The sequence below is a fragment of the Porites lutea genome, chromosome 4 (assembly GCF_958299795.1).
Source record: "Porites lutea chromosome 4, jaPorLute2.1, whole genome shotgun sequence".
Classification (NCBI taxonomy): Eukaryota; Metazoa; Cnidaria; class Anthozoa; order Scleractinia; family Poritidae; genus Porites; species Porites lutea.
In genome coordinates, this window is record NC_133204.1 from 37,501 (window position 1) to 165,000 (window position 127,500).

The 127,500-nt window shown below is 38.3% G+C and overlaps 4 protein-coding genes across 4 annotated transcripts; 3 read left to right on the forward strand and 1 right to left on the reverse strand.

The window, feature by feature from the left end:
- Positions 1–44,894: 44,894 nt before the first annotated feature.
- LOC140933088 (uncharacterized) lies at positions 44,895–49,108 on the forward strand. The gene is made up of 2 exons (XM_073382605.1): positions 44,895–45,153; positions 46,056–49,108. The coding sequence occupies exons 1-2, from the start codon at positions 45,018–45,020 to the stop codon at positions 48,272–48,274; spliced, it is 2,355 nt and encodes a 784-aa protein (XP_073238706.1). The 5' UTR covers positions 44,895–45,017; the 3' UTR covers positions 48,275–49,108.
- An 86-nt stretch (positions 49,109–49,194) lies between these two features.
- LOC140935064 (uncharacterized) lies at positions 49,195–53,456 on the reverse strand. The gene is made up of 2 exons (XM_073384599.1): positions 53,051–53,456; positions 49,195–51,850 (listed from the first exon to the last, which is right to left on the reverse strand). Exons 1-2 carry the CDS (start codon positions 53,112–53,114, stop codon positions 50,634–50,636), a joined length of 1,281 nt encoding a protein of 426 aa, XP_073240700.1. The 5' UTR covers positions 53,115–53,456; the 3' UTR covers positions 49,195–50,633.
- Positions 53,457–60,865: 7,409 nt separating this feature from the next.
- LOC140934933 (uncharacterized) lies at positions 60,866–94,094 on the forward strand. The gene is made up of 6 exons (XM_073384488.1): positions 60,866–61,306; positions 76,990–77,083; positions 77,186–77,237; positions 79,279–79,414; positions 89,790–90,071; positions 93,714–94,094. Exons 1-6 carry the CDS (start codon positions 60,998–61,000, stop codon positions 93,951–93,953), a joined length of 1,113 nt encoding a protein of 370 aa, XP_073240589.1. The 5' UTR covers positions 60,866–60,997; the 3' UTR covers positions 93,954–94,094.
- Positions 94,095–111,968: 17,874 nt separating this feature from the next.
- LOC140933090 (uncharacterized) lies at positions 111,969–118,855 on the forward strand. The gene is made up of 2 exons (XM_073382607.1): positions 111,969–118,503; positions 118,600–118,855. The coding sequence occupies exon 1, from the start codon at positions 111,969–111,971 to the stop codon at positions 118,257–118,259; it is 6,291 nt and encodes a 2,096-aa protein (XP_073238708.1). The 3' UTR covers positions 118,260–118,503; positions 118,600–118,855.
- Positions 118,856–127,500: the final 8,645 nt, after the last annotated feature.

Sequence of the window (127,500 nt, forward strand, 5' to 3'; positions counted from 1 at the left end):
GACAGAGCTAGTGGCTTTAGCACTCAAGCGGAAAGGTTGAAAAACAACCTTTTGGAGCACTAGCCTTAACTTACTGCAGCAGATCGCATGCTTATCTCCTGTCGGTGGTTCCATTTTATCCTTGGTTTTCATTTTGGTTCTCCTTTGTATTTTCCTTTCTACTTGACCAAGGAGACACAGATCGCATAGTTCTTAAGTCCAAATAATAGATCCTATCTAATCTGTCTACTCTATGCAGATGATTTAGTTTTTATGTAGCAGTCAGGTGAAGGACTACAAAATGCTCTCTCCATCCTTTCAGAGTATCGTGAACATTGGCTTTCATCGCTGAATCCAAAGAAAACTAAAATTATGATTTGCGAGAAGAATTCATATCAATAGGCACAACATAAGACATAATGTTGTTGTTTTGGTTGTATTTGGGTACATCTCTGATAATGAGCTTAGAACAAAGGAAACTTAAATTTATACCAAGGACAAAATTGAACCAGTTACAGCCGCATGAGGATTTGGGCTGGTACTCTCGGGAAATGTTAAGACATCTCTCTTTCTGTAGCAATTTATTGACCACAATTTCTGTTCGTCTTAGAACTAGGCATTTCCCTCATGAATGTGTTTTTCCTTGACAATGTAGAATGTCTTGTGAGGATCTTTGTATCACGCTCCAGAGGGTGACTTTGTGGTCAAGTTGATGCCCTTACAGCTCACATCCGCTTTAGCCTGGTTCAAATGAAGTTGATCAGATTGCTATAGTGATTGCTGTTCTTGATGTTGGAAATTACATAGGTGAGTGAGTATACAGGCCATGTTCATGACAGCACAACGCGCGTGGGGGTCCAGGGTTCCTGGAGCTACCAATACTACAGTCTGCCGTTCGCTCTTGACTTGTGGTAAAGAAATGACAGCCATTAGAAACTTTTAACTCCATGAATAATTATCATATCAACCCTTGACATTGATTCCTCATTTGGAGCTGTGTGTACGCAACATTTCAGGAAATTTATCATCAATTGCATTAGTTGTTATATGCTCGAAAGGTGCAAGAAATCCAGTGTGTAGCTTCAGGTTCAGGTCTTAGCAACTTTCACAGTTTTTATCTGTGTCAAGAAATAAGCAAAATTCTCTCTTTTCTTCAGTTGGAACAGGTAAGATGCAACAGGAAGCAACTGTTGTTGTGAGTTGTGGTCTAGCTGTCAAGTGCATCGATCAAGGATGGATCAGGGATGAAGGGCTAATTTTACAACCACCAAAACAAGACAAAGCAATACATAACCAAATGTTAAAAGTAAATTTTAAATGAAATCCAGTGAATTCGAATCCCATCATATTTAGAATTTTTGGAAGGAAATTTTAGGCAAAGCCTTTACATCTAAGAAAACATGACAATTACTATCGTTACCCAGTTTAATATCCTTAACCATACGATTCTTTTTTTTTTTTTATGGTAAAGAAATCCTAGGTTAAAATAAGCACCTTGATCAGACCTGATGAGATTAGAGTCTTGAGTTTGTTAAGCATGCTTTTCTTCAGATTTTCTACTCAAACTTGAATGAGTATTGTTTCTTAAGTCGAATTTTGTGATGTCATAAGTCGTGAACTATGTGCAATTTTAGTGTAAATTTACATTTTCTCTGTCTTTAAGTCAGACGGAATGACAAAAAATGATAATTTCAGTAGCTAAATCAGTTTTGGAAAAAACAAAATAATCTCCTCGCTACTGAAAGGGTTTTTTTCCTCACAACATTTACTTGAGATGTGATGAAATTAATTTGGAAATTATTTTAAGGAGCATTATAGCAGAAAAAAAAATCTGACTGGTATTGCTAATAGAACATAAATAAAGGAAATTATCATTTTTCAGTTATGTCCGCTACACAAACATTTGTTTGTAGAATCACTGGAATAAGGTTGCATGGAATTTGTTTTGGACAGTTGGAAAATTTAATTATTACCATGTTTTGAAGGCATTCCACGCCGTCTTCTTCTAAATTTATATCATGCACTTGTTAATCCTTATTTAAATTATGATATCTGCGCATGGGGCAACTGTCCACAGACCTACTCCAATAACTTACTTGTTCTGCAAAGACGTGCATTGTGTTTGATTTATTTTGCTAAAACCAGAGACCACGCAATTCCTTTTTTATTGAATTAAACTGCCTTCCTTTACAGTCTTTGTTCTTTCAACAATCAAGCTATTTATGGTATGATGTCCACGCTAAGACAGCTCCAAAAAGTCCCCTTAATAAGTTTGCGAAAATCAGCACAAAACATCACTATAAAACGCGATCATCTGCCATGGAGTGTTTCTCTAGAACCGAACAAAATTAACCATTGTAATCTTCGTCTTTTTTTTTTTCTAATAACAAAACCCCTATGCTTGAGTTTGTGTGAGGGGTTTTTCTATTCCTTTTTTCTTAATATGCAATCTAATAACGCCTTTATTTATAATGTTTGTTCTGCCTAGATTAGCACTATGGCTATTTGCAAGGCATAAAATATTGTAAGCTTATGGATCTTAAATAAAATACATTGTTGTTGGTGATCATGAAAAAAGTTCTGTTTATTGTAACGCTAAACTCGTAGAAAGTGAAAAATTTTGTCTTTGTTACTCGATGTGAAAGCAGTCTAAAAGCGTTGAGCCTACCAAGAAAGCGTACATTGCTTGAAAAATTTTAAAAGGGTATTTTCCGCTGTGTTTACATTTGCGGGTTCCGCACCCCCGACACACCCCCCTCTTGAGCCAATCAAAGAGCGCTTTCTAGGACATGTACCGCGGACCCGAATATCGCTGTCACTACAATATGGCTGCTAGCTTCCTGGTAATTTCTACTCATTTTAATTATTGAACTCGTGCTCTTGGACGTTAATGTAGACTCATTCACAGATTTGAATCAAGCCTTCTTTTGTGTGTTAATCCGTCTGTCGCCCCTCGCGAGGAAGTTTTTGAAGTGGAATGAATGGAATCAAACTGGAATTGATGCAATTCCCAATGGTAAGAGCTGAAATTTCCGCTTCACCGAACTTTGACAAATGGTACCATCACTTTGTTAAGAAGGTTATTGGTAGCTAGAGATCTAACTACCTTTACAGTCATTGCTGATTTTTACACTGTCGAATTAATATTATACAGGAAAATGTGCGGCCATTTTGAAACTGGGTTTGCTCCTAACCCTAACCCTAACCCTAACTATGACGAAATTTGAAATTTGAACCCAAAATGTAAATGACCAAACCGTAAGCCAAAGACTAAGTAAATGATTAAATCCTATCCGTCACACTGAGTAAATGATTAAATCCTAAAACTAACCCTAAGCCCAACCCCAAAACTGACCCAAACCCAAACCCTAACCCTTAAACTAACCATAAACTTAACCCTAACTTCTAGACTTAGAAATTAATCAACCCTAACCCATACACATTGAAATTAATAAACCCTAAACCGTAGACTTTGAAATTAATCAACCCTGACCCTTAGACTCAAAAAATAATCAACCCTAACCCTTACACTGAAAAATTAATAAACCCTAATCCTGGCCCTAACCCTAACCCTAACCCTAACCCTAACCCTAACCCTAACCCTAACCCTAACCCGGTTAGGGTTAGGGTTAGGGTTAGGGTTAGGGTTAGGGTTAGGGTTAGGGGTTAGGGTTAGGGTTAGGGGTTAGGGTTAGGGTTAGGGTTAGGGTTAGGGTTAGGGTTAGGGTTAGGGTTAGGGTTAGGGCCAGGATTAGGGTTTATTAATTTTTCAGTGTAAGGGTTAGGGTTGATTATTTTTTGAGTCTAAGGGTCAGGGTTGATTAATTTCAAAGTCTACGGTTTAGGGTTTATTAATTTCAATGTGTATGGGTTAGGGTTGATTAATTTCTAAGTTTAGAAGTTAGGGTTAAGTTTATGGTTAGTTTAAGGGTTAGGGTTTGGGTTTGGGTCAGTTTTGGGGTTGGGCTTAGGGTTAGTTTTAGGATTTAATCATTTACTCAGTGTGACGGATAGGATTTAATCATTTACTTAGTCTTTGGCTTACGGTTTGGTCATTTACATTTTGGGTTCAAATTTCAAATTTCGTCATAGTTTTTAAATGGTGAAACTGACCCTGGAAATGATGTTTGGTTATGTTTTAAAGTGAAATCAAAATGATTTTGACCATATATGAGTAGAACAAATTTGCGCAGCCGTTATGTTGGATTTTTTCCAAAGGGGGTTAACCTTGAATTTTTGGTCAAAATTTCAAATTTCTTCAAAGTTTGTATATAGTCAAATTGGACCTTGAAATCATGTTTGTTGATCGTTTAGAGCAAAATTAAACTGATTCTGACGATATATAAAGATGTCAAATTTGATCAGCCGCCATTTTGGATTTTTTCCAAAGGGGTTAGCCTATGACTTTGGGTCAAAATTTCAAATTTCTTCAAATTCTTCATCAAGTCAAATTGGACCTAGAAATCATGTTCGTTGATGTTTTAGAGTGAGATGAAAATAATTCTAACGATATATGAAGATGTCAAATATGATCAGCCGCCATCTTGGATTTTTTCAAAGGAGTTAGTCTATGATTTTGAGTGGAACTTTAAAATTTCTTCAAAGTTTGTATAAAGTCAAACTTGGGCCTAGAAATCAAGTTTGTTTATGTTTTAGGGTGAAATTAAAGTCATTCTAAAGATATATGAAGATGTGAAAATTGATCAGCTTCCATTTTGGATTTTTTGGGTCAAAATTTCCAATTTCTTCAAAGTTTTAATACGGTCACATTTGACCTGATAATGATGTTTGGTAATGTTTTAGAGTGAAATCAAAGTGATTCTGATGATATGTTAAAATGGCAAATTTGAGCAGCCGCCATCTTGGAATTTTTTCAAAGGGGTTACCTTACGATTGTTGGTCAAAATTTAAATTTTTTTGAAAGTTTGTAAATGGTCAAATTTTTTCCTGAGTAAAAGAAGAATTGCTTTAACTTTGAAGTTTAAAATTATTTGTTTAATTTTAAGTAATCGAGCGAAATTAATTTGCAGCGTGCACTATTTTTTTCCGCACACCACTCTGTGTTATGTGACTCTACCTTGAGCTGTTCTTAAATTAACTACTTATGTTTCACGGTTCAGAACTCAAGAACCAGTTAACATATAAACCTAATATTTTTTATGTATAGAAAAAGAGTAGCTGTATTTTGGGGGTGTAAAATTGTTTGGTTAAGTTTAAGGAATTGGGGCGAGATTGAGTTTTACACATATGTCATGTTTACAGCATCGTTCCTGTTTTTGTTTTACGTCAGCATGACCGCTATATAAAGTTTGAGAATTTATACCGACGTTTTTCCAGAGAATTTATAACTTTTAAAAACAATAAACATTTAGAAAATATTCTCAGCTTTCTTGTGAGACTTTATTTAGACTGCTGCGATACATTTTCGCCGAGATTTTGCACTATAAAGTTTTCCAGGCAGGTAGATTACCTGTTGACAGTGTTTAAAATGTAATTATGCGAAACATGAATCATGGCTTATGTTTAACGCTTCATAACTCAAGAACCAGTAAACCTATGTAGCAATTTTTTCCTGTATAGAAAAAGAGTTGCTGAAATTTTTGGATGTAAAATTGTTTGGTTCAGTCTAACCTATTGGGCGGATTTAATTTTTACGCATTGCCCCTCATTCTTCTCACTGCAATGACTCATTTACCACATTTTAGTGATAACACGTTCGCTTATAAAATCAGACCTCTTGTTTTAAGTTATTCTTCAACAAAACCAACCAAAACTTAGATCAAGATCTAAGCTTTACTTTGATAGCTAACTGAAGGTCATTGCTTAAAAACTTAGTAATTTATAAGTCTTGACAGGTAGGTATAAGAAAATTTCCTGATTTTTCACAGCAACATCTTCGCGAAAAAAATTCATAAAAAATTCTGGTTTAAAGCTAAGGACGTCCTTTGCGCAAATGTTTGTTTTATTTATAACTTGCCGTTTAACATATGTGAGACAGGTGCAGCAAGGTGCACCCGTAGCTAGGCAATACTCGTTGGTTTTTGTCTTGCTTATTACGTCTCGACACGAAGAGGGTTCGGTTTGAAAGTTGGTAATTTTGATCAGAACGGGAAGAGGTAAAAAATATCCAAAAATGAGCAGTTTTTATTAAATTATGATTCTAAGGTGGCTTTCAACTTGCGATATAACCCTGAGAGGACCTAAAAAAATGAAATTAAAAAAATCAGTGGACGGTTGCGCTGCGGATTTTTACATGTTTTTATTATTGTCATTACGATGCTAACCCTCTAAAAAATTTAACTTTATCTTTAAACTTGATTTTTAAAGTCATTTAAGTGGATACATTTCCTGGCGCGACCGTCAGAGAGATACGCTAGTGAAAGAATAATTTTAAAAAAATTACGTTAAACTCGATGACGTTAAAACAAAAAAAGACTTAAAGTATATAAGGTAGCTTTCAACTTTTAAACTGTTCAAAATTTTACAGAGTGCTGTGGAGTGCCTTCATGCTTGTCCAAGATCCCATACCCATCCCATAGGATCCTGTACGATCAAGTAGGATTTTATATCGTCTTGTCTATAATACTGTAGGATCTTCCAGAGTTGATTACGATTTCATAGGCAGGATTGACAAGACGCACGTTGAGTCGTTCAGAAGCTTGTCTAAGATCCCATAGTATCTTAACTAAAATTAATAAGGATTATATAGGATTTTGACCAGGATCCTGTGAGATCTTATTAGGATCTTGTATGATTCCACTGTTTAATATTTTACAGAGTGCCGTGGAGTCCTTTCATGCTTGTCTAAGATCCCATACCCATCCCATAGGATCCTTTACGATCTTATAGGAATATCTAGGATACGGGAAGATCCTCTAGGCTTTCATATAATCTTGTCTATAATACTGTAGGATCTTTTCCAGAACTGATTAAGATTCCATAGAATGTCTGTAGGATCTTGTACGATTGCGTAGGATCTTGTCTAATATCCTGCAGGATCCTCTCCAGATTTGATAAAGTTTCCATAGGATCTTTCTTAAGCCTTCTCTTTGCATTAACCTGCTCTATATGCACTTGTATATATCTCAACTAAATTCTTAACTTCTTGTCTAAGATGCTATAGCATTTTGTCTAGAACTGTTGAGGATTCCGTAGGATTTTGTTGAGGAGCCTGTACGATCTTATAAGATTCTCTAGGATCCTGAAGGATTTTCTATGATCTTGTCTACAATACTGTAGCATCTTTTCAAGACTTTTTTAGGTTTCCATAGGCAGGATTGACGGGATGCTGTTGAGTCGTTCAAAATCTTGTCTAAGATCCCATTGTATCTTTACTTAAGTTAATGACGATTTTATAGGATTTTTTCTAGGATCCTGTAAGATCCTGTAGGATCTTGTATAATTAGACTGTTAAGGATCACATAGTATCTTGACTAAAATCAATAACGATTTTATAGGATTTTGTCTGGGATCCTGTGAGATCCTGTATGATATTGTATGATTCCACTGTTTAAAAATTTTCACAGTTCTGTGGAGTAATTTCATGCTTGTCTAAGATCACATACCCATCCCATAGGATCCGGTACGATCTTATAGGATGCTCAAGGATACTGTAGGATCCAGTGGGATTTTATATGATCTTATCTATAATATTATGGGATCTTTTCCAGAAGCGATTGAGATCCCAGAGGATCTTCTCCAGATTTCATAACGATTCCGTAGGATCTTTCCTAAGCCTTCTCTTTGCATTTTCAAATAAGCACTTGTATATTTCTTAACTAAATTCTTCGCTTCCTGTCGAAGATGCTACAGCATCTTGTCTAGAATTGTTGAGGATTCCATAGAATTTTGTTTAGGACCCTGTAAAATCTTATAGGATTCTCTAGGATCCTGGAAGATTTCATATAATCTTGTCTATAATACTGTAGGACCTTTTCTCGAACTGATTAAGATTCCATAGAATTCCTGTAGGATCTTGTACGATTGCATAGGATCTTTTTTAATATCCTGCAGGATCTTCTCCAGATTTGAAAAGGATTCCATAGGATCTTTCTTAAACCTTCCCTTTGCATTAACCTGCTCAAATAAGCGCTTGTATACTTCTTAACTAAATTCTTAGCTTCCTGTCTAAGATGCTATAGCATCTTGTCTAGAATTGTGAGGACTCCGTAGGATTTTCTTTAGGACCCTGAACGATCTTATGGGATTCTCTAGGATCCTGTAGGATTTCATATGATGTTGTCTGTAATACTTAAGGACTCTTTCCAAAACTGATTAAGATTTTATAGAATTCCTGTAGGAGATTGTACGATTACATAGGATCTTGTCTGTTATCCTGCGGGATCTTCCCCAGATTTGATAAGGGTTCCAGAGGATCTTTCTTAAACCCTCTCCTTGCATTAACCTGCTCAAATAAGCACTTGTATATTTCTTAATTAAATTTCTAGCTTCTTCTCTAAAGATGATATAGCGTCTTGTCTAGAATTGCTAAGCATTCCGTAGGATTTTGTTTAGGATCCTGTATTATCTTATAGGAATCTCTAGGATCCTGTAGAATTTCATGGGATTTTGTCTATAATACTGTAGGATCTTTTCTAGACTTGATCAGGTTTCCATAAGCAGGATTGACAGGACGCCGTTGAGTCGTTCAAACTCTTGTCTAAGATCCGATAGTTTCTTGGCTAAAATGAATATTGATTTCATAGGATTTTGTCTAGGATCCTGTGTGATCCTGAAGGACTTTGTATGATTCCACTCTTTAAAATTTTACAGAGCGCCGTGGAGTCCTTTTGTGCTTGTCTAAGATCCCATACCCATCCCATAGGATCCAGTACGATCTTATAGTATTCTCTAGGATACTGAAGGATCCTATAGGCTTTGGTATGATCTTCTCTATAATACTCTAGGATCATTTGCAGAACTGAGTAGGATTCCATAGAATTCCTGTAGGATCTTGTGCGATTGCATCGGATCTTGTCTATAAACCTGCAGGATCTTCTCCAGGCTTGATAAGGATTCAATTGGATCTTTCTTAAACCTTCTCAAATAAGCACTTTCAAATTTCTTAATTAAGATGCTATAGCTATATTATCCTCTCTACAATTGTTGCATTTCAATGCTGGACGATCGTTGCAAATTTTACTCTTCTTTAAGAAAGCAAAATGCACAAATAAATGCCTCAAAATCATCAGAAAATTCTCCAATGTAGCACCTAAGTCAGACCTAAAAACAGCCTTTAGTTACAGATTAATAGCTATTTTGTCAAGTTATGCAATAAAACTTGTGGCACATCGCCATTCAGAAATGAAGGTTTCAACCCAAATTTAGTCAAACGTTCAATTTCCGTTGCGTGACAGAACCGGCCGCTGTCACAGCAAAATCTTCAGTTATTCAGATATGCTTCATTTTCCCACCAAAACAAAGACAAACTTTAAGAAAGATAGTATGGAATCCTTACCAAATCTGGAGAAGATCCTGCAGGATAATAGACAAGATCATATGCAATCGTCCAAGATCCTACAGGAATTCTATGGAATCTTAATCAGTTCTGGACAAGATCCTACAGTATTATACACAAGATCATATAAAATCCTAAAGGATCCTACAGTGTCCTAGAAAATCCTGGGATAGGTATGGCATCTTAGACAAGCATGAAACGACTCCACATCACTCTAAAATTTTAAACAGTGGGATCATACAACATCCTAGAGGATCTGACAGTATCCTAGACGAAATCCTATAAAATCCTTATTAACTTTAGTCAGATACTATGGAATACAACATTTTAAACTCCACAGCATCTTGTCAATCCTGCCTATGGAATCCTAATCAACTCCTGAAACGGTCCCACAGTATTAAAGACAAGATCATAGAAAATCCCCCAGGATCCTAGAGACTCTTATAAGAAAGTTAGAGTTTAGTTAAGATATATACAAGTGCTTTTAAAAGCCGGTTAATGGAAAGAGAAAGCTTAAGAAAGATCCTTTGGGAATTTTATCAAATCTGGAGAAGATCCTGCAGGATAATAGACAAGACCCTATGCAATCGTTTAAGATCCAACAGGAATTCTATGGAAGCTAATCAGTTCTGGAAAGATCCTACAGTATTATATGATAGTATCATATGAAATCGTACAGGATCCTACAGTATCCTAAAGAAGCCTAGAAGATCGTACAGGATCCTATGGGATGGGTATGGGATCTTGCACAAGCATGAAACCACTCCACAGCACTCTAAAATTTAAACAGTGGAATCATACAACATCCTAGAGGATCTCCCAGGATCCTACACAAAATCCTATAAAATCGTTATTAACTTTAGTCAAGATACTATGGGATCTGAGACAAGATTTTTAACGACTAATATCATCTTGTCAATCCTGCCTATGGAATCCTAATTAACTCTGGATTACCGTAGTAATTCTCACCAGGATTCTTCCTATGATTCCCGTAGTAAATCTTACCCAGATTCTTGCCAAGATTCCCGTAGTAAATCTTACAAAGATTGCCATCGTAAGTCTTGCAAAGAAACTTGCTAAGATTCTCGTGGTAATTCTCACCAGGATTCTTTCCAAGATTCCCGTAGTAATTCTTACCAAGATTCTTGCCAGGATTCTCGAAGTAATTTCCACCAGGATACTTGCCAAGATTTTTTTAGAAGTTCTTCCCAAGATTCTTTCCAAGATTCCCGTAGTAACTCGAACCAAGATTCTTGCCAAGATTCCCCTAGTAATTCTGACTTGGGTTCTTGCCAAGATTTCCGTAGTAATTCTTTCCAAGATTCTTGCAAAGATTCCCGTAGTAATTGTTACCAAGATTCTTGCCAAGATTGCCTTAGTAATTCTCACCAGGATTCTTGCCAACATTCCCGTAGTAATTCTTACCCAGATTCTTATCAAGATTCTCCTACTAATTCTTGCCAAGATTCTTACCAAGATTCCCGTAGTAATTCTTGCCAAGATTCTTACCAAGAATATTTCCACTAATTGCTCAAAGCGCTGTACAATAATATGGTAAAAAAAACTAGAGTTAAAAACTATTATAGGATAAAATAAAAATTAAATAAAACTTCTAAAATCAAACATCGTACGCTAATTTAAATAAGTATGTCTTCAACTGCGACCTGAACTGGTCGACAGATGTAACACTCCTGAGTTCAGGGGGCAATTGGTTCCATAACCTAGGAGCAGCTGCGGAAAAAGCGCTATCACCATACGTCTTTAACCTAGTCCTAGGCACGGCTAGAAAATTTTGGGAACTAGAACGAAGTAATCGTGGAACATTAGTGTAGCGTAAAAGTTCGGATAGGTAAGTTGGTGCCACCCATTTAGACATTTGTAAACTAAGAGTAAAATTTTTAAATGTATGCGATAACCCAGCGGCAACCAATGAAGTTTGAACAGGATAGGAGTGATATGGTCAAACCGTTTAGATCATGTAACAATGCGTGCAGCAGTGTTTTTATCAGTCTTAACCTGTTTAACAGGTGTTTAGGAAGACCATATAACAAAGAGTTACAGTTATCGAGTTTAGAGCTAATAAACGCATGTACTAAAATTTGAGAGGTATCTTCACTTAAGTACTTCCTGATCTTAGCTATGTTTCCTAGAGAAGGCCTGCAACGAAATTTTGAGCTGATGAGAACAAGTTCAGTTTTATCCTGGTTGAGTTTAAGACCATTGTTCACCATCCAACAATCAATGTCGTTTACACAGCATTCGACACGACGCTTAGCCAAAGAGAGATCATAGCTACAGTCAGTTCTAAACGATATATACAGCTGGGTATCATCAGCGTATAAATGATACTGTAACTTGTGGAACTTTATGATATCAGCAATGGGTGATGTATAGAGGAGATAAAGAAGAGGGCCCAGAACAGATCCTTGTGGTACACCGCGTTCTAGAGAGCGCTGTGTTGACCTACAGTCATTGACCCGAACAAACTGCGTGCGCGACGTCAGGTATGACTCAAACCATGCAGCTGCAGTACCGTTTACTCCGAAGCGGTCATGCAATCTTGATAACAGTATCGAGTGATCAACCGTGTCGAAGGCAGCTGACAAATCCAATAAAAGAAGTATAACAGACTCATTGTTGTCAATAGCACACAGGATGTCATTCTGGACCCTTACTAAAGCTGTCTCGGTGGAAGAATCCTCAACAATTTTAGACAATATGATATAGCATCTTAGACAAGACTGTACGAATTTAGTTAAGAAATATACAATTGCTTATTTGATCATTAAATCTGGGGAAGATCCTTCAGGATAATAGACAAGATCTTATGAAATCGTACAAGGTCCTACAGGAATTCTATGGAATCTTAATCAGTTCTTTAAATGATAGTACAGTATTATGCAGAAGATCATATGAAATCCTACAGGATCCTACAGTATCCTAGAGAATCCAGTAAGATCGTCCTATGGGATGCGCATAGGATCTTAGACAAGCATGAAAGGACTCCACAGCACTCTAAAGTTTTAAACAGTGGAATCATACAAGATCTTATAGGATCTCCCAGGATCCTAGATAAATAGATAGATAAGAAAGGTAGGTAGTAGTAGTAAACCTTTCTTTAACTAGGGTGATCCCTTCAGAATACTTAAAAGTATATCTGTTATCAAAAGGAGCCCTAAATTAAGACTAATAAAAAAAGTTCAAAATAAATAATAAGAAACTGAGTAACTACAAGTTAAAAATAGTACAGTATAACAATTAACACTAATTCTTATGTACTAAATAATTATTATACACAACTGAGCCATTATAAGAAAAACTTTTCTTCAAGTGCTTATTTGAGCAGGTTAATGTAAAGAGCAGGTTTAAGAAATATCCTATGCAATCCTTATTAAATCTGGAGAAGATCCTTCAAGACAAGAACCTATGCAATCGTACAAGATCCTACAGGAATTCTTGGAATCTTATTCACTTCTGGAAAAGATCTTACAGTATTATAGACAAGATCATAGGAAATCCTACAGGACCCTACAGTATCCTAGAGAATCCTATAAGATCGTACAGGATCCTATAGGATGGGTTTAGAAAATGGAATGCAAAATTTTTGCAATGGCACAAGATCCTAAAAGAAATCTATCGAATGTTAATCAGTTCTGGAAAAGATCCTACAGTATTATAGACGAGATCCTATGCAATCCTCAACAAATCTGGAGAAGATCCTCCAGGATAATAGACAAGATCCTATGCAATCGTACAAGATCCTAGAGGAATTCTATGGAATCTTAATCAGCTCTGGAAAAGATCCTACAGTATTATAGACAAGATCATAAGAAATTCTACAGGATCCCAGAGAATACTATAACGTCGTACAAGATCCTAAACAAACTTCTGTGGAATCCTCAACAAGACAAGTTTCCCGGGGTAATTCTTGCCAAGAATCTTACCAAGATTCTCTTAGTAAGTGTTACCAAGATTCCCGTTGTAATTTTTACCAAGATTTTTACCAAGATTCCCGTAGTAATTCTTGCTAAGATTCTTACCAAGATTCCCTGAGTAAATCTTACCAAGATTCTTGCCAAGATTCCCGTAGTAATTCTAGCCATGATTCTTACAAAGATTCCCGTAGTTTTTTTACCAAGATTCTCTTAGAAAATCTTAGCAATATTCCCGTGGTAATTCTTACCAAGATTCCCGTAGTAATTCTTTCCAAGTTTTTTGCCAAGACTCCCGTAATAATTCTTACCAAGCTTCTTCCCAATGTTCCCTTTTTAATTCTTATCAAGATTTTTACCAAGATTCCAGTAATAGTCCTTACCAAGATTCTTGCCAAGATTTCCTTAATAATTCTTACGAAGATTCTTGCCAAGATTCCCGTAGTAATTCTTAGCAGTCCAGGCTTAAATTGCACCATCGCGTCCTTACATTAATTATTTATTACTTGGATTTTTATTTCAGTTGTATGTTGGTACGTGTGCTTACGCAATTTAATTTTGGGCGGGTGTATTATTTATTTTGTTTAAGTTGCGTGTAAATTAAGTTCCGTTAATAACGTCTTAGTTTTGCTTTGCGTTATTTTCCTCATTTATATGTTCTGTCCGCGACTGTACCTACACGGTGGGAGCTCCTCCTTAAATGCTCTGCAAGTGGTACAGGATTTAGTTCACCGAAACCAATTGGGGAAGTGAACGCATTTTAGGCTTCCTACTGATGAACAGTTGGGACACGTAGATATATTCTTTAGCAACTATTATAATTCGCAGTCTGTCTACTTTGAACTACCAAGATTCTTGCCAAGATTACCGTAGTAATTCTCACCAGGTCTCTTGCTAACATTTCCGTAGTACTTCTTACCAAGATTCTTGCCAAGATTCCCTAGTAATTCTCACCAAGATTCGCGCCAAGATTCCCGTAGAAATTCTTGCCGAGATTGCCGTACTAATTCTTACCACGATTCTTGCCAAGATTGCCGTAGATCTTTCCTAAACCTTGTCTTTGCATTTTCAAATAAGCAATTGTATATTTCTTAACTAAATTCTTCGCTTCTTGTCTAAGATGCTACAGCATCTTGTCTAGAATTGTTGAGGATTCCATAGAATTTTGTTTCCTGTACAATCTTATAGGATTCTCTAGGATCCTGGAAGATTTCATATAATCTTGTCTATAATACTGTAGGACCTTTTCTCGAACTGATTAAGATTCCATAGAATTCCTGTAGGATCTTGTACGATTGCAAAGGATCTTTTCTAATATCCTGCAGGATCTTCTCCAGATTTGAAAAAAGGATTCCATAGGATCTTTCTTAAACCTTCCCTTTGCATTAACCTGCTCAAATAAGCACTTGTATATTTCTTAACTAAATTTTTAGCTTCTTGTCTAAGATGCTATAGCATCTTGTCTAGAATTGCTGAGGATTCCGCAGGATTTTGTTTAGGACCCTGTACGATCTTATGGGATTCTCTAGGATCGTGTAAGATTTCATATGATCTTGTCTATAATACTTTAGGACTCTTTCCAGAACTGATTAAGATTCCATAGAATTCCTGTAGGTTATTGTACGATTGCATAGGATCTTGTCTGTTATCCTGCGGGATCTTCCCCAGATTTGATAAGGGTTCCAGAGGATCTTTCTTAAACCCTCTCTTTGCATTAACCTGCTCAAATAAGCACTTGTATATTTCTTAATTAAATTTTTAGCTTCGTGTCTAAGATGATATAGCATCTTGTCTAGAATTGCTAGGCATTCCGTAGGATTTTGTTTAGGATCCTGTATTATCTTATAGGAATCTCTAGGATCCTGTAGAATTTCATGAGATCTTGTCTTTAATACTGTAGGATCTTTTCTAGACTTGATTAGGTTTCCATAAGCAGGATTGACAGGACGCTGTTGAGTCGTTCAAAATCTTGTCTAAGATCTGATAGTTTCTTGGCTAAAATGGATATTGATTTTATAGGATTTTGTCTAGGATCCTGTGTGATCCTGAAAGACTTTGTATGATTCCACTGTTTAAAATTTTACAGAGCGCCGTGGAGTCCTTTTGTGCTTGTCTAAGATCCCATACCCATCCCATAGGATCCTGTACGATCTTATAGTATTCTCTAGGATACTGAAGGATCCTTTAGGCTTTGGTATCATCTTCTTTATAATACTCTAGGATCATTTGCAGAACTGAGTAGGATTCCATAGAATCCCTGAGTAGGATTTCATAGAATTCCTGTAATCCTGCAATCTTGTGCGATTGCATAGGATCTTGTCTATAAACCTGTAGGATCTTCTCCAGGCTTGATAAGGATTCAATTGGATCTTTCTTAAACCTTCTCTTTGCATTAACCTTCTCAAATAAGCAGTTTCAAATTTCTTAATTAAGACGCTATAGCTATAGCATCTTCTCTAGAATTGCTGCATTTCAATGCTGGACGATCGTTGGCAGCTAAAATATGCAAATTTTACTCTTATTTAAGAAAGCAAAATGCACAAATAAATGCCTCAAAATCATCAGAAAATTCTAACCCTAACCTAGAAACAGCTTTTAGTTACAGATTAATAGCTATTTTGTCAAGTTATGCAATAAAACTTGTGGCACTCGCGATTCAGAAATGAAGGTTTCAACCAAAATTTAGTCAAACGTTCCATTTCCGTTTCCATCACTAGCCACCGACACTGAGGTGAATAATTGTTTTAGTATATACTAAAACAGTGAGATAATTGAGCCCAAAAATGATGATTTTTAACTCATTTACTGTTGCCTGCACCGATTACAATTTTGGCGCGCAGTGACCGAAATGACGGCAATGACCGCTGTCGTCGCTTTTTCTTGCCGACAAATAAAACTTTTGCAGGCATTTGTTTAGCTTTTGCGGGGAAATTTCCTCAAAAGGAGTTGTGAATTGTTTTTGTATTTAAAATCACTCTGTAAAAAGGATTATTAGATTTAGTTTTAAGCTTATTTATGAACAAGTCAACTAAAAGAAGTAACGTAAGACTTAAACTTAATTTGCATTTGTAAACAACAAAACTTTTTCGCCGGTTTTATCGATAAATTCAAGTCAAAAAGACAAAGCTTTACCTGTGAAAACTTCCACCCCGAGCTTCGTCACTTTCTTCGTGTATTTCGGATACAGCTTGCTTGATTAGTTGTGGAATTTCTTTGTTTGTTGCGGCAGCAAACCGGAAGGCATTTTGCAACTTACGTGAGTTTGGCGTCTCTCGCTCGGAGGAACTGGAGGTGAATCAGTGAATAGTGCAGGATATTCACTGATGGAGTAGCCAATCAGAGCGCGCGAAAAACACTATCCACTGTTTTAGTATATACTAAATAGATTTAGTCAGGGCTAAAAGCGAGGTTCCCATTAATAAATTTATAATTTAAATTAAACAATAAACTTGTATTCGAATTCCACAATTCAGTTAACTTTAGAGCACATTTATGTGACTTTTAAGGGAAAGGCTCCCTGATTTTAGAGAAAAAAATTTGCAAACAGCCCAAGAGTGAACCAAATCTTACATCGAGTTGATAGCCTCATATGTACACCCAAAAACTGGTAATCATCTTCGATCACATTTAAGGGCCATAATGGCTCTTGATCACCGTAGATTAATTAGTGGGGAAAAAAATCAGGCCAACTTTTTTGCGTTCGACAAGTTTACTTTGCAAAATCTTGTCAACAAATCTGGGTCCGTGTAAACCAACCTTTTATACCATTTATACATCACATCTGAGGTGAAACAGTAGTATGAGGCACTGTTTTTATCATACCTGCAGACCTAGGACAGAAAGCAGTATTTCACAATACAAATTGCACTCATTCAATATTCATAAACTGTTAAAAAAATTTCCAAAATCACCTATACGGCCATCCGGTTCTCATTTTTGTAGTGCGAGCTGTGGCGACTGTTTGAATGAACATTAACAGAGTTACGCTCCAACATTATAAAGAATTTATTCTGTTTATTTTTTATTTAACGGTTTATTAACGCGCGGCATTTTCAGTACTCCTGCAAGCGATGTTCACTGAACGACTGAAAACAATCGGCACAGCGATTACAATTACAAGAGAGACTACTAACAATCAATAAAAGAAATATAATTCGGTGAAACATATACAGAAACAACAATTTTCATTCAGGAAGACAAGTATTAAAGTATCCCTAAAAATCCTGAGTCTTCACGCTTCAAGCTTAAGTTTATTTTTTAAGCCGGCTTCCCGGTGTTGGATTTTTCAAAGACGAACTCGAGGCAAGAAAATCGCTCAAAGCTTTCTTTTCCGGCCAGAATTATAACTAAATATTCTTTGGAACGTTTTCTTTCTATTTGCGGTGGGAAACTGTCTAAAGGCTTTTTCAAAGTTCTGTAAGCTTATATCAAACCTGATGCTCGGTCAGATCATTGTCTCAAATCTTACAAACGTGCATAAACTAAAAGACCGCATAAACTCCGCTCGACTTCATTAAATTAGATCCATAAAAACAAGCATCAAATACAATAATTTCTCTGGCTTACCATTCGAGATGCAGCTCCTGAAAGGTATCAAGAAAAGCCAGTATCGCTTCAGACTTTGCAATCCTCTTACGCATCAAGCAAGGTGAAAACGAAAACGATGCCATCCGAAATCCGATTTCCGACTTTGACAAGCGACGTATTCCTCAACCAAAAACCCAATAAACAAACTAGCCATGAATAACAGAGGACTCCTGATAGGAGCTGAATTTCATTTTCCACATCCAGTGGAAAAAGACAGTTAAAAACATCACAAGTTGACAAAAAACTCTGTCAGCTTCAGCTGTCAAAGTAAACAAGATTCAAGATACTGCATAAATTTTCCGCATGAACTCACCTGTCAAATTTTGACCAATCAGAGCATAAAAATTGGACGTAGAGCGTGACCAACGCGTGACCATGGTGAGAAAAGTCAAAAGCAACTGTCTTCCCTGCCTGTAAGAGCTGCCTGAATTTTCGCGTCCGAGGTCAGTTTGCAATCAAAATTTTAATTGTGTAGCACATAAACACAACATATTTCATATGAATTTAGTAAAAACTTGAACTTGATCCTGCGATCACTTGAAAACTAGTAATTTGTCAGCGGATAACTTCAAAAAAATACTTGACCTCGATGGGTCGACACCTGAGCCTGCAATACGGTCAAGTGATACTGGTCAGCGGGTACCCTGTTTTGACAGCTGTCAATTTATCAAAACATTGGTGTCCAATATGTGTGCATTATCAATTTAACTAGTAAAAGTATGAGATTGAACATTGTTCGCGATCTAGTAAAACAATTAACTGGTCAGCGGACAGCTTCCAAATAAATCACGTCACCTCGATGAGTTGACACATGAGCCCGTGATATGGTCATGGGATACTGGTCAGTGGCTATCCTGTTTTGACAGCTGTCAATTGACCATATTGTGAATGTCCTAAAATCCTATATTAAAGATGTGGACTTGCCAAGACACGCCTGAGACACCCCTCCCTTCCTTTTGATAGTCTCCCCTACCCCACCCGTACAATCTGTAGACGCGTACGTACGTACGTAAGTACGTACGCACGGTCAATCGCGTGACAACCAAACGAAAAGAGGTTGACCATATTCCATGAGTATGGGGCTCTGTCCCAGCGCGCTTCGCGGGAGCTCCGCTATTAACTTTAGTCAAGATACTATGGGATCTGAGACAAGATTTTAAACGACTCAATATCATCTTGTCAATCCTGCCTATCGAATCCTTATTAACTCTGGATTCCCGTAGTAATTCTCACCAGGATTCTTCCTATGATTCCCGTAGTAAATCTTACGAAGATTCTTGCCAAGATTCCTGTAGTAAATCTTACAAAAATTCCCATCGTAAGTCTTGCAAAGATACTTACTAAGATTCTCGTGGTAATTCTCACCACGATTCTGGCCAAGATTCCCGTAGTAATTCTTACCAAGATTCTTGCCAAGATTCTCGAAGTAATTCTCACCAGGATACTTGCCAAGATTTCCTTAGTAGTTCTTCCCAAGATTCCTGTAGTAACTCGAACCAAGATTCTTGCCAAGATTGCCTTAATAATTCTCACCAGGATTCTTGCCAACATTCCCGTTGTAATTCTTACCCAGATTCTTATCAAGATTCTGCTACTAATTCTTGCCAAGATTCTTACCAAGATTCCCGTAATAATTCTTGCCAAGATTCCTGTGGTAATTCTTACTAAGATTCTTACCAAGATTCCCGTAGTAAATGTTTCCAAGATTCCCATCGTAATTCTTGCGAACATTCTTGCTAAGATTAACGTGGTAATTCTTAACAAGATTCCCGTGCTAAATCTTACCAAGTTTTCCGTAGTAATTCTAACCAGGATTCTTGCCACGTTACCCGTAGCAATTCTTACCAAGAATCTTGCCAAGATCCCCTTAGTATTTCTAACCAGGATTCTTGCTAAGATTCCCGTAGTAATTCTAACCAACATTCTTGCCAAGATTGCCGTAGTAATCCTCACTAAGATTCTTGCCAACATTCCCGTGGTAAATCTTACCAAGATTCGTACCAAGATTTCCTTACTAATTCTTGCCAAAGTTCTTATCAAGATTTCCGTAGTAATTCTTACCAAGATTCTTGTCAAGATACCGTTAATAATTGTTACCAAGATTTTTGCCAAGATTCAACTAGTAAATATCACCAAGATTCCCGTAGTAATTCTAACCAAGATTCTTGACAAGATTCCCGTAGTTATTCTTAGCAATCCAGGCTCTAATTGGACCACCGTATCCTTACATTGCTTATTTATTACATGGGATTTTATTTCAGTTGTATCTTGGTACGAGTGCGTTCGCAATTTCATTTTGGGCGCGTGCATTAGTTACTTTATTTAAGTTGCGTGTACATTTAGTTCGTTTAATAACGTCTTAGTTTTGCTTTGCGTTATTTTCCTCACTTGCATGTGCTGTCGGCGACTGTGCTCACACGGTGTTAGGGTTAACGAACTGTGGAATTGAACGCATTTTAGGCATCCTACTGATAAACAGTTAGGACACGTTGATATATTCTTGAGCAACTACTATAAATCGCAGTCTGTCTACTTTGAATTACCAAGATTCTTTCCAAGATTGCCGTAGTAATTCTCACCAGTATTCTTGCCAACATTCCCCTAGTAATTCTTACCAACATTCTTGCCAAGATTCCCTTAGTAATTCTAACCAAGATTCTTGCCAAGACTGTCCGTAGTAATTCTTACCACGATTCTTGCCAACATTCCCGTAGTAATTCTTACCCAGATTCTTATCAAGATTCTGCTACTAATTCTTGCCAAGATTCTTACCAAGATTCCCGTAGCAGTTCTTGCCAAGATTCCTGTGGTAATTCTTACCAAGATTCCCGTGGTAAATGTTACCAAGATTCCCGACGTAATTCTTGCAAAGATTCTTGCCAAGATTAACGTGGTAATTCTTAACAAGATTCCCATACTAAATCTTACCAAAATTCTTGCCAAGATTCCCGTAGTAATTCTTACTTAGATTCTTACCAAGATCCCCTTACTAATTCTTGCGAAGGTTCTTATCAAGATTTTCGTAGTAATTCTTACCAAGATTCCTACCAAGATTCCTGCCAAGATTCCCGTAATAATTCTCACCAGGATTCTTGCCAAGGTTCCTGTATTAATTCTTACCAACATTCTTGTCAAGATACCGTTAATAATTCTTACCAAGATTTTTGCCAAGATTCAACTAGTAAATTTTACCAAGATTTCAGTAGTAATTCTAACCAAGATTCTTGGCAAGATTTCCGTAGTTATTCTTAGCAATCCAGGCTCTAATTGGACCATCGTATCCTTACATTGCTTATATATTACATGGAATTTTATTTCAGTTGTATCTTGGTACGTGTGCGTTCGCAATTTCATTTTGGGCGCGTGCATTATTTACTTTATTTAAGTTGCGTTTACATTTAGTTCGTTTAATAACGTCTTAGTTTTGCTTTGCGTTATTTTCCTCACTTGCATGTGTTGTCGGCGACTGTGCTCACACGGTGTTAGGGTTAACCAGCTGTGGAATTGAACGCATTTTAGGCATCCTACTGATAAACAGTTAGGACACGTTGATTAATTCTTTAGCAACTACTATAATTTGCAGCCTGTCTACTTTGAATTACCAAGATTCTTTCCAAGATTGCCGTAATAATTCTCACCAGTATTCTTGCCAACATTCCCCTAGTAATTCTTACCAGGATTCTTGCCAAGATTCTCGTAGTAATTCTAACCAAGTTTCTTGCCTAGATTGCTGTAGTAATTCTCACCAGGATGCTTGCCAAGATTCTTACCAAGGTCCCCGTAGTAATTCTTGCCAACATTCTTACCAAGGTTCCCTTAGTAATTCTTACAAAGATTCTTACCAAGATTCTTGCCAAGGTTCCCTTAGTAAATCTTACCAAGATTCCGGTAGTAATTCTTATCAAGGATCCTACAGTATCCTAGAGAATCCCGTAAGATCGTACAGGACCCAATGGTATGTGTATGGGATCTTAAACAATTATGAAAGGGCTCCGCAGCAATCTGCATAATTTTAAACAGTAGAATCATACAAGATCCTACCGGATCTCACAGGATCCTACAAAATATCCCCCAAAACGTAAGTAAGTCAGTAATTGATACTATGCGATCTTAGACAAGATTTTGAAGGACTCAAAAGCGTCCTGTTTTTCCTGCTTTGGAATCCTAATCAACTCTGGGAACGTTCCTACAGTATTATAGACAGGATCATATGAAATCCTACAGTATCCTAGAGAATCCAATAAGATCGTACAGGATCCTAAACAAAATTCTATGGAATTTTCAACAAGTCTACAAAAGATGATATAGCATCTTAGACAAGAACGTACGAATTTAGTTAAGAAATATACAATTGCTTATTTGATCAGGTTAATGCAAAGAGAAGGTTTAAAGAAGATCCTATGGAATCCTTATTAATTCTGGGGACGTTCCTTCAGGATAATAGAGAAGATCCTATGCAATCGTACAAGGTCCTACAGGAATTCTATGGAATCTTAATCAGTTCTTTAAAATATCGTACAGTATTATGCAGAAGATCATATGAAATCCTACAGGATCCTACCGTATCTTAGAGAATCCAGTAAGATCGTACGGGATCCTATGGGATGGGTATAAAATCTTGGACAAGCATGAAAGGAGTCCACAGCACTTTGTAAAATTGTAAACAGTGGAATCTTACAAGATCCTTAAAGATCTCACAGGATCCTACACAAAATCCCAGTAAAGTGTTATTAATTTTGATCAAGATACTATGGGATCTTAGAAAAGATTTTGAAAGACTCAGCAGCATCCTGTCAATTCGGCCTGTGGAATGCTAATCAACTGTGAAAAAAATACCAGTGCTTTATAGACAACATCATTTGAAATCCTATAGGATCTTAGAGATTCCTGTAAGATCGTACAAGATCCTAAACAAAATTCTATGAAATTCTTAACAATTCTAGAGAAGATGCTATAGTATCTTAGACAAGAAGCTAAGAATTTAGTTAAGAAATATAAAAGTGCTTATTTTGGCAGATTAATGCAAAGAGAAGGGTTAAGAAAGATCCTATGGAATCCTTATCAAATCTGGACAAGATCGTGCAGGATATTAGACAAGATGTTATGCAATCTCACTAGATCCTACAGGAATTCTATGGAATCTTAATCAGTTCTGGAAGAGATCCCTCAGTATTCTAGACAAGATCATATAAAATCGTATAAGATCGTAGAGGATCCTAAACAAAAGTCTATGGAATCTTTAACAAGTCTAGAAAAGATGCTACAGCATCTTAGACAAGAAGCAAAAAATTTAGTTCCGAAATATACAAGTGCAATCGTAAGAGATCCTACAGGAATTCTGTGGAATCTTAATCAGTTCTTGAAAAGATCCTATTGGTCAAGATACTATGGGATCGTAGACAAGGTTTTGAACAACTCAACGGCATCCTGTCAATCCTCCCTATGGAATCCAAATTAACTCTGGAAAGGATACTACACTATTGTAGACAAGATCATATGGAATCCTGCAGGATGCTGGTGAATCCTATAAGATCGTATATGATCCTAAATAAAATCCTATAGAAGAAACCTCAACATTTCTAGACAAGATGATATAGCATCTTAGACAAGAACGTACGAATTTAGTTAAGAAATATACAATTGCTTATTTGATCAGATTAATGCAAAGAGAAGGTTTAAGAAAGATCCTATGGAATCCTTATTAAATCTGAAAAGCCCCGTGGGGACGAGCCAATAAAGTATGTATGTATGTATGTATGTAAGATCCTGTTCAATCGTACAAGGTCCTACAGGAATTCTATGGAATCTTAATCAGTTCTTGAAAAGATCGTACAGTATGATACAGAAGATCATATGAAATCCTACAGGATCCTACAGTATCCTAAAGAATCCAGTAAGTTCGTCCTATGGGATGCGTATAGGATCTTAGACAAGCATGAAAGGAGTCCACAGCACAGTGGAATCTTACAAGATCCTAAAAGATCTCACTGGTTCCTACACAAATCCCATTAAAGCGTTATTAATTTTAGTCATGATACTATGGGACCTTAGACAAGATTTTGAACGACTCAACATCATCCTGTCAATTCGGCCTTTGGGGTATACTAATGAACTCTGAAAAAAATCTCAGTGCTTTATAGACAAGAGCTTATTTTGGCAGATTAATGCAAGGAGATGGTTTAAGAAAGATCCTATGGAATCCTTATCAAATCTGTAGAACATCCTGCACGATATTAGACAAGATCCTATGCAATCGTACTAGATCCTACAGGAATTCTATGGAATCTTAATCAGTTCTGGAAAAGATCCCACAGTATTCTAGACAAGATCATATAAAATCCTACAGGATCCTACAGTATCCTAGAGAATCCTATAAAATCGTGCAGGGTCCTATGAGACGGGTATGGGATCTTAGAAAAGCATGAAAGGACTCTAATTCACTCTGTAAAATTTTAAACAGTGGAATCATACAAGATCTTACAGGATCTCATAGAATCCTAGACAAAATCTTATAACATTGTTATTAATTTTAGTCAAGATACTATGGGATCTTAGACAAGATTTTGAACGACTCAAAACATCTTGTCAATCAACCTATGGAATCCTAAACAACTCTGGAAAAGATCGTACAGTATTATAGACAAAGTCATATGAAATCCCACAGGATCCTAGAGAATCCTATAAGATCGTAACGGATCCTAAAGAAAATCCTCTGGAATCTTTAACAATTTAAGACAAGATGCTACAGCATCTTAGACAAGCAGCTAAGAACCTTGTTAAGAAATATACAAGTGCTTATTTGAGCAGCTTAATGCAAACTGAAGGTTTAAGAAAAACCCAACGCAATCCTTATAAAATCTAGAGAATCTCCTTCAGGATATTAGACAAGATCCTATGCAATGGTACAAGATTCTGCATGAATTTTTGGAATCTTCATCAGTTCTGGAAAAGATCTTACAGTATTATAGACAAGATCATATGAAATCCTACAGGATCCTGCAGTGTCCTAGAGAATCCTATAAGATCGTACAGGATCCTATGGGATGGGTATGGAGTCTTAGAACCTCTAACCCTAACCCTAACCCATGAAAGGACTCCACAGCACTCTTTAAAAGTTGAAACAGTGGAATCTTGGAAGATCCTACAGGATCACACAGGATCCTACCCAAAATCCTATAAAATGGTTATTAATTTTAGTCAAGATACTATGGGATCTTAGACAAGATTTTGAACGACTCAAAAGCGTCCTGTCTTTCGTGCTTTGGAATCCTTATCAACTCTGGGAACGTTACTACTTAACAAATAGATTCCATGTTGCCGTGCGTCTGTTCAGTGATAGATCACAGATGACGTCAAAATGTCATTAAAAACAAAGAAGTGACACACGAGCCGCAGGCGAGTGTGTCACTGTTGTTTTTACCACATTTTGACGTCCTCTGTGATCTATTACTGAACAGACCCACGGCAACATGGAATCTATTTGTTTTATACGATGATCAGAAAAGAAAAAGACCGATACACATACCTGCCTCGAACCGCTTGACCTTTTGAGGATTTGTGCTAGTTTAGGCATTTTTTAAGTCCCAAACCCAACTTTTCATCTTAGCTTCTTCTTTATCTTACTTGTGTACAGTTTCTTCGAAAAGTTTTTCACCGTCTTTTCTTGCTCAAAGAAGAATAATAGCGAAAACATTTTGCAAAACAGCGAGTCTCTCGCAGCGAAGACACACGATGGCAACTGTTGTGAAGATTTCTTGTAGTTTAGGCATTGTCAAGTAGTCAATAGCTTTTTTGGTGTCCGTTTCTCCATTTTTTCTTCTTTGTAAATAGCTCCTGCTAAACTTCTTCCGAAGCTTTCACTTGCCTCAATCCGAAATAATCTCACAAACATTTTCAAAACCGCGTGCCATGTTAAACAAAACAAAGGAAACAAGTTTCACGTGACGTCATCCATGTATCTGTACTCTAATAGACCATGGGCAACGACCAATCACAGCGTGCGTAGCATTCACATCATTGTATAAAGTAATATAGACTGGATCATATGAAATCCTACAGTATCCTAGAGAATCCTATCAGATCGTACAGGATCCTAAACAAAATTCTGTGGAATCTTCATCAAGTCTAGAAAAGATGCTAGAGCATCTTAGACAAGAGGCAAAGAATTTAGTTCCGAAATATACAAGTGCTTATTTGATCAGGTTAATGTAAAGAGAGGGTTTAAGAAAGATCCTATGGAAACCTTATTAATTCTGGAGAGGATCCTGCAGGATAACAGAAAAGATCCTATGCTATCGTACAATATCCTACAGGAATTCTATAAAATCTTAATCAGTTCTGGAAATAGTCCTACAGTGTTATAGAGAAGATCATGAAATCTTACAGGATCCTAGAGAATCCTATAAGATCGTACAGGATCCTAAGCAAAATCCTACGGAATCCTCAGCAGTTCTAGACAAGATGCTATAGCATCTTAAACAAGAAGCTAAGAATTTAGTCAACAAATATACAAGTGCTTATTTGAGAAGGTTAATGCAAAGAGAAGGTTTAAGAAAGATCCTATGGAATCCTTATCAAATCTGGAGAAGATCCTGCAGAATAGTAGACAAGATCCTATGGAATCGAACAAGATCCTACAGGAATTCTATGCAATCTTAATCAGTTCTAGAAAAGGTCCTACAGTATTATAGACAAGATCATATGAAATGTTACAGGATAGATCGTACAAGATCCTAACCAAAATTCCACGGAATCCTCAACAATTCTAGACAAGATACTGTAGCATCTTAGACAAGAAGCAAAGAACTTAGTTAAGAAATATACAAGTGCTTATTTGAAAAGGTTAATGCAAAGAAAAGGTTTAAGAAAGATCCTATGGAATCGTTATCAAATCTGGAGAGGATTCTGCAGGTTTATTTATACAAAGTATACCCTGCAATCGTGGATGATCCTACAGGAATTCTATGGAATCACTTCGGGAAAAGATCCTTTAAGAGTCCTATAATATGATAGAGAAGATAATATAAAATCCCATTGGATCCTACAGTATTCTAGAAAATCCTATAAGATCGTACAGGATCCCAGGGGATGGGTATGGGATCTTAGGCAAGCATGAAGTTACTCCACAGAACTCTGAGGTTAACTCTGAGCTAACCTCTAACCCTAACCTCATACAGGATCCCAGACTAAATCCTATAAAATCTATATTAATTTTATTCAAGATACTATGGGATCTTAAACAGTGGAATCATAGAAGATCCTACAGGATCTTACAGGATCCTAGATAAAACCCTATAAAATCGTTATTAACTTTATTCAAGATACCATGGGATCGTAGAAAAGATTTTGAACGACTCAAAGGCATCCTGTTAATCCTGCTATGGAATCCTAAACAACTCTGGATTACAGTATTATAGACAAGATCATAGAATATCCTACAGGATCCTAGAGAATCTTATAAGATCGTACAGATTCGTAAACAAAGTTCTATGAAATCCTCGACAACTCTAGACAAGATGCTATAGCATCTTGAACAAGAAGGTAAGAATCTAGTTAAGAAATATACCAGTGCTTATTTAAGCGGGTTAATGCAAAGAGAATTTTTATGAAAGATCCTATGAAATCCTTTTTAAATCTGGAGAAGATCCTACAAGAGGATCCTAGAGGATCTTACAGAACCCCTGACAAAACCCCGTAAAATCGTTGTTAATGTCAGTCAAGATTCTATGGGATCTTAGACAAGATTTTGAACGACTCAACAGCATCCTGTCAATCCTGGATATGGAATCATAATCAACCCTGGATAGGATCCTATACTATTATAGGAAGATTATATGCAATCCTACAGGATCCTAGAGAATCATATAAGATGGTAGAGGATCCTCTGGGATGGGTATGGGATCTTAGACAAGCATGAAAGGACTCCACAGCACACTGGAAAACTTTAAACAGTGGAATCATACAAGGTCCCACAAGATCGCACAGGATCCTACACAAAATCCCATAAAATCGTTATCAATTTCGGTTAAGATACTCTTGGATGTTAGACAAGATTTTGAACGAGTCAAAAGCATCCTGTCAATCCTGCCTATGGAATCCTAATCAACTCTGGAAAAGATCCTACAGCATTATAGACAAGGTCATATGAAATCCTACAGGAACCTAAGGAGTCCTATAAGAACGTATACGATCCTAAACAAAATCCTATGGAATCTTTAACAATTCTAGAAAAGATGCTATAGCACCTTAGACAAGAAGCTAAGAATTTAGTTAAGAAATATACAAATGCTTTTTTCGGCAGGTTAATATAAAGGGAAAGTTTAAGAAAGATCCTATGGAAACCTTATCAAATCTGGAGAAGATCCTGAGGGATAATAGACGACATTCTATGCAATCGTACTAGATCCTACTGATCAGTTCGGAAAAAGATCTAGCAGGATTATAGACAAGATGATATGAAATCTTACAGGATCCTACAGTATCCTAGAGAATCCTATAAGATCGTACAGGATCCTGTGGGTTAGGTATGGGATCTTAGACAAGCATGAAAGGACTCCACAGCACTTTTTAAAATTGTAAACAGTGGAATCATACAAGATCCTACAGGATCTCCCAGGATCATAGACAAAATCCTATGAAATCGTTATTAATTTTAGACAATATACTATGGGATCTTAGAAAAGATTTTGGACGAGTCAACAGCATCCTGTCAATCCTGTCTATAGAATCCTATTAAACTCTAAAAAAGATTGTACAATATTATAGACAAGATGATATGAAATACTACAGGATCCTACAGAATCCTGTAAAAAGCTTCTTCTAGTAAAAAAATTTAAACAATCGTGGCAATATAATACAGTCATAGAAAGAAACAGCTTACCTTCTTCCATCGTGCTCACTCCTGCGGAAAACTATAGTAAAAATTTAACCAGAAAATTAAGATACAAGTTAAAAAAAAAAAACACTCAGTCTGCACAGTCTGCAGTCTGCATGGTCTGCGTTTCAACATGACCGGTGCAAAGAGAAGGCTAGGTCTAAGAAAGGCCCTATGGAATCCTAATTAATCCTAGAGAAGATCCTGCAGAATACAAGACAAGATCCTATGCAATCGTACAAGATTCTAAGAGAATTCTCTGGAATCTTAATCAGTTCTGGTAATGATCGTACAGTATTATAGAAAAGATCATACGAAATCCTACAGGATCCTACAGTATCCTAGAGAATCCTATAAGATCGTACAGGATCCTATGGGATAGGTATGGGATCTTAGACAAGCATGAAAGGACTCCACAGCACTCTGTAAAATTTTAAAGAGTTGAATCATAGAGGATCCTACAGGATCTCACAGCATCCTAGACAAAATCCCCTAAAATTGTTATTAATTTTATTTAAGATACTATGGGATCTTAGACAAAAGAAAAGAAAGAAAATCCTATAAGATCGTACAGGATCCTAAACAATATCCTACGGAATCCTCAGCAATTCTAGACAAGATGTTATAGCATCTTAGACAAGAAGCAAAGAATTTAGTTAAGAAATATACAAGTGCTTATTTGAGCAGGTTAATAAAAAGAGAAGGTTTAAGAAAGATCCTATGGAATCCTTATTAAAGCTGGAGAAGATCCTGAAGGTTAATAGACAAGATCCTATGTTATAGAGGATCCTACAGGATCTCCCAGGATGCTAAACAACATCCTTTAAGATTATTAATAATTTTAGTCAAGATACCATGGGATCTTTGACAAGATTTTCAATGACAAAAGATCCCATGGAATCCTTACCAAATGAATAGAAGATCCTTCAGGATAATAGACAAGATCCTATGCAATCGTACAAGATCCTACAGGAGTTCTAAAGAATCTTAATCAGTTCGGAAAAAGACCCTACAGTATTATACACAAGATCATATGAAATCCTAAAGGATCCTACAGTGTCCTAGAAAATACTATAAGATCGTACAGGATCATATAGGATAGGTATGGCATCTTAGAGAAGCATGAAACGACTACACGGCGCTCTAAAATTTTAAACAGTGGAATCATACAACACCCTAAAGGATCTGACAGTATCCTAGAGAAAATCCTATAAAATCGTTATTAACTTTAGTCAGATAGTATGGGATCTTAGACAACATTTTAAGCAACTGAACAGCATCTTGTCAATCCTGCCTACGGAATCCTAATAAACTCTGGAAAAGATCCTACCGTATTATAGACAAGATCGTATGATATCCTACAGGATCCTAGAGAATGCTGTAGAATCGCACAGGATCCTAAACAAAATCCTGTTGAGTCCTCAACATTTCTTAATTAAGATGCTATAGCATCTTAATTAAGAAATGTACAAGCACAGCACTCTGTAAAATTTTAAACAGTGGAATCATACAAGATCCTACAGGGTCTCACACGACCCTAGAAAAAATCCTGTAAAATCGTTATTAATTTTAGTCAAGATACTATGGGATCGTAAACATGATTTTGAACGACTCAAAAGCATCCTGTTAATCCTGCTATGGAATCCTAATCAACTATGGAAACGGTCCTACAGTATTATAGACAAGATCATATGAAATCTTACAGGATCGAAGGGAATCCTATAAGATTTAACATGGTCATAAAAAAAAATCGATGGAATCCTCAAAAATTCTAGACAAGATGCTGTAGCATCTTACACAAGAACCTAAGAATTTAGTTAAGATTTATACAAGTGCTTTAAAAGCAGGTTAATGGCAAGAGAAGGCTTAATAAAGATCCTATGGAAACTTTATCAAATCTGGAGAAGACCCTGGAGGATAATAGACAAGATCCTATCCAATCATACAGGAATTCTGTGTAATCTTAATCAGTTCTTGAAAAGATTTTACAGTATTATAGACAAAGTCATATGAAATCCTACTGGATCCTACAGTATCTTAGCGAATCCTATAAGATCGTACAGGATCCTATGGGATAAGTATGAGATCTTAGACAAGCATGAAAAGACTCCACAGCAATCTGTAAAATTTTAAACGGTGGAATCATACAAGATCCTACAGGATCTCACAGAATCCTAGACAAAATCCTATAAAAATTGTTATTAATTTTAGTCAAGATACTACAAGACCTTAGACAAGATTTTTAACGACTCAATATCATCTTGTCAATCTGCCTATGGAATCCTAATTTAACTCTGGATTCCCGTAGTATTTCTCACCAGGATTCTTCCTATGATTCCCCTAGTAATTCTTACCAAGATTCTTTCTAAGGTTCCCGTAGTAAATCTCACCAAGATTCTTGTCAAGATTCCCTTAATAATTCTTCCCAAGATTCTTGCCAAGATTCCCGTAGTAAATCTAAGTAAGACTCCAAAGCACTCTGTAAAATTTTAAACGGTAAAATCATACAAGATCCTACAGGATCTTACAGAATCCTAGACAAAATCCTATAAAAACTGTTGTTTATTTTAGTCAAGATACTATGGGACCTTAGACAAGATTTTGAGCGAGTCAGAAGCATCTTTTCAATCAAGGTATGGAATCCTAATCAACTCTGGAAAATATCCTACAGTATTATAGACATGATCATATGAATTCCTACAGGATCCTAGAGAATCCTATAAGATCGTTTAGGATCCTAAACAAAATCCTATAAAATCCTCAACAATTCTAGACAAGATGTTTTAGCATCTTAGACAAGAACCTAAGAAATTAGGTAAAATTTATACAAGAGCTTATTTAAGCCGGTTCATGCAAAGAGAAGGTTTGTTTGAAGGTTTGTATGATTCCACTGTTCTCCAAATTTGATAAGCATTTTCTTAAAAGAACGATCCTATGCAATGCTTATCAAATTTGGAGAACAGTGGAATCATACAAGATCCTAAAGGATCTCAAAGCATCCTTGACAAAATCCAATACAATCTTTTTCCATTTTAGCCAAGAGAGTATGGGATCTTAGAGAAGATTTTGAACGACTCACGATCCTTTGGAATCCTTATCAAATCTGAAGAAGATCCTGCAGGGTAGTAGATAAGATCCTATGCAATCCTACAATATCCTACAGGAATTCTATGGAATCTTAATCAGTTCTGGAAATAGTTCTACAGTATTATAGAAAAGATCATATGAAATCTTACAGGATCCTAGAGAATCCTATAAGATCGTAACGGATCCTAAACAAAATCCTTTGGAAACTTCAACAATTCTAGACTAGATGCTATGGCATCTTAGACAAGCAGCTAAGAACCTAGTTAAGAAATATACAAGTGCTTATTTGAGCAGGTTAATGCAAAGAAAGGGTTTGAGTAAGATCCAATGCAATACTTATAAAATCTGGAGAATCTCCTCCAGGATATTAGAAAAGATCCTATGTAATGGTACAAGATTCTGCATGAATTTTTGGAATCTTTATCAGTTCTGGAAAAGATTCCCATCTTAAGTCTTGCAAAGATACTTGCTAAGATTCTCCTAGTAATTTCCACCAGGATACTTGCCAAGATTTCCTTAGTAGTTCTTCCCAAGATTCTTTCCAAGATTTCTGTAGTAATTCTAACCAAGATTCTTGCCAAGATTGCCCTAGTAATTCTCACTTGGGTTCTTGCCAAGATTCCCGTAGTAATTCTTACCAAGATTCTTGCCAAGGTTGCCGTAGTAATTCTCACCAAGATTCTTGCCAACATTCCCGTAGTAATTCTTACCAAGATTCTTACCAATATTCCCTTACTAATTCTTGCTAAGGTTCTTATCAAGATTTCCCTAATAATTCTTACCAAGATTCTTGGCAAGATTTTCGTAGTAGTTGTTACCAAGATTCTTGCCAAGATTGCCGTTGTAATTCTCACCAGGATTCTTGCCAACATTCCCGTAGTAATTCTTACCCAGATTCTTATCAAGATTCTCCTACTAATTCTTTCCAAGATTCTTACCAAGATTCCCGTAATTATTCTTGCCTAGATTCTTGCCAAGATTCCCGTGGTAATTCTTACTAAGATTCTTACCAAGATTCCCGTAGTAAATGTTACCAAGATTCCCATCGTAATTCTTACAAAGATTCTTGCCAAGATTAACGTGGTAATTCTTAACAAGATTCCCGTACTAAATCTTACCAAAATTCTTTCCAAGTTTTCCGAAGTGATTCTCACTAGGATTCTTGCCACGTTTCCCGTAGCAATTCCTACCAAGAATCTTGCCAAGATTCCCTTAGTATTTCTCACCAGGATTCTCGCCAATATTCCCGTAGTGATTCTAACCAAGATTCTTGCCAAGATTGCCGTAGTAATTCTCACCAAGATTCTTGCTAAGATTGCCGTAGTAATTCTCACCAAGATTCTTGCCAACATTCCCGTGGTAAATCTTACCAAGATTCTTACCAAGATTCCCTTACTAATTCTTGCCAAGGTTCGTATCAAGATTTCCGTAGTATTTCTTACCAAGATTCTTACCAAGATTCCTGCCAAGATTCCCTTAATAATTCTCACCAGGATTCTTGCCAAGATTCGCGTAGTAATTCTTGCCAAGATTCGCGTAGTAATTCTTAGCAAGTGTCTTGCCAAGATTTCCGTATTAATTTTTACCAAGATTCTGGTCAAGATGCCCTTAATAAATCTTACCAAGGTTTTTGTGAAGATTCAACTAGTAAATCTTACCAAGATTCCAGTAGTAATTCTTACCAGGATTCTTGCCAAGATTCCCGTAGTAATTCTAACCAACATTCTTGCCAAGATCTCCGTAGTTATTCTTAGCAATCCAGGCTCTAATTTGACCATCGTTTCCTTACATTGCTTATTTATTACTTGGAATTTTATTCCAGTTGTGTCTTGGTACGTGTACGTGTGCAATCTTATTTTGGGCGCGTGCATTATTTACTTTATTTAAGTTGCGTGTACATTTAGTTTGTTTAATAACGTCTTAGTTTTACTTTGCGTTAATTTCCTCACTTGTATGTGTTGTCCGCGACTGTGCTCACACGGTTGGTGGCGGCTCCTAAAATGTTCTCTAATAGGTATAGGATTTAATGGAGGCGAAACCAACTGTGGAATTGAAAGCAGTTTAGGCATCCTACTGATTAACAGTTAGGACACGTTGATATGTCTTTTAGCAACTACTATAATTTGCAGTCTGTCTACTTTGAATTACCAAGATTCTTACCAAGGTCCCCGTAGTAATTCTTGCCAAAATTCTTACCAAGATTCCCTTAGTAATTCTTACAAAGGTTCTTACCAGGATTCTTGCCAAGATTCCCTTAGTAAATCTTACCAAGATTCCCGTAGTAATTCTTACCAAGGATCTTACAGTATCCTAGAGAATCCTGTAAGATCGTACAGGACCCAATGGGATGTGCATGGGATCTTAATCAAGTATGAAAGGCCTCCGCAGCAATCTGCATAATTTTAAACGGTGGAATCATACAAGATCCTAGAGGATCTCACAGGATCCTACACAAAATCCCTAAAATGGTTACTAATTTTAATCAATATATTTTGGGATTTTAGACAAGATTTTGAACGCTTCAAAAGCATCCTGTTTTTCCTGCTTTGGCATCCTAATCAACTCTGGGAACGTTCCTACGGTATTATAGACAGGATCATATGAAATCCTACAGTATTCTAGAGAATCCTATAAGATCTCACAGGATCCTAAACAAGATTGTATGGAATCTTCAACAAGTCTAGAAAAGATGATATAGCATCTTAGACAAGAAGCAAAAAATTTAGTTTCGAAATATACAAGCGCTTATTTGAGCAGGTTAATGCAAAGAGAGTGTTTATGAAAGATCTCATGAAAACCTTATCAATTGTGGAGAAGATCCCGCGGGATAATAGACAAGATCCTATGCAATCGTACAAGATCCTAAAGGAATTCTGTGGAATCTTAATCAGTTCTTGAAAAGATCCTATTAGTCAAGATACTATGGGATCTTAGACAAGGTTTTGAACAACTCAACGGCATCCTGTCAATCCTCCCTATGGAGTCCAAACCAACTCTGGAAAGGATACTACACTATTGTAGACAAGATCATATGGAATCCTACAGGATCCTGGTGAATCCTATAACATCGTACAGGATCCGAAATGAAGATGATGAAGAAGATGATATAGCATCTTAGACAAGAACTTACGAATTTAGTTAAGAAATATACAATTGCTTATTTGATCAGGTTAATGCAAAGAGAAGGTTTAAAAAAGATCCTATGGAATCCTTATTAAATCTGGGGAAGATCCTTCAGGATAATAGACAACATCTTATGCAATCGTACAAGGTCCCACAGGAATTCTATGGAATCTTAATCAGTTCTTGAAAAGATCGTACAGTATTATACAGAAGATCATATGAAATCTTACAGTATCCTACAGTATCCTAGAGAATCCAGTAAGATCGTACAGGATCCTATGGGATGCGTATAGGATCTTAGATAAGCATGAAAGGAATCCACAGCACTTTGTAAAATTGTAAACAGTGGAATGTTACAAGATCCTAAAAGATCTCACAGGATCCTGCACAAAATCCCATTAAAGCGTTATTAATTTTAGTCAAGATACTAGGGGATCTTAGACAAGATTTTGAACGACTCAACAGCATAATGTCAATTCGTCCTGTGGAATACTAATCTACTCTGAAAAAATCCCAGTGCATTATAGACAAGGTCATATGAAATCCTATACAGATTCCTATAAGATCGTACAAGATCCTAAACAAAATTCTATGGAATTCTTAACAATTCTAGAGAAGATGCTATAGCATCTTAGACAAGAAGCTAAGAATTTAGTTAAGAAATATAAAAGTGCTTATTTTAGCAGATTAATGCAAAGAGAAGGTTTAAGAAAGATGCTATAGAATCGTTATCAAATCTGGACAAGATCGTGCAGGATAATAGACAAGATCCTATGCAACCTTACTAGATCCTACAGGAATTCTACAGGAATCTTTATCAGTTCTGGAAAAGATCCTACAGTATTCTAGACAAGATCGTATAAAATCCTTCAGGATCCTACAGTATCCTAGAGAATCCTATAAGATTGTACAGGATCCTATGGGATAGGTATGGGATCTTAGAAAAGCATGAAAGGACTCCAATTCACTCTGTAAAATTTTAAACAGTGGAATTATACAAGATCTTACAGGACCTGACAGAATGCTAGACAAATTCTTATAACACTGTTATTAACTTTAGTCAAGATACTATGGGATATTAGACAATATTTTGAGCGACTCAAAAATATCTAATCAATCAACCTATGGAATCCTAACCAACTCTGGAAAAGATCCTACAGTATTATAGACAAGATCACATGAAATTCTACAGGGTCCTAGAGATTCCTATAAGATCATACAGGATCCTAAACAAAATCCTACGGACTGCTTAGCAATTCTAGACAAGCTGCAATATCATCTTACAGAAGAAGCTAAGAATTTAGTTAAGAAATATACAGGTGCTTATTTGAGCAGGTTAATGCAAAGAAAGGGTTTAAGAAAGATCCTCTGGAACCCTTATCAAATCTGGGGAAGATCCTGCAGGATAACAGACAAGATTCTATGCAATCGTACAATATCCTACAGGAATTCTGTGGAATCTTAATCAGTTCTGGAAATAGTCCTACAGTATTATAGACAAGATCATATGAAATCTTACAGGATCCTAGAGAATCCTATAAGATCGTAACGGATCCTAAACAAAATCCTCTGGAATTTTCAACAATTCTAGACGAGATGCTATGGCATCTTAGACAAGCAGCTAAGAACCTAGTTAAGAAATATACAAGTGCTTATTTGAGCAGCTAAATGCAAAGAGAAGGTTTGAGTAAGATCCAATGCAATCCTTATAAAATTTGGAGAATCTCCTTTAGCGTATTAGACAAGATCCTATGCAATGGTACAAAATTCTGCATGAATTTTTGGAATCTTTATCAGTTCGGGAAAAGATCTTACAGTATTTTAGACAAGATCATATGAAATCCTAAAGGATCCTACAGTATTCTAGAGAATCCTATAAGATCGTACAGGATCCTATGGGATGGGTATACATACATACACACGTATCCTTTACTTATGCTCGAAATTTACAGAGTAGCTGTAGAGCTAACATATTCGAGAAAATAAGTTAAAATAAAATAAAATATAGGGTACAGGACAAGCATCAAAGGACTTCACAGCATTTTGTAAAATTGAAAACAGTGGAATCATACAAGATCCTATAGGATCTTACACGATCCTAGACAAAATCCTATAAAATCATTATTAATTTTAGACAAGATACTATCGGATCTTAAACAAGATTTTGAACGAGTCAAGAGCATACTGCCAATCCTGCCTATGGAATCCTTATCAATTCTGAAAAATTTCGTACAGTATTATAGACAAGATCATATAAAATCCCACAGGATCCTAGAAGAATCCTATAAGATCAAACATGATCCTACACAAAATCCTATGGAATCCTCAACAATTCTAGAGAGGATTCTATAGCATCTTATACAAGAAGCTAATAATTTAGTTAAGAAATATACAAGTGCTTTTTTCGGCAGGTTAATATAAAGGGAAAGTTTAAGAAAGATCCTATGGAAGCCTTATCAAATCTAGGAATGATCCTGCAGGATAATAGACGACATTCTATGCAATCGTACTAGATCCTACAAATCAGTTCGGAAAAAGATCCAGCAGGATAATAGACAAGATCCTATGCAATCGTAAGAGATCCTAAGGGAATTCTATGGAATCTTAATCAGTTCTGGAAAACATCGCACAGTATTATAGACAAGATCATATTAAATCCTACAGGATCCTACAGTATCCTAGCGAATCCTATAAGATCGTACAGGATCCTATGGGATAAGTATGGGATCTTAGACAAGCATGAAAAGACTCCACAGCACTCTGTAAAATTTTAAACGGTGGAATCATAGAAGATCCTACAGGATCTCACAGAACCCTAGACAAAATCCTATAAAAATTGTTATTAATTTTAGTCAAGATACTATGGGACCTTAGACAAGATTTCGAGCGAGTCAGAAGCATCTTTTCAATCAAGGTATGGAATCCTAATCAACTCTGGAAAATATCTTCTCAAACTCATTAATAATTCATAAAGAAAATTCAAAGGAAATTAATGTTTAATGAGTGTTTGGATATCGGATGAAAAACTGCTCATTTTTGCATCCTTAATTTCTCCTTCCAAAAATGATTTTGTTTGAGAAGAAATATCAAACATTCGACACAGTGTTTCATCACCAGATGAAACACCTCGAAGTTCGTCAAAAATACTCCGCTACGCGTCGTATTTTCAACTCTCTTCTCGGTGTTTCATCTGGTGATGAAACACTGCGTCTCATGTTTGATATATTACCTACAGTATTACAGACATGATCGCATGAAATCCTACAGGATCCTAGAGAATCATATAAGATCGTATAGGATCCTAAACAAAATCCTCAACAATTCCAGACAAGATGCTATAGCATCTTAGACAATAACATAAGAAATTAGGTAAAATTTATACAAGAGGTTATTTAAGCCGGTTCATGCAAAGAGAAGGTTTAAGAAAGATCCTATGCAATGCTTATCAAATTTGGAGAACAGTGGAATCATACAAGATCCTACAGGATCTCACAGCATCCTCGACAAAATCCTATACAATCTTTTTTTCTTTTAGTCAAGAGAGTATGGGATCTTAGAGAAGATTTTGAACGACTCACGATCCTTTCGAATCATTATCAAATCTGAAGAAGATCCTGCAGGGTAGTAGATAAGATCCTATGCAATCCTACAATATCCTACAGAACTTCTATGGGATCGTAATCAGTTCCAGAAAATATCCTATAGTATCCTAGAGATTCCTATAAGATCGTACAAGATCCTGTGGGATGGGTGTGAGATCTTAGACAAGCATGGAAGGACTCCAAAGCACTCTAAAGTTTTAAAGAGTGGAATCATACAATTTCCTACAGGATCTCACGGGATCCTAGAAGAATCCTATAAAATCGTTGTTAACTTTAGTCAAGATACTATGGGATGTTATACAAGATTGTGAAGAACTCAACAGCATCTTGTCAATCCTGCATGTGAATTGCTAATCAACTCTGAAAAGATGCTACAGTACTATAGATAAGATCATATTAAATCCTACAGGATCCTAGAGAATCCTATAAAGTCGTACTGGATCCAAAACAAAATCCTATGGAATCGTCAACCATTCTAGACAAGATACCGTAACATCTTAATTAAAAAATATACAAGTGCTTATTTGAGCAGGTTAATGCACAGAGAAGGTGTAAAAAAGATCCAGTGGAATCCTTATCAAATCTGCAGAAGATCCTGCGGGTTTATAGACAAGATGCTATGCAATCGTAGAAGATCCTATAGGAATTCTATGGAATCTTAATCAGTTCTGGAAATGATGCTAGAGGATTATAGAGAAGATCATATCAAATCCTATTAGATCCTACACTATCCTAGAGAATCCTATAATATGGTACAGGATCCTATGGGATGGGTATGGGATCTTAGACAAGCATGAAAGGACTCCACAGCACTCTGTAAAATTTTAAACAGTGAAATGATACAAGATCCTACAGGATCTCACAGGATCTTAGACAAAATCCTATAAAATCGTTATTAATTTTAATCAAGATACTATGGGATATTAGAAAGGATTTTGAACGACTCAACAGCATCCTGTCAATCCCGCCTATGGAATGGAATCAACTCTGGAAAATATCCTACACTATCATAGACGAGATCACATGAAATCCTACAGTATCCTAGAAAATACTATAACATCGTACAGAATCCTAAACAAAATCTTATGGAATCCTCAACAATTCTAGACAAAATGTTATAGCATCTTAGACTAGAAGCCACGAATTTAGTTAAGAAATATACAAGTGCTCTTTTGAGCAGGTAATGCAAAGAGAATGTTTAAGGAAGATCTTATGGAATCCTTATTAAATCTGGAGAAGATCCTGCAGAATAATAGACAAGATCCTATGCAATCGCACAAGAACCTACAGAAATTCTATGAAATTTTAAATGGTTCTTGAAAAGATCGTAGAGTATTATAGAGAAGATCATATGAAATCCTACAGGATCCGACAGTATCGTAGAGAATCCTATGAGATCGTACAGGATCCTGAGGGATGGGTATGGAATCTTAGACAAGTATGAAAGGACTCCACAGCATTCTGTAAAATTTTCAACAGTGGAATCATACAAGATCCTATCAGATCTCACAAGATCTTCAGAAAATGCCATAAAATCGTTATTAATTTTAATTAAGATACTATGAGATCTTAGAATAGATTTTGAACGACTCAACATCTTAGATGGTAGACAAGATTGTGTTCGACTCAAAAGCATCTTGTCAATCAAGCTATGGAATCCTAATCAACTTTGGAAAAGATCGTACAGTATCATGGACAAGATCATAAGAAATGCTACAGGACCCTAGAGAATCCGATACTGCCTTACAGGATCCTAAACACAATCCTGTGGAATCTTCAACAATTCCACACACGATGCTATAGCAACTTAGACAAGAAGCTAAGAATTTAGTTAAGAAATATACAAGTGCTTATTTGAGCAGTTTAATGCAAAGAGAAGGTTTAAGAAATATCCTATGCAATCCTTATTAAATCTGGAGAAGATCCTTCAAGATAATAGACAAGAACCTGTGCAATCGTACAAGATCCTACAGGAATTCTTGGAATCTTATTCACTTCTGGAAAAGATCTTACAGTATTATAGACAAGATCATAGGAAATCCTACAGGACCCTACAGTATCCTACAGGATCCTATAGGATGGGTTTAGAAAATGGGATGCAAAATTTTTGCAATGGCACAAGATCCTAGAGGAAATCTATGGAATCTTAATCAGTTCTGGAAAAGATCCTACAGTATTATAGACAAGATCCTATGCAATCCTCAACAAAACTGGAGAAGATCCATCAGGATAATAGACAAGATCCTATGCAATCGTGCAAGATCCTAGAGGAATTCTATGGAATCTTAATCAGCTCTGGAAAAGATCCAACCGTATTATAGACAAGATCATAACAAATTCTTCAGGATCCCAGAGAATACTATAACGTCGTACAGGATCCTAAACAAAATCCTGTGGAATCCTCAACAAGACAAGTTTCCCGGGGTAATTCGTGCCAAGATTCTTACCAAGATTCTCTTAGTAAGTGTTACCAAGATTCCCGTTGTAATTTTTACCAAGATTTTTACCAAGATTCCCGTAGTAATTCTTGCTAAGATTCTTACCAAGATTCCCTGAGTAAATCTTACCAAGATTCTTGCCAAGATTCCCGTAGTAATTCTTACCATGATTCTTACCAAGATTCCCGTAGTTTTTTTACCAAGATTCTCTTTTACCAATATTCCCGTGGTAATTCTTACCAAGACTCCCGTAGTAATTCTTTCCAAGATTTTTCCAAGACTCCCGTAATAATTCTTACCAAGATTCTTCCCAATGTTCCCTTTTTAATTCTTATCAAGATTTTTACCAAGATTCCAGTAATAATTCTTACCAAGATTCTTGCCAAGATTTCCTTAATAATTCTTGCGAAGATTCTTGCCAAGATTCCCGTAGTAATTCTTAGCAGTCCAGGCTTAAATTGCACCATCGCGTCCTTACATTAATTATTTATCACTTGGATTTTTATTTCAGTTGTATGTTGGTACGTGTGCTTACGCAATTTAATTTTGGGCGGGTGTATTATTTATTTTGTTTAAGTTGCGTGTAAATTAAGTTCCGTTAATAACGTCTTAGTTTTGGTTTGCGTTATTTTCCTCATTTATATGTTCTGTCCGCGACTGTACCTACACGGTGGGAGCTCCTCCTTAAATGCTCTGCAATTGGTACAGGATTTAGTTCACCGAAACCAATTGTGGAAGTGAACGCATTTTAGGCTTCCTACTGATGAATAGTTGGGACACGTAGATATATTTTTTAGCAACTACTATAATTCGCAGTCTGTCTACTTTGAACTACCAAGATTCTTGCCAAGATTACCGTAGTAATTCTCACCAGGTCTCTTGCTAACATTTCCGTAGTACTTCTTACCAAGATTCTTGCCAAGATTCCCTTAGTAATTCTTACCGAGATTCGTACAAAGATTCTTGCCAAGTTTCCCGTTGTAATTCTTACCAGGATTCACGCCAAGATTCTCGTAGAAATTCTTGCCAAGATTGCCGTACTAATTCTTACCACGATTCTTGCCAAGATTGCTGTAGTAATTCTTAACAAGACTCTTGCTAAGATTCCCGTAGTAATTCTCACGAGGATTCTTGCCAAGATTCCCGTAGTAATTCTTGCCAATATTCTTACCAAGATTCCCTTACAAAGATTGTTACCAAAATTGTTGCCAAGATTCCCGTAGCAATTCTCACCAGGACTCTTGGCAAGATTCCCGTACCAATTCTTACCAATATTCTTGGAAGGATTCTTGTAGTAATTTTTGCCAAGATTGCCTTAGTAATTTATACCAAGATTCTTGCCAAGATTGCCGTAGTAATTCTTGCCAAGATTCTTGCGATAATTCCCTTAGTAAGTGTTAGCAAGATTCTTCCCAAGATTCTTGTAGTAATTCTTACCAGGGTTAGACTCCCCTAGTTAATCTACCAAGATTCTTGCCAAGATTCCCGTAGTAATTCTTACCAAGATTCTTGCTAATATTCCCGTAGTTATTCTTACCAAGATTCTCGCCAATATTCTTATAGTAAATGTTACCAAGATTTTTGCCAAGATTCCCTTAATAATTCTTACCAAGATTCTTACCAAGATTCCCGTAGTAATCTTTCCAGGATTCTTGTCATGAGTCCTGTAGTTATTCTTTCCAAGATTTTTGCCAAGATTCCCGTAGTAAATCTTACCAAGATTCTAGCCAAGATCCCCTAATAATTCATACCAAGATTCTTGCCAAGATTCCGGTAGTAAATCTTACCAAGATTCTTGCCAGGACTCCCGTATGAATTCTTACCAGGATTCTTGCCAAGATTCCAGTAGCAATTGTCAACAGGAACTTGCCAAGATTCCAGTAGTAATTGTCAATAGGATTCTTACCAATCCTAAATAAATCCTATAGTATCCTCAACAATTCTAGGCAAGATACTATAGCATCTTAGTCATGAAATATACAAGTGCCATTTTGAGCAGGTTAATAAAAAGAGAAGGTTTAAGTAGGATCCTATGGAATCCTTATCAAATCTGGACAAGATCCTGCAGGATAATAGACAAGATCCTATGCAATCTTACAAGATCCTACAGGAATTCTGTGGAATCTTAATCAATTCTGGAAAAGATCCTACAGTATTATAGACAAGATTATATGAAATCCTACAGGATCCTACATTATCCTTTGAGAATCCTATAAGATCGTACAGGATCCTATGGGATGGGTATGGAATCTTAGACAAGCATGAAAGGACTCCACAGCACTCTTTAAAAATCTTAGAAGATCCTACAGGATCTCACAGGATCCCAGACAAAATCCTATAAGATGGTTATTAATTTTAGTCAAGATACTATGTTTGCAGACTTCGAAACTGTCTAATAATCCTGCGACTAGTTAAATTTAATTGAAGGTTTTTTTTCTCTTTTTTCCGCATGGGCGTAATCAAAAATTTGAACTTAGCGAAAGAGGCCCAAAAAGACTTTCTTAGAAATATTTTCCAAAAGTCGGTTTAGATTAAACATGAAACTTTTTTGTCTGCGCAGTTAAAAACTGTCTAAAAACGAGCTTGACGACATTCTGGACTATTCAGATATAATTAAGATTTTGGTCGATTTTTCCTGACCGTCGCTCTTAAGTACATTTAAATAGTCGCAAAATATGTCCCGAATGCCACCAAGCTTGTTTTTCATCAGTTTTGAAGTGCGCAAACAAAAAATTTTCATGTTTAATCCTAACCCATTTTTGTAACATTTTCTGCAAATCTTTTTCTTGGCTTATTTCGCTAAGTTCAAACTTTGGGTTACGCGCATCCGGGAAAAAACCAAAAAACCTTTCATTTCGAGGCAAGAGTTGAAAAATAAATTTCTTCCATTTTTTGTTCATAGACAGCTTTTAGGTTGATAAGAAACCTAAAGTAGATTGTTCCCGCTAGAAGGCTATTATTTGTGAGAAAAATTAGAAAATCGGTTTTCGATTCTTGGAGTCTCAGACTGCCCTAATTTTTAACCTTATATTGGCTAACATCAACTTTCCTCGCGTTCGCAAACGAATCAGCATGGAGAAATTTGGACACTCTCCATGATCAGAAAAATTATTTTCCTTCCACTAGAGGATACTTTCAGGGCAATAGCGAAGCCTGTCGTACTGAAATAATTCAAAAACGAGAGATAGGTTTTCATAATAACAAAAACTTAAGTTCCTTACCCATTTTCGACGGCAATATTTAACATATGGTATAACTCCAAATTCTCTTAATGCCATTTAAATCACACAATTAGACATTCATTTAAAACATACCTGGGAATTGGCTTGGGTTATTGAAGGAAATCTCTGTAAGACATCATTGAAGTTCAGGAATTTTCATGGCAGGTCGGCGGCAATTGTGTAAACACTTCCAATTTCGAAACGCACAAAAGTAGATATTTACAGCCTAAAGGCTCGTTTTCGTACTTTTTGTAGGTTTCCCATTGCAAAGTTGCTTTTTTCAATCAAAGAGTGGGGTAAAAAGGTGAAACTTACGGTGGCCCACAACTGTCACATCAAATACAAATTACTCATATCAAAAACAAATTGCTCACATCAAAAACAAATTGCTCACATCAAAAACAAATTGCTCACATCAAATACAAATTACTCACATCAAACACAAAATCCTGACATCAAATACAAATTGCTCACATCAAATACAAATTGCTAACATCAAATACAAATTGCTCACATCAAATACAAATTGCTCACATCAAAAACAAATTGCTCACATCAAATACAAATTACTCACATCAAATACAAATTACTCACATCAAATACAAATTGCTCACATCAAATACAAATTGCTCACATCAAATACAAATTACTCACATCAAATACAAATTGCTCACATCAAAAACAAGATTAAACGGTCAGCGGTCGGAGAACGAAAACTATGTCCAGTTTTCACTCGGCCTTGACCCGACCGCCATTTTGGTCCTGCACGTGGTATTGTGGTCGCGTCGGGATGTTTTGCAGCAACTGCGGCAGAAATGTTGACCAGTGCAACTTTTGTAGCAACTGCGGGAAAGGTAAGTTAATAATAACGAGTGACGATCGACAAAGACAAAGTTAGTGTAGTGGTTGCTCGAAGGAACCGCACTAAAATTAGGGAGTTTAAGATTCAGGACTCGATGGCAGCGAAATTGTCACTTAATATACTCCTCGCGATTGTTGCAGGTCGCTCAGTTTGCCAGATGTGGGTGAATCTGTCCAGAGTGAAATTGTTAAGAAATTCATTAAGTTCAAAAGGAGAGACTTCGTTTGTTTGCGTCCTCCTCAAAACTTAAAACAGGATCCGAAACAGAACATTTCTTGTCGTACTCATCCCGGGGGGGGGGGGGAGGGGTGGGGGACTTCCTTATAAGAGGCTAATGGGGATGTGCTGCTGTATGGGGTCGCATTTTCACGACTGGAATGACTATAATGGGGTCGCATTTTTAATAGAGTTACTAGAATGGGGTCGCACATTTTTTGATTTTAGGGGTAAGACAGTTCTTTATAATTACGGTTAGGAAACGTACCAGAATGCTTTTAGTGTAGGTGAAAAGTAAAGCAGTGGCGGATCCAGGGGAGGGGCCCAGGGGGGTCTATTAGTGGCACAGAATAGACTATAATGGCGTAGGGGCTCTGAGAGGCCAGCGGCACATACCCAGCAAAAATTAACCAAAGTAACCCCCCCCCCCCGCTCCCCGGTAGTCAAGCAATGCTGGCAAAGAAATGTACCATAAAGCGTGATGTCTTTTTCTAGGTTATTTACCATATTGCATAATCAGTAGGTTTCTATAAATCTTGTTTCTGTAAAAAGGAGTGCGCTCTGTCTTGAAAAGGTAAATGTCTTCTTTGATGAGGTTCTGGATTGCAAACTGTATGGAGTCTTGTTTTTCTTCCAAGAAGTTTTTGATCCTTTCAATTGAATGTTCAACCTATTTAGGAATTAACCAGGATAATCCAGGGCCAAGCACCTCCTCTAGTGCACAGGAAGCAAGTTCTATCAAGTCCAACAAATCTGTCAAGACATTTACAGAGTATAAGGCAGCTAAAGGCAAGCAGTGGTTTTCTAAAGTCAAAGGTGGGAAGGCTAAAGGTAGAAAGACCTCGACGGCAGACCAGGAAGTGCTCATCTATATTGGTTTGCTCGAGTGGAATGAAAAAGAAAGGGTTCTCAAACCGAAGAGGGGAAAAAAGGTGGCCCTGCGAATTTTAAATTCTGCAAAATCTTCAGTGGTTCGCCAAAAAGCTGAAGAGAAATGGAAGGCTTTTTATAGTAACTTCTATGACGAGAACCAAACCTATCTACTTCTTTATGAAGACGGGCAGAAAGTTCTTTTTTTGCCCGGGACTAGTGAACTGTTTACCTTAAAGCGATACCAGGAGGAATTGGGTAGAGATTATAATAGAATTTACCTATATCTGTGCACAAATGAAGACTACAACAATACTGTCATGAGTGGTGATTACAGTGACGATGACAGCATGTCTCGTTTACCTAGATGTTCCAAGCTTGTTGATGACAGTGAGGATGAAAGCATGTCTCATTTACCTAAATGTTCCAAGCTTGTTGATGACAGTGAGGATGAAAGCATGTCTCATTTACCTAAATGTTCCAAGCTTGTTGATGACAGTGAGGGTGACAGCTTGTCTCGTTTACCTAAATGTTCCAAGCTTGGTGATGACAGTGAGGGTGACAGCGTGTCTCTACCTAAATGTTCCAAGCTTGTTGATGACAATGAGGGTGACATTATGGCTCGTTTACCTAAATATTCCAAGATTGAGAGTGTCCCAGTCGTTACTATACCTGAAGAACAAATTAAACTGGATGAAGAGTTTGCAAGACAATTAGATAATGAGCTGAACCAAGTAGATGTAGAAGTTGAGGTAGTTGTTGAAAACAGTCATAATCTACGAGTACAATCACGTGATAGGGAGAGTGCTGAAAAACGTACCCAAGAAACCCTTACTGACCATGTCAGTGTTGTTAAGGAACTCAGCAAAAGAGTTGATGACACAGGTCAATTCTTTATTGTGGTGCGAAGGGCTTCCCATTTCACAAGATGCTTGAATCTGTGGCGTCGTGAATCAATGAGAACCAGGCCAGACAAAGTTTTAAGAGTTCACTTCACGGGTAAAGATGGAATAGACAGTGGGGCCATGGCTAAAGAGTTCCTTGCAAAAGCTATAGCAGACATGGGAAATATTATGTTTCCCTGTGGCAGTCCTGTGGATTCAACCTACAATGTACGGAAGGGATATTTCCAGTCTTGTGGAGAAATTGCTGCTGTAAGCCTGGCTCAAGGAGGTCCATCACCTTGTGTCTTACAGGGATGTGTTTATGAAAGTATGGTCAACCCAGAAACTGACTTTAAGAGCTTGAATGTAGAGCACATTACAGCAGAGGAGAAGAATATGCTTGAAAATATCCAACATGACTTGGATAACCATCGTGACACAATTGTAGATCATGATTACACTGGTGTTATCGACAAAGAGCACCTCAATGATATCACGGGATCCATTCTCATTAGTCTTGTCACGAGACGACAACTATATTTATCCGAATTCATGAGAGGACTGGAGCTTTATGGACTTGCTGATATCATAAGGCAAAAGCCAGAAATATGCAAGGCACTATTTGTGATGGGGCATGAAAAGGATGTTGATGCAAACTATGTGTTTTCCCTTATGAAATCATGTTATTCTGTGGAGGGATCAACTAGAAAGGAAGTTGAGGAGTCTGTGATGGACTGCTTTCAAGACTTTTTGATATCTTTGGAAGATGAGCAGAAAATCAGTGGATATACTGAGGCTCTAACTTGGAATTATGATGACGGTGAAGACAGGGGAAGTGAAAGGCAGCAAAGTGACAAACAGCCAGCTGAAGAATTTCAAACAGCAGATGTTTCTGTGGCCGGTGTCTTAGGTTGGCTTACTGGTCAAAGACACCGACCCATTGATGGGGATCCCCTCACAATTATTGTTAACTTTGACCACGATTGTTTAGATCGTAACCCAAAGCACACTATCTGTTTTCCACGTGTTGCAGCATGTGGAAGGGAGTTAACTCTTCCAGTGTGTCACATGGGCGATACAGAACAATTTCGCCATACTTTCCTTCTCGCATTCTGTAAGGGACAATCTTTTTCAAGGCCGTAGAGACCTTCAGCATTTCTTGGTTTCTAGCTAAGTCCATTGTGTGTGTTTCATAAAATGGTCATATTCATGCCATTGAACGTGCAACTGTGTTGGTTAAGGTTGTGGTTGCAGAGTAGGCATTTTTATTCTTTACATTTTAAAGGTCTTTCTCTGCTTGATGATGGTCCATAAACTATAGCGTAAAGTATAGTGGTTTTAAGGGAGGAATGAAGTAGAATGAAATAACTCTTCCCCCTAACAACCTACCTTAGTACATGCGATTGTGGCTTGTGCACCATGTACCAAGTCCCAGGTGACATCATGAAGCACACAACAATATAGAACAAGTACGCTCAAACTACAAAAAACAATTAAATTCACTGGAAGAAAAGTATAGAGTAACAATGGATGCGGTCCATGGTGTACAAGTCATTGTTGTTAATGACATGTACAACATCAAGCAATAATTTCTTCTCAAGAACTTGTAAACCAAGTAATTGCCTCTTTGCTAATACCATATGTTACTTGTTTGTTTTGTTCACGTTTCCTGGGCTAGACTCAGTGGGTGCATAGAGTTCAAAAATGGATTTAAGGGTAAATATGATCATCGGTGAGAAACTGTAAACCTTTGTGAAGGATGTTTTGCTTCTGTTAGAAGAGATGTTGTGTTTGCCAATGAAACAATCTAATTTACATTAACAAATATTATGGTTAAGAGAAAGGTTTTTTCCTGACCTCGCATCTTTTACCCTTTTGTGGCTCTGTAAGAATGTGTTGTTATTGTAATTTCAATTTAATAGTTTTTAATATTTGGCTGTACGATTTATGTACTTGCTTGGATACAGTATATTCTTTATAAATTGAAACAGAAAACTTTGAAGTGAGCAAGCCATGTTAAGTTTTTTTTCTAAGCCGCCTTACAGAAGTATTGACTGATTTACTGAAAAAAAAAAACGTTAAGAAACAAAATTTAAAAGGTTTCTGCCCTAGGCAAACATATGTTAGTTATTGAAGGTCAGACACTGGAATAAAGTTTCGTTCTTTTTGTTGTTACCCTGTTGAATGATGTAAGGTTTAATGCTGCATTGCCTTGAATCAAGTTTCATTGCATTTTTTGGTACTTAGGTTCAAACAATTGAATTTGTTTGGTGGCCTGAGCAAAATGTTGAACAAATGCACATGCAGAAAAGAAATTGCTGAATGGTGTTTAGTAAAGATTTCAAATCCATTTGGCTTCCTCATTTGACATCATAGGACAAAGTAATAGAACAGTGTTGGTGATGTTGGCTATGTATGTCCAAGGCTTTTGGGCCTGTGTTCACGTCAACTCACAATAAAAGTGTTCACCCTGCCCGCTTCAGTTGGGTAACAGTTCATGCCAAGCAGTTTATTAACTTGTTTAGTTACTTGCTTTAGGTGTGTATTTTTTTAATTTCTTAAAAAATTGTTGCTCATTTTAGTGCATTACTGACAAAGTGATGCCTAGTCTTCAAGCAAATATATGTAATACATGCAGCACACACTGTACTTGACTCAATACCTTATATAGATATATATGTGGTACGAAAGTAAATGGTAAAAAAATGCCAAGTCAAGTCTACAGTTGATTTACCCATCCTGTTATATATTTATGTATTTATGCATATGTATATATATAATGTAGGATGAGTAAATCGACTGTAGACTTGACCAGGCATTTTATTAATATTTAGTTTCGTAGTACACAACTAGTGTAGCACTCATCAGATAAAATTGCCAAATGCCCCTCTGCAACACGACACAAATTTCAAATACACGTGCAACCGTTGGAAATTTAATACTATCATTTCTATAGAGGATGAGTGGTGATCTTTTATTCATTTTTACTTTCACGCACACCGTGTCATATATGATTTAGTCTTTTCCTTTCGAACATTGTCAACTGCAATTGCTTTGTTTCAAGACCAGAATCAAATTTACAGTTACAGAATACCACAATGGAACGGTTTTCAATAATTATTATGTTGTGAAACCAAAACCAAAGTAGTTATTACTGTGGGAATTAACCAGTCAAATGAATCAAGCAATCAGAACTTGAAGCAAATACATGTGGCCAGCGCCAAGTGCCGGAAAACATGTGCGACTGTGTCGGTTTTCATTTCACTTCTGCCGGATTGGTCGAGAAAGTGACACGATTTTCTAGCCAATGACAGGGTGTGGTAATGAAAAAACCTAAGTTATTACAGAATTATTTTCAATACTGAACTGAAAACTGCTCTAATTGAAATCAATTACTTCGATAAGTATTCTTTGTTCAGTACCATTCCTGCGCTGAAAATGACAGTTGTTTCCTTTTTGACATGCACAAAGTTCCTGGTTTTCCTAACGAACATGGACAAAATTATGAGGAATACCCATGAAGGGCGGCATGCATTAATTTTTTGTACAGTTGAAGTGCTTCTTCCCAATTGTCTGGCAAAGGCATTGAAAGACTAACTCTAGCATAATCAAAGTACTCCTGATGTTCATTGTCAGTGCCATCTAACTCTTCAGTTATATGCTGTGTGCCAAATTCAATTTCAGCAGCAGGTACATCAACTAGGCAGTCCTTTGCACCATGAAGGTCAGGCAAGAAGAAAAGCGAGTCAGGACGTCCTCGTACAGTGTCATTTCTTGACTTTCGAATTCTGTGTGTGTTCCAGTGCTCTTTCACAGAATCAAGCTCTTTTTGAAGTACTTTGTTAAAACAATACCAAAGGCATTCCAGACTTATCTCAGATGTGGTGTCGACAATACCCTGAAACTCTAAATCACTAAAACAATTCCTCCACCATATGCAACGATTCTTTGAATAATATGACCACCAGCCCTCAATTCTCTGATTCCTTGGGGAAGAGACGTATCGATGTGCTTCAGGGTTATCACGAAAGAAAGATTGCATAGCTGCTGCCAGTCCATTTTCAGTGCCTAAATCTGTGATCAGTTCTACAGGACAACCCTCCAATTCTGCAACTGTTCTGGCGTAAAAAGTGGCTATTTTGTTTGGTGAGTTATTGGAACGAGTAATTTCCAACCACAAAATCCTCCGGCTAAATCCATCAATCGCACCATGGATAGGAAAGCCCCAACACTTAAGTTTGTCATATCCATCGATATGCCAGGAATAGTTAGGTCCAGGATTCTGATATACTCTTCTTTTTAAGCGATGCTTTCTTCTCAGTTCAGATCCTTCAGGATCCATCTCCTTTAAAAGATCTTGAACAATTACTCTGGGAATGCGGAGTCCTTCCATTTCCAGAGTGTGCCAAATTGCACGATACCCAAGTGCTGAGCAAGGACCATTAATAAGTTCACTGATGCGCCCCTGTACCTTCAAAAAGGTATCACTGAATGATTCTTGTTTCGTAACACCACGCCTAAACAAACGATATTTCTTCAACTTTCTTAAAAGAGTACTATAACTTATTTGACACCGATGACGATCACTAAGGAAACAGAGGATTTCTTGGTAGCTAAACCCACGATAAAAGTAGTACTTCAGAATTTCTTCCTCATCTTGATCAAAGCTGCCATCCCATTCACAGTCACCTTCTGAGCTGTCTGATGATTGGCTAACTTCTGATACAATTAAAACAAAAAAAAAGGGTTGCTGATTTGTCCTCAATAAGTGAATGAATCAATCATTAATATGAGATATTAGTAGTATTTTACAGCAAAGCCCAAAAATCTAAAGATTATTGTTATTTATTTCCAGTACAGTACAAACATACATAAATGTACACACTTCAATGTAAACAGCTTATATTACAGATGTAAATTTAAAGACATACAACAAAAAGTGCTTGTCTACAGCATTGGAGATAACACTTTTTAGCATTTTAACTCGTATCGATGATTGGAAGTAGTTCTTGCCACTTTTCCTTATGAATTACTGTCTGACTTTTGTTGCTGTGAGACTTTCAATTTGATATGTGAAGCATATTCTGGTTTTCAACAGTGCTATAAAGGTGGCTTTTACATGTAAAGAGCGACTTTCATAAATTACTTGCCTACCAAGAATAATTGCACGTCTTAACAACAGGTTTTCTTTAGTAATTAGTCCAAAGATCATATCTTAACTGTTCAGACTTTGACAGCAAAGCTATCTTCAAGCTGCTCTGTCCAGATTTCCTTGAAGCCAAGTCATAGCCAGCACCCACCGGATTGGGCCATTTCACTTAATATCTGCACCCTCCCCCCTCCTAATGAGGCACTTTTATTTTACCCATTCAGGTAATTTTTCATCTTACCTCTACAGAAAAGAAATATGAAAGTGCTGACCCATTTTCCCCTCACAAAAACTGCAGTTGTTTTCAAGAGATAAAAGGCACAGACTTCGCTGGCCCTTCAGAAATCAACTGTCAAAGACCCCTCCCTCCGCCCCCAAAATCCCGGTCCCTCAAAAGGGGGGCGAGTGGGTGTGCATATTAAATAGAATTGCCCAGTCAAGGATCTCTATACTTCCATACCAGCCAACCCGACACGTGTTTTTCAGTGTCAAGTGCTTAAGATTTTCATCCTGGGAGTTGGAAGATTTCCTGCCGAATATGACCTGACCAGTCACACTTTAATCTTATATAAAATGGGGAAGATAGGCTACAGTAACTCACGGTCACGAATCAGGTGTGATGCCCGCAGGCGAGAGACGAAATAAAACGTGTACTATTAAAGGTCTGGGGTTTGGTAAGTGTAATGAGCGAGCCTCTGATTTGAGTTACAAAGTCAACTCTTCGTAGACCTTAATTGGTCGTTCGCCACTAGTTTACAGCTTTAACTTACCTTTCCCGCAGTTGCTACAAAAGTTGCAATTGTCGACATTTCTTCCGCAGTTGCTGCAAAACATCCCGACGACAATACCATGTGCAGGAAGAAAATGGCGGTCGGGTCAAGGCCGAGTGAAAACTGGACATAGTTTTCGTTCTCCGACCGCTGACCGTTTAATCTTGTTTTTGATGTGAGCAATTTGTATTTGATGTCAGGATTTTGTATTTGATGTGAGTAATTTGTATTTGATGTGAGCAATTTGTTTTTGATGTGAGCAATTTGTATTTGATGTCAGGATTTTGTATTTGATGTGAGTAATTTGTATTTGATGTGAGCAATTTGTTTTTGATGTGAGCAATTTGTTTTTGATGTGAGCAATTTGTATTTGATGTCAGGATTTTGTATTTGATGTGAGTAATTTGTATTTGATGTGAGTAATTTGTATTTGATGTGAGTAATTTGTATTTGATGTGAGTAATTTGTATTTGATGTGAGTAATTTGTATTTGATGTGAGCAATTTGTTTTTGATGTGAGCAATTTGTATTTGATGTGAGCAATTTGTATTTGATGTCAGGATTTTGTATTTGATGTGAGTAATTTGTATTTGATGTGAGCAATTTGTTTTTGATGTGAGCAATTTGTTTTTGATGTGAGCAATTTGTTTTTGATGTGAGCAATTTGTTTTTGATGTGAGCAATTGTATTTGATGTGGATAATTTGTATTTGATGTGAGTAATTTGTATTTGATGTGAGTAATTTGTATTTGATGTGAGTAATTTGTATTTGATGTGAGTAATTTGTATTTGATGTGAGTAATTTGTATTTGATGTGAGTAATTTGTATTTGATGTGACAGTTGTGGGCCACCGTAGAAACTGGGTCAATTTTAGCCCTTTTTCAAACAGTGAACTCTACCAGCCGGCCACTCTGCGTGACAATCTGTTCCGTGACTGCACGTGACATAACGTACGTTTGAAGACACGAAGCCGTCAAAATGACAGTCACGGAATCATGGTAGTAACGCATTGCAATTCTTGAAAGAGGAACATTTTCAATACCGACAGTATTTTGAAGAATGAAAATATCAAACGCGTTAGTATTTTGGTACTCACTTTTTATCAAAAAATAAGGACTGAACAATGGTAATTCGCTAAGGATGACAGAACAGGAAGATATTTCGACTTGTTACTTTACGATCGAGGAAACTTGGAGCCGTTACATACCGTAAAATTCGGAAAATAAGGCCCTCTATGTATAGGCCCCTCCAAATATAAGCCCCCCAAACTCGTAACGCAAAAAACCCTCCGTTAAATCGCCCCTCCGAATATAAGCCCCCCGGGGGTTTGTACTTGGAAATTGCCCTCAAATACAAACTAAAATAAAGCAAAAACGGTCAATTTCCTTCCAACTATAAGGCCAGCCCAATCGATTTTGAAACGCAAATTTCCCTCCATAGATAAGCCTCTCCGAATATAAGCCCCTCCAAAAATAGGCCCCTCAAAAAGGGCCTTTGAAAAATATAAGCCCCGGGGCTTATTTTCGGAATTCTACGGTAAGTTACTTTGCTCACGCTTCGCTATTATTTACCGGACTTCGATACTTTCGTTTGGAGGCTGTCTTCAGGAACCCAAGCCAATTCTCAGTTATGCTTTAGATAAATGTCTAAATGTCTGAATAAACGAGGACTGGGAAAATTTGGAGCTATACCACATGAAGAATAATGCCGCAGAAAACAACTACTAAATTAAAGTTTTTGTGACCGTAAAAACCTGTTGTTCGTTTTTGAATTATGTCAGTTCAACGAGTCTCGATATTGCTTTGGAAATATCTTCTTGTGAAAGAAGAAGAGTTGTTCTGTTGATGGAAAGTGTCCAAATTTCTCCTTGCGGCTTTATTTGCGAACGCAAGGAGAGTTCATGTTACCAAATTTCGGGTTGAAAATACGGCCATTTTCAGACTCCGACCATGAAAACTGATATTCGTACTTTTCTCGAAAATAAAAGCCTAACATCAAATTACTTATCTACCTAAAAGCTATTTATGGACAAAAAATGAAGGAAATCGATTTTTCAACTCTTGCCACTCAATGGTCGATATTTTCTGACCGTCGCTCTTAAAGGTTTTTACCACTCGTCCTTGATGCGAGTAACTAAAAATTTGCACTTAGCGTAGTGGGCCTAAAAACAGTTTCCCTTAAGACGTAATTAAAAAGGTTTCGGATTAAACATGAAAATTTGTTGTTTGCGCACTTCAAAACTGATTAAAACAAGTTTGTGGCATTCTGGACATATTTGCGACTATTTAAATGTACTTAAAGGTTTTTACCGTTTTTCCTGGATGCGAGGAACCAAAAATTTGCACTTAGCGTAGTGAGCCGAAAAAAGAGTTTCCCTTGCAATGTTACGAAAAATGGTTTCGGATTAAATATGAAAATTTATTGTTTGCGCACTTCAAAACTGTCTAGTAATGAGCTTGGTGGTATTCTGAACATATTTTGCGACCATTTAAATGTAATTAAAGGTTTTCCCGCTTTTCCTGGATGCACGTAACCCAAAATTTACACTTGGCGTAGTAAGCCCAAAAAGAGTTTCCCTTAAACTGTTACCAAACATTGGTTCGGATCAAACATGAAAATTTCTTGTTTGCGCACTTCAAGACTGTCTAAAATTGAGCTTGTGGACATTCTGGACGAATTCCGCGACTATTTAGATGTAATTAAAGGTTTTATCTCTTTTTTCCGGATGGGCGTAATCAAAAATTTGAACTTTGCGAAAAAGGCCCAAAAAGACTTTGTTAGAAAATACTTCGAAAAGTGGGTTTAGATTAAACATGAAAACATCTTCTTTGCGCACTTTAAAACTACCTAACAATGGCTTGGGCGACATTCTGGACAAATTCCGTGACTATTTAAATGTAATTGAAGGCTTTATCTCTTTTTTCCGGATGGCGTAATCAAAAACTTGAACTAAGCGAAAAAGGCCCAAAACGACTTTGCTAGAAAATATTTCCAAAAGTCGGTTTAGACTAAACATGAAAATTTCTCTTTTGCGCGCTTGAAAACTGTCTACAAACGAGCTTGACGACATTGTGGACATATTCTTTGACTATTTAAATGTAATTGAGGGTTTGTTCCGCTTTTCCTGGATTCGCGTAACTCAAAATTTGCACTTAGCGTAGTAAGCCAAAAAAGAGTTTTCCTCAAAATGTTATCAAAAAGGGGTTCGGATTAAACATGGAAATTTCTTGTTTGCGTACTTCAAAACTGTTTAAAAACGAGCTTGGTGGAATTCTGGACATATCTTGCAACTATTTAAATGTAATTAACGTTTTTTCCGCTTTTCCTGGATGCGTGTAATCCAAAATTGCACTTAGCGTAGTGAGCCTAAAAAGAGTTTTCTTTAAAAGGTTACCAAAAATGGGTTCGGATTAAACATCAAAATTTCTTGTTTACGCACTTCGAGACTGTCTACAATTGAGCTTGTGGACATTCTGTAGATATTGTGCGACTATTCAAATGTAATTTAAGGTCCTTTCTTTGTTTTTTTTTTTGGATGCGCGTAATCCAAAGTTTGAACTTAGGAGAACAGGCCCAAAAAGACTTTCCTAGAAAATATTACCAAAAGTCGGTTTAGATTAAACATGAAAACATCTTTTTGCGCTCTTTGAAACTTTCTAACAATGGTTTTGGTGACATTCTGGACAACTTCAGCGACTACTTGAATGTAAATAAAGGCTTTGTCTCTTTTTTCCAGAAGGGCGTAATCAAACGTTTGAACTTTGCGAAAGAGGCCCAAAAAGACTTTGCTAGAAAATATTTCCAAAAGTCGGTTTAGACTAAACATGAAATTTCTTGTTCGCGCACTTGAAAACTGTCTAAAAACGAGCTTGACGACATTGTGGACATATTCTGCGAATATTTAAATGTAATTAAAGGTTTGTTCCGCTTTTCCTGGATGCGCGTAACCCAAAATTTGCACTTAGCGTAGTAAGCCCGAAAAGAGTTTCCTTTAAAAGGTTACCAAAAATGGGTTCGAATTAAATATAAAAATTTCTTGTTTGCGCACTTCGAGACTGTCTAAAATTGAGCTTGTGGACATTCTGGAGATATCGTGCGACTATTCAAATGTAATTTAAGGTCCTTTCTTCTTTTTTTGAACGCGCGTAAAACACCTCAATTTTCGTAAGAAAGTAAAACATTATTTATTAGTAAAGAAAATTTACTGTCAGAGTTAATAGTCGCATACAACTTCTTATTTAGCTATTGTACTCTTTGACTGGGGGTCATTTATAGCTGTGTTTGTCAATGTTGGCGTGTTTTGCTCTTGATGTCTACATATTAAATTGTAACAATACAAGACTAGTATCTAACTCGGAAACCTAACGGTTTATTTAGATCCTAGGCATTTCCTTACCGGTAATGCATTTTCAGTTTTCCTTTTATTACACTGCATTTAATTGACCGTTAGACTAAAACTACCTGCTGTAACTATAATTATTCTAAAGCGAAATGCAAATAAAACTTTTTGTTCTTTAGCAACACTGCCAAAAAAAAAATTGATCCGGTACAGTTCTCGTGAAGTAAGCGAAAACTGTTTTGCCATGAACCAGGCGTATTATGAAACAACCGCTTTTATCTTACATCACAATTACATTGTCGTATATTAGTGTTGTACAAGTGACAGGGACGGCTATTCACATCTCTTAATTTTTTTTACAGCCGTTCTATCTTTAGGAAAACGTTGTTAGTTTCTCTACCAAGCCTACTGAATTATTTTACATTCGTGCTCATATTTAGTACGTCTGGCGACTGTAATGTTGACATCTGTAAGCAACAATGACCTCTTGCTTTGTCGTCTATCCACGACTCTCAGTAGCTCTTTGGCCTGCCAAAATTCTTACCCTGTACACCATAATGTTAGTAATTCGTTGCTTTTTTCTATTACCATCTTTCATCAGAGTCCCGAAAAAACTCTTTTACAGGCTTGAAAACCACTCAAAATTGATTTTTTTCCTCCCACCTCTTTTTCAAACAGTCAAGGACAAAAGTGAAAATGAAGAAATGATCGTCGCAGTGAACGCAATTTATGCAATTGCGAAAAGAAGCCTGAAAAAAATTCATGACTTCAAAGGGGTTTGAACCCGTGATTTCGCGATACCGGTGCGATGCTCTACCAACTGAGCTATGAAGCCATTGACGTTGGGAGCAGGTCAATTGTGGGTTCATATGTTCCCGTGAAAGAAATGAGTGTTAATGATATATGAAATAAATCATATAGGAACTGCGGAAATGAAATGAAAATGAAGAAATGATCGTCGCAGTGAACGCAATTTATGCGTAAAGAGGCCTGAAAAAAATTTAATAATGATATATGATTTATTTCATGTATCTTTAAGGTGACTCGACCCAGCTTTTTTGGGGGGGTACCATCCTACTTTGAAGCTCTCTGGTATCCCCACCTTTACTTTTATCGTAAGTCCAACACATAGAATGGATAACATATAGATCAATCTACAATATAACATAAAATTTTTAGCGATCGGAGTAAATGTCACGTGGTTATAATGCCACGCCCCTTTCAGGTCTTAGTCGAAAATCTGCTGTGCCGGCATTTTCTCGTGAAAATCTCTCGGCATTAGTGCCTTGCGCTGAACAGAGTTTCACCAAAATCGCAAAGACCCAATTCGAGAAATTGAGCGGTTTCCAAATTTAGGTCATAATTTATGCGAAAATGATAAGCAAACTTTACACGATTATATCTAATAAACTATGAGATTCATCCCTTTATTTTGGGCATGGTTATAACAGATGGGTCCTTGCAAGTCAGCAAAACGCTTTAGGGCCTTGTAAATGCGCGCGATTTCGAGCCAAGCAAACAGATAGAAATTATAGTTTTCGCTGAACAAGAATGCTGTATAATGAAAGACTAGAAACAATAGACAACTCCCAAAGCACAAACTCAGCCAAGACGCTAAAAATCTTCAATGTTCACTCAAGTTTGGACTTATAGAAGATAATGTCACAGTTTTTTAATGACCATCAAATTCAGAATCCTGGTAGTTGGTTAATCAATTGTGGCCCTGAAAAAATTTGAAGGGAAAAAAGCTACGAATTTTTAAGAAAATACCTTTTTCGTGAGAAGGACTCTTAAACGCTGACAAACGTCAACAAATAGCGAAAACTATAATTTCTATATGTTTGCTTTGCTCGAAATCACGCGCATTTACAAGGCCCTAAAGCTTTTTGCTGACTTGCAAGGACCCATCTGTTATAACGATGCCCAAAATAAAGGGATAAGTCTCATAGTTTATTAGATATAATCGTGTAAAGTTTGCTTATCATTTTCGCATAAATTATGACCTAAATTTGGAAACCGCTGAATTTCTCGAATTGGGCCTTTGTGATTTTGGTGAAACTCTGTTCAGCGCCAGGCACTAATGCGCACTATGTGTAGCCGAGAGATTTTCACGAAAAAATGCCGGCAACAGCAGATTTTCGACTAAGACCTGAAAGGGGCGTGGCATTATAACCACGTGACATTTACTCCGATCGCTAAAAATTTTATGTTATATTGTAGATTGATCTATATGTTATCCATTCTATGTGTTGGACTTACGATAAAAGTAAAGGTGGGGATACCAGAGAGCTTCAAAGAAGGATGGTACCCCCCCAAAAAAGCTGGGTCGAGTCACCTTAACAATCATGGACAAAAGTCTAGGGACACTTGCATTTCTGGGCGTTTTCCAATTCACACAGGCCCAACCCCTCCCCTCAGCCCACAAACAATGTTGGACGCGTGTATCCAGAATTTTTTCCGAGTTTCAACTTTGCAAAGGGTGGGGGTAGGGAGAACTGCGAGAAAATTTCGAAAAGGATGAACTGTTTTACGAGGGAATCCAGAATGACAGAAAAATACGAATATTGCGCTACTGTCTCAGGTATTTTTGTCCATGATTGTAGTGTGTGCCGAGCTATATCGTTTATAACCTTGTATATTGCGAGTTTCATATAAAAGAAAATATTTTCTGTCTCCAACTTTTCTGTCGTCTTTAAGCACGTGCTCCAGCGATGAGAGTTTCTTTTCTTAGAGCCAATTTATGAACAGATTTTCAGCTCTAAAACACGAGTTCGCAAAAAATTATTTTGGCAATTTAAGAATAAAGCGGTTTACGACAATTTTTTCATAAAGAAGAGAACATTACCTGTTTACAGTAAACTGTAGCAATATAACTTGTACAACAGCCAATTTATATTAATATTTTATTCAAAATATAACCCAGAGGAGAAGAAAAGTGACAAAAAATTTCAATTTTTAAAATATTTCGTAAAGTTTGTCGTGTAAATGTAAATTTTAATGGGCTTGGGACGTCAGTTGCAATTGAAATTAAATCGACCCACCTTTATCATGCACGTGAGTTTGTGTGCCACTTTGGTATATATAGTAAAGACACCTGATCAAATACAAAAGGAAGGCAATAAATACGAAGAATTTCCCGAAACAATATGAATAAGTTATTAAAACTGTTTGCATCCAATGAAAGCTCAACAATTCGCGTAGAATGTTGTAGGGAAGCCTTAATACTATAAGCAACATTCAGCAGGCGACCAGTTGTTGATATTACCTGCATCATAAGTAGAATTTGAGTCGACGACTGTGGGCAATTGTTTAGTGTAAACAGAGAATTTGAGCTCGTTGTTTGCACTTTCTGTCAGTAATTATTCTTAGCTGTTTTTCTTGAAGACAGGTCTATTGAAATTGCTGAAATAATGAAAGCTAGAATGTCAGCTGTCTGCCTATCTTGATGATATGTCAATTACTGGCTCTAGTGAGAAACTCTTCGCTGGCATAAGAAGCGTTTGATTTATCTTTACTGTGCAAGTTAAGAGTTAAAACTGCTATGTACAAGGTCTCTTGACTAATATACTTAAAATCAAGCAGACGAATCTGGAGACAGGTACACGAAATGGAACATGTTGCATCATCATGCCTTATTTTTTTTACTTTAGTGACATTTTTCATCGCAATGCCATTTGCGACCGGATTTTCACTTACTAAAGGGAACAGTTACCTCGAAAATTATGTCATAAAAACTCTCTTTGTGAAAGACTGGATTAGCTGCACCTTTGCCTGCCAAGTTGAAGAAATGTGTGTATCGTACAATTACAACACGATTACGAGAGCTTGTGATTTGAACGTAGAAGGTATCCGCGAACCTTTAACCGGAGCAAACGAACTGGTGAAAATGCATGGAGTGGTCTTTCATCAGATCAAGGTAAGAATATCACGATCGCCCCTCCACTCCCATACTTGACTGTTTTGCTTTCAAATAACTTATTCAAAACTCAACTTTGCAGTAAATAATATATACTGGTGCATTTCTTGTTTCTTCATATAAAGGCAGTCAGGAAACACTGGTTCATATATTACACGCATATTTTCTTTAAGAAAGGAGATAGTAGTTCATATTATACTCGTATACTTTCGTAAAAAACTGAACTGGATCATATACATAACTTTGAGTTTCTAAATACTGTTTCCCCGCGCAAAAATAACAGTAAAATAAACAATATTCTTCTTTACCAATATAACATGATATGGTGTTCAGGGAACTAAATCAAACTAAAAGAGAGTTAAAGTTGCATTGAGTTATTAACTGGCAGGCCTTTTTTGTGATGTGGACTGACTGAGTGGTTGATCACGTCTGATACCCGGGAAAATACATAATGTTGTTTCTCCACGAATTACCTAGGCATCATTAAATAGAGCATCTAAACTCGAATCTGAACTCGAATTTTCCCATTTTTGCCATTGTTTTTTTCGTCTTATCATTTTTGCCGATGTACCACTAAGTGACAGTAATTATACGATTAGTATGAGGCCAGCTATCAGTCAATAATATTTAGAAACTAGAATGTTAGTGAAGAACACCACGCTTAAATTCAAGGCTTTTGAAATGAGAAGATAAAGTATAAATGACAACCATGTAATTCAAGGACAGTATTTTGTATTCTGTAGTTTCTTGAAGACACAATTATCAAATGATGAAACGAGATGTTCACGATATTCCATTTCTAAGGAATATTAATGACACTTTTACTCGATTATTCGCTTGCAAGAGCACAGTTTGCCTGACGGTTGTTGCAAAATTGGTAATGCTCTCTATTACCTTTGCTGTTAAAAAGGCTCCAAAATAATTTTATTTTGCTCAGACATCCCGAAGATAATAAGGACGCTCATCAAATATTCTCCTAGTTGAAATCAGAGACATCAAATATATCATTGAATTCGAAATTGTATTCCGCTTTGTTCGTGTGCAATATGGTAATTAGATTGTTAGCAGTTATATTGCGAAGAAGCCCAGGGTTGTGATCACAAATCGTGCCAGTGATAATTTGCAAACATGCCCCAAACAAAAAGAGTTAAGAGAAAGTGAAAGAAGAAAAACATAGTAACAAATATCAACAGTGGCAGTAAGTTTTATGAAATTAGTTCGGAACATGATCTTGTCACTCCACCTAACAAATACAGCGCAATATTGGTACTTGTATTTTTCTTAGAAATAATTAATAGGAAGTATCTGCCATGATGGAGGAAGTAATAATACGTTATATTGACTTCACTGAACTAGCTTTCCTAAAAAGAATATAGAGTGTTGATTCTCTTTCATTGTCATTTCGTTTTGGTCTTGTCCAGTTAGATAGTAAAAGATTGTACAAAACTGACCTTCCGTTTCAGTAGAAAGGGTCTGCTAAAACTTCGTGGGTCGCCGGCATGTTATATCGTGACTTTCTTTCCTGATAGTTGTCTTACGATAATGAACTTCATAGTTGTGTTACGTGTACATCAATGCGCTTGCGTAGAATGAGAACGAGGAATGAAAGAACTAGAACTACTATGTTAAGTATGGCTCGTTTTATTTAATAATTTCGTTCTTGGACTTTCAAGTTACAACATCTGGAGACGATGATGGGGTACAGTTGGCAACTTTCCGCTATTTCCTAGACCTGTTGACATTCTCTCACTTAATTTCTTTCATTTGTGCTTTCACACACGTGTTCGCTGGAAAGTTTGCGACTCCCGCCATGGCTTCACCGTTGCTTGGTTTTGTTGTGAATTTGGTCCGTTCTCTGAGACGTTAACGGCTTACCTTAAAAGAATTGTCTAGTTCTTTGTAGCCAACGATATTGGAAAATGTGCTGAGGATGCTTATGCGGTTATTCGGGCAGCTAATCAGAAAAAAGATCGCCGCGATAGTTTCCGCAATTGGTAAGACGACTTACAGCACTCTTCGTGATTTGTACAGCCCTACCAATCATAAAGACAAAACATATATGTGAGGCTTTATGTGAACTGCTGCGACGATATTTTAAGCCCAAGCGATTTGAAGTTGCCGAATCCTACAGATTTCATCGATGTTGTCAAGAAAATGGGACCTTGTCGGTTTACAATGCGCGATTAAGACATTTGGGTGCCACTAGTATTTTTGGCGAATTCCTGAACTGCTCGCTCCGCGACCAGTTTGTGTTTGGTATTCGGAATCATGCGACTCCAAAAAACTGATGAGTGAAGACCGAATCTTTCAAGAGGCTCTCCAAGTGGCTATCGCCGACGAAATGGCGGGTAAAGAAACTTTGGAAGTGTAACAGCAACAATTGCCTCAACCAGTGAGTTCTGCCTTACCGTCACCTTCTGCGTCTACTTCGCGGCCGTCTCCTCTCCAGACCTCTTCCACATCTAAGCCGGTGGCTTCTTATGTTTGCTTTTCATGCGGTAGTTCTAACCATGTAAGATCTAAATGTAAATTTAGGAATACTGTTTGTCGCCATTACAAGTTACGCGGACATATTACTCGAGTTTGTAAGAAGGGCGGAGTAAATACCATGAGTTTCGAAGAGCTGCTTGAGGAAAAATTATCTGAGGAAGATGAGTTGTACGTGGTGGACGCTATTTATACAATGTCCAGGTCTGAAATTTCGTGTCAGTGAAGATTGAAGACAAGGATTGTCTGATGTAGTTAGACACTGGGTGCGCGTTATCTCTCGCCCCTATTACTTTCGTGAGGAAGTCTGCCCTGGTGTTGAAACGAAATCTACAAAGCTTGTGCTGTTGACATACAAAGGGGAGACTGTGCGTCCCTTAGGAGAAACACATATGAAGGTTGAGTACACTGATCACAGTACACGCTGCCTTTTCTAATTTTACGTAAGGGAACTGGTGCTTTGTTTTGGTCGAAACTGGCCTACAGATTTCAACCTAGATTGGAAGAATCTGCCAGGTTTGAATCACATTGAACCTTTGCAAAGCCGTCCCTCTGTCCTTGAGAAAAAAAGTGAATTATTACAGACCCAACTTGGATGTTATACTGAGGAACCGGTTTTACTAAATAAAAGAAAAGAAAGCAAATTCCATAAAACGTGACCAGTTCCTTATGTATTCACTTATGTCCAGAAATGCATGCAATGGCGGAAATGGCGAAAAATCGCCAGCCTCTGGCGATTTGAATTGGATGCCAAAAGTGGCCCCTTGGAGTCTGGCGATTTTGGCGAAATTGGCGATTTCCGCGAAAATCGCCAGAGGGCTGGTAGTATCCAGAATGTGGTAAATATTCAAATTGGATGCCAAAAGTGGCCCCTTCAAATTAGATAACTAAAGACGTACCTATAAATGTGAGGCAACATTACTAAAAAAAAAAAATGGTCCCATTACATACCTAATAAGAGGCCCCAAAAACTGTGAGGGAACCTTTATCAAATACAACTGAATCAAATATATCAGAAAACGGATTCACTTAACTGTGACGCAACATTTATCAAATACAACTGAATCAAATATATCTGAAAACAATGAATGGAAGTCGTTTCAGTTGAGCTTATGTATTTGTGTCATGTACTTCGCAGGTTAAGTAAACATTTTCTTATTATTACTTTCGATGTCGCTTGACTTACCAAAAAGTCAAAGTTAAGTCGTGCGCTGAAATTTCACACTAGCATCATTGGCTTTTGTATGGTTTATCCCTATCAAGGTCTTACAAAAGGAAGAGAGTCTTCGTTCAAGCCAACCAAACCAAATCTCATGCCCCACAGCTAGTCCACTAATTACTCGAGAACACAACATCTCAAGTCCTCGAAATGATAATAATTCCTTACCATGGACACTCTAACTTTTGAGGTTCCATGTACACCTAAACAATTCTTTTGGTTCCATTGAATTGTGAGCAGCCTTAAATCAAAACCGACTAACCGACACTCTAACTTTTGAGGTTCCATGTACACCTAAACAATTCTTTTGGTTCCATTGAATTGTGAGCAGCCTTAAATCAAAACCGACTACAAAACTCATGATTCCTGGCTAACAAATGCTTTCACAATAGCCAGTATGTATCCTTCATCATTTTTTGGTTCTCCACTGTACAACATTATTTTTTACGTGGTTTTAAACTCTTCACTTTCCCAGCGTAATAACCGCGTGCGCTATTTTGATAATGCTTCTTTTGATCCTTGTTAAGTGTTTTATTGTTTTGTGTTTTTATAATAATATGTCAAGGTTCTTCCTTGGGGTTTTTTCTGCAGAGCTAAACTAATTTATATGCAACGGCGGGCTTGTTAAATCGCATAATTATCTGACTAACGGTGCGTGAAAGAAGGCAATTAAAACTCTCCAAGCCCTGGGGACTTCAATAGTTACTCGTTTCCTTGAGATAGACCTGACAACAACAACAATTTACTGTACCCAGAGTAGAATATTATAGCTATTTACAAGTTGTTAAATTAATCAATTAACTAAAAAGGGTACTGACTTCCTGAAATAACTAATGAGTTAAAAATGCCAAGAAGCCAGATTCAGTAAAGATAATTTAAATAAGTTTATTGTGCGGGGTACAATATGGTAACATATCAGACTGTATACACACAAACACACAGATATACACATACACTAACACGTATTACCTTAAGAAGAGCGAAAAAGTAGGACGGAAGTTACGAAGTACAAGATAATTGGCAACATTAGTACAGCGAAAGATAATGTTGTTTTAATTTTGATTTAAATTGAGAAAGAGAAACAGCTTTAATCTTATCAACAATTGAGTTCCAGATCTTTGGTCCTTGAAATCTAATATTAAATTTTCCATAATTAGTTCTAGCTTTGGGAAGGTAATATGACTGTTTAGCTGTAGATCGTGTATTGTAATGATGGATCTCACTTACTTTAGAGAAAAGTACATCAAAAGCGGAAGGTAATAAGGAATTGTTGAATCGTACATAAAAACTGCAACATGATATGATATCAAATCATCCAGCTTGATTATGTTCAATTTTCTAAATATAGGACTCGAGTGTTCATGAAAACTTGTAAATGTCATAAGGCGAATAGCTCTTTTCTGTAAAATAAAAAGAGGTTGGGGAGTTGTTAAATAAGTGTTGCTCCACGCAATTATTCCATAAATCAAAAAAGGATAAATTAAAGCATAGTAGAGGTTGGATAATATTCCAACACTTCTCTTTATTTTGGTTAATACATATTGAATCTGAGATTTCCATGACAAACTTGAGTCAATGAAGACAGCAAGATATTTTATACACTTTTCCTGATTTAAGCACTTGTTTTCTAAGATTAACTGGAAATCACTGAAAATCTTTTTTTGTGCAGGATGGAAGATAACAATACTTTATTTCTGTATATTTAATGAAAGCTTGTTAGAACGAAGCCACATACAAACATTGTTTAGTTCAGTATTTATATTTTGTTTTAGAATATTTATGTCTTTGTGTCTACAAAAGAGATCAGCATCATCAGCAAAAAGGTAGAAGTCAAAGAGTGTTGGAAAAAGATGAAAGTCATTAATATATAATAAAAAAAGAATTGGACCGAGGTATACCACAGGATATACTAGTAAGGTCAGACTCTATGCTATTAACAGTAACAAGTTGTTGGCGATTAGTAAGATATGAAGGAAACCAGTCCTTGGCAATACCCCTTAGGCCATAGAAGTCAAGTTTTAATAATTAATAATAATAATTTACATTTATATAGCGCAAACCTCCATATGAATATATTCGGTTGCGCTTTACAATATTGTTGTATTAAATTTATGTTAAAGGTGACTAAAGCATGAGAAAAATCAAAAACTACAATAAAAAGTATTAAAAACTATAAATAAAAAATAAATAAATAAATAAATACATAATAATAATAATAATAATAATAATAATAATAATAATAATACCCTATTATAAAAGCCAACAATTAAATCTATTTAAAAGCTAAATTGAAAACATGAGTTTTAACGGCAGTCTTAAAAGTGTCCAATGTCTTCATGTTGCGAATTGCCGAAGGTAATGCATTCCAGAGATAAGGTGCAGCTGACTGGAATGCGCGATCGCCAAGAGTTGGAGGGGTCTTAATGCCTTGTAACTCGAGGAATATAGACTCATTTGACCTTAGAGAGTACCTGGATTGCTTTTTGATAGTAATGAAATCAATTAGATAATTAGGAGCTTGACCATATAAGCACTTAAATGTCAAAAGTAGAATCTTAAACTTTATACGGTAACTTATTGGAAGCCAATGAAGGTAAAAAGTCAATGGTGTAACATGGCAGAATCTAGGTGTTCCGATGACCAACCGAGCCGCGGCATTCTGTATCCGTTGGAGTTTCATGATATGTGAATTCGGGAGGCCATATAGTAGACTGTTACAATAATCTATTCTACTGGTGATAAAAGGATGAACTAATGATTCGGTGACTGAACGACTTAAATATTTCCTAATTCTACGCATGTTATAAAGATAATAGAAAGCGGATGAGCAAGTTTTGTTGATATGACTTAGCATACTCATTTTAGAATCAAACCAGGTTCCTAGGCCGGTTTCGAACTTCACAAGATGGAGCAATTTGGGAGTCCCCAACCGATAAGGTTATACTAATGTTACTGAACTTCTGAAGTTGTTGTCCTTTTTCAATAAGAATAGCATGATCTACAGTGTCAAATGCCTTACTAAAGTCTAGCAAAATACCACATGATGGATCACCTTGATCAATTGCCTGTTGAACTTTGTCAATATTAGTGAGAATGGCAAAGTCTGTGAAACGATTAGAACGGAAGACAAACTGACCTGGAAAAAGCATCTTTTCCTTTTCTAGAAATTTTAAAAGTCTACCAGACACAATTTTTTCTAGAATCTTATTGAATGTAGAAAGTAAAGAGATTGGACGATAATTACACAGGAGTAGTATACTATGTTGGAAGATAAGCCTCGTTGGTGGATAGGTAAGGATAGTTTAGGGATAGGTAAATCACTGATATGGATAAGTTCCTAGTCTATGACTTCTCCTCGGAAAGAAGTGCCTTCCTCCATACTAATTTAAGTGCCTAGTCAGTGTCTTCCTGCATACTAATTCGGTATAGGTTTACTAATGAGCGTCACTCTACTTCAATAGGAACAATAGGCTTGCCTAGACTTGCCCGGTAATTAACTTGAGCCCGGTTTTCGGACCGTCTATTCTTGGTTTGCAACCACATGACAAGGCGGCCATGTTGGGGGTCAAAACAAAAAATATTTCCTCGAAGAATTTACATGAAAATAGAGTTTAGTTCCCAGAGGAGAGAAATGCTTTTGTTCTTGACCACCAACATGGCCGCCGTGACGTCACGTGCAAACCAGCAATTAAAAGAAAAATAGGAATAAGAGAAGCGACCACCTAGCAACGCGAGAAACGGCTTCCTATGTCTTATTTAGCGCTAAAACTCAGATATACATAAACAAAACACATACAGAAAGTGGAGTTGAAAAGTCTTTATTTAAATTTAGTTCACGCCTTCTTATTTAGCGCTAAAACTCGGATATATATAAACAAAACATACACAAATTGGAGCTGAAAACTCTTTATTTCAAGTTTGTCTGACATTTTCTCCTTTCTATCTCGAGGAAATGAAAGTCTTGTCATTTTCACGCGCTGTTATGCAGTTAATTATGCGAGTTCACAAGCCCAAAGTTGAATACAAATTATTTCTACAGGAAAAACCTCAAAGGAGCACCTTGACGTATTATTATAAAACAAATAACTTAACAAGGATCAATTAAAACACCTGACTCATAATTGCTAGCAATAAAACCAGACAAGAGAGATACCGTTTTAAAAAACTTTATTAAAAACAAAAAGAGTCAAAAACACAGGAATGGAAATTAATTAATTCCTTCTTCTTCGCCCATGGAGTACTTGTAAGGTTTGAATTTCTTATACCGACGTTTCTTCAGCTGTTTGCCATGAGATTTATGATCATCCAAATAATTTAGAAATTGAATCCGACGCCTTTTGCGCTTCGGGCCATGTTGTGATGGGGTTTCTACTGTGGGAGGAGGGGTCAGGAAAGCAGGATTTAAGGGTGGTGGAGGGGTGATGCTTTCTTTGTCAGGTTTTCGGAGATAGCCGCTTCTGTTAATTCAGGTGTTACATTAAAGGGGTTGAGGGGAGTCGAGAATGCTGTCGTTGCTGTAGAAGAATCTTGTGTCCTTGATGTTAAGTCTGGAACAGTGCTGATTATTTCTTCCGGTCGTGTTCTTATATTTAATTGTTCTTTAAAAGCCAGGTATCTGTTTTGCAACTGAAGGTATCCTTTAGCTTTTTCATCGTCCCGAAGATCGTTTCGAGAGAGCACTTCATCCATGTTGCCTTGTATTTCTTGCATAGCTGGAAGAAGCGGGACAGGAGAAAGAGTTTGCTACTTCAGATATTTTAGAAGCTCTTGAGGAATATTTTCTTGAAACCCTGCTTGGTTAAGGCCTTCTTCACTGGGCAGGACGTTTGTTCGCAACCGACAATTATCTTGGGTAGTAGTTTTCAGATCAATCAGAAGATAACCAAAAGGTCTTTTTACAGCCTCTTCGTACTGATTTAAAAAGAAATCAGTCTGCCCGGGATACATTTGCTTCGCCAGAGTCAGGATTTGCAATTTGTCTCGTGGATTCTTGAATAACACCAGATAATGGCTGTTTAGGCTTATGCTGCGGCTACCTTTCCCCTGATGAAATAGATTCTGCACGATATAAATCACGTTCAGATTGCGATGATGAGAACCACGAGTAAAGAGGTTTCTTAATTCGCTTGTCTTTACTGGCGTCAATCATCTGGTCATCAAACACAATCAAATTCCGTTTGTTCACATCAAAATAGGAATCCTGCTCCAAAGCCATAGGAATTCCCTTGACGAATTCAATGTTTGGCATGGCGACTAACATTTGTGTATACGCAGGCTGCAATTATGAATAACACCAAACGATCCTCTCCGGGGGAGGGTAAATGGTCTCTGAAGCTTCTTGCAATAGCGATCGAACCCAGGCCGTTTTTCCGGACCCGGTCATTCCGGCAATCATGGAGGTGAAAGGATGCTCGAAGCGAAACCACTGACATTTCTGTGAAAATATTGGAACTGTTTGAAATGGGGTGAGACCAGCATTGCGGTGTTTAGACATCACGTGCCTTTGCATACTATCTTTTCTACTAAAGGATTTTTCGCAGACAGAACATAACCAACTCATGTCAACTCCTCAGGAGCCAAATGTAGACTGAGAAAGAGGTAGAATGTTGCGCATTTATATAGGTTTTCAGGCCACAAGATTCTACTGTTTTCCTCCCCCAAGACCACCACCACCACCACATTTCTATTGTTTTCCGTCCACCACCACCACCACCACCGCCACCACATTTCCATTGTTTTCTCACCACTACCACATTTCTATTGTTTTTCCTCCACCACCACCACCACCGCCACCACATTTCTATTGTTTTTCCCTACCAGATTCTGTAAAAGACTACAAACTGCCATTCTTAGTTCATTTTGTAGCAATGTCTCGTGTAGTGAACAACAATCGTGGTTTTCTTCAGCTGTTAGCTGCTTGCCCCGCTTATCAGCGCCAGTTTCGTTTAAAGACAGCTACATCACAGCAACTTCATGCACTAGTCCAAGTCTTATACAGTTTACTCATGGGACACATTCCTATCTCCGAAGAAAATAAGCGGGTATTGCTGCCATATAAGGATGCTTTACTTAATCTGGCCAGTCCAAATGTCCCTTTCAAAACAAAGAAGCGAGTCCTTGTTCAAGAGGGTAGTGGTTTTATTAAAGATGTATTAGCCCCTGTCGTTTCAAGCTTAGGATTTCTAATGCTATAAAAGAGGTGGCATATCGCTAGGTTGATCATTCGAAGCTAAGTCTGTCACGGGTGCTCATCAAAAATGAAGAGAAAGATAGATTTGGTTGAAGAAGAAGATCACGAGAGTGAACATGAAGAAAACGAAAGTTCTGGTGATGAAAGCGAGGATGAAGAACCAAAACTAAAAGAAGAACCGAGAATAAAAGATGTTTTGAGTCATCTTTCCCGAGCAGTGCCGGAAAAGCGTGCTTCTGATTTGCTGCATAGTATGGCTGCGTCCAAAGATATTCTTTTCTGGACCCCCAGCGGACAATTACTTCGAAATAAACGCACTATTCCCGTCACAAACATCGCTGAGCTAGTTGAGTATGTGTTACTCCCTCATAACAATGAGGTTACCAAGCCTCGTGCGCTGAATACGTTTCTAGATGGACTTGCAGAGTTAGGAATCGATAAAGGTTTAATCAAGAACAAAAAGTTGTTAAGTGATTTAATAGAAAAGGAAAAAGGCTACCAAAATGTAGAAAATATTTCCGATAACGAGAGTAATAATGAGGAGAGTTCATCGGATATTGAAAATCAGGAGGAGGAGGAGGAAGTGGCTTCTGTGAATGGCGTTGAAGCGGAAGACACCCAAGAGAGCGACAACGACACTGAAAACGACAGTCAGGAGATAGAAAATAGTAACCCTGAAACGTCCACCACCTTTCACTCCAAAAGTCCCTGTGAACACTGCGAAAACTCTAATGTGTACGGGACATTGATCTTGAAATGTCCTAAATGCCTTTGGCACAATAACTACAAGATTTGTCCTATATGCGATCACCAGATTCCCGAGGGGAGATATTACATAAAAGACGGCTTTCTTCGGTGTTACGTTTGCGGAGCAGTTACACACAAAAACACGAAGACGTTGGAAACCAATTTCTATTCCCCTTCTACAGAGGAGAACGAAGATGAAGATTAATTAATTTCCATTCCTGTGTATTTGACTCTTTTTGTTTTTAATAAAGTTTTTTAAAACGGTATCTCTCTTGTCTGGTTTTATTGCTAGCAATTATGAGTCAGGTGTTTTAATTGATCCTTGTTAAGTTATTTGTTTTATAATAAAGGTGCTCCCTTGAGGTTTTTCCTGTAGAAATAATTTGTATTCAACTTTGGGCTTGTGAACTCGCATAATTAACTGATTAACAGCGCGTGAAAATGACAAGACTTTCATTTCCTCGAGATAGAAAGGAGAAAATGTCAGACAAACTTGAAATAAAGAGTTTTCAGCTCCAATTTGTGTATGTTTTGTTTATATATATCCGAGTTTTAGCGCTAAATAAGATATAGGAAACCGTTTCTCGCGTTGCTAGGTGATCGCCTCTCTTATTCCTATTTTTCTTTTAATACACGGTCCGAAAACCGGGCTCAAGTTAATTACCGGGCAAGTCTAGGCAAGCCTATTGTTCCTATTGAAGTAGAGTGACGCTCATTAGTAAACCTATACCGAATTAGTATGCAGGAAGACACTGACTAGGCACTTAAATTAGTATGGAGGAAGGCACTTCTTTCCGAGGTGACGTCATAGACTAGGAACTTATCCATATCAATGATTTACCTATCCCTAAACTATCCTTACCTATCCACCAACGAGGCTTATCTTCCAACATAGTATACTACTCACAGGTCAGTATGAGAACCTTTTCTATGAATGAGAATTGCATTTGCAACTTTAGACTTGGAAGGAACAATTACAGTTGATAAAGAGGTATTAAACAAGGTTGCTAGGGGCGCTGATATGACACTTTTGAGAATACTTAAGTATATTCACAGGTGTACTGTGTGGGTCAGTGGCCTTCTCAGATTTTAGATTACTAATTTCATTTTCAGTTTCAACTGGAGTTACTGGAAATAAATAAAAATGTTTACATGAGGGATTTTTGAGATACTCTAATGGAGATCTGTTGACATTTAACAATTATTCGCCGAAGGCGAAGTTAATATTGTTGAATAATTCCCGAGACGAAGTCTAGGGGATTATTCAACAATATTAACTGAGCCTGAGGTGAATAATTGTTTTAGTATATTCACACGAAGTGATCTCAACAGAATCAAAAAGCAAACCGTTAAAAACGATTAGTCTGATTGACGGGTGAATTCATGCGTGAACACGAAGCCGTAAACAGTGGATGCGCAAAAGTTAGATCTTTACAGTATCTTCAAACATGGCAAATGATAGTTTTAATCTTTTTGTATCGAGGTTTGTAAGCTTTGCCATCAACGGTTTAAAAGAAAGGCCGAAAATTTACATAACTACCCAGTTCTGAGAAGAAAAGTAGAGCTTTATTTATTTCTGTCAACTCACCGTGAATGAGAAAGTTGTCTTTGTCGCTTCTTGCAAATGCTGTCAACAGCGGCTACGATCAAAATGAGCGTTGTTTATCTCCAGTGTTCTTTGCCTTGTTAACTTGCTGGCACGTACAATTGTCGAATAAATTAACTTCTATTTATAGGCAGAATGTGTCTTGCGAGAAAATCCCGAAATCACAAAACAGTTATAAAGCGACCTCGTTTTCCTCTGTAGTGGTAAACATAGCTTCGAGCGTACAAAAAGTCAGCTACAGTAAACCACTTCACAATATATCACGCTGTTTAAACACCATGAAGTCTTTTCTTGCCTTCAAAGTCATCAGCACTTGGATATTCGTGTATTTTCAAAAAGACTTTATAACTTTGGCAAAACACCCAGTTCACGACAACGATTTTGTTCTGCTTTATATTCACCGCCTAGCGCGGTGAATATAACGTCATAGTCCAAAATAGCTAACCAATAAGATTGCTTGAATTACCAAGATCACTGAGTGTGTATATACTAATAGGAATTGATCTGGCCAAGTGAACTCCTGTATTTGCGAAGTAATTGTTAAATGCATTCGCAACCAATTTTGGGTCAGTTAATTTAACATTATTTTGAACAGTTTTCATAATTCTCTGGCTTGTCTTTGATTCAAAGCGAACTATCTCTTTCATACTATTCCAACCTTTTTACTATTATTAATATTCACTAAAAACTAATTTTTATAATATAGCCTCTTACTAGCTCTAAATAATTGACTAAGCCTGTTTCTATAATATTTGAGTTTACAATGAACATATACAGATTTAGTCTTAAGGTATTTTCTATATAATGCATTTTTCACACGAATTGAGGTCTTTAGTGCAGGTGTTATCCATGGTTTAGAATAAAATGTTTGTTCGCTTTTGGAGAGTTGTCTAGTAGGAATGTGTCTATCTACAATTTGACGAAGTATTTGGTAATAAGAATCAAACATCCTAGAAGGATAAGAGTCACATTCTAGAATTGATTGGCAGTCGACTGATCTGACATCGTTTAGAAATGCAGATTAATTTAGGTTTGAATAATCTCTTCTACAGAGTTTTCTGTTGGATGACACATCCGAAAATCTATTTAGAATAACAAAGTTTGGTAAATGAGCAGACAGACCATACACCACATTCCCACAGATAGTGATATGTTCTATTGAATTAAAGAAAATGTTGTCAATTAATGTAGTAGAGTGATCAGTAATTCTCGTTGGCTGAAGAATATGTGGATGGAAAAAGTCATGTGCCCAAGGAATTAAGGAAAGTTCGGACTCAGCATGAGAATTAATTTTTAGAAGATCAATGTAAAAAACACCCATAAATAAACAAAACTTATTTTCTAGGCTGATTATAAAAATCAATTTCAAGCCATAGGGTTTCAAAGTCATGAGTAGATTTTGTAAATTCTGTTATAATAATGTACTTAAAATCATTCTTAATGTAGAAAGCAACGCCATATCCTGATAAGTTAACATTAACGAGCAAATCTTTACCATGAGAGATCTTTGTTTCAGATAGTCCAGTCAGAGGGAAAGAATGATTTAACTCAGATACATATGTACCCCAGATATATACGTAACATATGAATAAGATTGTCATGGTTAGCTGACAAACTTCTTATGTTGCAATGCATCGCTGAGTATGCCTTATGATTTGATAAGCACTCAATTATATTATTGCTACTGTGAAAGTCATGTGGTGTATAGTAACCAAAATTCGTATCTGAAGGCATATGTAAATCAATATCAACATTCGACAGGTGAGGAATATTTGATACTGGAGAGACGATATCAAGAACAGGTAAACACCCTAACTCAGCAAACCTTTCCTCACTAAACTCATTGACATTAGCTACACTGGGAAAAACGGTTTTGTAATAGTCAAAATTGAAATAAAGAGTTTTCATCTCCACTTTGTGTATGTGTGTGTTTTGTTAAAATATGTTGTGGTTCAATTTTATCCTTGGTTTAAATTTTCTTTTCTTTTGTTTTTGGGTATGGTAATGTATGATAATGAGTTTGAGACAAAAGAATATAAAATTCAAACCAAGGATAAAATTGAACCACAACATATATATGTATATATAAATATCCGATTTTTAGCGCTGAATAGAATACATAAGCCGTTTCTCGCGTTGCCAGATGATCGCTCCTCTTATTCCTATTTTTTTAAATAGACAGTCCCATTATGGCTTTTGACGGTCGGACAAAACGGGCTAAAGTTACTTAACGGGCAAGTCTAGGTAACCTTATTGTGCCTATTGTAGTAGAGAAACGCTCATTAGATAAGGAGGAACCCACTTATTAGTATGGAGAAACGCCTTTTTTTGCGAGGAAATCCTGCATATGTAATGAAGGGAATCCACTTTTTGCGAGGGAATCCACCAAAACGGCGTAAAAACAACATGGTATATGCGACTTACGTTTACATCTATGCGTTTTCGTGGAATGAGAACGGGGAATAAAACAGGGAACTAGAGCTGTTATGTTCAGTGTGGCTTTTTTTATTTAACAATTTTGTTTTTTTGACTTCCAAGTTACAATAACCCAGCTTAGGGCTTTCCACAAGTTGCTCGAGATTTTCCGAAAAGTTTCCCGCGATTTGCAAGTTGCTTCAAAAAACAAAAACTTTTTTTGGTCTGATTTTAAAATAAGCAAATTGTACAATAAAAGTAAGATTTGAAGCATTTTTGTGCAATTTTGCGCCGTAACCAGCGTTGCTTAACAACTTTGTCCTCAATTAATACCAAGAAAGAGCCAATAACATTGTTGATTGACATTCCTCATTCGAGACACCCAAGTTAATCGAGTGTGAATCTTCGTCCACTATTTTCGATTTTCTCTAAAAACCGCTGACCTAGAAGCCCAGCTGGGAGGATTTGGCTCCTTTTTCTACAGAAAATTCATAAATCGTCTACTAAAACATTGTGAAATATGGAAGAAAGGCCAATTTAAGCACTACAAGCTGCTCGATATCTCAGAATTAGAAGATAACTAGAGACATTCCTCAGAATGCAAAAAGTTGATCAAAGTTACCAAAAAGTTGCCGAGCAACTTGTGGAAAGCCCTAGCCCAGCTCTGCACCAGCAACGGACAGCAAGCGGAGTAAAGTAAAAAATTAAAAGCTAAACTGGTTCAGCCGGTTGCTGTAGTTCTAGCCATAGTTACGAGATGTTGACGTCATAAAAATTAATTGATGTTGCCAAGGTGGGGGTTTGAGTAAGCATGCACGTCCCGTAAGTCCTTAAACAACGAAAGGGTAAAAACGACAAAACGTAGAACTAAGCACAGTAGGAAATATGCAATCAAATCTTGGAGCCATATTTTTCACTTAGATTGTTACGTTTCCCCCTTTTCGTATATTTCCTTTCCTACCCCTTCGGTGTGGCAAGATTTTTTAATAAACCTAACCCTAAACCTTTTCTCATTATAGCCTGCAGAAAGGATGCTTCCTCCGAGAAAGGTGCAATCCCTAAATCAGTGTGATTGCAGTTGCACATCAGAGAGTGCCTGTCGTCCAGGTCAAGGTAGATATAACTTCTAAAATGGCGAAAACCAACTTGCCTTAACTCCATTACCCGTTTACCTGTTATACCAAAATTAACGTATAAGATCTGTTGATTTCCTAGATTCCTACGACAGTCTTCCTATTTCATGCAAAGAAATCTGGAAAAAAACTAAGTATGTAACAATAGTTAACATTTTTTTATTGAGACAACTTAGGATGGTATATTCATTTGACTTCATGTCTCAGTGAGAGTAATATAAGACCACGTCCTCATTTGACAGCTTTTAATGTTATTCTTCTGTGTAATGTGACACACGCCTTTTTGGAGGTTTAAATTTCATAAGATAAGCATAAAGAAGACTCGGACGCCAAAATTGAAACTCTGGGAATTCATCGTATTTTCATCTCAAAACTTTAGAAAACTTGAAACAGGCCTGAGGGAAAAAGGCTACTAAGGCAAACTACTTCGACTTCGCATTCTAGAGTCTGTAGTTGTTCTCAATATGGCCTACACTTTACTACTTTAGGGATACTCCTAAAACAGTGTACACTATACTAGGAGATAAAAATATATAAATAAATAAATAAATAATAATTATGGATAAAAGAAGAATTTACAGGTCAAATCTAAAATAGGTATGTACATTATAAAATTACTGTTTTAAAGATTTTATCGACACAAAAATTTAGTACTATAAAAACCTAATCATGCAACTTATTGTGGGCATTATACCATTAGTGAAAGGAAAAATATTAGTAGTTACAGGTAACTTATTCCAGGCTTCTATTGAATTTGGTTAGAACGAATATTTAGAAACGTTACAACTGAATTGAATATGACGAAAAGGGAATGCATTGTGGCTCGAGAAGCCCTTGTTAGTGGGCATACTTCAGATGGAAGGAAGATACCAACTAAACCTTGTTAGATTTTATAAAACATTGATAATTGGTACGAAAGTCTGCGTCCTTGAGGGGGTCCCAACCAAGCTGTTTTAGCATGGGAGTAACATGACTAAAATTTGAGTAGTCTCTAAAAACGAACCTTGCTGCTTTATACTGAATTAGTTCGATTTGGTGAATATTCCGTTTAGTATACGGATTCCACACAGAGCACGCGTACTGTAGCTGAGGACGCACAAGGGTAGGGTATGCCTTAGATTTGACATCCGTGGAACAATCCGGCAAGACCAAGTGTTCTATTAGCCTTACTAGAAATATTATCACAATGTTGACCAATATTTTATCATTAAATTTGTGCATTATCGGTTCATGCTTCTTTTCCTCAATTCTGTGCCCTCGCCTAATTTACAATGCGCGATTGATGTCAGTAGTGTGATAGTAGAGTTGTTTCGATAATCTTTGAAAGCTTTCTGTCCATATAGATTGTCTTGCCCTCGTTGATATAACAAACCTTTTGGTTACAGTGCAAATTAAAGTCACCGAACATGTAAAGCAGCTATAATCAATTCATCTCGAGACTTCAAACGACATACGCGACACGTATTTCAAGCTGTTATAGTGTAAATGTGAGAGGAAGTACTCTAAGTAATATATCAAACATGAGATGCAGTGTTTCATCACCAGATGAAACACCGAGAAGAGAGTTGAAAATACGACGCGCAGCGGACTATTTTTGACGAACTTCGAGGTGTTTCATCTGGTGATGAAACACTGTGTCGAATGTTTGATAGTTCTTCTCAAACAAAATCATTTTTGAAGGAGAAATTAAGGATGCAAAAATGAGCAGTTTTTCATCTGATATCCAAACACTCATTAAACATTAAGTTCCTTTGAATTTTCTTTATGAATTATTAATGAGTTTGAGAAGAGTATATAAAATGTGAGCTTTGGGGTTATTGTGCATCGAGACGAATCGCTTAAACTAAAAACTAATTAAGTTAGTGAAATTAGCAATATGAGTTATATGCCGACAAATGAATTATTTAGTGTTTTATACTTCTTAGTGCGTTACCCAGGGACTATGAAAATCGATTTGCTGTAGTCTAGAATAAAATGTCGTGAACAGAGAACGGGATGATTTCTTCAAAACAAGCGGATGATTTTCATCCAGGGAACAATGAGATAAATCACGTCACAGCAAACAATCTGTTATAGACCTTTCGATATATTTACATTGTTTGAATCACGTTCCGAATAAATCAACCTGTGTGTGATCTTAAACATTTTTCGCATTTCATTGCATTGACCTTTCAGTATCCGTGTTGATGGAACCTTTTACATTCGCACTGGTCTACCATCCCGATATGAGAAAGTGTTCTGTCACATGACACCAATTAACGGATGTGGGGACGGGGGATGGACGCTTGTTATGAAGATCGATGGGCGCAAGGTAAATATATTAAACACTGCATATTTCTTTGATTAAGGTCTTACTGAATATAAAAAAAGGTTTTCACAATTTGCTAGAAAAAGAGGTAACAGTGGACATTAATTTCTACTTTGGCCCAAAAGGCTCCAACACATTTCAGTTTCCCAAAACATAACTCAGTTTCTCGAACTCAAATCAATCTTCCCAAAACAAAAATCAGTTTCCCGAAATACAAATCAATCTTCCCAAAACACAAATCAATTTCCCGAAACACAAATTCGTTTCAGTTTCAACAGACTGGTCACTACCTTATTATGACGAGATGGCCTGGAAAGTAGAATGACCAATTCTAGCCAGGGGTCTTTCGCATCCAATATGGCGACTATCTGTACGGGCTGTATCTTCATTGTTTTAATCAGGTGTTAACGTGAAAAATTTTCTACCTTGAAAGCTGCGGGCAACAAGTTTTAAAAGAATATTTGTTATGCCCTTAGTGTGAAACCAAGCTGAACACTGCTATACCTTTTGTTAGGCTATTATTACCCAAGGCGTCCCAAGCTCACGTTACGAGTGTCGAATGTAAATTTACTTTCTCACAAGAGATTTGGTGTCGCGTTACTTATGACCGTTGAGACATAAGAGAGATTAAGAGCGAATGTCAAAAGGCCGCTTGGATTTGGAGAAAATCGACAAAATTAATTTTCGTGGTCGGCGACTTGAAAACAACCAAAATTTGAGGCAAAATGAGGCGGTCTCAAAACTTCGCTCGCACGCACACAGGAAGAAAGCGGGGTAAAATATTTCCCGATAAATCAATTTATAAAGGGTTCTACTTCTGGTTTGGTGATGAATTCTTATCTTAACGATAATCTGGAAGATAAATAATGTTATTTTAGTTTGGGTTCTTTTTCGACTAAACGAAATTTAAATTTAGCTGAAAGTTGCGTTTTATATTTTAGGCATGTGCTACACCTTAGTCTTGCCTGAAACTCAAGTCATTTGTTATTTAAACACTGTGCTAAAACATATGTAAGAATTGGCCTGGGTAATTAAATTTGTACTTCACACGAACCTTCTGAAGTTGAATAAATTTTGCTTGAAATATGAGACTTTTCGAGAAAGTCGGTTGGTTGTTGAGGGGGGTGAATAGGTCCGCGGATCGGCGGATTTGGCCTTAAAAAGCTCACGGATTGTGGATTACGGCGATAAATAGAGCGGATTCGCGGATTTGAAAAATACCGTGGATCGCGGGTCAGCTGAAAGTTTTGGCCCGGTTTTCGGATTCTGTCAGTCTAGAAGTTCGGATTGTGGATCGGATCATCAATTTTCGGTCGGCCTTGGTCAATGTGCTGGTGTTTTGCCGGCTAACGTTCGACTTCCGAGGTTTCCCGAAGAGGCTTTCTCGTGACCCGACGCATATACATGTATTCTAGTATAGACAGCGTGACGGAAATGACGTCAAGCAACCTGGTGGTAATAGCGGTAGTTGCAAAGTGACCTGATAAGATCTGTGAATGCGTTCGTGTAAATTGTCTAAATTGCAAAATGGAAACTAAAACTATCGCGTGTGTATCCTTTTGCTACCACGAAGGTGCCAAAGGCGATGACTTTATTCAAAAAAATAAGTTTCGATGCTGCGTCGATTCCAGTCAGTGGGGAAGTGTGGTGAAGCTACGCGAGCACCTTTGGTAGGTTTAAACATGAACTGATATAAATTATGTTCTTCGAAGCTATTTCAGCTAGTTTGCTTGTCTTGATCGTTATCTTAATTAGGCCTTTTCACGGTTTCTGTCGCCATCTTTGAGGGCAAACACGGCAAAATTTACAATAAATGCAAATGTATGGTAAAAGTCGGGATTTTGATGCTCTATAGCTTGAGGAAAGTTGACATTCTGAAATTTCTGTGATTTACAAACTTAAGATACTAGTAAAACAGTTAACCAATTAAGTTTGAAGGGCATTGGTTCGCTGAGAAGCGAGAAGTCTTACTTTTAGTTTTGATACGAATGCTTCTACGTTTTCCCGCTAACGGCATCTCCATTTCACAGACAAATATCTTCTTGAAAATCGTCAAATTAGTTGTTTTACCGATGTAATGTTGCAGTACTTTTGCTGGGCTGCACGTAACTGCAAAAGAGCTGGGGCTAGGAGAAAGCATCGCTATAAAGTTGAACAGAGGCTCCCGAGTACCATTGACGATCATTGAGTACAAAAATGAAACTCTATATCTGCTCCGGAAAACAAATGCAGTTTGCCGTGGCTAACCCTTTTACCAGTCTGTTGCCAAGTGGGAACATGTTTATGTGAAAAAGATTATGTTCTAAAGACTTCCAAGAAGAACCATGGAAAATACTTACTGGTAAGCAAATTACCATGAAGTTGAGTTCTGCCTCTTCCGAATTTTGCGGCTCGACTAGAAGCACGTCCAAACTGATGTCAGTCAGTAAATTTATTGAAAAATCTTTTACGCAATACAAGATACTTTCATTTTGCAAGCTTGCAGACTATTTGATTAGTCAAATCTGTATTGTTGGAAGAAACATTATAAGCTCTGTCCTGCTTAATGTTTTGAAGCTGTAACGAAAACTTCTTAAACATGAAGTCCCGCATCTGTTGCGATTACAGAACAACTATATTAAGTAATTCATTTTTTCATGCTACAACGCTACTTTCTATATACCACGAAAAATTTTTTCAGTAACACGGATTCGGATTTGAACAAAAATTAAGTCGGATCGACGGATCGGGCCTAAAAATACCACGGATCGGCGGATTTGCATACCCCTATTCACCCCCTCCGTTGTTGCTCGACAAGTCACGATGGCTGGGCTCTCCAAACGAAACTTAACTCACAATCGCACTTGTATTAAAGACATTTGTACTGAAACGATAATTTTTGTTACCTCAAATGTGTTTTCCCGTTCTTGTCAACTGGCAATGCGCCTTGTCCCATGCTAATCAACCGAAGATCCAAAAACTCGAGGAAACGTGGTGCGTGAAACTAACCTCAAACAGAACATGGCCTATCTTTTCCGCAGTCACACTTTTACATCCATTCCCATTTAAAAATTCTAGGTCTCACAAAAACTGCGATTTTGATAGTGAAACTTTCGGGCTGCCGACACCTCTTTGGTCATAAAAGTCTGGTCAAAAGTGTTGCGTGACAGTATTCACAGGCTTCCCAATCTAACCATTTGAGCGACGCCTTTTTTTAATGTTGTTGCCAGAAGTAGCATAAAGGCCTTTCCAGTTTCTACTCCGAAAAAGCTAAAAAGTTGCTAAGAAATATGCCAAAAAGTTGCTCAAAAGTTGCTAAAAATTGATAAAGTTGCTCAAAAATTTTGTAAAGTTGCTCGAATATTTTTAAGACAGCATGTCTAATTTTATTTTTATTTTATTTTTTAATTTTTAATTTTTAATGATGTACTAGTGAGCAGCACACTTTCACTTCCAGTGAACATTTTCACTTGGAAGAAGGGGAAACCATGCTCGTCCCGGGAAACGAAATTTTTTTTTTTAATTAAAAAAAATTTAAAAAAAATTAAAAATAGTTTTACTAGAAAGATGTTTAGAATTTTAACCAAGAGAATTTTAACTTTTTATTTAAAAAAAGGGGGGTTATTCAGCATTTTGGTTCAAAATAGCCAAAAAGTTACCAAAAAGTGCTAGTTTTCCGAAAAGCTGCTAGAAGTTGCTCTCTGAAAAAAAAAGTTGCTCAAAATCCTAAAAGTTGCTAAAAAGTTGCCGAGCAGAATCTGGAAAGGCCTAGTAGCATATTATGCTACTAACAATCCAAATCATGTTTTTTTCTTCTTTTTTTCCTAAGTTTTCTTAAAGTGTGCTTCCATACAATACTAAATAAGTCCAAAAACATCGTTTTTCAGGTCAACTTCCCCCGTTGCCTTATACGTGCCTTTGATTGACTTCAGGCTTCAATCTCTAGCTATTTCACCGCGTTATTACCTATCAGGCGGCTGTCTTTCCTCTCATATATGCAAGTTCCATTTTTTGGATAACAGTTTTCGTAAACATTCTGCAATTATCTTTCATTATATATATTTTTTCTAATCTGAACATGGTTATTCGATCGTCAAACTCTTGTTTCAGTCTGTTTATACACAGAGGAACCCCGCCTTGCGACCACCCCCTTTATGCGACCACCTCTTGCCTCAGCTCACCTCCCATAGTCTTTCCACCCAGACGTGAAAATCTCCGAGTCATTTTATTATTTTGAAGACCTCTTTAATGCGACCACCTCCGTATCACGACCAGGATTTTATGGCCCAACGCTGGTCGCAAAAACGGGGTTCCACTGTATTGAAATTAATAATAATAATAATAATAATAATAATAAATAATTGAAATTAATGTAAAGAATTAAAATTTAGGCCCCGCTTATATGAAGAAAATTTGTCTCGAGCAGAAAGGTCAACCGCCTATCCGAGCTTCCCTTAATAGGGAGAGGGCATGATCTCAGGCTAAGCTTCCCTGGAAGAGGCAACGTTTCAGACATTTCCTTACTGAAAACATGGCGAACCGTTTAAATTACAAAAAGTTTGCTCGGCTAGAAGGGTGACCCACTTTGTCCAGTCACCCTTTTGTAATGGTATGGTCAGCCTCCTAGCCGGGCCAACATTTCTCCGTAGGCACTTTACGCGCTTTCCATTGAACAAAAATTCCTGTTTGAAATTTCGGAAAAACCACTTGCCCAGTGGAAGGTACATTCCAGTTGCAGAGACCAAACCAAAGCCACCGCGAGTTTGGTTATCGTGCTTGTAAGCAGGATACAGATCATTGGTCCTAGGGAAAATAATTTTGTCAAATGGAAGGAGACATTTCGGTCCGACCGTCTAGATCAAATCCGATCCGTATCGGTAAAGGGCTCGCATAGCCAAGGCGAGACAATTAGAGCATGCGCGAAGGCCGGTTGGGTCAATCGTTTTTTTTTCTCTCGGCTAGGGGGCGACTCTCCTACACGAGACAGGTTTCGATCGAAAAGACTACTCAAGTTGCCCTGTGGATGACTGAACAGTTGTTATAATTATATGGCGCCGCAAAGAACTTAGGGATTTAGATAGCCTAAAAGGGTTTTCAATGTATTTAGGAGGCAAGTGTCGTTTGGTGCCCCTGTCAACTATCGCCTAACGCTACCACTACTTTCTTTACCCACATAGTTTTTTTTCGGTTTTACTCTCGGTCATTTGCCATTTTCTGAGTGTGCGCTTTGGTACCGGCCTTGAGACTGAAACTTGGTGGCTCGTCAGAAATTCGTGATCAGAACTCTTGAAAAGAAAGTCTCCGACCATAACTTTCTCTGGCAATCATCAATGAAACGGATATTGAAGCTGCATCCGCTTTTGGGTCCGTTCAATTCTCGAAAGTCCCGATAATTAACGGGCCCCTAAAGCTGTTGTTGTTTACATGCAAGATAGAAATTTCAGTAGTTTTGCATCTAACATGATAAAACTAGCAGTTAATGAAAAAATTAAGTATTTTGCTAGCCAGGACCCTCGCTCCTCTTATTCCTTTTATTTCGATTTGAATATTTGATTTCGGGCCGGAAAGTTATAGGGACTTTGGACAAACGGGCCCCAGGGACCCGTTTCTCGAAAGTCCCAATAATTAACGGGCCCGGTAAGCTGTCTCCGTTTACATTAAAGATCGAGGTTTTAATAGTTTTGCATCTAACATGATAAAACCATCAGTTAATGAAACAAAATGGAGTAGTTTAATTTGCTAGCCAGGAGCAGCGCTCTTATTCTTTATATTTCGATTTGAATATATGATTTCGGGCACGAAAAGTTACCGGGACTTTCGAGAAACGGGAAACCTGGTCCGTTGTCAAAGGCCGCAAGACGGACTTTGCTGGAAAAGCAATTTTAATGCTTTTGCCTAAACAGTGTCCTTTTGACGTGAATTTGAAGACGTCAGGGCCTAACCCATTGGTAAACACGTTTGATTCCAGCTTTCTAACTTGCTGTATCTGCGGTATATCTTCTTAGTGGCAGATTTTAAAGCTTGTGTGAGTAGCCGAGCATGCTGTAAGGAGGAAATTGTCTGATATACTTTGACATATCTTTTGGTAAAGGAATGAGAGACGAACAGGTCAGGTTTCTTTCATTGTATATATTCGATACTAGAAACTGAAACTCATGCCTTAAGTCTTCACACTCAAGGAGAGGTTTGTAGACTTGATTTTTTTACTGTGATTCTTCACTCAAAAAAAAAAAAACGCTTCCGAGATCATTTATCCAGGTTGTCCAAAGTTTAAAACGTACTCAGTGGTCGTGTTTACTGGCAGGGTGTATGATTTTGATGTTTTCCAAATTCCTTAATAGTCATTGCTTTTATCACACGCCCAGCTGTCCGAAAAACTGACCACCACTTTACACTTTTAAATCAAGTACTGTTGGCAGCCAGACTATACAACCTTTCAGTTGTTGTATAATTGAACAAATAACTTTGGAAACATCAAAGAAATGTATAAACAATTTTGTTTTGTGTTCAAAGGATGGTGTTCGCAACACCACTCCTTGTCCTCTCACACTTTCTCCCAGTATGTTGTAACTGATTCTTTTAAATGGTAGGAACACAAATCGCCGAAAATGTCTTAAAAACATATTTTTCTCGTGAAAAATTTTGTTCAACCACCTTAAAAATTTAGATCATAACGCTCATTCGGTTTGAGTGACATTTTAATAATCTGGCCTGTCTCCAATGACCTCTCGTTAGAGGCGTTAGAGGTCAAATTACAACTTGATGCCTTAGCGCCAGCAGAATCTTGGAGCTCGATCTTTCTCGAGTAGAAAAATAAAACAAGTGCCCCAAACTATAAAGGTAAGTTAATTTCTATAGCATGTTAGCAAATTAACTATCGTACTATAGAGGTAAATCAGGTTTCTCCTCAAGAAATGGCCAATGATCCCTTTCGGCAACAGCAAGCCGTTGGTGAATTATGCAAATGTGTCATATTTCACTCAAAATTTGTTCAAGTTCAGAAGGTTCGCCTGAAGCGCAAATTAAATTACCTAAGCCAGTTCTTATATATGTTTTAGTACAATGTTTAGCTAACTTATAGCTTGAGTTTCAGAAAAAACCAAGGTGTAGCACATGCCTAAAAATTAAATCGCGACTTTAGGTCTAAATTTAAATTTCGTTGAGTTGAAAAAGAACCAAGACTAAAATAAAATTGTTCACCTTCCACATTATCGTTAAGATATGAATTAACCGCCATACTAGGGCTAAAACCCTTTATAAATTGATTTATCGGGGAATATTTTACTGGGCCTTCTTCCCTTTTGCGTGCGAGTGAAGTTTCGAGACCGCCTCACTTTGCCTCAAATTTTGGTGGTTTTCAAGTCGCCGACCACGAAAATTGATTTTGTCGATTTTCTCCAAATCCAAGCGGCCTTTTGAAAAACAAACTACACCACGTTTAGTTACTTACCAATAAGTATGTATGGACAAGATATGAGCGAAATTTAATTTTTGACCGTGGCCGCCGGTTGCTCGATTTTTACAGACATTCGCTCTTAAGATTCACGTTTACGCCAAACGGCAAACGTCAAATTCAAGTTGAGAATAAGCAGATAAAAACTGTCCAAAAATTTTTATGTATAAAACTGGCTTGAAACTACTTATTTTTTAGTTGAAGTAATAAACAGTTAACGGTAATTAAGGGAACACTTGGTCACGTGGTACAAATTCGCGTTTGCCGTTTGGTGTAAACGTGAATCTTGATCTCTCTATTGTATGAGAAAATTAAATACTGAGGTCTGCGAACGCTAGATATCATTATATTTTACTCTTACGTCTATAAAATAAATAAAGGAGACTTTTTCCTTTTATTTAACAACACTTTATTACAAATTTACATACAAAGGAAAACAATTACAAAAATAGCAAAGGAAACTGCAAAAATTATAAAATTACAAGATTATCATTACAAAAATTATCATTACGCCAGCTTATACATAAGAAAAACAAAAAACAAAGATAGACAATGAACAAAGCAAAAGGCTTAACAGACGCAGCACTCGTTGTAAGCAGAATAGCATGCAAATCTATTCAAAGGAAATTATCAGTGGCATATGGGAGGGCGGCGAGTAAACAATAATAAAGGATTAAATTAGCTGCAAAAACTGTGGACAGTTCCTAAGCGCTGCTAATATTTCTCGTACTAACGCGTTACAGAGTAAAACAGTTCCTACGCGCTGCTAATATTTCTCGTACTAACGCGTTACAGACTAAACCCAAAGCCTGTAACGATGCTGTACCATTTGTTGTCACATATAACCCAGCACTTCCACGTATTTCTAATATCCTACGCAAACATTTTAACATCTTACACTCCTCTAACAGTTGCAAAGACGTCTTTAAGCAACCGCCTTTTGTTGCTTACAGACGTAGCTCTAATCTTCGTGACCTTTTAGTTAAAGCACAACTACCCGTTATCTCCACCAATCATTTTCCGCCAGGCTCCTTCCGTTGTGGACAGAATTGGGCCACTTGTCCATACATTACTAACGGCCTCACAAGTTATGCCTTTTACGCTACAGGTGAAACACACTCCATCACTTCACACATTACTTGTAACACTAAAAATGTGATCTACAAGGCTCAATGTAACCGTTGTAATTTAGAATATGTAGGTGAAACTAGGCGACGTCTCAAGGACAGATTTAACGAACACAGACGTGCAGTTGACAAAACTAACATTAAATCTAAACCCACTACTGTTTCTGAACACTTTCTCTCTCACTCTAACCATTCTCATACTGACAAGCAGTTAATCCCACTAGAGAAAATTCATTCTTCACGTGACTCAGTTCGTAAGGCCAGGAGTCGCATTTGATAGATAAGGCCATGACTCTTGAACCTCATGGCCTAAACCGCCGTGACGAATTATTGTAATCCATGTCCTTAGTATTTTTCCTTTTCAGTTTTTACGTCATTTCCGCCTCTCCCTTTTATTGCGACATTCTCCATTTGTATAATATTGTCATTGCTAAATAAGTTCAGTAATATCTGTAAACCTGAAGAAGGCTGGTATGGCCAGCCGAAATATTGTTATAAAAAAACAATATACGTTGTTTTAAATCAGCTTTGCAGTAGTCTTTGGACTTCTTGTTCTTGGTTGAGTAAACAATAGTGCTCTCCAAGGAGGCTCTAGCCTCATATAGGCAGGTACTGTCGTATATGGCCCTGGAATGATGGAATACCCAGAAAAGTCCAAGCTCCTTCACATGTTTTTATCGTAAAGATGTGTCTAACATAAACCGGCAAACTAAGCCCTAGCTTTGTGAGAGAGATTTTGCATTGTATGACCCATGTTTTGACAGACTAATACCGGTAGTTTATTGCAAGTTGATTATCAGCCTTCATTTCTAAAATACTTAATCCACGAGTTCGCCAGGGGCACCCTTTGATTTTGCTTCTGTCCTACCTGGGTACAGCAATTTGTAGGCCAATTGAGAGCTATAAACAATTTCATTAGCATTATGCATCCAGTGCTAACTTTAATAGCTCCTCTCCCATCTGCTGTTCTACCCTTCCTTAGTGGAAGAGTTTTTCCTCGTCGGGGCTTGAGCAATTTTTTCCTCTTCAATATATTGCATGATGCTCTAATGTTGACGGTTACAGGTGGGTCATCTTTCTCAGTTATTCTCTTAGTTTTCTTGCTCTTTTTTTGAATCGCGACTTTCTCTCATCTTTTTAATTATTTATGAAGGTGTCCCCGAGGTAGGAACAGGCTTAGAAGAAATTAAGGTTAAATCAAATGTGGCAATTCCAGCGCTGCAGCACAGTCAGCTCTCCCATTCCCATTGCTGGTCGAATCAAACGTGGAAGAATGAGATTCAGTGTTATTAGTCGTAAAATTTCCACACTACGCAAAATTGAATAGTATTCTTCAGTACACTGCCGCAATAACCGCAAAACTTTTTATCAGGAGATAAAGTTGCACGAGTCACATGTCGTCGCCATATTGGGCCCGATTTCGTCACTCTGCTTTCCAGGCCATCTCGTTCATAACAAGTCGTGCCCAGTCTTTTGAAATTGATTTGTGTTTTGGGAAATTGATTTGTGTATTGGTTAACTGATTTGTGTTTTGGAAAACTGACTTGTGTTTTGGGAAACTGATTTGTGTTTGAGCCTTCTTAGCCCCCGTGATTTTTTCCTCTTAGTGAACTGTTAAGTATTTCGTAAACTCGTTCCTTGTTATCTCACAAAGGGTAAATGAGAAGAATGAAACGTTTCTAGAATTATTCCGTTCAGTTTTGAAGTCGTGCAAACGTGGACATGTTCTTTCTTAATAGAAGCAAATGTCATCGATCAGTGAATAGATAAGTTTTTTTCTGCAATTTGTAGCATGCATTCTGTTTTCTTCTTGTTGCAGGAAACATTCACATTTGATTCTCGATACTGGACTGACAATGTTACCTACAATGTGGCTGGAGGTACGAGCTTGGAGAAGGTAGAGACAAAGCTTAGCACTTACTGGTCTACGCCTTTTACTCGACTCTGCCTTGGAATGAACTACAGAAATGAAGAAGCAAAGTGGATCTCGCTTAGCTATTCTGGGTCATCCCTGTGGCACGTAATATCAAACGGAACGTACATACCAACCAATTTAACTGCTGGGGAGTGGACGAAATTGCTTGATAATTCCAAAATCTGGGTAACTACAACACATACTATTTAATGACGAACAAAAATGAAGGGATTTAAAACTAGTTTATTGTAAACGGTTCATTTCTACAATGTTTTTAAAGTAGCTGTGTTTCGGAGGGGTCCCTAAAATTAACGTCCGAAATACAACTGCGGAAATTTTTGTAATGTTATGCATAGTTTTGGTACCCTGTGATATTCGGGGGACCCAGGGGCAGTTGCCATCTTGATCTTATGATTGAGTTCAGTTTATATCTTAACATGGTGTCAGAAGAAAAGTACCAATATGGATAAGTTAGAGCCTCCGAGTACTCTTGTACTCCCAGGAAATTTAGCGGAAAACAGGCGGCGTTTTAAGCAGTAATTTCAGATTTACGAAGTAGCGTCAGGCCTAGCAAGAGAAGGAGGAAAGTTTAGAGCGATGACTCTGTTGCAAGTGGCGGGATCAGAGACCTTAAAAGTTTACAACACGTTTCAGTAGGTCAGTGACGGCGATACGAAAAAAGTAGATAAAATAATGGAGAAGTTTGAGCGCTACTGTAATCCGAGGAAGAACCTAACTTTAGAAAGACATTCATTCTTTTCAAGGAATCGACTTGATAGGGAGACGATTGACGCATAAGTGACTGACTTACATAAAAAGGCAGCAAGATTTGAATTCGGTGATTTGAAAGATGAATTGATCCTTGATCGGATTGTTTGTGGTATAAATGATGACACCGTGAGAGCCCGACTTCTAAGAGAAGCAGAAACGACCTTGGAGGGCTGCCTTGATATTTGTCGGGCGGCTGAAATAAGTTCTGGGCAGCTCAAAGTTTTGAACGAAGAAAAGGCAGTGCACGTGGTAAGAGATGATGCGTTGAATAGAGGATACAGTCAGAACGATGAGCGAGGGAATGCGAAAGGTAGCAAAGCAGGTATGATTTCATGTCAATACTGACGATATTGTCACAAACGAGGCCGTTCGCCTGCATATGAAAAGACTTATAAATGCTTGCCACAAGCCTAACCATTTTGCAAGTGTATGCCAGGCTAAAAAAAGGGAGGTTTATGCAGTAGACCAAAAAGGTGCCAGTGACGAACAGGCCTTTTTTATTGGTGCTTTAAGTCGCAACAAATACACAGAGAATGATAAAAGGAGAAGTACTTATCCTTCAAGATTGACAATGCAGCTCACTGTAATGTCATCCCGAAAAAAGGGTCAAAACTTCTTTCCAATTCCGGTCATGAAAACATTGGGCAAGAGTGATGTGGCAGTTGAGTACTAAGGAAGATATCATGTGATTGAGTTTCAGGTGTTTGACGTAGATGTAATACCGGTATTAGGGCTGCAAACTGCCACTAACCTTCAGTTAATTCAGAGATTATACACTGTGGCATCAGTTGGTACACAGTTCACCGAACCAGAAATACTCAGTACCTATGCAGACCAGTTCAGAAGCATTGGAGCACTTCTAGGTGACTATGAGATAAAGATTGATGAAAGCGCAACTTCAGTAGTACATCCACCAAGGCGGAACTATGTCGGATGGAAGATATGGGTATTATCACAGCGATTGAACAATCTACCAAGTGGGTCAACCCAGTCGTTGTGGTTCGGAAGCCAAATGGAGATGTCCGTATCTGCCTTGATCCTGTTGATTTGAATAAAGCGGTAAAGAGAGAACACTACCCCTTAAAAACGGTGGAAGAGGTAGCTGCAAATATGTCAGAAGTAAAAGTTTTCTCAACCCTTGATGCTACATCAGGGTTCTACCATATCAAGTTGGCCGAAGAAAGTACTTGGCTTACTGCGTTTAACACACCCTGTGGCAGATTTAAATTTGAGAGGTTGCCATTTGGTCTGGTATCAGCCCCAGAGGTTTTTCAAAGGGCCGTGTCCAAGATGCTTGAGGACATTGAGAAATCTGAAGTTATTGTTGACGATTTGCTAGTGTGGGGCAAGAATACAGAGGATCATGATCACACTCTGAAGCAGGTGTTGAAGAGAGAGCAAAGAATGATTTAAGATTTAATGAGCAAAAGTGCAAGTTTGAAAGGCAGTATATGTGGGACATGTTTTTGGGACTGATGGCTTGAGATCAAGTTCAGACAGAATTCAGGCCATTTTGAATATGTCAGTTCCACAAGACAAAACAAGCCTACAAAGATTTATGGGTATGGTGAATTACCTGCAAAAGTTCATTCCTAATTTGGCTAGCATTAATAAACCACTTCGTGAGCTGCTGGAATAGTCAGTGGAGTGGCACTGGATGGAAACACAGCAGAAAGCGTACGGAGAGCTTATCACCTGTATCACACCGGTACCTGTTCTTAAGTATTTTGATGTGAATGACGATATCATTGTATCTGTTGATGCCTCCTTAGAGGGTCTGGGTACCTGTTTGCTGCAAGGGGAGCAACCAGTAGCCTATGCATCAAGATCACTGAACAGTGCCGTGCGAAATTGTGCTCTCATAGAAAAGGAAATGTTGGCTATTTTCTTTGGCACCAGCAAATTTGTTGTGTTAGTGGATTATTACTCAAAGTACTTTGAATTGACACAGCTCAAAGACAGAAAAAGTGCCTCTGTCATCAACTGTCTAAAACAGCATATGTCAAGACATGGAATACCGGAAGTTCTCCATTCAGATAATGGCCCTGAATTTAGCAGTTTGGAATTTCAACGGTTTGCCAAACAGTATCAATTTCAGCATGTTACTTCATCACCGAAATTTCGTCAGAGCAATGGCTTAGTGGAACGTACTGTACAAACAGCCAAGAAGCTCCTCAAAAAAGCATATGAGGATAACAAAGATCCCTATTTAGCAATTCTGGAATTACGAAATACTCCAATTCCTGGAGTTGGACTTTCTTCCACTCAGTTGCTTATGGGACGTCGCACAAGAAGAATCATTCCTATTAAGAATACCTTGCTAAAGCCAATGGCCTACGACCCCAATGAAGTTCAGAGAGTGCAGAAAGAAAAACAGCAAGTTCAGAAGACGTATTTTGATCAACGCTGCAGGTCCCTTGAACCATTAAAACCTGGAGATAGTATCAGGGTGCAACAGATAGGAACCTGGGAACCAGCAGTGTTGTTGGAGAGATCTGACAAAGGCGAACCAAGATCATATATTGTGAAAGTGAATGCTATCATTACAGACGAAACCGGAGGGATATTCTGAAGACACAAGAAACCCTATTACATGAAGACTCGTCCAGTGAAGTAGCGGGGGACACCAACAGCATAGACCCTGTTGCAAACCAACTACCTAATCACCTTCGGGACGAGTCTGATAGTGAACTAACATCAGCTACATCTCCCATTATCAGCAGAGTCAGTAGCGTGTCATCCGCGTACCCCTGCGTTACTGAGAATGATTTCATTGTTCTGAACGACATTGAACACTGAACATTTTATTTGCAAACTGAAGACACATTTCTAACATTTAGTTTTCCTTGTTATAGGACTGGCTCACAGTCTTTGCTATATTTGTTATTCAGTTAAGGACTACAGGGAAAGATGTAATGTTATGCATAGTCTGGGTACCCTGTGATATTCGGGGGCACACGGGCAGTTGCCATCTTGATCTTATGATTGGGTTCAGTTTGTATCTTAACAATTTTTTTGTGCTTTTATGATGTAACATGTTCGAAACTTCTTTCACAGGAAAATTGTACCCAGCAAGGTTTTAACAGCGGCACCAACAGCGGCAACAGCCAGACTGCTAGAGCTCGTATTGGTATTGTTGGAGACGAATCCCCATGCGGAGCAAAGAATCCGTTCAAGTCCAGAATCGGTTTTGGAGCCTCAGGAAATTGGTATGGAATGAACAACGATAATTCGTGCGGAAACGAATATGAAGACGAAGAACCAATAGTGGCTTTTGGCTACATCTTTGTTCAATAGAGAAACATATCCAACGAGAAAAATTCTACATTATTTGGAAAAATAGTTTACTTTACTCTTTTACAAAAGGAGTCCGTAATGACATTCTTAAAAGTAGGAGCAATCTTCGTTGAGAGGAAAAGAGAGGCCGGGATAGTTGAAACTGCCTTACTATCACTACTGGGCGTATTTTCTAAATACACATTTGCCAAGATCTTGTATTGAAAACAGTTTTGTTATTAGGGGATAGTTGCAACTACATGACTATCACTAGTGCGCGTAGTTTCTAAATACACATTTGCCAAGATCTTACATTGAAAACAGCCTTGTTATTTTTCAACATAAATGTGACCCGAGACTCTGGTTAAATAACTTTCCTAGCCTTGAACATCCTCCGTAACGGCCACACTGCGGTAAGTCTGTTTCTTCCAGCTTTTGCTGTAACGAATACGTTAAGATAAAAATTGATCATTTTATGAGTTACTACGCTAGACATTTTTCTTTTAAAAATTCCTGTTAGTAATCCTTACCCACCAAGCGATCTCAGTCACTACCCAGGTGTATTTATGTCTGCAATTTTTGTTTTAATGTTACTTAATAGTTGACTGGTTCAGCGAGTGGTATTGGTGGTCATTCTCAGACGATGGAGACAATTTGCTTTGCGGGACCATTCATAGCGCATTACTAGCCACATTCATGGAAAAAGTCTTGGGACGAATTTGTAATTGTGGCGCCTTTCAAAACCTTACATGCCCTCCTACTATACCACCTCATATAAAAGGTTGCAGTGAAAAAACTAACAGTGATTAATGAAGATATAATGAGAATTACAGGTAATACGAATGGCGTTAAACTCGTCCCAGGGCTTTTCCCTAGCGACCAGGTTGGAATATTGCATGACCGTGCCGTCAGGATATTAGTTATGACAGTTATTAATGCATTACCAAACCTTGCTCATAGTTAATGGTTCTCGATCCTAAACATTTGTAGGTTAAGATAGAGTCCCCTCATAGCTCCGCTGTTGTGTAGGCCAGCGCTGTGTTTGTGTTTTGGTAACCTTTTAACAATAACAACAACTTTGTTTTTCAACTCCCATATCTTTTTAAGTTACATTGCATACATATTTACGTTTTTTAGTTAACTTTTAAGATAAGGAAAAATATGTATTAATGAAGGAAATGCCTGGAGCAGGGGGGGGAGGGAGGTGTCTCCAAGGAAATCTGTGGTACAGTTCGCCTCCAGGTATGACGTCACGTCTCGCGTCAGTGACTTTCAAAATGGCAAGCAAAGTGTTCATCGCAGAGACGAATAAACATTTCGATTTTTTACTATTCCGATTTCTTGGATTTGGAGATTTTAAGGTTTCTATTGTCATAGAAAACTAGACTTAACCCTTTTCCAAAATAAAACTCCGGACTTAAGCTTAAAATATATATTGATCCAAGTGCATGACCAGCAGGGTGAGCAGTAAGAATAAAGAAAAAAAGGCCAAAAGGAGAAATAGTATTAAAAAAAGAGACCAAACAGAAAAAAAAAACGGTACAAAGAAACAGCAAATGGCGTCACCGGGAGTCGAACCCGGTTTATCTGCAGGTGCAAGCAACTCCTTGACCACTGCACCACAGTGACAAACAATTAATAATTAATTTTGTCATATCAAAACAATTTCTCTCTGCCACAGACGTTGTTTGAAGCTGGTGGAGCTGTTTTTATCATGAATTCAAATATACATTTGAGGAAAATTAGCTTAAGCGCGTATTTCAAAGCTATTTCGCATTATTTCGGTTTCAAAGGGCCGACTCGATGTACATAATCTATCGACCTAGCTTTACTGAATTTGATGGAGAAGAGATCAACAGAGGCCAACACTCGAAAGGAATGATATGAACTTCGGCCCTTTTAGTTAGCGAAAGAATAGATAAAATATAAACACGGTGAATGGAACCTCCTATTCTACAGACTAGACCTTGCCCATTTTAGAGAAAAAAACACTTAAGTTTGAAGACCTTGCCGGTCCCGTAAAATCGATGGCGATCCCGCAACACGGCGCATAAAACAAATTAACAAAATTATACGATCATGGACACAAAATATCAAAACGGTTTACACAAACAGATTATAGCAACACCAAAGCTCACACACATTTGATCAAATAAGCGATATATATAGCAATATTTGCTAGCTTCTTAGCCTTAGCTTTTCCTCGACCTCGCTAGTCCAAATAACTGTCGTATCCCTCGCTAATTTGCACAAGCGACCCGAGGATCTTGCCCGTTACTATGTGACGTCATACTGGCAGGCGGAGTGGGTCAAGAAACTTAGGTGGAAAACAATAGAGTTACTTTCTCCCCTCTGGCCTAGAGCCTAAATGAATCGAGAGGTTTTCGAGTTAGCCTCTAGACATATAATGTATACATCTGAAATGTAGCTTAATTCACAAAAAGAAACACATTAAAGGAAGAAAAATTAGAAATAAATAAAAATATAACAGATGAGTATAAGCTAAAGCATAGCAAGAATGGCTTAACAAAAAACAAATAACAAACAAAAAGAGCACAGCATAAAGCCGAAAGCATAAAGCATACGCCCACAAGAATTGAAGGAGGAGGTGCTAGTTGGTGTTAGATGTCAGAAGAAGAACTTTGCTTAATCAACCAGTATTGTTTGATCCTTCTTTAAGAAAGAGGACTACTTCAATCAATCAATCAATCAATCAATCAATCAATCAATTTATTTACGTCAATACGTGGGATTGGGCTGCCCCGATCATCCGAGCCAGATGCTCCTGTATGAAACGTATGACAATAAAAATACTAAATTAATAAAAATAAAATCATTTCAATAAAGATATCAATAAAAATACAAGGTCAAAGCTATTCCCTCCCGCATCCCACTGAATTAATTAAAAACTAAAAACCGTAAGAATAAGTTTAAAGCCCTAAGATAAAATAAATAAATAAATAAACAAATCTAAGGTATACAAAAATTACATTTATAACTGTTTCTTAAGTTTATAACATTAACAGGTCTTAAATGCTTACGAAATTCGCTTACCTAAGTCGATCTTTTAATGTAAGAAGGAAGCTGATTCCACAAATGCGAAGCCTTGTAAGTGAAAGAATTGTGATTATATCGATTATTATAGGATGGTTGAATGAGATTGTGATTACTGTTCCTTAAATTGTAGCGCAATATGTAATAACACAACGAACCTTAGTACGTATAAGCGAGTACTAAACAGACATTTTAATGTATACCAAGGCCCTGAAAGGTACAAGCGAAACTGAATATATAACGTATAAAGCAGCACGTGCATATGAAACGTGAACACAGAGGGTGAATATTTACAATATTATAACACCCTCCCTTTTATAGAAAAAAAAACTTGAAACTAGACTGCCAGCAGTCTCTTATTTTTCTTTGCAAAGTTACTGCACGCGAAACCTAAGCACGCGAGCGGCAAAGCCGCGAGAAACGAGGGCTAAGCCCGAGAAGAAAAAATAAGAGACTGCTGACTCTTTTGTTTCGTCTGGGGACAATGAAGCTGTCAAGGTAATTTAATTAATCAATTAAACCCGAGAACTTGAAACGATTTATAAATAGAATATAAACAACTAGAAAAGTTACAATTTTTTTAAATCTGGTACGATTGCCTTGAATTCGTTTCCCTTGAGGAAATTTACTGCAGTTTCCCTCTGTAAGATATCCTTAAAAGTTTTATTACTGAGATTACTGCTTGGTTCACTATTGTTTGGAGTTGGTTTTGACGCGTGACTATTTTTGTTGCTTGCAATCTTACCACAGACCAGTCAATTACCTGTCAACAGCTGTGCAATTCACCAATCGGTTACTCCGTTTCCGGGCTGACGGAGGGTTTGTTTACTACAAAAGAGTCAACAGTCCGTCTTTTCTCGTCTGGTCTCAATCCCTTATTATAATAATAACGTCGTGGTTTGCAATCGCGCTGGATGAGATAAGAACTAGACGGATTTTGAAGGAGTCGTTGGGAATACTGTTGGTTTCTATGAAGCACTATCCCCGCCAAAATTCATGCTTTGAACTTCAACACTTGAATTTTACGGCTGAATTCAAAATTTTACATTTTTTTTCCATCACTGGAAAACAATTTTACCCTTGCCTTTCAGCTTCTGAACTCAACTTTTTTATTTGACCTTGCTCGCTGTACATTTTCAACTAGCTTTGTCAAATCACACGCAAGTCAAACCATGCAATTTTCAACTTGATGAACAAATTTTTATACACTGCTTCTTTTTATTACTTTTGATGCCTGAACCAGTACTCTACACTTGACTGAGATGAGAACTTTGTAGTCGATACTCAGTCGGCGCATTTCGCCAGTCACCGCGTAATATTTCAAACTCAACTTCGTATGCAGCTATTTCGAGAAAGGTTGTCGGAAAAAGGGCATGCGACAATCGCGAAAGGTATTGTGGGTAATTTTCAGTGCACTGTTCTTCAAGTAATATGTCAAAAACGAGTGCGAGTGTTTCATCAGGGGTTCCGGACACCGAGAAACAGATGAAAGCACGAGGCCGCAGGCCGAGTGCTTTTATTGTTTCGAGGTGTCTGGAACCCCTGATGAAACACGAAGCACGAGTTTTTGAGCTGGCTTCTCAAACTAATGTGAGAATTGAGTGGAATTATTTCCGAAGAATAGCTAATTAGGAGACGTGCTCAATAGGCCCTTGTTTGTTTCTTATTCGTGGTAAATGAAATGAATATTTAATATGCGGCCATGCTGGCGGGTTTTTTAGCAGATTAACATTACTGTGCGTGATGGAGGTCGAGTCCGGATCAGAACGATTTGGCGTTCCTAAAACTTCTTTTCAAGAAAATGTTCCTTCTGAATGACGCCGTTCCAGCTTCAACTAAGTATAAAAACAAGTGGGCTGTGAGCATTTTTGCCGAATGGCAGAGGTTACGAGAGGTTCAATTTCCGGTATTAGATTGTGGTGGTCTCTTCAAGGACTACGATTTACACAAGGTTACCGCTCTGAGCGCAGATATTGCCGGAATGGATGCTCTGTCGCTGAACTATTGGTTGTCAAAATTCATGATGGAGGTAGCTAAAAAGTCTGGTGGAAGATACCCTTCCAAGACTGTTTATTGTATCATTTGTGCGCTCAAGCGTTATTTGGACGAGAAAAATAGATCCGAAGCTTTGAATTTTCTGGACGCTAGTGACAAAAAGTATTTGACAACTTTTAGACCGCATTGTTCAGAATTTTAAAATGCACTGTTTTGGGAATTGAATTTGGTGTGTTGTTTTCCAGAAAGGAAAATGTCAAAACTGTACAATTAATGTAACGGTGTCGAAGAAAGAATAATATGTTGCCCTATTGTTGTTGTAAGTAATGACTGAAGCGGCAAATATACTGTATTTAGTATGAAGACTGATTAAAATTCAAGTGTCTTGATCAGTGTTTTCATCAGTTTTTGAACTAACCGGAGTAATCTTGATCTAGATTTTCATTGGGTATCAGGATACATCCAGCTGACTAAAATGGGGCACTCTGATTGGCTTATAACCGTATGAATAATTAATGAGTTTGAAAAAGACATTTGATAGAATGGCAAAGGAGGCCACGGAGATATGTTTGCGAGTGCCAAAGGAAAGCAACAGAAGTAGGTTTCGACAGCTACAGTCATTAGGAACAGTGTGTTGATCCCGTATCACCTTTCGGGATTGTCGCGTACATATTTTTCTGGCAGCCTTTCTCCAAATAGCTGTATTTTCAACTCAACTTTTGAATTTTTGCTCACGTTTGAGCGATCATCAGTCGAGACAACAGAAGCCTTTGTGGGCGTGGGAGATGACGACCCATCGACTTCCTCCCCCGGTTCTTTCATCTATCATGCTATGTGAAAAAAGGGAGTCGGTAGGCAGCACACGACTTCTACCTCAAGCCAAAATGCTGCTTGCTCTTTTGGAACGTAAAGCTCTTTATTGCAGCTAAAGAGGGGTTTAAGGTGGCTCGACTGGATTTTTTTAGCGGGATACCTCCCAAGTTTGAGCCTTAACTACGTCGGCATGAGTAAAGATATGGAAAAAAGGTTACCACAACTGTATTACATAAAGATGAAAATTTCTTATGATCTGGGTTTTATTGCAATCGGAGTCGCCATGGCAACGTAATGACGCCATTACGTTTTTCATTTATCGTTGTGTTTCTCTGTACCAGGAGTTTTTTGAAGAAATCGCTTAAGGGAGTATGTGCCTGCCATAATTGCCTCCATTATGGCAAAGTTTGAAGAAATTCTATGAGAGCGTTTTCGAAATATTTTGAAATGCAGTTTTAAGAATCATAAAAACAGTGAAATAGCGTGCTAGCCGCTCAATTCGCTAATATTTTAAGAAAATGACAAGCTTTGGGAACGCGGCTTCATCTCATAGTGGATTGATTCCATTGAAAACTGCATACAAAAAAAGAGGGGAATTGCTCTGGGCGATCGCGAGTAAGAAGGATTTTATTAACTTGCATTCAGATGCTTTTGATACAGTTTTTGGAGGTAATTTGTTCCATGCCTAAAAATTTCGCATTTTTCCAAAAACCGCTCGATAAATGTTTTTATAAATTCGACAATCCCGAGATCAATCGTCAAGAAATATTCCCTGCAAGTTTTAAGAACATTGAAAACAGGAAAGGCTTTTAAATAGGGCCTCAAATATAGCCAATTTTTCCCCCAAATTTTGTGTTTACAAGCGAGCGTCCTCATTATTCACTGGCATTGTTTTCAAGTTTCCTATACACGTGCACATTTAGCAAAAAGATAGAATTTGCATCAAAAAGGACCCTCGGTTAAATCTCCGGGATATGCTAATTAACGGGCCGAAAGAGGTTAGTGATACATTATAACATCAGAGCAACTCTTTGTGAGAGTTATAAGTCTTTGTGAGAGTATAAGTCGAGTACCGGACAGAGAACATTCCACGACCGTATGGTGCACATTTGGAACAATCTAGACAGTACTCTTAAAACTGCAAAATCGATTTCTACTTTTAAATTTTATTTGAATAATAAATTGATTACTGACTTTTTAAATAGCACGTTATGATAGTATTTTAGTATCTTACTAGTATCTTATTTTATTATAATTTTAACTTTAAAATATGCATATTGTATAGTACGTAGTGAGAATATTTATTATTCGATTAACTCTTGAATAGGTATGTTTATATTGCTTTTGTTCACCGCACTCTTTCCTTTTTAATTGAATTGTTAACTACTTCTCTTATCTTAATTAGTAGTCGCATTGTCACTGAAAAGCCCCACCAGGGGAGTGTCAATAAACTATTGTATTTTGTATTAGAGTTTCTGTGATGTTATAACCCGAGTAAGATAGTTAAGTATTGCATCCTACACGATGAGCCGTGACGTTCACCGTTTCGGCTCTCACTGCTATCTGTGACGACAAGCCAATTATTAGCATATACCTGATATTTCTTCGGAAAGTAATCGAGAGTTCTTTTTGATGCAAATTTATATCTTTTGCTAGTTGTGCACGTGCATATGAAACTTGAAAACAATGCCAGTGAATAATGAGAACGCTCACTTGTAAACACAAAATCTTGGGGGAAAATTGGTTATGTTTGAGTCCCTATTTAGACGCCTTCCCTTGTTTTCAATGTTCTTGAAACTTGCAGGGAATATTTCTTGACGATTGATCTCGGGATTGTCGAATTTATAAAAAAATTTATCGAGCGGTTTTTGGAAAAATGCGAAATTTTTAGGCATGGAACAAATTACCTCCAAAAACTGTATCAAAAGCATCTGAATGCAAGTTAATAAAATTCTTCTTACACGCGATCGCTCTGAGCAATTCCCCTCTTCTTTTGTATGCAGTTTTCAATGGAATCAATCCACTATGAGAGAAGCTGCGTTCCCAAAGCTCATCATTTTCTTAAAATATTAGCGAATTGAGCGGCTAGCATGCTATTTCACTGCTTTGATGATTCTTAAAACTGCATTTCGAAATATCTCGAAAACGCTCTCATAGAATTTCTTCAAACTTTGCCATAATGGAGGCAATTATGGCAGGCACATACTCCCTTAAGCGATTTCTTCAAAAAACTCCTGGTACAGAGAAACGCAACGATAAATGAAAAACGTAATGGCGTCATTACGTTGCCATGGCGACTCCGATTGCAATAAAACCCAGATCATAAGAAATTTTCATCTTTATATAATACAGTTGTGGTAACCTTTTTTCCATATCTTTACTCATGCCGACGTAGTTAATGCTCAAACTTGGGAGGTATCAACCCCAAAAAATCCAGTCGAGCCACTTAAGGTTCTTTAATTTACTCCAAACTGCTTTCTTGATCGGAATAACTTAAAGATTTTCTTTTGTCCGTGAATGCGATGATTTCTTGTAATGTTTTGTCACGTTGGGCCCAGATCTTTAGTGTTCTCAGATCAAAATTTTATAGAAGAATGAATTGCAGCTAAAAATGCAATTTGGCGCGTTTGACAGCAATCGACTGCATGAGAGTGAGATTCGAGGCTAACCAGAGGTTTTTTCCCTCTCTCTCTCCTCGACGCCGGGTTCGCGGCTCTCTCTCTTTCGCGAAGAAAAATTTCTGGGACCAGGATATGACTTAACAGACAAAGCGATTTTTAACGTCGCGATCTTCGGATATTTGTGGCGAAGTCTATTCTTGGCTTGCACTGTCACGCAATGAAAAATAAAAATGCAAACCATTCAATATAGAAGGACTAGAATCTGGGAAATAAAAAAAGATAAATATACAAAAACCCTTGCCAAGAATCAGGTCTGTGAAATATTTCAAATGCGAGATATTGGGGAAAACGGTTTACTTAAATTTATAAAGCTTTGTATGGAAACGCCATGTTGGTGTCCCTTTCAGGAACACCAATATGGCCGCCGGATACCAACTGTTTTCTAGTTTTCCTACTAATGCGTGAATTCTTCGCTTGAGGAACTCATACAGATTACAGTAATATTTATTCTGAGACAAGGAATGTTTACATTGCAAAATCTCCCAAAATCGGTTATGTTTTAACCCACGTAAGAGCTTTCCCAGCCGCCATCTAAATGCCGCGTCACGCAAAAGCCTTGGAATTCAAGAGTCCTCTCTCGCAAAACGAAGAACCCTTTCGAACCAAAAACTTTTTTATGTAAAGGTGTTTAGGTACTGTAATACCTCGTGAAAGTAGAAACTCAGAAGAATCGATAGTTTCTAAGTTTGATTTTTGGTGACGTCACGTGCAACCCAAGAATTGTTACGAACCAGGAGGTGATGTTGCATTAAAAGACTCTGAACCGTCTCTATAAGGAGTCCGCGGCTTTTTTCTTATGTCATTTTTAAGTTTTTTTAGACACACGCTAAAGTTCAGTTTTTATTAGAGCGGACTCAGATTGTTGACAGGTGCATTATTGTAATAACGGTGTACTTCCAAAAGAAAAGAGCCCAACCTTTAGACGAGGTAGTTAGGAAAATACACTAAAAGTCCTTTGTCTCGTGACTAGCTGTCACGCATGTTTCAATCACTGGTTGAAACATTGCACCGGTGAGGTCATTAGGGGGTACGTGGTCATTGAAAGGTTTTTGCGAAGATGAGAAGCAAGGCTGATTTTACAGTCGGGAATATATATTTTTTCGTTACCAATATTTCGGAAGGCACGGCCTTCCTTGTTCAGGGCCGCGCCTTCCGAAATTGGTAACAGAAAATAATTATATATCCCCGACTGTAAAATCAGCCATGCTTCTTTTGTTCGATATTTCAACTTATAGCTGATTAGATCCTATGTTAGGATCCGGTTCTTCTTTTTTGTAACGTTGGTCCTTGCTTCCATAAGATTTCCTGACTCCGTTTTTTGGAATAGAAAGTCCGTGATTTGTGATTCCTTATTTTCTCTTTTAGTTTGCAGTGATTGGATGTTGGGGGACGGAGTGGCAATGCCATGGGTTGGTAAAATATATTTTACGCAACTTTCGTGACCGAAAATAAAAATTCTTGCAAAAAGTAATTACCTTAGAGCAATAACCGCCCCCCCCCCCACCCCACAAACACATTTTCACACCTGTTTTATAACGGCATTTTTCAAGCAAACTGATTGAAATATGCTTCTGTTTAAAACCTCTTTTTTAAACGGCAAGTGGACAAAGAACTTTAAATTTATGGAATTTCCTTGACCCGTCTCTTAAACTTTGTAGGAATGTAAAACTTTTTAAACAGTCGCTTAGATCTAAGTTATTGCAGGAACTATATGAGACCTAATTTCTTCGGCTTTGAACATTTGTATATTTTTTGAAGATTTCCACTACAACTAATATATTTATTAAGTGGTAGGTTACCTCTCTGTTTATTGTTGATATTCTTATCGTAATAGTTAGAATTAGCCAGTTAATTTTATAATTTTTTGCTGTACTTAATAGCTTATTCAGTATATCGTCTTTAAAAAGCCCCTTCGGGAAAGATAATAAAACATGTATGTATGTATGTATGTATGTATGTATGTATGTATGTATGTATGTATGTATGTATGTATGTATGTATGTATGTATGTATGTATGTATGTACAGCTTCAAATTGGTTCCACACTGGTAAATCCAGAATAGTCCTCAACAATAATGGAGCGGTAATAACAAAAAGGAAAGATTTTGCGATCTCCTGGAAAATTATAGCCAGGACTAACTCCTATACCAATCTCACCAAACGAGGTAACCCATGTAATACCGAGAAACTCTAAATTTTATGTAAACTGGAAATGGCAACACCTAACCGAAACGTAACGAACTTGTATCAACTTGTAGGCATAAGCGAAAATTCTCCCTCAAATCGCACCTTTAAGTACCAATCATAAGTTTAGAAATGTATATTCCTATTGCGTTCGAATCGGTGATCGGTGAAGCGTTACTTCAGTGTGTATGGAATTTAACTGATGAGCGGACCAACGCTTTGTTGGTCTACGAAACAGTTCTGTATTTAAGTCCATATGAAGCAATATTGAGTAGAAAAACTTTGTTATGCATGTATGTATGCAATTAACATGCGCTGCGTGACCAGCTTGTCAGTGGCTTGTCCCCCAGTTGGGGCTTTGGAAAAAGGTCATTTGTCCGTTAGAAGCGTGTTTATTAGTGCATTTTTGGTAAATACAGTCGACTCCCGATAACTCGAACCCTCGGTAACTCGAACCAAAATCGATTTCCCCTGGATTTCCGTCATACATTCACTGTAATTTTACCCTCGGTAACTCGAACCCTCTATAACTCGAACTCCCGCTAACTCGAACCAATTTTGGTTTCCCTTCAGGTCATTTTTTATATAATTTTACCCTCGATAACTCGAACCATGTTTTGAGCCCTTTAAAAGTCGGGAAAAAAACCGTCTACTGGCGTCCGAAACATTGAATTTTGGATTTCCTATTGACGTGTTGTACGTAGGAGTATACACCGAATGCAAACATGGCGGATCTCTCGGTCGGCCCGGGTCTAGTTGCGCGAAAGCGAGGCTAGTGAGGCCTCGATAGTTTTGTTTTGACTGCGCGTCTTAGCGATTCAGTCGATGAATATGGTTTCCTTCGAGTTGTTACGTGCTTAAGAGCCATCAAATAGGAGATTTAACTCCAGCAGAGACGAAAGTTGATTATCTTCGCTTTGTCAAAGTTCTTTACGAAGAAAGAAATGGATTCAAGCGATTCGGCGCGGCGAATGGAAGCACTCTACTATCACGGAGTTATTTTTTAAAAGAACGAAAGTGTGCTCGCTTCACTTCAGAAGAGAGGACTCACCAAACAATTAGAATGGGTGAATAACTGAAAGATTCATGGTTCTATTTCAAGTTTGCTTTGTCCGTTCTCTTACCAAGGAAAGGTAACTATCCTCGAGAACGAGTGAATCCCCCGTCGCGATTTACCAATCTTTAGGCGCTCTTAGGGGCACAACGACAAACAACAAGGGTGAATGTTTTTTCACAGTCTTCACGATCCTGTGTTCAAGAGTTTGAGCAGTGCCATAAAAGAAGCAATTTTTGGAAAATCGCTGTTAGGTTATCTCGAAACCATTCGACAAGTTGCTAAAATAGATCACGCGCAAGGTCAAATACAATGCTCTAATATTTGCACGCTCTTTTTCTTTCAGAACCTTTTTTCTTCTTCCTACTTTCTTAGTTGGCAACGGTTCCTCCGTTAGTTTTTTCAGTGCATTTTGGTCAAGGACTGTTCTTGAAATATGTCGCTTTCTTCTGGTTCTTACATAGTTTCACAGGCCACGCTTGTAGGATTAACAGGCGATTGTTATTGTTGTTGTTATATTTTAATGCAGCTGTTTTCAGCGTGAAATCTAAAAGATCTTACGGTCCACCGCGGATGCTCCCGTTCTCGAGAATGTTTACCTTTTGTTGGATAAATAACAGACCATGCAAACATCTTGGAACAGCACCATCTCTTGTGAAAATTATTTCATTCAAATACTTTCGCGAGTCTTCTCATCTAAAGCAAGTGAGTGTGCACAGTTTCGTTGTTAAGTGCTTCCCATCGCCGCGCCGAATCGCATGAATCCTTAAGTTTCTTTGTGAAAAGATCTCGGGAAAGTAAAGGCTATTCTAGCTAGAGTAAAATCTTCTTTTTGGTGGCCCTCAGGCATGCAACAACTCGATGCAAACCATATCGATCGACTCAACCGCTAAGACGCGCAGTCAAAACAAAACTCTCGAGGCCTAGCTAGCCTCGCTTTCGCGCAACTAGACCCGGGCCGGCCGAGAGGTCCGCCATATTTGCATTCGGTGTGTAGTTTACTGGTGGAGGCTAATGTTGATTGTCACCGGCTAACGTGAAACAGCTTTTCTTCTCAAAACAGTAAAACGCATGCTCTATTTAGGGTATGTTTTGTCACGTTACGTTCTGATTTATAAACTAAAAGTATCTATTAATTTTCACTTGCCATTTCTACAATTAAATGTGATTAAAATGTTTACTGTCCAGTAAAAACTGTTTTTTACCTTACTCTCGGTTACTTTCTTCGAACTCCCGGTAACTCGAACTCCCGATAACTCGAACCTTTTTCCGATTTCCCTTGAAGGTTCGAGTTATCGGGAGTCGACTGTAACTCGACCAAAAGTTGGACTCCTATTCTGGGTCAGAGCTATTTAAAACTGAGCTTTTGCATGTCTGACACTCCTGGCTCACTTAGCGCCTTCGTATACATATGTATTTTCTTAAATGCCTCGACCAAAGGCTGGATTCTTTTCTTTTAGAATTGTTATTTGCTGGGGTTCTAAGAATAGCAGCAAATTATTGTTTTCACGGTTCCAACTTATTGACAGCTATCACGGACACTCAAGTATAAAAACGCGGGATTTTACTGAGGTGATCATTCTAAGCTCACAGCGCTGCCTGAGTTTCGTTTGTCAATGCTCTTTTCGCTTTTCTCGATTTTTATCGCCGTAATCTTTTTAATTCGAAGCTCAGCGGTCACATTTCTCTTCGTTGCTTTATACCGAACATGGATCCTACAATCCAAGCCGAACTGGAACGGCAGCAATCAACAATGCTGGAAAAACTCTCGTCCATCACGGACAACAAGTTGGAATCTATGGAGAGACAGCTGGGGGAGTCTCCAAACACTCAAATGAGCGAACTGAACCTCGCATTTTTAAGAAGAAGGGGCACGAACAACAGTATAAGCATAACGAACAAGTGAAGTCTGCGGTGAACGAGGCCAAGGACGCCGTCGTGGCGGGAAAGAACGAGGCATGCATTGCCAAGCTTAACGAAGGTTTTGAGCTTATCGATCAGCGCCAAAAGCTCCTTCTCATAGCAGACAAATCTGACTACGACTGTAAAACTGTTGGGGAATACCTTGATAACGAGCTCGCCGACGATGATCAGGACGCCAAGAAAATGAAGAAAGCCGAAAAAGAAGCTTAACGGAAAATAGTCGCATCTCGCGCCGCCAAAGCCGCGAAGGCTCGCCACTGGTTCAGGAATCCTAGATCACCAGGAAACAGAATTGTAAGCTCATCGCCGTCACTCAGCCCTTTTTCTCTATGTTAAGAAATTGTTCTCCCCGTTTTTCTCCTTCCACGGGAGGTCCAAGAGGCATAGGCTCATTTCCATTTTCAACTGGGACGGCTCCAAAACGCGGCACATGGTTTAGTTGTGGTAAACCAGGTCATTGGCGGAATGAATGTCCTCTGTTGGCGGTTGCCGCAGTACAACAAGAAGGGAAGAAGTTAGGTGCTAATTTTTATGATTTATATGATGTAGAACCCGTGTCAGGGAACTCCGAATTTTCAGAGTTTTTCGATGATCCCATAGATTCATGTATTTTTACAACACACGCGAAGGGAGATTTTTCTGACCTGGAATGTTGTAAAGAAAGTGTTCGCGGGAGGTGCAAAAGAGGTGCAAAGATAAGGGAGTACTCATAATACCCCTTTGGAAAGGGGCTTCGTTCTGGCCCTGCATTTACCCAGATGGCACCCATCTTTCTAAGTGTGTGATTGACTGGGTTGGAGTACCATAATTCCATTTAGCTGCTACGACTAAGGGCAGGTCTTACAATTCTTTGTTTCATGATGAAACTTATAGCATTGTATGTTAATTGGCGGTCTGTGCGCAAAGGCAACAGCGATAAGGGGTTTTGTTTCTCAGCGAAAGGTTTGTGTGAACACTGTACCAAAAGTTAAGCTAGCATTGATATATACATAGTATTTCCGCGGGTTCTTGTACAGTAATAAGCCCTCAGGTGGCTCTTCCTTGCTCACAGGTGGCTTTCTCTTGCCCACAGGTGGCATTTTCTTGCCCACGGGTGGCAATTAAAGAACATACGATTTTATTTTACCCCTCTTCATAGGAAAGGTACCACTTGTTTACAGGTGTCATTGAAATTAGGAGTCCATAGACGACATCACACCAAGTTGAGAGATGATACTGATTATATATTAATATGCTTTTTGCTATCGGTAGCGCTATCTTAACATCATTGTAATACCGGTTAATCGCTTCAGTAGTTTTACAGAAACATGTAATGCTATATCACATCACGCACAGTCTATTTTCTTTCTTACAGGTCTAAATATTTTCAGCCAAGGTCCATGGAAAGAACCGTTTGAAATCCAGTCATGGAGAAGTTACTTCTGTTGAACTATTTAAAGGGTTGTAGCAAACAGCCCTTTCATCCAAAGCCTGTGGAACAGTAGTTAATTATACAAGTTCTTTAAATCGTTGGGTTAAGTTTGCTAATACTAACAAGTTAGTTGTGTTCCCTGTCTCCGTGGTTCATGCGACTCTATATTTTAGCCACTTGGCCATCTATCAGGTATCAGCCTCTGTGACTGAATCTAGTACAGTTATTGTGCTTTGAAATGGGCTTATGATTTTGCGGGGCATGGTTCCCAATCCTATGAGTAGCACCTTTGTCAAAAATATGGTGGAAGGGGCCAAGCGTCAAAATGCCAAACCCACTTCGAAGAAATCTCCCATTTTAAAGGAGGCCCTCACAGCGTGTTATATTAAACATGAGCATTCCGATGAATTGCCTATACGTAGGGACATTTCTATGGCCTTACTGTTATTTGCGGGGTTCTTCCGTTTCAGTGAACTAGCAGCCGTTACTATCGGTGACATTAGCATAATCGACACTCATTTAACCATCAAAGTGTCCCAGAGTAAGACTGATCAATACCGTAAGGGGAATGAAGTGGTGATCAGAAGATCCGGCAAGGTTACCTGTCCTGTGTCAATTAGAAAGGTACAAGAAATTAACAGGCGTCAGTAACATAACATACATAACATAAACTTTATTTACACTCGAATTTTAGAGTAGCTAACAAGCTAATATCTTCGAGCTGAAGTACATCTAAGATTTCAGATTTTATGTTCAAACCTATAGTCAAAGTTAGATCTAGATATAAAGTTATAGACAAAGTAAAACCTCTCAGTTATACCCGCGCAAGAGATCCCTAGTTAAGCTGTTGCGCGAATTTGTGCCCAACACGGCCAACATAAGCCTGCATTCATTCAGATCAGGCGGAGCTGCTACAGCAGCCAACGCACAAGTCTTAGATAGATGCTGGAAAAGCCACGGTAGATGGCGTTCAGGGACCACCGAGGACGGTTATGTAGAAAATTCTCTTGATAATCGAATACTAGTTGCCAAATCTCTAGGAATTTGATCTTAGTTACATTTTCACTCCCGTTCTTTGTATTTCTATCCAGTGCAGCAGTCAGTTTTCCTATTTTACACGGAATGATTTCATTGTTTTCACTGTTCACCGTTTCAACAACAGGGAATAGGGAAAACTTGTTATTTTCTGCGGTTCTAAGAATAACAGCAAATTATTGTTTTCACGGTTCCAGCTTATTGACAGCTGTCACGGAGACTCAAGTATAAAATGGCGGGATTTTACTGAGGTGATCATTCTAGCTGACATCGCTGCCTGAGTTTCGTTTGTCAATGCTTTTTTCTTTTTGTGTCATTTGAATTAATTGTCGTTGGTCGTTGATGTACTCATAATTTTGTATTCTAGTTCAACCTCTCTCCCTCGAGGTTCATGTTAAGTGTCTGGCTCTGCTTTCGGGAGGGTTCAGGTTTCCTCCTTAGTTAAGGGGGTTTTTCCTGACTGGCAGCAGACCCCGGGTTGCACTTGGGTATTTTTTGGTTGGGTATGTGTCGCCCGGGACTCCAAATTGGCACCCTGTTCTAAAAAAAATTTCCCCTTAAATTGATACCCCGTTCTAGAAATGGGCCAATTTTTTATACCCCGTTCTAGAATTCGCCCTAAAACTGATACCCCGTTCTAGAAATGGGCCAATTTTTTATACTCCGTTCTAGAAAGTTTCTAAATTGAAATAGCCCTGTTTTTGTAAAAAGATATTTCTTTATTTGTTCGACTCATACATCAAATAAATGCTTCTTCATAATCATCTGGAGTACGTTTCCTGTGCATGCGGATGCAATACGGTTAATTATGACGCAAAATCTCTCACCACGCACAGTTAAAGCTAACGATTTTCCTTCTCCTTCCCCGTCCCTTTCTTTTGAGCCCGTGTTCATCTCCCTCGGGTAAATTATGGACTCGTCCCAGACTTCTGCGCGCCTATTTATTCAAGATGGCGGAGTCAGCGCTCTCGGCTCGCGCCAAAATACGCCCGCCCTGCACGCTAAAACACAGGGTGCAACAAGAGTACAACAGTTTACTTGTTAACGTATTGAACCGTATTTTTAAAAGCAATCTGTTCTTGAATAATTTCAAATGGCTGCTTACAAAACTGGAGCTTTTGTGCGTTCGAAATATTATACCCCGTTCTAGAAAACGCCTCTGAAATGGTTGCCTGCGTGCAGACGTTGTCACGGCAGCATTGCGCGTGACACTGCGTGACATGACAGAAACTTACGTTGCGGTGGCCTGGGACCGAGCGGTCCCGGATGACCACGCTAGTTGAACGTTTCGGAACGCTTTTCGCTGTGTTAGTTTTTAAGTTGAACATTCTACGGTTAAAAGGAATCAAGGAACGGATTAAGGACTAAGGTTTATGTCAATAACGGAACAAGGACACAGATGTAAGTTTCAGAATTACTGCTTTACCTTATTGTATTGTAATTTCGTATCGCCCCTAGCTCGCCTTTGTAATGCTAGTTTTCTGTTTCTTCCTTTAGTTTTCTTTACCGCATCGCATCGCGTCGCATCGCATCGCATCGCGTCGCATCGCATCAGTTAAGCCTATATTGCACTATCACGTTCACATCGCATTATCGTATCACCGAATCAAGACATTGTTCACAAGGAATCGTTTGCAAGGAAAATCAATGGTAGCCATTGACAGCGTGTACATGAATTTCTGTGGATTAAACTAAAGTTGTGTTTACATTGTACGCCTCATCGATTTGTAAGGTCCTGAGGCAGTTCTGCCGCCTCATTCGTAAAGAAAAATCTGTACATCGGCGTTCTGCGTGCTTCGAAGGAGTTATTTGCTTAATTTACGTTAGCTTTGTTTGGATTTTACTGGATTTGTGAAAGAATTGCGGCGGGTTGATTCGCTTCACGTATGGCCGAAACTAGTTCCCAGGATCACACGGACGACTTCAATGTTCCAGGCATCCTTGAGGATTTCGAAGAAGAAAACACAGACAGAAAAATGGAAGAACCATTTCTGAGTCAATCTTCAAACACTGGCGAATTACCAGATTCTCTAGGCCCGCGGAGACGAAATTTGACAGAAAAGGGTCAAGAAGAAAAGCGCAACAGACTAAAACGGCAATACGCAAATGCTTTCCGATCTGTATCCAGAAAGAGAACTGAGATATCCCAGCTAATGGTTGATGTTAACAACTTGCACCTCGTAAAGGACGAGACAATGATCTTGAAGGATCTTATCGAACAGTACAGGGAAGCCTTTTCAGCTTACTATGAAGAGTTAACCCAGGAAAAGGATAAAGACCATGAACATGCCCATTACAAGGATAAGGTCGAAGATATGATGGCATATTTACACCCATTACACGCTTGGATATCACAGGCTGAGGCCCGCTTGATTGATCAGTTAGATGGAAGAAGTAGCAAAGGATCTGAACGATCGTCTAAGGCAAGTTCAAGGTTGTCTGCAAGAGACCGAGAGAGAGTCCGTCTAGCAGAGTTAAAGGCTGAAAGATTGATGCTTAAGCGGAAACAGGCTCTTCGTGCTGCGGGAGAAGAATTGGAACTTGAAATGGAAATAGCAAAAACCGAAGCAAGGCAGAAGACATTGAGTGAAATTGATAAGGAACACGAGGCTCCCCCACCTCCACTTGGCTCAAGTCCACCGTCAGTGGCTGCCTCCTTTATATCTATTGTGTTAAAGTCTGCAGCAAAATCGTCACCTGACATCGTTACTGTGAGTCGCAACCCGCTTGGCTCCTCTGCCACCAAAGAGATGACACCAGCTATAAATACGGAGGTTAGCAGCTCCCCCAAGAATCCCAAGGCCGCAGATTTCAGCCCTGGCTTGTTTGCAGATGGAATTTCATCGACACCGTTGACTGGTAACGGTCTCCGGGAAACTTCTAAGGAAAGCAGTCATGGAGTCTCTGAAGCTCGATCACCCCAGTTAGCAGAACGTACCTTTCAGAATGTTATCGAGTTACAGCAGAAGCAAAATGAGACAATTATTGCAACACACCAACAGTTAACAGCTGCTATGACACTGCCTCAACCAACAATAACTAAGTTCACAGGTGACCCAATCGAGTACAAGACCTTTGTTATGGCCTTTGATACACGTATCTGCTCCAAAGCATCTACCGGTTCTGATCTCTTGTATTATCTAAATCAGCATCTTCAAGGTGAACCGGCAGACCTTATTCAAGGATGTCTACACATGGACCCTGAAGCAGGTTACACGGAAGCCAGACGACTGCTTCAGAAAGAATACGGTGACCCGTACAAGATTTCCACTGCTTACCTCAACAAAATCATCCACTGGGCTCCTGTTAGATATGATGACAACCAAGGCTTGAAGCGACTGTCAATATTCTTGACAAAGTGTAACATTGCTATGAAGAGTATTTCATACATGCGTGTGCTCGACCATGCACCAAACATGCAGTCGGTGGTCTCCAAGCTTCCGGCCAACTTGCAAGCTAAATGGAGAGATCAGGTGTTAAAGAAGAAGAGAAGGGAGGACGGTGTAACGTGTTTCGCAGACCTTGCCAAATTTGTGGAGTATGCGTCAGAGTCTGCCAATGACCCGGTGTTCGGCAAAGAGGCCCTTAGCAAGAGTAAGGAAGATGTTAAACCCAAAGAAAAGGAACCTCCCGGTAAAGGAAAAAGGCCACCAAGGAAACCGGGAATTCCATGGAGACCAAAGGAAAACAGTTTTGTGACGACACCACTTGGAGCCGTCGTGCCTCCGGCTGTATACGGGGCCGGGCCTCCAAGTAACTATGGTCGCCCCCCATGTCACCTTTGCAACCTTGCTCATGATTTGGATGACTGTGATTTATTCAACAAGAAGACGCCAGAACTTAAGAGAGCCTTCCTGAGAGAAAGGAACATGTGTTTTGGATGTTACGGAACGAACCACATCTCAAGGAACTGCCCAAACAGACGGAAATGTAAATTCTGTGGACGACTGCATCCCTCAGCCCTTCACATTAGTGGATTCCAAATTCCACCAAGGGACAATAGTAAACAAGAGAATGACAAGGCAGTGGGCAATGCCTGTACCAACCTTCAATCTACCTCCTGTAGTACCGCTAGACCTGCAGAATCAGTTGTGCTTCATGCCATCCTACCAGTACGTGTAAAGAAGAAAGGCAGCGACGAGACCGTCACCACTTATGCCTTCTACGACAATGGCAGCAGTGGTTGCTTTCTGACTGAGAGTCTTAGAGAGAAGATGAGCGTTGATGGCAAAAAGACGCAGTTACAGCTGGGCACTATGCATGGCCAAAGCCTGATATCCACCACTGTTGTCTCTGACTTGTTGGTGATGGACATGGAAGGCAAGAATCCAGTTGAGCTACCGCAGTCTTACACGAGATTCGAGATACCAGTGACCGAAAAGCAGATTCCTACCCCTGAAGGAGTCAAACGGTGGGAGCATCTTCGCAGTGTTGCTGAGAAGATACCAGAGTTTATACCGAACTTGGAGATTGGCCTATTAATCGGCAGTAATTGTCCTGCAGCTATAGAACCTCTAGAGGTTGTACCAAGTGATGTCAAGGGGCCATATGCAATGCGATTGCGCCATGGCTGGACTCTGTCTGGGCCTTTGTATGTGGAGAACGTTTCAAGTCCTGGCAATGTTACTTGTCACAGAATCACGGTACGGGAAGCGGAATCAGTCAAAGAGGTGATATCACCCCAAGCCATACAGCAAATGTTTGAACTAGATTTCAACGATCACAAGTCTAGCCCTGATGAATACGGCTACTCCCAAGAGGACAAGAAGTTCATCAGTAGGATAAGGGAAAACGTCCACCTTCGCGACGGCCATTATGTGATACCATTGCCATTCAGAGACCCTCAGGTGACAATGCCAAACAACCGAGTTCAAGCGCTGAAACGAGCAACTTGGCAGAGAAAGAAGATGTTACGTGACGAGAGCTATCGAGATGACTATGTCAACTTTGTGAATGAAATGATTGCAAAGGGTTATGCACGACGAGTGCCAGATGACCGTCTGGAAGCTGGCCCTGGCAAAGTATGGTACCTGCCACACCATGGTATCTACCACCCTAGGAAGCCCCAGAAAATACGTGTGGTCTTCGACTGTAGCGCTAGACACGGAAGCACTTCCTTGAACGACCAACTAATGTCAGGCCCTGACCTTACCAACTCTCTGATTGGAGTTCTTACATGCTTTCGCCAAGAGCCCGTGGCATTCATGGCGGATATAGAGGCGATGTTTCACCAGGTTCAGGTGTCCGATGACCAGTGTGACTTCCTCAGGTTCCTCTGGTGGCCCGATGGCAATCTGGAGTTGCCCATCCAGGAATATCAAATGACGGTGCACCTCTTCGGAGCGGCTTCATCCCCAAGCTGTTGCAACTTTGCATTGAAGGAGACTGCTAAGGACATGGAACACGAAAGTGGTCCACTTGCAGCGGATACTATCCGCCGAAATTTCTATGTAGATGATTGCCTTCGTTCAGTTAAAGACGAGCAGACAGCCATTGAGCTTATCCAAGGTCTATGCCAAGCATGTGAGCATGGAGGCTTCAACTTAACAAAATTTACAAGCAATAGTGGTGCTGTTCTGGAATCCATCCCAACGGAGAAGCGTTCTAAGGAAGCTAGAGACCTTGATCTGGGTCACGACCGTCTACCTGTTGAACGCGCCCTTGGGGTGCTATGGTGCGTAGAATCTGACGTCTTCAAGTTTCGTATAGTTATTAATGATAAGCCGCCAACAAGAAGGGGCATCTTATCTGTTATCTCATCAATTTATGACCCACTGGGCTTTGCCGCGCCATTCACACTTCCGGCCAAGAAGATACTTCAGGACCTTTGTCGTGAAGATATCGGATGGGATGACACCATTCCTGATCAGTACCAAACTAGATGGGCCAAGTGGCTAAGCGAGCTTCCTCTGCTAGAGCAGTTCAAGGCAAACAGGTGTGTCAAGCCGCCAGAGTTCGGAACCGTGACGTCCCAGCAAGTACATCTCTTCTCTGATGCAAGTTCCATGGGATATGGAACTGTTGCTTACCTACGGCTGTGTGATGACAGCAATCGCGTTCACTGTACGTTCCTAATGGGGAAATCACGTCTCGCCCCTATCAAGTCAGTCACAATTCCGCGTCTCGAGCTAACTGCTGCTACCACATCCATCCGAGTTGGAGAAATGTTAAAAAGAGAGGTAGATGGCGACCCAGAGTTTGTGTACCATACAGATTCCACCACTGTGTTGCGCTATATCGCTAATGAACGACAGCGGTTTCATGTTTTTGTTGCAAACCGGGTGCAGCTCATCCGCGACCATTCACACCCGAATCAGTGGAAGTATGTAGCCACTAAGGAGAATCCGGCAGATGATGCTTCAAGGGGCCTTAATGGACTTGCTCTTTTAGAAGGGCAGCGTTGGTTAGAAGGTCCAGAATTCTTATGGAAACCCGAGAACGAGTGGCCGCAACAACCATCCACGTTGGGCCAAGTCCCAGATAATGATCCAGAAGTAAGGAAGGTAACGACAAGCAGTGCGGTCAGCATTAATCAGGTGGATAACACCACAAACAAGCTGATCAAAAGCTTTTCTGATTGGCATCGTTTGCGAAGGGCCGTAGCTGTGTTCCTGCGAGTTAAAGAGACCTTGCGAAAGCGGCGTAACAATCGTTTAAATGTCAAGAATGGAACCACAAGTGGCGACAGAAACTTTGCAGACCAGAGATCGCCTGCAACGACCAAGGTAGTCAAGTTTAAGAGTGCCGAAGAGCCATACTCGCCTCTTACTGTACAAGATCTAGCGACAGCTGAATTGGCTATTCTGAAGTTTGTTCAAGCTTCAGCCTTTGGCAAGGAAGTCCACGCTCTCAAGGAAGGCGAGAAGAATAAGCTGCGAGGGCAGAAGAAAGGAGGTATAAAGAATGACAGTCCTGTTCGTCGCCTTGATCCCTTCCTGGACAATGGTGTCCTCAGAGTTGGAGGTCGACTCAGACGTGCAGATTTACCATTTGAGACAAAGCACCCAGTCATTTTACCAAAGAAGAGTCATGTTACAACTCTTCTCATCCGTCACGCTCATAAACGGTTGGGCCACGCTGGACGTAGCCACGTCATTGCAACCCTTCGAGAGAAGTATTGGATCATCAAAGTTAACGCAGCAGTGCGCCATGTAACCTCAAAGTGTGTCTTCTGTCGCCGCAACCATGGCAAGCCAGGCGAGCAAAAGATGGCTGATCTACCCAGGGATCGCATCTCTCCAGCACCACCATTTACATACACGGGCGTCGACTACTTTGGCCCCTTCTTAATTAAGGAAGGACGCAGGGAGGTGAAGAGGTATGGTGCCCTCTTCACATGTTTGGTCAGCCGAGCAGTCCATATTGAAGTCGCAAGTACCCTCGAGTCAAGTTCATTTATTCAAGCACTTCGGCGCTTCATAGCACGACGTGGTCCGGTGAGGGAAATGAGAAGCGACAACGGTTCAAATTTTGTTGGCGCACACAATGAACTGCTCCAAGCTATACAAGAGATGGATCATGAAGAAATCCGAGCCAAGCTACAGAGAGAGAACATTGATTGGACCTTTAACCCACCCGCCGCTAGCCACATGGGCGGCGTGTGGGAGCGTCAGATCAAAACTACAAGGAAGATTCTTGCTGGCCTAATGGATGAGTACGGTCATTGTTTGGACGAAGAATCATTCCGCACCCTCTTGTGTGAAGTTGAGGCTGTTATCAACTCTAGGCCCTTGACGACAGTGTCTGGAGAACCTGACGATCTTGAACCGCTTACTCCCAACCATATCCTGACGACCAAGTCAAATGTGATACTGCCACCCCCAGGGAAGTTCCAGAAGAACGATGTATACATGCGTCGTCGGTGGCGAAGAGTGCAATACTTGGCAAATCTATTTTGGACTTGGTGGAAGAAGGAGTACCTCGTTGTGATGCAGGAAAGGCGCAAATGGCAACATCCTCAGCGAAGCCTGGTAGAAGGGGATGTCGTGATAATCCGAGAAGAGAACGTCCCACGTAATGCCTGGTCGTTGGCCCGCGTTGTGCGAGTAGAGCCGGACGCCCAGGGCCTTATCAGATCTGTTGTCGTCAAAACACGAGAAACTACGCTTAGAAGACCAATCAACAAGCTTGTCCTAATCCTGCCCAAAGAGGAACAGGAAGGAGATCAGGAGAAGTAAACGCCCCCCGGACGTTTAGGGGCCGGGAATGTCACGGCAGCATTGCGCGTGACATTGCGTGACATGACAGAAACTTACGTTGCGGTGGCCTGGGACCGAGCGGTCCCGGATGACCACGCTAGTTGAACGTTTCGGAACGCTTTTCGCTGTGTTAGTTTTTAAGTTGAACATTCTACGGTTAAAAGGAATCAAGGAACGGATTAAGGACTAAGGTTTATGTCAATAACGGAACAAGGACACAGATGTAAGTTTCAGAATTACTGCTTTACCTTATTGTATTGTAATTTCGTATCGCCCCTAGCTCGCCTTTGTAATGCTAGTTTTCTGTTTCTTCCTTTAGTTTTCTTTACCGCATCGCATCGCGTCGCATCGCATCGCATCGCGTCGCATCGCATCAGTTAAGCCTATATTGCACTATCACGTTCACATCGCATTATCGTATCACCGAATCAAGACATTGTTCACAAGGAATCGTTTGCAAGGAAAATCAATGGTAGCCATTGACAGCGTGTACATGAATTTCTGTGGATTAAACTAAAGTTGTGTTTACATTGTACGCCTCATCGATTTGTAAGGTCCTGAGGCAGTTCTGCCGCCTCAGACGTCTCCTATTTCCTTTGTTTTTCCGCGTGCAACAAAGGAAATAGGAGACGTCTGCACGCAGGCAACTGACATGGATACCCCGTTCTAAATCAGGAGCTTCAAGTCACCACCCCGTTGGGCGGCACATAACCGTAAAGGTAATGTATGGGAGTACCCCTCCCCCCCCGGGCAGCAGACACTTTATTATCAACAAGACGCCTAAAGTCGTTTCCGTGGGATGCGTTGGTCTATGGAAGCATAATGGCGTTCTATCTAGGTTAATGGAACAAAACAAAACAAAACATCCGCTTGCTTTATCCAGGGTCGAACCCAGGGTTACAAAGTTCGATAAAGTTCCAATGTTTTAATCCAAGATGAAAGTTTAATATTCCAAGATGCTCTTGATACGGTTAAAAATTAATTGCAATGTGTTTCCAAGGTCTCATTGTTCCAATGATTATTCCTGATTCCAAGGTATAATAAGTTTACTCATGTCCTGATCCGTGTCCCATCCAGAAGTCCAATCCATGTCGAAAGCGAGTCGTCGAACGACAAGGACAATATTTTGGCGATTTTAACGCCAGTCGTCAAGGGTACGAATTGAAATTTACGCGATTTAACCTCCCATCGTCAAGGTGTTTTCGATAAGAAAAGAAAAAACTGAACTCTAGCTGTGCTCGGCAAAAACTGGCGAACTCGGAATAGAAAAATCTAACGGAAATCATGGCCCGCAACCAGACGCTACTAAAACCTTATGAAAAAGCTAGACCTAAACAAAAAAGAATCATGAAGGAAAAAAATAATTTGGCTTAGGTCGCCTTTCGTGACTTGCCAGTATCCCGAAGGATTTCGCTGGTTAACAAGCCATCCTAAACCACGAGTGGGAAAACTCAAGCGCGACAAATTTGGCAAGGAACGTTTTGATTTCAACGTTCTTTAGAGGAAGCAAATCGATTAAAAATCGATACAGTTTTTTTACAATCTGATTGGTCAGCTTGCAAGAAGAGATAATCGATAAAGATTTTAGGCAATCCTATTGGCTGGCTTTGCAATTTTGGGTACAACCGAACCGGATTTTTACCGTGGGAGTGCCACAGGCATGTGGCATCCCACGGAATTAAAGAACTTTACTTGGAACTTGTTACATTTTCTACTTCACTGCCTTTACAGTATCTAAGTGTTTGTATTTGTATGAATTAAACGGGGACTGATGTTCGCATTACGCTTGGCTTCTATCCAGTGCAGCAGTCAGTTTTCCTATTTTACACGGAGTGATTTCATTGTTTTTACTGTTCACCGTTTCAACAATAGGGAATAAGGAAAACGTACACCTTTGTTACAATACGTCTGTCAGCACTCTGGGTCAGCGCTAATAAAAACAGAACATTTGCAAATCTGGGGCTCCTTGCCAGCTAAAAACGCCAAAAAAATAAACATAAAAAAAAGAACCCTCTACATAAAAAATCGACCCTCGAGACCTCCATTGTGTGTCATATGTGCGAGCGTGACACATGATTCTTGTTAAAATTTATTGGAATCCGCTGGGCAAGGCAGATATTGATCATGAAGTGTTCCGGTTGTGTAAAAGGAGTTGCCGTGAAACGTGGTGAGTAATATTTTGTTATGCAACCTTAAGCGCATTTCAAGCACCGGCAGTACAGTATGGTGATACTATTTAAAGCTGCTTAAAAACTGTATGTCTAGTATGCATATTTATCATCGTTTTTATTTAATTTCAACACAGAGATCGGGAATAATAGGCAAGTGCACGTCGCATGGATCGGATAACAAATTTCACGATTTCAAAGTAAAGTCAGGTAAAAGATAGAGTAATGGTTTGTCTAAGAGTATTCTGTATAACCATCGCACCTAGGATAAGAGGGAATTGAAGTTGAAGAAGAATGATTTATCTTAGTGATTTCATATGCGCATCTTGCAACAACCCTGCTTCCTATAAAATGTCACCGATACTCTGCAGTGACAGAGAAGTCAATTCTAGACTAAATATTAATGGTTTAGTTGGATAGCAGTGTCATTTTTAGGAATCTAAAACAAATAAGATCGAAGACAAGTGAATACAATCTGGGTTTCCTGTCAGCAAAATAATATGCAAATATGTCTGCTGTTTGTAAATAAATGCCTTTAATGGCGAGAGTCCTACATTTATAGGATAAACTACATAAGAAAAAAACCTTTTCTTTAAATTATGTGCTAAGCTGATAAAATGTTGGTCTGTTATAGGAAAGAACAGAGAAAAATAGACTATTGCATCCGCCAACTGTCAGATCAGACGTCTGGAGTGAACATTTTTGGCATATATTTTTGGTGATTTGTTGCTCAAGGTAAATTTCAGGATCAGCCTTTACTCGAGAGAGCTGTAGTAAGCAGTAAGATAAATACCTATACTAGTGCAAAGACTGATCAGTGACAAAAAATAGAAAAAAAAAACCGATAAGTTTAACTAGCGTGTGGACACAGACTTATATTTCTGGTCGCTGTCTGCGAACCGCAGCGGCCAAACGATTTCCGTGACCCAACGTCTTTTGTTTTGATGTCGGCCAAACAGCGAAAGGAAAATAAAATGTGACATCGCGTTTAGACTCGCCATTTATTTCAATTCAACCAGCGCTGACAAAAGCTGATGAAACGATTGTACAGACACATCCTTGACTGAGTCAAAAATCTCTGACAATCGCTCGTTACTAATTCACATCGCTATTATACAACTAGTAATAGTTGACACTGCAGCTGCCCCCGTTCTGTATATTGTCGGTCAATAGTATTCTTGCTGGTTGTGTAGCTCTTTGAAATATACCGATTCATAATGAAGTTTTTCACACATATTCCATACAATAGGTGAGATAAATACAGGAAACGCAAGGTTCCATGCACAGTTTCAGCTCGATTTACACAGCTTTGATCAAAACATTCTCAGTTTCGAGAATAGTTTATTCTAAACCATAAGAAAAGATTTAATTAGAAGTTGAATGTTTCGCTATTTCTCTTTCCCTTTTTTACATTCAGTTCATTTTATTTGCTGGAAAGTAAGCCTTAGAAATTAAAAGGACGTTTGATCGATTCACGCTAGCGCATTCTAGTCTTATTTGAAACTTTATAACGTAAGGACATCTGTGAGCAGGGAATAAGTCAGCACAGAATTTGATTGTCGGCGAATTTCTGTAAATGTCCGTCACAGTCTGCTAGTGATAAGCTAGCCGTTGTTCACTTGTCTTGCTTGTTTGGGGCTGGTTAGGATTAGGGTTTATTCCGGTCAAAGAGAGAGAAAGAGTGTCTGGCAAGGTTTCCAGGCAATATAAATCAAAGATTTGTGAACTCGTGTCTGGCAAACTCTCCAAGTGTATATATTGACAGTTAAACTCACCTTATAACCTCCCCTGCACTTAACGAGTATCTTTTGGTCCGTAACTTTCAAAACAACTGCTCCACAGAATGTCACTGCGTAACGCAAAAGAGTATGGAAGTATGACTGCACAATAAATGTCGGAAAATCTACCTGAGCGGTCCCTTCGGGTTTTCTGTCTTTACGTCATCCTAACCGTTTCGTACTTGCGGGCGCAAACAATAGAAACGTCATCATTACCTACCGATTCCTCGCGGCCGCAGTTCGAGCAAATCGAGATTTTTTCTAGTACAGTGGAACCTCGATATAACGAAGTGCCAAGGGATTGAAAAAATGTGTTCGCTATAACGAGGTTTCGTTATATCGAGGTTCCTTTTATATATTTTACTATTTCTGGGGTAAAGAAAATCGTTCGTTATACCGAGGACTTCGTTATATAGAGGTTCGTTATATCGAGGTTCCACTGTATACCGACTGTATATTTGAACTGTAAGTACTGTCCTTAATATACGCGCGAGTTACTAGGGTGCCTCCTCGAGATTTCGCCTCTGGGCGAAATCCCTGCGGGGGCAATGATCTGAAATATTATAAACCTGGGCCGGACCAAGCGTGAAATATAGTCAAGATGTCATTTCAGCTACGACGCTTCAACTCATCTATAGAAATTAAAACCTTGAAAAGAACATGTATTCAAAGAAATAAAAGAACAACTATAAAGCGCTTTCGATCTCAAAGTTCTGTGTGAAGCAAGAAGCAACCACGCACGGGAAAGCAATTACCACATGTCCAAGCTTTCAAAAATGAAAGATACGTGAAAGATCTAAAGCAGCACACGACAAACTATCGAAGAGTCCGGGCTCCAAAGCATACTTTGCTGTGAGTAACAAGAAAGGAACAAACAGCATGAAGCGTCTACTATCATCAGGAGATCGTTTGAATTTGATCAAAACAGCAAGGTGCGATAAATCATTGACTCCGTAGGCAAATTTAAAATAGATAAAAATTTTCCTCTTCTTCAATATGAACCTTTATTGTTGCTTATTTCGTCAATCAGTCTCACAATCCTGGCAAATTAACTTTCGCAAACGCGTCTTTCTGAGTGGAGAGGGCGACTGTGCACACATGTACACAGCCTACGTCGTCCATTTCATTCTCGACCTGTAATCATATCCACCGCGCACGATCTTGCGAGAAGTCTCGCGAGTTAGCTCCTTGATTTTAAGAGCTAAACTGTGATTGGCCTTGCCTAGTCCCTAGTCCTCATTATTATGCGCGGCCGATGTGTTTCGGGTCACGTGGTCCGAGAAAGTTTTTGAGGCCTAGACAAACTCGGAGAAGTGAGACATTTTGTCTCACTTGGGGCGGAGCTTTTGGAAGCGGGCGAGCTGTCAATAACTTTTCCGCGTTGATGAAAGATGTCCAGCAGCCATGGAGAGTACAGAGGATAAAGAGTTAAACCGAGCATTTTTGTTCCATGAACGTTTTCATTGTTGAAAGTCCTTTGGCCTTTCTTTTTCCTTTATGTCATTAAACTAATTTGAACTTTATTTCATCTCTAAAACTATTTGTAAGCTAAGCAAAACAGCGTCGCAAAAAAATTATTTGATCAAGAATCGGAAGTTAAGCTAAAGAAATAAGTTTATATTTATTCTTGGATATGAAAAGCTATCTTTCGTTTCTCTATTTTCGCTTGCTCCTATAAATTTCTCGTTATCATTTCACTTCGAAATATTTCATGTAATTTAATTTTTGGATTTGGAAGCTTATCAAACTAATCGGACAGGCTGTTGAATTTGGTCTCTAAATCTGGTAGAATGTCAACAGCTACTGTTTCAAATCTTTTTATCAATAGAGAAATATCATTTTAATGGTTCATTTGAAAATGAACTAAAAGAGAAATTACTTGCACGTTATACAGTAGTATTCTTTCCGATTCAAAGTAATATTTTTGTTCTTTGATAACAGAAACAAGGTTAGTTATTTTTGCCTCGATCTTCAAGCGAAGGATATTTACACGCAAAGTTATTTATAGATTATTTCAGTTGAACGTGGGAACTTTTCAAAAATGCAAAAACTCTCACGCATCCGCACTCCGAGACTGTCTAGGCGTCTCCCGGCCGTTCGTCTCGGATACGTCACCGAAAATGCATTGACCGAGAGGGCTTGGAAAGACGCCGTACAGGGACTAGGCAATGATTGGCCGATTATGTCCAACGTCACAGAAATCATTTGGCCGTCGTCGGGTGGAGAGAAGCGACGACCGGAAATACGTCTGTGTCCACAGGCTAGCTTTTTAACCAACCTAACCAGCATTCTTAATGTCACCATTTAAATGTTATGTGCCGCTTAAAGGTTGATTTTCACTGACGCGTTTTTGGCTGCGCACGTTACAGCGGTTACCACTAACACGCGCCCTTGAATGGTTTTTTCTCTGTGGTTGAAACCTGAGTTTTCGTGGACGTCAGTCAACTGTTTCCATGGTTTTCTCACGTGCTCTGACAGAGAAGGTTTCCTTGTCGCTGAATAAAGGGCAGAGACTTACCAAATAATTTCGAATGACGACGGCGTTTTTAATTTCATTTATTTGATTAAGATGAAGGATTACATTGTCAAAACAACGAGGTCTTTGCGAGCTGAGTGAAATAGCCGAAATACTCTCTACAGTTAACGTAAAGGTTTTCAGGTTGTTTATTTATTTGATTGTATGAAAACACGGGAGCCGTGGACGAATTGCCAAGGACCACATAAATTCAAGAAACGGAAGATATCACACCGACCAGGGAAAAAGGTTTCCTCTGAACGGAGGCTATTTTCGAAAATGAATTTTGCAACCTGCAGATCCAGTTATCATTCTTCATGTTATCGAATACTCAATAGAATCCTGAACTGGCAAGAACTCAGCCGAGTTCCGAGCGTATATTGAGAAAGCTTATGTGGCTGTAACTTACTGTGTTTAAATAAGTCGATAATTTGAGTTTCCTCCGACAAACACTCCACAAATTCGTACTCCTTTTAATCTTGACATGAAGCGGTGTCAAATCCTGTAGCAAAATAATATTGCAAAAACGGCTTAAACGCCGACATTTTCCTCCGAGTGCTAGAGAAAAGGGGAAAGAATCTTCTCTTGGCCAACGCGTGAAAACCATGGTAATGGTTGATTGACGTCCACCAAACCGCAGGTTTGAACCGAGGAAAAAACCCGTTGAGGGCGCGTGTTAGTAGTAACCGCTGTAAAGCACGTAAACTTTAATCACGTAAATAAAATAGAGTCAAGATAAACCATGCTGAGAGAAGTTGAGCGAGGTTCAAGTTATACGCTTACGGGTGTCCGGAAAAATATAGCATCTACGAAAAACTCTCAAGACGTTTTAGCGTCGCAGGTTTTCGTTTTGAGGAGAAATAAAGCCACCAACTCCAGTACTTCTAACCGTCCATTTTTCAGCTGCACTGAAAACCCTTGTACTTGGTAGTTTAATCAAGCCTTTTAGACTTGACATCACATTCGCACACAGGAGGTTTGCTGCTCGGGGCTAAAGATGAAGAAAATATAAAAGAAATATGACAGTCGTCTTATTCTTTTCATCATCCCCAGCGGCAAACTGCCTGTGCGAATGTGATGGCAAACCTTACAAGCTTGAATAAATTACCTAATAGAAGGGTTTTCGTTGCAGCAGAAAATGGATCGGTTGAAGCACTGGAGTTGGTGGCTTTATTTCTCCTCAAGACGGGAACCTTCGGTGCTAAAAACTGGTAGGAACTTTCCGTAGATGCCATAACTTGCTTTTTTGAGATTTTATTTTGAAAAGAGAAGGGCAAGTACACGGTAACTTTGAAAAACAGATGTTCGTTCATCTTGCACGCATTCAGCATAAAGTTGTTCTTCCTGCATTGCGCACTGTATTCACCGTAGGTTTCTGATTACTACCCAGCTTCTTGCAACTAAAGCTTTGGGCAAGAATACCCGGCAGATAAAAGATAGTCCGTCGGCAGTTTTCCTCTATTTGTGTGTCAACTTTCACAAATGTGTTAGCGTTGCATTTTAAGGTTAAATTTGACTTCAAACTTGCAGATATTGAACTAGAGAGCTCTGAGGCTTATTTGCTGAAGTTAGAGAAAAATCTGCCTTATTGTTTCGAAACTATTGTCGTTTTTTGTAAAAATGCGGTTTTAAACATATGCCGATATCTAAAACGTTTTTAAACCTACAAGAAAATGAATAATAGTTTATTAAGGATGCCAAAATCATAGAAAACGCGGTTAAATCATTCCTGCAGAAAAACGCGATTCAAAAACATAACTAGCGCGAAGATAAATAGGTTTGGGGCCACCTTAAACAAAGTCTAACTTAGACCACGGTTTAGGAAATATTTGGACCTCCTGATCTCTTCCTGGTGGGTTATTTTAAGAAGACAAATACTTTTCCAGTCTACGCTATGTGCTATCATGAAACTGTTCAAGATAACTGGTGTTTTCATAAAAGCGTTCTGCAAACTGAAAATGGCTGAGAACGCGGTTTTGTTACAAAAACTGGCTAAACTCCGATTAAAAAACTGGCCCCGCCTTGTTCATCAAAAAATGACGACTGAATTCATGCAAACAGTAAATTTTATAGACTAGTGCTGTCTTTACCAGTTGGAATGTTATGTATTTTAACTGTCTTTTACTTTCTTATTGTTGCAGTGTTTCTGTTGTAGTATTTGTTTGTTTGTTTTTTTTTAATTTGCATGGACTTCCTAAACAGGAATGCTTTTGATTAGTAAAATCTATGCGTTAGCTTAAATTTCAGGGGCCGAAATGTGTGATTGTGATTTTTAAATAGAAACTAGCGAGCACGCCAGATAACCCTCTCAGTCTTTAAGCATTACTGTGAATCATGGTTTTACGCACAAAGACATTCGCCTTCAGTTAGATGATTTGTTTTCGTTTTTTCAGTTGTCTTTTTGGGAAACTACATCAATATCATTGAATTTTTCCCTTGAAAAATATCCTGTTGTGTCTAGTTAAACGTTTCTTTATCCCTGTTTTTAACATATGATATGGCCCAGATTATTTAAGTATGTATTTGAAACTGAACTACTGACAATTTTTGTTTCTTGGCAGAACGACTGTATTAAGTTTAACCTGGCTTGTTATCTTCGCATTACAGGGGTTTATTAAAACAAGAAGATGAGGGCCTTATTGATGTTTGTTGTATGCGCCTCTTCGTATTTTCCATCAGGTAAATTACATGTGACATATCTGTTAAGTGGAACTGATCAAAAGGCCCCCACAGGTTGTATATCGTAATGAAAGACCATT

Excerpts from the sequence above, each read along its gene's own strand:
- LOC140933088 (XM_073382605.1), top strand. The coding sequence starts at position 45,018 with ATGTCCAGTTTTCACTCGGCCTTGACCCGACCGCCATTTTGGTCCTGC. Across the intron at positions 45,154-46,055 it reads TTGTAGCAACTGCGGGAAAG|GAATTAACCAGGATAATCCA; the intron begins GTAAGTTAATAA and ends CAACCTATTTAG.
- LOC140935064 (XM_073384599.1), bottom strand. The coding sequence starts at position 53,114 with ATGTTTTGCAGCAACTGCGGAAGAAATGTCGACAATTGCAACTTTTGT. Across the intron at positions 51,851-53,050 it reads TTGTAGCAACTGCGGGAAAG|AAGTTAGCCAATCATCAGAC; the intron begins GTAAGTTAAAGC and ends TAATTGTATCAG.
- LOC140934933 (XM_073384488.1), top strand. The coding sequence starts at position 60,998 with ATGGAACATGTTGCATCATCATGCCTTATTTTTTTTACTTTAGTGACA. Across the intron at positions 77,238-79,278 it reads GAAATCTGGAAAAAAACTAA|TATCCGTGTTGATGGAACCT; the intron begins GTATGTAACAAT and ends TTGACCTTTCAG. Across the intron at positions 90,072-93,713 it reads TTGATAATTCCAAAATCTGG|GAAAATTGTACCCAGCAAGG; the intron begins GTAACTACAACA and ends CTTCTTTCACAG.
- LOC140933090 (XM_073382607.1), top strand. The coding sequence starts at position 111,969 with ATGGCCGAAACTAGTTCCCAGGATCACACGGACGACTTCAATGTTCCA.